The 141,579-nt window shown below is 38.9% G+C and overlaps 11 protein-coding genes across 16 annotated transcripts in view; 5 read left to right on the top strand and 6 right to left on the bottom strand.

Moving 5' to 3' along the window:
• The window catches only part of neu1 (neuraminidase 1), an 8,754-nt gene extending 883 nt beyond the window's left edge, over positions 1–7,871 (bottom strand). Inside the window, exons 1-7 of the mRNA XM_079259024.1 lie at positions 7,738–7,871; positions 7,251–7,440; positions 6,146–6,408; positions 1,579–1,761; positions 715–934; positions 330–562; positions 1–221 (exon numbers count right to left, since the gene is read on the bottom strand). The exon at positions 1–221 is cut by the window's left edge and continues 883 nt beyond it. Of these exons, the coding sequence (XP_079115150.1) occupies positions 342–562; positions 715–934; positions 1,579–1,761; positions 6,146–6,408; positions 7,251–7,440; positions 7,738–7,824 (1,164 nt within the window). The 5' untranslated portion in view covers positions 7,825–7,871 and the 3' untranslated portion in view covers positions 1–221; positions 330–341. The remainder of the gene's footprint in view (positions 222–329; positions 563–714; positions 935–1,578; positions 1,762–6,145; positions 6,409–7,250; positions 7,441–7,737) is intronic.
• A 5,569-nt stretch (positions 7,872–13,440) lies between these two features.
• tmem268 (transmembrane protein 268) lies at positions 13,441–20,235 on the top strand. Its single transcript, XM_079258242.1, has 9 exons — positions 13,441–13,572; positions 16,361–16,496; positions 16,614–16,708; positions 16,842–16,949; positions 17,067–17,219; positions 17,356–17,466; positions 17,869–17,952; positions 18,203–18,421; positions 19,683–20,235. The coding sequence occupies exons 2-9, from the start codon at positions 16,382–16,384 to the stop codon at positions 19,848–19,850; spliced, it is 1,053 nt and encodes a 350-aa protein (XP_079114368.1). The 5' UTR covers positions 13,441–13,572; positions 16,361–16,381; the 3' UTR covers positions 19,851–20,235.
• A 6,664-nt stretch (positions 20,236–26,899) lies between these two features.
• On the bottom strand, positions 26,900–35,523 carry prrt1 (proline-rich transmembrane protein 1; the record flags this gene model as incomplete). Its single annotated transcript, XM_079259079.1, has 4 exons — positions 35,454–35,523; positions 31,649–31,986; positions 29,222–29,413; positions 26,900–27,076 (listed from the first exon to the last, which is right to left on the bottom strand). The coding sequence occupies exons 1-4, from the start codon at positions 35,470–35,472 to the stop codon at positions 26,900–26,902; spliced, it is 726 nt and encodes a 241-aa protein (XP_079115205.1). The 5' UTR covers positions 35,473–35,523.
• Positions 35,524–36,241: 718 nt separating this feature from the next.
• skic2 (SKI2 subunit of superkiller complex) lies at positions 36,242–62,356 on the bottom strand. Its single transcript, XM_079259186.1, has 29 exons — positions 62,292–62,356; positions 61,649–61,767; positions 57,603–57,724; positions 57,364–57,481; positions 57,104–57,218; positions 56,903–56,977; positions 56,754–56,807; positions 56,492–56,655; positions 55,681–55,836; positions 55,377–55,522; positions 52,183–52,329; positions 51,548–51,632; positions 51,335–51,441; positions 51,080–51,226; positions 50,900–50,996; positions 50,596–50,808; positions 50,267–50,377; positions 50,010–50,121; positions 49,804–49,922; positions 48,870–49,001; positions 48,628–48,765; positions 48,435–48,539; positions 48,171–48,306; positions 47,888–48,014; positions 41,853–42,063; positions 40,856–40,966; positions 38,589–38,807; positions 37,988–38,128; positions 36,242–36,565 (listed from the first exon to the last, which is right to left on the bottom strand). The coding sequence occupies exons 1-29, from the start codon at positions 62,302–62,304 to the stop codon at positions 36,365–36,367; spliced, it is 3,741 nt and encodes a 1,246-aa protein (XP_079115312.1). The 5' UTR covers positions 62,305–62,356; the 3' UTR covers positions 36,242–36,364.
• A 248-nt stretch (positions 62,357–62,604) lies between these two features.
• On the top strand, positions 62,605–70,179 carry nelfe (negative elongation factor complex member E). 4 transcript variants are annotated; one of them, XM_079259153.1, is made up of 11 exons: positions 62,612–62,645; positions 62,868–62,974; positions 67,159–67,228; positions 67,452–67,597; positions 67,775–67,849; positions 68,111–68,148; positions 68,249–68,574; positions 69,045–69,189; positions 69,310–69,364; positions 69,716–69,818; positions 69,922–70,179. In XM_079259153.1, the coding sequence occupies exons 2-11, from the start codon at positions 62,900–62,902 to the stop codon at positions 69,993–69,995; spliced, it is 1,107 nt and encodes a 368-aa protein (XP_079115279.1). In that variant the 5' UTR covers positions 62,612–62,645; positions 62,868–62,899; the 3' UTR covers positions 69,996–70,179. The 4 variants fall into 4 exon arrangements, with proteins under 4 accessions (XP_079115277.1, XP_079115279.1, XP_079115276.1 ...); XM_079259151.1 differs by having other exon boundaries at positions 62,605–62,645; positions 62,889–62,974; positions 69,716–70,179; XM_079259150.1 differs by having other exon boundaries at positions 69,716–70,179.
• Positions 70,180–72,291: 2,112 nt separating this feature from the next.
• LOC306769683 (uncharacterized protein) lies at positions 72,292–76,572 on the bottom strand. The gene is made up of 5 exons (XM_079258373.1): positions 76,272–76,572; positions 75,076–75,284; positions 74,778–74,972; positions 74,396–74,602; positions 72,292–73,877 (listed from the first exon to the last, which is right to left on the bottom strand). Exons 2-5 carry the CDS (start codon positions 75,277–75,279, stop codon positions 72,714–72,716), a joined length of 1,770 nt encoding a protein of 589 aa, XP_079114499.1. The 5' UTR covers positions 75,280–75,284; positions 76,272–76,572; the 3' UTR covers positions 72,292–72,713.
• A 2,229-nt stretch (positions 76,573–78,801) lies between these two features.
• On the top strand, positions 78,802–92,917 carry ehmt2 (euchromatic histone-lysine N-methyltransferase 2). 2 transcript variants are annotated; one of them, XM_079258567.1, is made up of 26 exons: positions 78,802–78,899; positions 79,323–79,561; positions 79,691–79,769; positions 79,896–79,978; positions 80,088–80,222; positions 80,334–80,384; positions 81,899–82,007; positions 82,919–83,002; positions 84,028–84,164; positions 85,766–85,909; positions 86,120–86,436; positions 86,536–86,769; positions 87,229–87,311; positions 88,210–88,316; positions 88,463–88,585; positions 88,691–88,789; positions 88,875–88,979; positions 89,687–89,841; positions 90,060–90,227; positions 90,312–90,456; positions 90,542–90,619; positions 90,905–91,020; positions 91,388–91,474; positions 91,567–91,645; positions 91,852–92,027; positions 92,187–92,917. In XM_079258567.1, exons 2-26 carry the CDS (start codon positions 79,400–79,402, stop codon positions 92,365–92,367), a joined length of 3,237 nt encoding a protein of 1,078 aa, XP_079114693.1. In that variant the 5' UTR covers positions 78,802–78,899; positions 79,323–79,399; the 3' UTR covers positions 92,368–92,917. The 2 variants fall into 2 exon arrangements, with proteins under 2 accessions (XP_079114693.1, XP_079114692.1); XM_079258566.1 differs by having other exon boundaries at positions 88,688–88,789.
• A 1,166-nt stretch (positions 92,918–94,083) lies between these two features.
• slc44a4 (solute carrier family 44 member 4) lies at positions 94,084–110,364 on the top strand (the record flags this gene model as incomplete). The annotated part of the gene is made up of 22 exons (XM_079258688.1): positions 94,084–94,126; positions 100,478–100,526; positions 100,703–100,776; positions 102,374–102,452; positions 102,552–102,651; positions 102,733–102,864; positions 102,986–103,046; positions 103,190–103,310; positions 103,919–104,002; positions 105,300–105,412; positions 105,768–105,890; positions 106,395–106,494; positions 106,747–106,839; positions 106,969–107,071; positions 107,756–108,015; positions 108,500–108,594; positions 108,734–108,837; positions 109,058–109,131; positions 109,253–109,323; positions 109,811–109,905; positions 109,989–110,073; positions 110,258–110,364. The coding sequence occupies 22 exons, from the start codon at positions 94,084–94,086 to the stop codon at positions 110,362–110,364; spliced, it is 2,166 nt and encodes a 721-aa protein (XP_079114814.1).
• A 1,797-nt stretch (positions 110,365–112,161) lies between these two features.
• rnf5 (ring finger protein 5) lies at positions 112,162–121,995 on the bottom strand. Its single transcript, XM_079258901.1, has 6 exons — positions 121,688–121,995; positions 115,401–115,419; positions 113,436–113,548; positions 113,287–113,344; positions 113,063–113,174; positions 112,162–112,937 (listed from the first exon to the last, which is right to left on the bottom strand). The coding sequence occupies exons 1-6, from the start codon at positions 121,897–121,899 to the stop codon at positions 112,819–112,821; spliced, it is 633 nt and encodes a 210-aa protein (XP_079115027.1). The 5' UTR covers positions 121,900–121,995; the 3' UTR covers positions 112,162–112,818.
• Positions 121,996–123,306: 1,311 nt separating this feature from the next.
• Positions 123,307–125,812, top strand: utp23 (UTP23 small subunit processome component). Of its 2 annotated transcripts, XR_013771721.1 has the most exons (4): positions 123,307–123,648; positions 123,735–123,909; positions 124,264–125,190; positions 125,475–125,812. XR_013771721.1 is itself a non-coding variant. In XM_079258900.1 (3 exons), the coding sequence occupies exons 1-3, from the start codon at positions 123,461–123,463 to the stop codon at positions 124,669–124,671; spliced, it is 771 nt and encodes a 256-aa protein (XP_079115026.1). In that variant the 5' UTR covers positions 123,307–123,460; the 3' UTR covers positions 124,672–125,380. The 2 variants fall into 2 exon arrangements, 1 of the variants encoding a protein (XP_079115026.1); XM_079258900.1 differs by lacking the exon at positions 125,475–125,812 and having other exon boundaries at positions 124,264–125,380.
• On the bottom strand, positions 125,389–134,621 carry LOC306770103 (double-strand-break repair protein rad21 homolog A-like). Its single transcript, XM_079258899.1, has 14 exons — positions 134,546–134,621; positions 132,441–132,637; positions 131,902–132,031; positions 131,694–131,793; positions 130,281–130,387; positions 129,875–130,084; positions 129,663–129,785; positions 129,415–129,543; positions 129,038–129,261; positions 128,811–128,967; positions 128,352–128,497; positions 128,071–128,262; positions 127,896–127,979; positions 125,389–125,686 (listed from the first exon to the last, which is right to left on the bottom strand). Exons 2-14 carry the CDS (start codon positions 132,582–132,584, stop codon positions 125,495–125,497), a joined length of 1,938 nt encoding a protein of 645 aa, XP_079115025.1. The 5' UTR covers positions 132,585–132,637; positions 134,546–134,621; the 3' UTR covers positions 125,389–125,494.
• Between the last annotated feature and the right edge of the window lie 6,958 nt (positions 134,622–141,579).

Raw genomic sequence — 141,579 nt, 5'->3', positions numbered from 1 at the left:
AACAGATGTGACTTCATCAGCAGTGGGAATTTTTAAAGTGTGGAAAGATAAAAGAATTTTTTAAAAAGTAGATGGCTCCATCACCAATGGCACATAAACATCCAGATATCTATCGTGCCCCACCTTCTTTTTCTGCTAATTATTCAAGTCTTTCTGTTCCCTCGGATTGCCACTGGAGTGAACAACCTCCTCCTGCTTTTTTTTCCCTTCAAAGTTTGAATCTGGGAGACAAAAAAAAAAACCAAACAAATACAATTAAAACCTCATTATGTGTCTGGCTATAAGAAAAATAAGTTCTTATTTCTCCTATCCGACCTTTTTCTCCTCACCTCTGACGTGCTTTATAGGCCATTATACAAGTGGATTTTCACGAATGAGATGGTCTCATCATAGTCTTTATGGCCCTTTTCATAGATGACAAAGATGAACTTCTTGTCTTCAACAGAGCCAGTGTCCAGTGAAGTCATGCTGGAGTAGCCGCTTGGTCCCGGCCATATCTGGACAGCGTTGTTCTCCCAAGATGAACCATTTGTTAGCGACCAGCGTAAAGTTAGATTCACTCCTGAAGGAGTAAAGAAAGTTTGATCATTCACAAAAAGTAAAATACTTCTTGGCAACTTCAAATCAGCTTGTTTTAATGATTGTGGATCTTGTATTGCTTTGGTTCATTTTGGTATAATTGTCAATGGAAGGAGAATGTTTAGCCGCTCTTACTGTGCTGATCATTAGATGGGTTGGTGAAGTAGAGCACTCCATTTTTTTGCAGCATCCCAGCTGCTACTGCTGGATCCACCAGCATGTCATCAAAAAAGAGCTCATCTATGGGGAGGGTCACGCCTCCATCAAGGCTGCGCACCACAACACGACACCGACAGTGGTAATTGTTTTGGTTCCGCACGTTGATCAAGATGCTACCGTCGGGCATCTCAACAGGCTGCAGGAGGGTGGAAGGTGGAGGAAAGAGTGTCAAGCACGATGGGACAGATATTAAACAATCATTTGCAGATATTTGATCAGTTTTGACATCATACAACACAACAGATGTGATAATCTGACTAATTTCACTGGGAAAAAAATACAAATGCACTTTTCATGATTGTCCACTAGAGGGGAGAAGAACCCATCTACAGCAAAGGCAGTCTTTTGGATTCTGTTCATTCTGTCTTCCTCACCAATCAACAAGAGTCAATCGGATTAGTCTCATTTCATTGATAAAAAGCCTGCCAGACTACAAGCAGAGCATGGGCACTATTCATATATATAAAGTGTACTAATGACCGAAATGCCCAAGTCTAACCAGCAACAGCACAGCTAACAAAATTGTGTGTGCTGCAATCTGCAATCTCACTTGGTTTGCGTGAATGGACGTGCAAACCATGTATTCAGCCTAAGGCTTTAAATCCTTCAACAGTTTATGGTCTGATCTCTTAATCTGTGCAGAAAGAAAAGCCCAAAAATAACAGGACACGCTCCACTCTTTAAGTGAAAAGAATTACAGTAAATTCACATTCCTTTATGCTAAAGACAAATCCCTTCTGCTTTGCGATGTGACAGATTATCAAACAGCAGTGGATGCACCTGGCACTCATCGGGGTTGAAGTCCTGAGGTTTCTTCTTTTGATTGTAAGGGATGCTCTTCAGCGCAGCTCCATAGCGCCAGTTTTCTCCATGGTCGTCGCTCAGGATGCAAAAGACTCCATCACCCTCCAGTGTCCCGTGGCCACAGACCACCAGCCTGCCTTTTGCTGGCTCATAATGCTTCTGAAGTACCAGATAAACAGCAGAAAAAACGTGAAAATGAATGTCTTTGTGCTTCTGCCGAGAACTAAAATAGGTATGAAGAACCATTGCTAAAATGTAGAAGACATCCTGTTAAACAAGGAGCTGGTGTGTGCTAGTTGTTGTATATTTGACATAAAGCACAATAATGTTTTGCAATGTCTTATTTTATCTCACGATTTCTTCATAGATGACTGTTTTTCATTTGTGATACTCAATGGGGGAAAATATGCAAAATCTCTTCTCATATTCTGTCATATATTCAGTTGTTACAACTAAGTTATAACTGATGAAAGCAAGAGAAATACAACAAATATATGTAAAGTTTTGTAGTATAATAAAAAAATACACTTAATTTAGTAAACTCAGTTGGTGTTTGATGTGTAAAAAAACTTGATTTGTTTCTCCTTTTTTTTGCATCATCCTTCCTGTCATCCAAATCATGATCCATTTTGACACATGTCCCAATTCCTGCAGTTTAAAGAAAGTGGGGCGATGTGAGGAATATCACCCCAACTGAAGGCCTGCTTTCATACATGCTGCAGATAAAAAACATTGATTAGACCCTTTTTGGAGCTGGAAGCACCAGCTCATCTAAACAAAGCAAACATCACCCCCACCCCCTGCCGTTACAGCTCATGTGTCTGTTGGTTTTCTCAGTATGAACACACGGCTGCTGACACAGCTCTCCCCAGACAGAGAGGAGCAGCTGCCTTCCCTGTTCTGACCAGGCATACGATGTCTTTAAAGCACACAGCTATTTAATCGAAGCAGATACAGACTGTTAGAACTGCTTCAGCAGACTGAACTTAGCTCTATGATGGATAGAGGAGTCATTAACCAGGTTTTTAACTGAAACCTGGTTAAAAGAAAACATTAAAGCAGCAGCGTTTGAATTAATTACCTGAAAAATACACATTATATATTATTACTATGATTATTATTATAAATGTACATCACTGAGGGTCAATTACTTAGAAAAAAAAACATAGTTTATTGAATTTTTCCACTCTGTTGGACACGTTGCGTCTTTATTTATAGAGGCAGTTAAGTGAAGAAACCTCTGTATAACGGGTGCATGCTCTATCAGGGAAGATTACATTCCTGATATTTATCATTTTAACAATTATTCCACAAATGGTGGTGCTAAAGAAATTTTGGAATTCACAGATCTTTTTAGATCTACCCAATTTTTTTTTAACATTAAAAGACAAGTTTTGGTTAAAGTTTCTCTATACTTGAAGTTCATTATGCGTCTTTTGGTTAGTTTAGACTTGTGACTGTTGTTTCTCTTGGTGGGAGCAGTCTGTCTGGTAAAATGAAAAAAAAAATACAATCGGAGGGAGGGGCAGGACCCACCAGAAAATATGATTTGTAAGTTTACTTCTGCTGTATAACTTAAGCATTAATTCGAAGTTAGATCTCAAAGATTGTACAGTCTGAGACATATTTTCTATGTATTGTACAAAAATTTGGCTCAGACTGAACATTTTGAATGAAAACCCAATCGTGAATCATCAAATCCGTTTGTGCTTTAATGATGTGGCAGTGATATTGATCAGCTCAGTTTCCACATTCATGTAGGTGGATTTCTTCTTCTTTATGTCATATCTAGTTGCTGCTTTGGCTGCTGCATTTATTTTTAAGCTAGCTAGACGTATACAATTAGGATTTGTTATCTGATATTAACTCATTTGTTTCACATAAGCATGCAAATATCCAGATTACAAAAAGGTGGATGGACGTACTGAGTAGATAACCAGAGTCATGGTACCACTTGATACGATCTCCATTGTCAAGGTTAGTTAAGACAAATAATCAGATAAAAAGTCAGATACGCTGGATATGTTGAACCCCTAATGTGATCACATTTGACGCAGCTGGCTCATTTTGTAAACATTACAAAACACACAGGCACAGAAACAGGATGCTGCAACTGAGACCTAAAGAAGAAGAAAAACTTCATGAACAGGTCTACTTCCCCAGCAATGCTTTCATACTTTTTAAAACTTTTCATAAACAATCTGAACCCATCAGATGCAGATACAAGCATTTTTACAAAGTCATATTCCTTCTCCACGGATATAACCTCATCATAGACTCATAAAAGACAGAACAGAACCTGGTTTAGGAAGTCACTGGACTTTTCCCTTTACAAAGTCAATGTAAGAAACATACAGATGTTATTACTTTATTTATTTATTTATTTTTTTTTACCAATATCTGATATACCAGTTTTGTCCAACTCTTAACTTCAGGTACCAATAACTGATATTTTTAGAGCCAGTTGTGCCACTCAAAAATATCTGGGAAAAATATACATGATATCTCTTATATTTTGTCAGTTTGAGTTAGACGAGACTTAGCTGAAGAGTTTGATATATAATATGTGCAAATTGTGTAAAAGTTGTCATATAAAAAAGTAAAACAAAAAAACAAGTATAACTTCTGATATTGCATTTTAAAGCTGATGTCAGTTTTAAAATGCAATTAAAATGCATATGACAATGGTAGGCCTATATTATTGGACAGCTCTAATCCCACATAAAGTAGAGGGATAGACTAAGAAGCAAAACCACCCAACACTATGAAACAAGAACAGACAGTATGAGAGGAGAAGTGTAAAATTAAGGCAAAAGAAGGATGCTGTCAGAAAGTCATACAAATTACTGTTTGCAGTAACTAAAGATCTGCCTGTTATTATATAAATGCAGCTGTAAAAAAAATACTTTTCAAATTCAACTTGACAAAAACTTGTAGAGCTCTGACAGTGACACATTATAAATTGGAAATCACATATTTATTGAATATTATCTGGTTTATGCCTATTGTAACTTTACAGATGAGAGTCAATTTCTTAAATTATTAATTCACCACACAGTTGTAGTCAAAACAGTGAATATGTTTTAGCATGGCTTAAAATTGTGGACTAGTCAAGTATTTAAGAGATTAAATACTGAAAATGTGTCCTGGAATCAACACTGTAACTTATTTCAACATTGAATGAACTTTTTAAAAGTTGGTTCAGTGAGGATTAAACAAAAAGGGGTGGTGCATTACATGATATTAATGCACGAGGCGGAGTGTAGAACAGCAAGAACGCCACTGTGTAATGCATGGGTCTGAGTTGTTTAATCCGCCTATAGCATGGTCCCACACAAGAAACATTTTATAACAAATGTTTGTTTATTTTTTTACAAAACTTGCCAAATATGTTGAAGTATAGGACCTATTTTATGTTGGCTTCAATTTACTTTTTATGCTACTGTTTTTTATACAACTGTTGTAAAGTTACAAAGATTTACTCTCATTCACCTGTCAAAAGTCAGCTGATCTGAATCAGTTGATAAGGAGTTGCTATGGTAACACCCGTGAGGCAGTGCTCCAACAGTGATTTAACTTGTTGGATTACATGTCGGGCTGCACGGTGGTATAGTGGTTAGCACTGTGGCTCACAGCAAGAAGGTCGCTGGTTTGATCCTCAGCTGGGGCGAGGCTTGGACAGTGGCCTTTCTGTGTGGAGTTTGCATGTGATTGGTTACTCTAAATTGCCCATAGGAGTGATTGTCAGTGGTTGTTTGTCTATGGACTGGCAATGGACTGGTGAGCTGTCCAGGGTGTGCCCTGCCTTTTGCCCAAAAGACTGCTGGGATAGCCTTCATTGGACTAAGCAGTTAGTGAATAATAAAAATAATGAATGAATTACATGTCTGTATATACAAAAATAATGCACGTAGTTGAGCACTGTATAAATGCCAGTAATCCTGCTTGACAATATTTACATGTTTAAACATGTTGCTGAAATTCTGACGATAAACTCAGCTTGTTATCACTTACTATTACTATATAACAATAAATAAGAAATATATAAATAAATAATAAGTATAATATAGAGTATATAAGTATATTAATAATAAATATTATATACCGTTATTATTATTATTTATTATTCCTGTTTATCTTTTCTTAAGAGTCTTTTACATTTATTTTGTCAAACTGATGAATTTAAAGTTGTTTTAACCACTTGAAACCTGAGCTAAACCAGCTCCTATTTCTTTATGGGAACCAAATCATTAAATACAAGCTAAAAACACACTGGATTAAACTGCACAAAGAAACTGCAAACTAAGACCTAAACATCTTCAATAATTAACAACGGTCCTACTGGCTTAATAAGGAGCAGAACTACTTTTAAAGCACCCAAAAATTTGTCATTAAAATCTCGGTTTATCACCTGTAATTACGTATTTGTGACGTGAATTTGCCACCCTACAGCGAAATAACAGGTCTTTATAAGCTTCTATTTCTAACTCATATGCAAGTTTTTGATAGCATATCCTCCCTTTGTCTCACAGCTTTGCCTCACCTGAATGCCAAAGCCTGGCCCAGGAGCAAAAGCCTTAATTCCGAGCTGGACTGAAAGGTTTCTGGGTGGACTCCAGCTGAGACCATCATCAATGCTCTCTACCATCATGGTGCTGGCAGGGCCACAGTGGTAAAGGTGGAAGCACATGGAGTAGATCAGAATCACTGAACCCACTACTTCGTCAACCACCACCGAGCCCAGGTTCAGGCCGTCTGGGTTCATCCCATCATTTACTATGAAGGAAGTCGGGGACCAAGTGTCTCCTGAAAGGATAATAACAATGGGGAAGGGGGGAGTAAACAAATTAGACATAAACTAAAACCTTTGTTTAATGTAAAAGATTTTAACTTGAGAAGTTTCCCTTTAATTTTAGATTCTGAAGGCCACTTCTGTTTTTCTTCTGCTCAACTTGTTAAAACTTTGTGAAAATACACTGAAATATCGTCAAATGTTTTATGCAGCTACAGCTTAATGCAGCGATATCTATACTGTGATAACCACTTGTGAAATTCATGTTGTACTTCCTTGATGGTGGTGATAAACCAGATAAATTTCAGAGAAAACAAAATCCCTAAATGCATATAGTTTTACAACATGTCACTTCATAGTGGTAATCTTATGTTTGCATTACAATGCAAAAGTCTTGTGTGCTTAAATAAAATGAAGGAACTTGGCAAGCGAAGGGGAAATGAGGTTGCGCGCCTGAAAAACAAGTATCTACTTGAGGTAAACAGTACCTGAAAGTGATTTTTTTTAAACAAATACACCAGGACTGTCAGATGACAGAGCAACTGTTTTTCTACAGCTTCACAACAAAAGTTTTCATCAATAAGTAACTGTTAAGTCATTTGCAAAGAAGGGAAACAAGTCAAAAAGGCAGCGGTGTGAATTGTACTGAAAACCAGTGGCAACAGGTCTTATGGGGTGATACATCCTCCTGAAAGCCCAGAGCTCAACATTAGTAAAGCAGAATGGGATCATCCTGACAGACATTTCGATTTATGAATACAGAAAACATTATCTTAACAGAATATTAAGAAATCAGGGGCGAATCAAGATGTTTGCATGCACATTACTGTCTTTAATGTGTGTGTTTCCATCCTGCCTTTGTCGGTGGATCGTCGTACTGCGATGAACTTTGCTCCAATGTCTGCAGATGATGACTTCCTGCCCTCAGCAAAAGCCAAGAGGCTTCCTTTGGGGGTGAAGGTGATGAGTGGGATCCTGTAGGTGTTTACATGCCCGTGGGCTCCACTCACCCACAGCAGCTGTTCTTCATACACCAGGGGATCAATCTAGCCAATAGAGGACAGGTAAATAAAGAGACGAGGAGGAGGATAAGACACACTAACAAAGAAAAAAACAAACAAACACTGAATAATCTTATTATCTGCAGACAAAACCAGTCCGAACAGGAATGATATCTTCAGGATTCATCTGAGTTCCCTGCAGGTGAGCCTGTACAAAGCTGAAACTCTCCAGACTTTCTTCAATCAGCAGCCTTCCTCAGTTTTTTGCACTTCAAAAGTTGTAAGCAAAGTACAAATAACGTTAAAACATTATGTTTAATGAGTAATAACAACGTCATATACCTGTAACCCGTCGATGGTGGCAACACGAGGAAATAACACCAAGAAGGGCAGTAAAAGCAGAGCAGCTATCCAGCTTCCTGTTTCCATCTTCAATCCTCTTTGACACACAGTTATCACATAAAGGAAAAACCCGGTGTCACAAAAAAGTGGGCAAAAACACAAACTAATAGAGAACTGAACGCGGCACCCTCACCTGAACCCGTACATCCTGACACAGGCGCTATCTGTCGAGTCATATGATCAACTCGGGTCGTCACGTGACACACAGTGGCCTATGAAAATTAAAGTGAAAGCTGACTAAATAAAAGAATCAACAAATGAATAATGTAGCGCCGCCCAAATAATGAAAATGAACTTTTTAACGTCTTGTATGTAGCCACCATCCCACTCACACGTGTTTTTTTATTGATAAAAATAGATGATTGATTTAAAAAAAAAAAAAAAAAAAAGACAAACATCAACAGTTGTGCAAAATGTTTTCAGTTCCGCAATGGATTTGATTGGCTTTGAAAGGTCCAAAACAAATTGCACTTGATGTGACGAGATGCATTTACCCATTCAATCCACAACAGGGCAGAATAATCCTAAAACTCCAGTCATCTGGAGCAAGTCATGCCATGGTCCTGTAGTTGGGTTTCAGAGATTAAGCATTTAGTTACATCAGTTTCTCAATTAGATGGAGCAATAATATTAGGAAAGAGCAAAAACAAACAAAAAACAAAGAACGAAAGGACTTTTTTCTTTAACTGGAATAAGTTGAAGCCACAACGCTTGACCATTTTAGCAGCTCACTTGACAGTCTGTTGCTTCATGGTGCTTGAACTTTGGCATGAGAAATATGTGTGAAAGATTTCTGAGAAATTTACAAAATTCTCTTTAACCCCATTAAAATAAGATTAATGACAAATACGGATACGTAATGCCATCTTCCAAATGGCCCAATTAAGATTTAATGCAGCCCCAAATGCAGTGAACGCCATAGAAATTAGTTGTTTTAGGGCATATATTAAGTTTCATGCTCATTCTGTAAGCAAAATGCAAGTTTGTTTTTTTTTTAAATTTTATAAATTAAATAGTTCAAATATTTCTCAAATCTTTTAATAGGTGTGACAATAGGACCCAACATTTAAGATGTTTTTTTAAAAATGCAACAGACCCCTTTTATTTCAAATGCAGGCTCTTATTTTTTTGCCATGTTCTTATGTCATCATTGTTTCTGTGGAGTAAAACTGTAACTCCCATTATATTACATTCAGTTAATACACATGTTTTCAAAAGCACTCTACAATTGAGGAACAGATTGGGAGCAATGTTAGGCTTAATGTTTTTCACGAGCTGTAAACTGGCCAAGTTCAAGATTAAACCAACAAATATCCAAAACAGATGACCATGCTACCCTCTGCCCCCCCAAGAGAGTCACTCCTTCTTAATTCTCAGTATTTGTTTAAAAATTTTATGTCTTTGATTGTATTGACTATTATTTTTTCTGTCTTGCATGTCGCTATTTTATTTATATATCAAAAATGTTATTGCATCAGTGGCAGCTTGTTGTATATGATGCCAATAAAAAAAATGTATTCATTGGGAGCAGAAAACTGAGCTTTCCAAAACTCTACTGATTCCTGGAATAAGACTCTAAATGCAGGCCAGTTAAAGAGGAGATATCCAGCATAGCATGTGGGCAGAATGAAGAAATGAAGTTCCAACCCTCTCTTGCCTTGATAATAGTTTAGAATGTGAGTTCACTGCCAGATAAAATAAACAAGCTTATAGAGCTGGCAAAGACAACGCAGGAATATTGGTAATGCAGTTTCACAAGGTTTAACAAGACATGGCGGCAGGAACACGAGACTATAAAGCCTCTCAGTACAGCATTCAGTCAAGGTGGCCTGAAATAGACAGCAGAGAGTGATACAGTGCTGTGAAAAAGTATTTGCCCCCTTCCTGATTTTGTTACTACAGACAAAAATAACCTGAGTGAATAAAAAGAAAATTCAGTTTTCAAATGGTGATTTTTTTCTTTTATTAAGGAGAAAAATGCTTCCCAAACCTACTTGCCCCAATGTAAAAACTCTTTACCCCCCTTGTGAAGTCATGAATTAACAGTAACTACCACATTTTTTTGAAAGCTGACTTCAATTTCACTGACCACACCATATCCAGACCTGATCACTGCCAGACCTGTTCAATTAAGAAATCCTTTAAATAGTGTCTTAAAAAAGTGAAGTAGGCTGTGAGATCTAGAGAAAAAAAAACTGTGCCGCAATCCAAAGAAATACAAGAACAAGTGAGAAACAAGAATTGAAATCTTTGAGTATGGAGAAAGTTACAAAGCCATGAGAGCTTTAGGACTCCCGTACAGTCAGAGCCATTATCCACAAATGGATAAAACTGGGAAGAGTGGCAAACCTTCCTAGGTGTGGTTGGCCTCCAAAATTATTCCAAGAGAACAATGACTCATCTAGGAAGTCACAAAAAACACAAAATCAGCTTCTGAAGGACTGCAGGTCTCACCTGCCTCCGTTAAGGTTAGCGTTCATGATTCAAACAGTAAGAAAGCAACTGGGCAAAAATGGCATCCATGGGAAAGTTCCAAGGTGAAAACCACTACTGGCCAGAGAAAAAACAAAGAACACAAAGGATCATTTCACATTTGCTAAGAAACATCTTAATAGTCCTGAAGACTTTAGGAAAAGTGTTATTTGAACTGATGTGACAAAAGTTGGAAGGTGTCAAGTCCCGTTACATCTGGCGTAAAAAATAAAACAGCATTTGACGAAAAGAGTATCATACCATCAGTAAAACATGGTGGTGGTTGTGTGATGGTTCGGGGCTGCTTTGCTGTGATTGTTGGAACTATGAATTCTGCTGTCTATCAGAAAAATCTTCAGGGGCAATGTTCGATCATCAGTTTGTGTCCTCAAGTTCAAGTTTACTTGGGTTCTGTAGCAGGTCAAAGACCCAAAGCACACCAGTAAGTCTACCTCTGAATGGCTTCAAAAACAGCAAAGTAATGGTTTTGGGGTGGCGAGTCTGTTATGGCCCTGAGTCAGCTGGTCTGCAGGGCTTCCTGAAAATGGAGATACTCTGGAGTACACAGACGATAGGCTGCCATCCCTTGGCTCCACCCGTACCACCTTGCCTCGGGATTTGTGGACATCGGTGCAGGCTCTTTCCAAGTTGGCCACAGATGATGACACCTGCCTATTTAAGGACAATCAGCACCGTCATTCAGGGAAGCTGTGTCTGATGGTGACACAGTTTGCCACCTCCGGCTTGGCGTCGACAGCCATAGAGTAGCAGATTTGCTGAGATTGGTTTTTGGTTTTTCTTTTGTTGTCTGCTGTCTTTGCCTGGGTTTTGTTTGGTCTGTGGTAACAGAATTTTGGTTTAGTTTTTGGAGTTTTGTTAAACAGTGGATTTTGCTCCTGTCACAGGATATTTTAAGTTATACCCTTTAGTTTCTTTGGTTTGAATCATTTGTAAATAAAATCCCACCTTTTATTGGAACTTTTAGTTGCCACTCTTCTTTTGCGTTGCAACCCCCTTTTCCCCTGGACACCACTGGGGTCGTAACAGAGTCAAAGTCCAGACTTAAATTTAATTGAAATGCCGAGGTGTGACCTTAAAGGGGCATTTCATGCTGGAAAACCCTCCGATGTGGCCGAGTTAAAACAATACTGTGGAGAAAAGCCAGCCAAAGTTCCTCCACAGCAAATTTAAAGAGGTATTGCCAGTTTTGCAAACACTTGGTTATAGTTGGCTGCTGCAGGTGGCAGACCCAGTTATTAGATTCAAGGGGCAAATACTTTTTCACACAAAGTCATGAAGGCTAAGAGAGCTAATTTTCCACAATAAATAAAATCGACATTAAAAGCTGCACTTTTGTATTTACTCAGGTTCTGTTTTTAACTTAGTTCTTGTTAGATTTCTGGGTTTTGGCATGCTTTATTTACTTTACCTGTTCATTGAGTTTTCGGTCAAGCTTACTTCCTCTTGTGGTCCTGGTTTCTGTTTAATTACCACAGCTGCTCCTTATTTAGTCATTGTTTCCATCCAAATAGTCCTTGATTTATTTTGCTTAAGTCAGATCTTCCTCAATCCTGCCCTGGTTCATTCTCCCTAACTTTATTCAGAAGCGGGTACGTGTCCTAGGTTAGGTGGACAGACGCAAATTGTGACGGACACACCAACAATCAGTTTATATGTGTTGCCAAGTGCCTGCTTAATCTGGCAAAGTCAACATAGTAAGACCCCATTTAAAAACTTGAAAAGCTGGCAGTAACAATCCCAGAACTCTCCTGATAAACTTTATATGTCATAACAACTAGTAATGTAAGTAGATGTTGTTCCTCAAACGTTAAAAGACATGTAAGTATTTTAAGCCACTCTAGTGGGGTCAACTTACCAGTGAGCCTGTCAGCTTTAGTGCAAGTTTCAATTTATTAATTCTATTGAACATAAGTAGACTATTAGTATAGTACAATAACAAAAAAAAGCGATCAGCATAGTGATCAGGCTTTTTACGTAAATTATTTTTATATGGGGAAATAGATACAAAACCACATCTTTACAATGATACGAGAGGAAAAGGCAGAGCAGAACTGTGCCTATAGGTGTGGCTTTGACCGTAGAACAGCGAGTTACCTGTACAGCTTCTTTGCCTGGCCAGGAGGAGGTGCTGTTGAGTCGTTTCTTCTTTAGCGATGAAAAACACTGAATGTCACGACTTTCAAATCAGTAGGTATTACAGGCTATAAGAAATTATAATTTGAAAGATTGTGTAAAATATAATTATAAAACAATTGAAAAAAAATCAAATCTAACTATTAAATTAGAATTCTTTAATTTATTCCTTTCTGCTTTGGATTGGCACTGTCTACACACCACTGTTCGGAAGTCTGCAAGTAGTTGTGTTAATGGTCTTCGTTCCAGCTATGGTTAATCTTGCCATTGCAGTGTCTTTTAGCTTGTTTTAAAAAATTCTATCAACCTGCCTCATCGTACTGAATTTGGGACCAACCTCTTCATCACCTCACCATTACAAAGCATGACACAAAACTGTGATGATCTGATGATAAACCCTGCAGGTTTTAGTCATGCTCTATTACACTATTCTCCTTAAACTTCATAATTTGTCTCGTTTTCAGGTATTTAAATCTGTTTTTGTATTGTCTATTTTTTATCTTAAAATATGCTGCCATATCATAATTCTACTTATGTATGAATTATTCTGAGAGCTTAATATTGATGTGTTTGGCTTAATAATAATGTAAATATATGTTTTGCTGGCAGGTTCCCCAATGACTCTTTGGACCTAATTAGTTAATATGTAACAGTGTAAAGCCGCAACATAACAGCAGTGACAATAAACTGTTCTGTCATTGTAAAAGCCAAAAAAAACTTAGCATATCATAAAAATTGAAATGACAGTTGTTGTTGTTTTTTTTTAAATGACAAAATGCACCACATAAAAACAAGTTAAATTTGTTTTCAATTAGCCATTGCCTGAACATGCTCAACAAGGGTAAACATATGCTACTGGCTGCCATGTTTGTGCTTCCTGTACTGAGCTGAAAACCACAAACCACATTCCTGCAGTCATGAGGCTGGGCTGATCTGAGTCACACGCAAGAGAGAAAGAAAGGAACAAGCTGCAGCATAACGGAAAAATTACTAGAACACCATCTGTATGTGCAGAGAGACTCTACAGCTTTCAATGAACTGTTTTGAATATACTTCTCTCCTCAAGAAACAAAGGTTACAAAAGGAGTGACAAGGGAATACAACCATGATAGCGTTTGTTGATAAGATGGGCTTTCATCTGAAGCACAGGTAGGATGTGTTTAATCCTGCCAAAAACAGGTTTTTTTTATCTCATTTCTGCCAAGTCTAGTTTCAGTCTTTGAGAAGCTAAATCACTTCAGGACATCGCAAAGACATCTAAACGCTGCAACAGAACTTTTCTATATTACAAATTCATATGGTATTTCCTTTTGTGTGCATTTTCACACAAGAACTTCAGACTTCAAAACTCAACTCGAACATTTTGAAGACTCATCCCTGTAAGTCAGACTTCTTTCTTATCGTCCAGCTATCAGTTTACCCAAACATATGCAGACATTTTGTTTCAGGACAGATAAAAATAACAATTAAAAAAAAGATATTTTAAAGTCACTCAATGCAACAAATATCCAAAACAGATTCAATACAAAGTTACAAGATTTAATGCAAAGTTATAAGAAACAAATTACTGATTACGTCCTGTATGAGACAGGAACACACACAAGATGCTGTTTAAGATAAGACGCAGTCTTATGCATGCAAATGCAAACTGTACATGTTCTGTTCAAGTCAGCAAATCCAGTGTAAGCAGCCAATAACAAATTGCCTTCATGCCAGCTGAACTTTAACACATGGGGAAATGAAAATGAAAAAAGAAAATAAAGTCAAGTGTTCGGAGAGTTTTCACACCTAAGTGGTGAAATGTTTCTCTGTCACAGGCAGCCAGGCAACGGTGTGTGATAGAAGCAGAACTGAAGAGTGCTGATCTATTTAATTTGGTCTATTTTTATACCATTTAACACACATTAGGCTGCTAGTGAGATCAGATGTATGCTGAGGGTCACTAATGTCTCAGCATAACTCTTTTCCAGCCACTGGGGAAGGAGAATATTCTGAACATGACTGTAACATCACTAAAACCAAACGTTCATTAAGTTATGAAGCCCTTATTCTGTAAAGACATTTTTAAAGTGCAGTCTCTGTGATGAGGTGCTGTAACAGCATCCTTCACACAGTACAGGCTCTGAGCCCTGAAAGCAGAAGTCAGCATGGGTTTCTGCTGTTTTTATAGTCTTTTTGCTTGTCTAACAAACAGCGCATGTTTATGAGAGATAAAACCCTGTGGCCTAACTGAGGGACTTTCTTACATAAAGATAGCAATCATCTGATGTATTTCTTCTTGAGGCAGACATGTCCAACTCTTTTAACATTAAACCTCTAGCCCTGCCAGAAGAACTATAGGATGCTGAATGTAATATAACTTGATATGATTTCATTCTATTGATTATGCAGTTGATATGACTACCTTAAATAGAATCCCTCTTTATTCACTTATGTTTAGTGGTTTCCTTAACATTTACTTGACGTGGTTGCCCAGTTTGACTATTTATTCACAGCTTTTAGCCACACATTGGTATTCTTTTTAGAGTTCAGGACAGAATTACATGACAGAGCCTCCAGAAATGACAATATTTAAAATGAATAACAATTTCTGAAGTTACATAGAACATGCCAAAGATAACAAAACAAAGGAGAAAGATACTTTAGAAACTTTGAGAGAAGAAACTCAGTAAGAAGAGTTTTTAAGTCCATTTTACATTTTAATGTTTTGTTTCTTTCAGAGAAGGAACAAAGAGACTGAAAACTATTTTTGAATTGTAGGCAACCAAATGTCCTAATGGTAAACGATAAAGTAAACCTATCATGCTGTAGGTTCTTAAGGTAATCATTTTACTAAATGAATGGGTAATTTAGATTACCATCTAATTTTATGTTTAAAAGGGCTGCCTAGTGTCAGAATACTGGATGTGGAGACTAGTTTTTTGACCAGAATATAATATTAAATGCAACAGCACAAGATAAAGTCTGTAAAAATAAATTAGCTGTTAAATGGCCAGTAAAATATTGATCTAAACTCTATTAAATTATTAGTCAAAGCACCAATCATTATCCCCAGGGGATTTCAAATTCTGTCAATAAATCCAATCATCTTGTCTCCAAACTTAACAATAGCTATATGAACTGCTAGCTTAAATTTGGCTTATTGTGTTTAACAGTGAGTAAAAAATTAAGATTACATAAGAATGGTTTAGTTAATAATTCCAGCTGTTTGGTATATTACATTTAATGAACCATTTTGAAACTCAAGTTATAACTTTTATGGTCACCAGTCTATCGCAAATGTTTAGCTAACAACTTCGATGCTAACAATGCTAGTTAGTCCCATAGTTGTTGTTTTGTAATTTATTTAGTTTAATTTCCTTTACCTTGACGTTTTAACTTTGAATTTTGCTTTTAACAATGCAAACAATTTATGCATAACTACTAACCATGTCAGTACATGTTCAAATTGTTTATTGAGACTTTTACCTCCTTCATTGGTCTATCTTATATTCAACAACTGTTGTAGTAAAAATGTCAAGATTGTTTGAGCACTACAGTTACATACTGTGTACTTATCTTTTCTTAATTTAATCATTAGGATCTGTTTTAGCTCTTATTTTAGGTTTAACCAGTTTTGTTTAACAAATATATGGAAACTTCCTGTATTCTCATAATGAACATGTTTGTTCTTCTTGTGGCAAATTTCCCAATGCTGCAGTCCTATGGATGAGAGGAACTGCTGAAACAGCTGTTTTTCACAGAATTTGCAATTAGTTCCTCTTGTGACTCAGTTCTCTATGCTTCTGTCACCTTACCAGAAGAAATAGCAGATTTTCCACAAAATCTTTACCAGAAATGAAAGAAATCTACAAAAGAAAGAAATCAAATGCACCTTATATAGTATAAGAGACTGTTTTTGTTTAAATGCGATGTTAACATTTTATTTTTCCTTTAGGACTTGATTACCTCTGACAGGATGGAGGAAAAGCCCAGCATATGCCAGGACACGGAGGAGTCAGAGGTGGATTCTCAACTCAGACAAGCCACAGCTGAGCCACTTTCCAACAACTACAGACCCAGTTGGTCAAATGGTATGCAAAATGAAGTGTATTTACCCAACTTAGGTAACATCATTAGTTTTCTTGTCATACGTTTCAACTTCTAGGAAATGTAATATGATTAAGGACTGCCTACCCTGTCTTTCTCAGGTCAGTGTGTCGTGGCAATGCTGAGCTCTTCAGCATTTAATCCCAGTTTTGATCTGTCTCTGTGTCGTGCCAAATTGGAGAGAGATGGCTTTGAGGTTAGCGCAAACAACTACCTTTTTTTTTTTTTTTTTTTTTTTTTTTTTTTTTTTTTTAACACAGATGCTACTTAAATCCCTAATTAGTTTTTTTTTTTTTTTTTTTTTTTTTTTTATACATTTGTTGTTTTAGATTCCAGTCACAGACATGGAAGTTCCTCTGAAAATAGCTCTTGAAATCCCCTCAGTCAGAAGATACATGGTTTTCAACTCAAGTCTTTTCCATTTTATCATGGCACCGGTATGGTCGCTCATTATCATTTGTTTCTTGTGTGTTCCTGCACAATTTGATGCTTTTCATTTATCCCTTTAAACAATGTAGTCAAACTACTCAATTACTCAAACACTGCTCCTCCAGGTACTGTATATGGTGTTGTGGTGTGCCATGTTCTCCACCCTCCACCTCTATATAACTGTCAGTGACTTCTGGGTCCTCTGTCTGTCAGTTAGCCTCATCTCCATCTTCCTCACCACTATCATCATCTTCATCCTTCATCACAGTAACAAGGAGGTTAGTCAAACACCATGAGGGCTATAGTGTTTGTTTCAGTGAGTTTACATTTTGTGCATAAAATTTAGGCATCTTTTCTTTACATCTCTCATTTATCTTATGAGATGAGTAAAACCTTAAACTATTTCTTCCTCAGATCAACATTAACATAGATGTTCGGTTGGTCCAGGTGAATGAGAAGATGGTGAAGCACAAGTTATTGGTTGGTGTGGCTGACTGGGTCCAGAATTGCACTGGAAATATGCAGGTTAGTGCCCCAGAATTACCAAAAATAAATAAATAAAGGTGTGCTTTTATACTGAGAGTGATTAACCATTTTTAAGCTGTCTAAGCTGATAGTGTGGGTTTGTTGGCAAGAATTTGGCATTCTTGCAGCTGTTCTTTTTATCTCACTCCCATATTTATCCTACTTGACATCTAACTAAAATTGTGACATTGTGTCACATAGACTGACATGAAAAAATGATGCAAGAACATGGCAAAAAAAAAAAGGAAACAGTTCAAACAAAGCAAAGATGAAAGGAAAAGAACTATATGTTTTTCTGTCTTGTCAATGATGTTGGAATTAAATCCATTAAAATATGCTTCTGGTTAAGATGAGTATAAGAATCTAAAAATGATTTGTTTACCTGTTTGTGTGTTTCTGTAGTTGTACTTTGTGTATTGGGACATGTCCCGCTGTTTGACGACACTAACTGAAACTTTAGAAGAGCGCAGCTTCACTGACACCCAGGTGAGCATTTAGTACATCTGTCACTTTTTTTCTCCATCTGGTTCATTGATTTCTTTTTTTTTATTTTCAGGAGCCCCAACGTTTACCCTCCGTCACAATCAATAGAAAAATAATTTTAAGTGCCTATGAGAGGATATTTATCTCTGCACCACAGACAAGTTGAAATTTAGTCTTTAAAGCATGACATTGTACATATCTTAGCCTTCCTCCTGGCAGCAGAATGAGTAAATCACTGTCACTACTTCTTCAGAAAAAAATGAATAGCAGAATGTCTCATCTTGTCCTGGTGACTGATGTCCCGGTCATTGACCCTGAGGCTGGTGGCTCAGATGTGGAGCAGGACTCAGATGAACAAAGGCCTCTGCTCAGAAATGAGGATTCAGGTCGCAGTACCTCATCCAGCCAGCAGGGGGCTGCCAAAGTCACTACCAACTACAGCCTGGTCCCTGATGCTACATTACCTGCTCAGGTAAGAGACATGACAAATTTGTCCGAAGGGGTGTCAGTGCATGTCAAATCTTTATTAGAGCTTCATCTGTTCATCACCAGTATTAGGTAATTTCATATAATTAAAATCAAAGTATCTTCATTGCATGTATGATTAGATTGTAGCAAATATGCTGCAGCTCTGTGGGACATTTTGTTTCATACAAATCTTCTCCAGCGTGGTGATTTCTAAAGATGAAACATAATTAAATCATAATATTAATATTTATACTAAACTTAAGATTCTAAACAATATCAATGGTGGAGTTACACCAAAATGAATCTGTATTTTAATAGAAATCTATATTATTTTATTTATGTAAAGAGCACCACTTCTGATAAACACCATTAAAATTATGTCCTGATGCTATTCAAAATAGATATTTTGTATTGTGTAGATGATAGATGTATGCAAGTAATATCTAAAGGTCTCTGGTATTTAAAGCAAGGTTACTCATTCTTGTCCTACAAGCGCCCCAATCCAGCAGGTTTTTAATGTATTCCTGCTTCAGCAGACCAGAATCAAATCAGATGGATCAACCACCCATCAAATTCTGCACAAGGACTCATTAATTGGAGTCAGGTTCATGGTTCAGGGAAACATAGAAAACCTGCTGGACGGGAATGAGCAACCCTGATTTAAAGGATACAGATTTACTATTTAGACTTTGTTAGACAAAACTTTTTTTCTTTTAAATTTAAGAGCCAAATAAAAGACAAAACTGTAGTTTCTGTTACTAAAACTGGTTTATGATGAGAAACTGATGCACCAAAGCCAACAGATAGTGCAAAATGTTTATTTGAATTCATTACATTATTTATAAAATAAAAATTATTAGGCAAATAGCAGAAAGCATTGCTGATAAGCAAGGGAACTCCTTCATTTTAGAGTTGAACAGAAGGTAATCTATTTTTTACTAGAAACTACATTTTTAATTGGCTTTAAATGACTTATAACATCCAAACTTGTAATAAAACAGGAGATATTTGGAAAATATATGTTGTTTTATTCTTTAAGATACATTCATAGGAAGAAAATTCAGATTTGGAGTATTTCCGTAACAACACGTCTTGATTAATGAATCTCTTGCTATGTGTGAAAACAAATTTGACACTGAGATTACCAAACCATGTTTAAGAGTATCCCAAATTATATTCATGTCATTTTAAGCTGTCTAAAGCAGAAGTATAAGTGTCTGCATAAAGAACAAAACCCCTCATCTCTATTTGGACCCATTTTGCAGGCTAAAGCTTACCAGCTTCTGATGACCTACAGTGCAGTTTACGTAAAACTGCTGGTGTCTGAGAGACTGTCAGGACCATCACACCACCGTCTGCGACCCTGGATGAATCACTGCACCACGGCCCCCCTCTGCCTCTGCCAGTACATCAAAAACAAAATCCTTCAATAACACAGCCAACAAGCACTTTCCTCTGGAGCCCATGTGGACGAAAGACAGTCTGTTCCACTAAAGGACTCTTCAAGCGTCAGACTCTCTATTGCATTTCAATTTGTCTCTCCACCTTGTGGGTTGCTTTGTTTACTATTACTATGCCAGCTCTGTGTTTTCACCACCTGGATGTTTGTTTGTCTGCACCCTGCCAAGTTCATTCAGCTGAGAAAACAGGTCCGTCCACTGGCTGTAAAACAATATTTATATTCAGTTTTACATCAGAGCCACAGCTATAGTGTCTGCTCACTGCTGGTAAAATTATTTGTACAAATGATAAATATAGTGTAGATTATTTTGATTTGAATAGAATGATTATTAGCAGGCAACAATCCTAAACATATTCTTTCCCATTCAACCAAAGAACAGTATTGTCTACTTGATGAATGACATTTCCTTGCTTTGCTCTGAGCGCAAGCACACAAAAACCAGATTGTATTGCTTTTTTCTTGAAAGTAGGACTTTCTATGCTGCACTGATGCATGTGGTTTCACAAGGAATCCCAAAGAAAGCTAACAAAGAGAATGTTTCTTTCATTTATAGGAAATGGATTAAATGCCAAAGGATTCAAGTTAAACTGTTCTTTCTGTAAACTCAAAGAAAAAAGATAAAGCTGTATGATGCAATATTTTTAAGAACTTATTAAAATGGAGTAAACTAGGTGCTTATTTATTGTAAACCTATTGAAAATTTGGTTTAAATGCCCACACATGAACCCTGATCACCTTTGTATGGGAATTTAATTGCTCCTTCTGAGATGCAGAAATTTTTGACTCTGCATGTTTTTCTTTTTCTGTCACATCATTACATGCCTGTCATACTTCCCAAAGACAAAGGAAGAAATATTACAAGAGACCAACAATAACCTTCTAATGACTCTTTAGTTTTACCTAAAGGTTAAAGACCTCTTTTAAATGCTATTTAAAATAAGATTAATCCTGTATAGCTGCAACAGTAAAGCAGCAATAATACACTGGCTTTTCTAAATACAAAGCCATTAAGATAATCAATAATCTCATAATGCAACAAAAGAACTGTATAGGAGCTACTTTTGCAGGTAAATATATTACTTAGCTATTGAAAGTGGTGCAGTAAAAAAAAGAGGGTTAAGTGACTGTAAACATAGCATAGTTGTTGGTGCCAGATGGTAATCGGTGGTGAGAGGAGAATAGGCAGACTAGTTCAAGATGATAGAGAGGCAATTTACTCAAATAACCACTGATTATAACTACAAAATGGAGAATATTATCTCTGAACAAGTAAAAATAAAGTATGTCAAATGTTAAAGCAGATGAACAGCTGAAAAACCACACAAACTGTCTGTTTTATCAACAGTCCGGGCTGCTGCTGGTGGTTTAATGATGTGGGGGATATTTTCCTTGGCACACTTTTTGGGCCCCTTCGTACCAGTAGAGTAACAACTCAGCAGTCTACTTGAGTATTGTTACTGACCATGTTCATCTCTTCATGACCACAGTGTACCATCCTCTGATGTCAGTTTTGGATAATGCAATGTGTCACAAGGCTCAGAACATCTTAAAATGGTTTTCTGGACATAACGAGTATAACTGTGGTCTAATGGCCCTTTCAAGGTTACAATAATCTTAGTCCAACAGAGCACCTTTTGGAATGGGGTGGAACCCAGAGATCCTCATCATTGATGTGAAGTCCACAAATCTCCAGCAGTTCTGTGATGCTATCTTGTCATCTGGAGCAAAATATCTGTGGAATGTTTCAAACACCTTGTTGAATCTATGTCACTCAGAAAAAAGACCATTCTGAATGCAAAAGGGGTCAGCTATAAGACCAGCTATTAACTTTTCCCTCTATATTTTTAGGTAGTGTTGCATCTAGACATAACTTCTATCTTACAAAGGAGTTTCTTCCCTTTTTTCCACCACTTTTTAAAGAATTGACAAGTGATTTGTTGATGGTGAAACAGAATAAAGGTGAATCACCTTGATAAAAGTGTGTAATGATGCTGAAAGGGCTCCGACACGAATCATTGGCTTGACTTGATCCCACACCGATGGTTTTACATGCAAATGATTATGGCTGCTTGTTTCCCAGCACCCAGAAATATTAGCAGCCTTCCCCCATCAGTCCTGATGCTGAGGCTGAGATGACAGCCCAGCAAGGGTGCAGCAGGATGTCACAAACACACACAGCAAGACAGCCAGCGTAGCCGACCCAGGGGAAGTTGAGACTGTGTGATGGAGGACTGAGCCGTGCGGTGTGAAGCCAAGTTAAATGATCTCAGAGACACCGAATCTCCTCGGGAGGCTAAATGGCCATCTGTGATCCTGCAGACACAGTCTGGCACTGCTTCCCCATTTTCACTCTGACAACTTTTCCTGTTGGAAGGATTTTTTAAAAAAAAGAGAGGCAATATTTTTTGTTTTAAAAGTTCTGTTTGAATCTACTGAATTATGTGGAGCTCTCCCAAGTTTTATTCAGATTCACTGAGACATCTATTATTCACCTGCTGATGTTCTGCTTTCGTTCACTGTCATAGTGTTCACAGGGTTGCTTTCATATAGATGCAGAGCTAGAATCAGCTGATGAGCAGAGTGGAGCAACAAACTTAGTAAACAGAATTGATAGGGACCAAAAGCAGAGTTTTTCTCCCGAGGTGACACAACACTAAATGAATGGAAGCATTTTGTAAAAGATATAGTCATCATATTATGCCACCATTACACTAAAATTCTGCTTCCAAAACCAAGACCTTAGATGTACTTGGTGTGTAAAAAATTAAGACAGTAGCCTCCTGATCAAAGACATTTAAATATTTTGCACTCTGTCCAAAAATTATTGCATCTGTATGACACAATAACTCATCTTTCAGCAATTTGGATTTATGAGGACCTCTTTCCTAAAAAAAAAACACCTTTGCATTCAGTCTGTGACAGAGTGATTGATATGACATATCAGTAGGTCATCACAATGCCATGGTATATATTTGCAGTCTCTGAATAAATGTGCAGGTATTTCATCATAACCAAATTGCATAATTTAATCTGATTAAGGACCTATAAGACTGATTTATCATTATCCATTAGGAACTTTACAGTGGATGCAGGATTTACTTGAAATCCTTTAGAGTCCTTTTGAAATATAACACTTATATGCATAGTATGCACATGGTAGCCTAAGAATCAGTGAATCACCACATGTACATGAAATTATCTTCTTCATCTATGCAAAACAAATAATTGCAATCCATCTATCTTTGAAATAAGGTGTTCTCATCCATGTGGAACAACTAGAAAAATATAGAAGTGTATAGCTTAATTGTATAGCAGCTGTGTTATAGCAAAGCCATAGAGCTAATTAATATTTTTTAACTGTGCAGAAACATCAGCTGCTGCAGTACAAATATCCACAAGACCTCCTGTGATAAAACACAAGATTGTGAGAGATTCTGTGGATCATGTTCTGACAGAGGGAGAGAAAAAGAGAAGAGAGGGAGAAAATCGGGGCAACTATAAATAGCATCTTGGTGATGAGGGAGAGAGAAGATGCCACAGAGACTGAGAGGATGGAAAGGTGAAAAACAGACCAGGAAAAGAAACCGCACCCTCACCAGTGTGCCGTTCACAACCCAGAATTATTCTTTTATTCATTACTCAAACAACTGAAGTCATAAACAACCAATGCAAAAGCAACACAGCCAAGAACATTATGAGAATAATAAACCCCACATGTACACAGGTAGTTTTTGGCTCTTTCAACAGGCAACCCGCAGCATTTACAAGCTGAACAACAAACAAAAGAAATGAGGAATCTTCTCACAGCCTAGCACAGACAGCTGCAGTTATCATAAAGCAAAGAGGGTGCAGCCTAGTGCCACATTTCAGAAGTCTCTATTAAGAGGATACACTCTCACTGCCAGAACTTGTTGCACAATATTGATACTAAACTGCACTGTGCTTCATTTATGTTTTTGCTCTGAATATCTCTATATAATGCCAGGGCCTTCATTTATCAGACAGGGAAACGGAAAAAAATTTAAGTGTAAGGTGTGAGCATCAACTTATACCTGAACAAGATGTTTATAAATTTGACATTTTTGGATGAACACTATCTATTTTATTTTATTTATTTTTTGCTAAGTTAAATAATTGCAATACAACGATGAGCCAAGTAGCTGCAGCAAGGTTAGCATGAACACCCGAGCCAATAAAATACACCCACTAGCCTCTCAAATTAGCATTGTACCTGCCATATTTTAATATCTACAGAGTACAAAGTGTAACAACTAATCTAAATGAGCAGATTTATCCCCCCTTTATTTAAAAGAATTAAGCTAGCAGTCTCTCTGTTGCCAGTCTTTGCATCATGCCAAGTTTAGCTTAGCTAGCATCTCCAAACTGCAGTGTAACAGGGCATCAATGGTTTTTGTGTTGTAAAAATTTTTCCTTACAACAATATGTCACATTAATGTCTTCTGTTGGACCAACAACTCTAAAAGTGAATGGAGGTTTTGTTGTGTGGCTCTCTAAATTTTGTTTCCACATTAAACATGAGAGGATTTCTTTTTAAAGCTTTGAGTGTTTGCTGACATTTTTTGTCAATGAAATTAGCATCTATGTGAATGGTCATTTTAATTGCAGTTTTTCCACTTGCATTTCTCACATTTTGGTACCTGGTTATTTAGCTGTGTATTTATTTATTTTTATTTTATGGCCTTTATTAGGGTTGCTCTGCTATACATAGAGATACGGGTTAGGGCAAGTTAGATCAGTTAACAGAGATAATTAAGTTAAAGCTTTTTAATTTAAAGCATTTTATGCAAGCTGCACAAGCTTTGCCATGTCATAGTAATAGTCTGTAGGCCTATCCCAAAGCAGTGATACAAGCAGAAAAATGTAGGATAAAGCTTTCACAAAAATGTCAAGCTATCTGAGAAAATAAAAAGTCTAAAAATAATCTGAAGTATTTTATTTTAGGTTAGTTGACTTTGGATGATAGCAGCACAGAAGAACAAATAGTGAGATTTTCCGTCTCAGATTAGCTGTAGGCTATTGGTCATTGAAGCAAGATAGTGCAGTAAAATACTTATTTACTATTGGTAGTTGTTGCTTTACACACCTAACAGCTCTATAGACAAATGCTTTGAGAGATTTCAAACATTTCACATGAGGAAAATGTTTTTGTTACAAAAGAAATACTATTTAACAATAACTTAGTCTAAAATGAACAGAAATCTAATTTCTGACTGGTAAATGTAGACCCAGGTGTGACTCAAGGCAGTGGTTATAATACATATGAATAATAATAATATTGTTCATAAACTATGGCATAAACTTTGTTTATATTGTCTCTTATCAGTTTTCACTGTCAACAAACATAGTTTTCAAAAATTAAATATCTCTGTATAATCTTTAAAAAATATTTTCATCAAAGGGACCAAGAGAAACAAAAACGGTGCAGAAGAGATATGTTAATAGGTCCAATAACTCATATGGACAGGAATACAACAAATTGAGAGAGTTAAAGGACCAACTAAGGGGGAAATGTTTTCATAGAGTGGAAAGTGCTACAATAGAGTATAGGCATTAGTATTTTCTCTCTCTTTTGGACACATTCATTTCATAACCCCTGAAACCACATGTTATTGTTCATACTGTAACTTTACAGCCACATTGCTTCTTAGAGACAGCAGCTCAGCCGCCGTTCACAGCTACATTATGGAAACCAGAAACACATGTCCACCCTTAATATTTAAGACAAATGGAAACAGAATGAGGATGACATGCAGGGTTATGTTGCCTCATACATCAAATGTTGCAGTATTAACAGTGTCTGAGAGAATAAATAGAGATGTGCAACACAAAAAGGCTAATACAGTTCTAAAATACTTGCAAAAAGAATGTTTGCAGACCTAATATTAAATACTTATCAACTAAGTAGTCTCTTTGTTCTGTTTTCACATGAGCTTATTTGGCATTTTGAAAAAATACTGCAGCACACACAGAAATTTTAGGAAATGTTCCCACCAATAGCTGGGAGAAAAGCTACCTTTGCACCAAAAGCCCATTAGCCTACATTTATATTCATCATGCACTATCAAGATCTATAAATGTAAGCAGTTACTTCATTTTATGTTTTCTACAAAGTGCAATACCATCGCCATCGTAAGATTTTTAGCCAGTTTGTGTCAGCTGCAAAAAGTCAACATAGATTACAGCAGACATAGTCAATGCAAGGAAGTTTGAATAAATTAATAAATAACAGGTTTTAAACAAATTAACAAAATTAGAACTAAGAAAATATGTCTCATCTCATCCAGTTAAAAATGTGCATGTACCACAAAACCACCAGCCTGAAATAATTACTCAGTTTGGTAACATCAGACACTCACTTGGCAGTCCAGTCTCCATTTGGTGTGTGTGTTAATGTATATCGATCAGTTCATGTAACACAAAGCAGCCTCATACACAGCAAAGAGAACACTCTAAATCAACACTTTTTCAACATGGAGCATTTTATGTTTCAAAGTTTAAGAACACGTGTTTTGTCGACAATGCTAAATATATATTTTTTGATTGTGGTGCTTCATTGGGATCCATTTACTGGATTTTTGTCATTGAAATACTTGGAACCAAAACACACTGTGACCTATCCTTTCATCTGACTTCTTCAGGGATGGCTGCAATTCATGAATGAATAAGAGTAAAATCAATTCTTAATGCAAAGAGCTTCGTTTCCCTCCTGCAGCTCATATCTGGGTGTAAATATGAAGTGGCTGCTGTGCTAACAGCAACACTGACCCCAATAGAGAATTCCTTGGTATTTTGCATTTGAGAAACAGCAGTGATGACTGTATTATAGTCGTTGGTGAGTGTTTGATGAAAGCAGGTTAGGTCAGAGGTGTGTTTGTAGCTTTACACAGAGGACCAACAAGCGGAAACAGTGCATTTTCCTATTTCCTCTGCCAAATGATTTGAGAGGCGTTAGCTAGCTAATATGTACTTGGTGATTTCCCATCAGAAGATCAAGAGAAGTTACGGCTCCCAGTCATCGTCATGATGCTGTGAAGCTATGATGACTACCACTGTGAGGATGGTGCACAGCACAATGGAGGCGATGCCAACAGCCAAGCTGATGAAGGAGAAGTTTCGTGCCTCGCGGGAGGCTATTTCTGCAGTCACCATGTCCCCTCTGGCTATTGCTGTGCGCACCTGAGTGATGGAAGAGAAGAGAATTGAAAACACATGTTGCATAACAAAAAAACCCCAAAAAACGCATGAGTGGGAGCAGCATGGAGTCTGCAACACCATGTATGGATCGATTTCACTGCAGCACAGGCCGCGTGTGCAGAAAGAGGCCACTGCGCGCAACACTGACGCACTACAACAACAAATACCGCTCAGAACAGTGCATCCATGCCTTGTCAGCTCAGCTTAACTCACAGCCAGCAGAGCGGGCCCAGAGGACAAAATCCATGCTGTCCCGTTGCACTGACAATGGTGCCGTTACGTAATGTGGTCTGTTGAGTGCATGTTGGTCAGCACGGTTTGCCATCACATACATAAACAACAAGCAACATGAGGTGTGAGACTGCCAGACTGAGCCTGGACATGTTTAACATCGTGCTCAGCTTCGCCATGAAGCTATGATGGTACTGTGTCTTAACATCTAGAGAAATAGGTGACTGTGCAACAAAAACAAGGCTAATTTTCTCTTGTACTCTGAATCCTGATACATTGTAGCTTTGTTCTGCTGATGCTGGATCCTGTTTATTTGTCCTTTTTTTTAACGAAGCAACTTTTGAAATGCAAGTTATTATTGCGTTTTACCTCAGTTTCCACAACAGAAATAGTCCAAAATTTGGACACAGCTACCCTTTCACTTCACAAAACGCACTAACTGTGCAACTAGTCTGGAGCAAATAAGCTGGCTTACATACTGGTGGATGTAACCATATAATCAAGGATCAACAACTCTGGTCCTTGAAGGCCACTCCCCCGCATATTTGAGATGTTGCCCTGCTGTCACACACATGATTCAAATGAAATAGTTTTCCAACAGCTTGTTGTCAAGCTTTCTCGTTAATGATCCCTTAATAAAAATCTAAAACCTGCAGTTTGGATCGATATGGACCAGAGCTTTCATCCCTGCTTTAATCTGCTTTAGTTAAGGCTGGAAAAAAGGAATAACAGTAGTTGCTAATGTGAAGCAAATACTCAATGGAACAAAACAAATAAATCCAGTTGACGAGAGAAACATCTGGAATTTAGTTTGCAATAATTGCAATGTTGCAATAACTCTTTATTGGTAAGTATTACTGTGTCAGAAGAGACTACTGGTTTTGTGAATGAGATCTTGTTTATCTAACTAATTGCTGGTTTGTAAGGTAAGCAGTAGTACTTTCATTCCTTCTCTTTGGGTGAAAACAACTATCCAATCAAGTAATGAAACATTACTTAATGGTTGATTTGTCGAAAATTTTAACCTCTCTATCTGACTGGATGGGGAACTGTTCGAGCTATTCTTCAACGAAGAGATCATTGTTCTGTTCGTCTGTGAGACCAATCAGAATGCAGACCAAGTAAAAGATGCAAAGGGGGACAGAGTAGGATGATCAAGTCGTGTTGCTTTTGAAACAGGTAGGCATGATTTTTTTTTCTGTTTGTGAAAAAGAATGCAGTTTTATAAGGAAAAATGTAATTTTTTATGCAGTTTGACGAAGGTTAAGAAGGGGGACCAGAGGTAAGCTCCATCTCCAGGGGAATCCCACTTAGCCTCCCTGCAAAATTCTGTGTGGGGGTCCTGAAGAGGAAGGTTTGACGGACAGTAAAACCTCAGACTGAAGAGGAGCACTGTGGTTTTGGCACTGGCTGTCGACAAGTGGACAAGTTCTCCACCATCTGTAGGGCCTTGAAGGGAGCATGGGAGTTCACCCAGCCAGTCTAAATGTGCTGGACTTGGAGAAGGCTCTGTCCCTCGACGAGTCCTGTGGGGGGTGCTTCAGTAGAATGGACTACCTGACACCCTTGTATGAGCTGTGTGGCCACTGTATAGCGATGTCAGAGCTTCGTCTGCATCATTGAATTTGCAGTCTAGCCAGGTTAAACAATACCGGATTGAACTCTTCTGTAGAAAAGACTGGGTTTACTTTATTCATATTTTCCCAAATATTTTAATGTGAGTAAATTAAGTGGAATGTACAGGGTCTCACTTTGTGCATGCTGGGAAATTTTCAGTGTAATTCTAAACACATTAGATAGCCTTAAAGGTGGAAATTCAAGCAAAGTTCTTGGAAATGGTGATTTTATGATGGTTTAAAACCTTCAGATCAAACAGATACTGTGATGCACATTTACCTGCACTGCTTTGATGATTGCAATGATGCCCGTTGGCCAGAAGCAGCAGACTGTTGTGAGCACGGCGATCGGAAGATAATCGTGCGGTGGTCGTCGGTCCATCAGAGTGATGCTGGGTGGCATTTGCATCGGGTGAATCTGGCTCGATGGGATCACTGGGTGAGCTCCTCCCGCTGGCATGTAGTGCTGACCCTGAAGGGAGAGGGACAAGACACAGATGTTTTAAAACTACTTTTATCTCAGGAGATGTCGGAACATTGCAGCCTGAAAATAATGCCTGGAAATAATGAACCAGGTAGCAGAGTCAACTGGGATTACTGGAGTTGGAGAATGGACAGAAGTGTTTAAAGGTTTTGTTTTCATTTTAGACAGAAGTCTGTTAGATTGACTTAGATGAAGTTTTACATTCTGTTAATTGCCTAAGTCAGGAAAGAAATCCGAGGAAACTTAGTCACAACACAAAGCCTCTGAAAATAAGCTTTTAAAGCAAGTAGATAATTTTTCTCAGGTCGGAGTGATTAAAAACCACCGGCAGAGCTGCAACAAACCTTTATCTTCCACTTTATATTCACATCCTCTTACTAAAATAGTTAGTTAAGAGACTGTAGAAGGTAGCATTACTGCTTTAACCGGCTTTAAATATGTTGGTTTTTCATTTTCCTTTTTTAATCAATATAGACTGGAGTACATTCAGAGTTCAGAGTTTCTATCCACGAGCCCTGTATGTTTAATGATGTTATAAGATGCTAAAACTTTCCAGCAGAATAGCCAAAATGTTGAAACGCTTCCAATTGTTTCAGGAGATTATAGTTTGCCACCAAGATTGGGTTTCTGTAGTGTAGATTTAACTTTACATCTTTCTTATTTCATTACTTTGATAATTCATTTTGAGGGCAGTTTGACTAGTTTTACTAAGTCATTTATAAGCACATTCGGTTGTATATACAAAAACTAAGAAAAAAGTAGGAAAATTTGATCATTTATTCATTTAACATATAGGGGGGAGAACAGCCACAACAGCCCGACACCTCCTCCTCATGCTGGTCACCAGTTTGGTCACACACTGCATCCCATTCTCCAACCAGCATTTGTCAAAATTCAACCATTGTGGTTGTATTGTTCACTCAGGCATCAGCGGCACACTCAAGTTGATACTGCAAGGGCAAAGGTTATGACTGCGGATAGGCCTTTCCATCCACTCCACATCTAAAGTCTCTGATAAAGCCTGCTCTGCAGAGGCTTGCATTATCATCTTAGAGGGAGATGCCAACCCACACATCTCACTGCCTCCACCAAAACCTTCCACCCTATCAGCAAGCAGTTCAGTTTGGCAGATGAGATCTGGCAAGTTTTTCATGAGGGCATCCCACATACTCCACGCCGCTGCTCATCACACAAATGCATTTTTTTTTAGAGATGTAGCGGCATGTAAAAGAGAAAGAATCAGGCTTTCTAATTGTATAAGATTTATTGCCAAGAAACACTATTACAAAATAAAAGAATAACCAGAAACTGATCTCCCTGCAATATGTGCCAAGTTATAAAAGGAAAATAGAAGAAATGAATAACTAAGGGTATAGAGACTGCAGTGACCACAGACTTAAAGGTGGAGTATGTAAGACTTTCAATATTTTAAAAAACAAAAACAAACTAAAAAATAACTACAATCATAATTAGATAGTTTTTTTTAAACATGTAGGTTCCAGTCTGTCCATATTTGATGTGTTATTAAATTACAAGTTTAATTAATGACAAAGACCCTTCTTAAATGTTTACCTAACAGTAAAAAAAAAAAGTGCTTTTTGTCATTTGTCATTAATTAAACTTGTAATTTAATAACACGTCAAATATGAACAGACTGGAACCTACATGTTCAATAAACTTTCTAATTATGATTGTAGTTATTTTATTAGTTAATTTATTTTGAAAATATTGAAACTCTTACATACTCCACCTTTAATATTTCAACTAACTAAACACATCCTTGTTTTGTTATGTGGCTTAAAATGTGAAAACAGTTCAAAGACCATCAAGATAGTGATCTAAAGTTAAAACGTCGAGCTGACTCTCACAATTTTCTATATTTTTGATAACTCCTGCAGAGGTTTCCTCTACAGATATAAACTGTTCTGTACACTTTAACTACTTCCTAATGAATGGAGAAATGGGTGATATGGAAATTAAAGATGAATACATTTACTTGATCAGGCTTTTCTTGGAAAAAAACCAACAAGCAACAAACGTTGAAACAAGATTACACTGATTATTTTCCCTCCAATTAGCAAACGCTCATCCAAAAATATCAAGATCTGATGAAATGTGGAAGACAGTGTTAGTTGGAAGGAAACTTTGGCAGAAATTTCCATTCAGCAGAAACCTGATGTCATACCTGTAAAATCATTCAAAGCAGTCTCGCCTCTGACTCACCGATGCCATGGGGTAGATGGGTACGTAAGCCGTGCAGGGCTGCAGTTGCAGGGGATAGCCTGGGTGGATGTATCCCACAGGGGGGTGTGGCATGGTACCTGCAGGCCCCTGGGTCTGGATTGTGTAGCCCTGCGGAGCCCCAGGCGGCCCCATGGGGCTGCAGTGGAATTGAGTTTCTTGAAGGTATCCATCAGAGCCTGGGGGAGGAGGTGGAGCAGGGTAGTTGGGCTGAGTGCCAGGTGCAACTGGCATGTTGGGGTGCTGGGGCACATTGGGGTCTTGTGGACCTGGTAAGTATGGAGGGGGCTGCATTGTCTGACGGCCAGAGTCATCAAGCCCTGAGAGAGGAAGAAGGATACAGAAAAACAGGTAGGAGGGTAATTATGAATAATAATTAAAAAAAAAGAGACAGAAAACAGACAATAAGAGAAAAAGACGCAAGTGTGAGGGCATGATAGCCAATTCGAGCGCTGTCTCACGTATCCCTTCATGTTGACTGTAATGTGCCTTATCTCACTCCTGAGGAGGGGAAACAATTACCTGGACTACTCAGCAAGACTTCAAAAAGCTCCCACAAAGCCTGATATTTTCCATCCTGCTCTGACTGTGTACTAATGATGGCAGTGATTGACATTTTCACTCCACACAAAGAAGAAATGCCTTTTTCCTTTTTTTCCTCCCTTGACAGCTGGATTTATTATCAGTTGGAAATGTGGCATTTCAACCACGGAGAACCTCATTCTGATCATCCGTCTGCTTTTTATGCTTACACCTCTGCTTCCTTTGTGTTCATCAAACACGGAAAATGACTGATAGGGTGTTGCGTCTTCTCAGCAGGGGAGGGGACTGAAGTAATATGCTGTGACAGGCACATGAGGAAGGGAAGGAGGAAAAACTGAGACGTTGTTGGAGGAGAAATGGGAGTGAAATTTGACAGGACAGAAGAAGAGCTAAGCAGCTGAGTGGTGACGACTTGGGCTCGGAAATCGGCTTTACGTAACAGTTTGCCAACCTTGTCACAAGCAGGAAGTGGACCGGAAACAGACAGAGGAGAAGGGAGCAAGTGGAAGAAGGAAGGATGCCTTTCAAAGGTCATGATGTAGGAATCATCCTAGCAGTCATAAGATACATGTCAGTTTTTATCTGCTGAAGGGAACTGAGACATTTTGATTCATTTTCTAAAGCATTTTCTGAGAATCCAAAATATGCAACTCTGTGTAAAATTTTGAGAAAAACTGACACAAACACACACACACACACACACACACACAGAGATTCTAGCAAGACTTCTGGATGAGATGGAAGCATTTCCAAGAGATAATTCATAAAATATAACCTTGTTAAAATGTTTGGGCCTCTTAAAATGCCACAGAAAGCTGCACATGAATGTGTTGAATGAAATGAACTGATGCTTTTGGTGCAAAAACCAGCCACGGTTGTGGTATCCAGAGGAGTTCATGATGAACTGAATGGCTGCAAGGTGTCCAGGTTCTCTGGCTGCAAAACAAGTCCAAACCACCAGATCTCTACCACTGTGCTTGACAGTTTGTGTGAGGTCTTTGTACGGTTTGACTTCCACCAGTAATAGCGCTGTGCATAACAATGAAACATCTTGGTTTTGGTCTAACCTGTCCAAAGAATATTGTTCCAGAAATGCAGTTTTCAGATGCAAACTTAAGCATCTTAACGGACTTATGATGTTTGTACAAGTTCAATAACTTCTAACTGTAATATCATGTGGTTTACCATATAATTTAGTATAAATAGAAGCCAGTAGAGTCTGAGATGTAGCACTTTCTTTTGCTTTTTAGTGTCTTTGAGCATTGCATAGTCTAACCTTTGGGAGAACTTAGGGATATCCACTCTGTTTTAAAAGCTTTTCTTCTTCTGATTAATCTTTCTCACAGTAGAATAACAGACTGCAAACTGTTTGGGAATGGCCTTTAAAGATCATTGCTGGTATATATTTCCTCCTTTGCATCTTTAATATATCCCAGCACCTAAATGCTCAAACTGATGAAACAAAAAAACAATATGCAAATCTTTAAGTGAAAATCAGATGCACTGTCTTTTTCATACAATTATATAATTTTATCATCAGTGCAATATAGTTTTTTCTTCCAAAATGACAGTTTGACTAATAAAAACCGGTCTTTTTGTTTATTATTGCTTAAAAATGGGGAAATAAAGTTAGTAAAAGAAGCTGTATATTTAAAGTAATATTCTCATTGAGGTTTTGTTTAGCTTTATGGTTACACAAATTAAAATAAAACAGAACTTTTCTAAAGGTTAGATGTACATGTCTACCCCCCCCCCTACATTTCTAATTCAGGTTTTGTCTAATTAAGATTTTATTTTTTCAGCTGAAACATTAAAGAATCGGGATCAATTTCAAAACCTTAAGCTCATTATGACAGAAATGGTCAATTTTAATGGACAAGCTGTAAATTTGTACAGTTACTGAACACACAAGTCTTTCCGCTTTATGAGGCAGCACCTGCACACATTTTTTAAGCAGCAGCAGGAAATTCTCAGGAGTAATCAAAGAAGTTAATGCTTATTGCTGTGTGCTTGGCAAGTCATGACTGGGAAGAGGCATCTTTACACAAAGCAAAGATATAACAAAGAGAAGGATTAGAAGCTATTTCATCTGCTGTAATGTCATAGCATGTATCTCTTGTTGGTGGTATCCTCATACAGGGCTGCAGCTGTCTATTGGTTTCTATAACATTGGACGTTGTGCAGATCTATTGTTTGACCGGGGCCCCACACATCTGATTAGACAGCAGTCACGTTTGCAGCACAAATTGCAGCCTGCTCTACTGTAAGCTCTCCACTGTTCCTGTTACAGCATCACCTTGATCTTATTTCTATTTATTTACTGCAAAGGTGAAGCTCACACCAAATTTGAGCCCCACCACCAATGCAAATATCCACAAATAGGGCTACAGAAGTGACATTTAAATAATAGGCTCAATATATATCTACATATATATGTATATATATATATACATACACACATACATATATATATATATATATACACACGCGCACACACACATATACATATATATGTCTATATATATATATAGACATATATATATGTGTGTGTGCGTGTACATACATATTATATATATATACACACATAATGAACCACATATACACACACATTATATATATATATATATATATATATATATATATATATATATATATATAGACATATATATATGTGTGTGTGCGTGTACATACATATTATATATATATACACACATAATGAACCACATATACACACACATTATATATATATATATATATATATATATATATATATATATATATAATATATATATATACACACACACACAGGCACACAAAGGATACCCACATCAAATATGAGAGATGTACGTGGGCTGGTGCGTAATGGTGATGAGACACACATAAGGAGAAATTTGAGTCGGAGGAATGTATATCTGAACTCCCAGTTCTTCATAAAAAATAAAACAAAGAAAGAAAATCTGTGTCTTATTGCTGAAAATTGAGTAAACGTGTTTTAAAATAGCAACTTGAGGCTGAAACGACGAAAAGTGTGACAATGTCAGGTCTAACTATCTATGGACACATTCGCGGCCCTGCGGTGATTTCCACCCCACAGGCTGCACCCACACAGCGGCGCAATCTCCTTTAGGGGATGGAGATGTTGACAAGGGAGAAGCTCGGGGGAAGAAAAAGCAATCTGACAAGCGGAAAATCTCACGAATGAGAACAAATAAAAGCTCTGAACGACACAATTAAAACGTCTCACCGTGTTTTTCCGACGACATGCCTTCGCGATCTTCTGTCCGCCTTTCTTGATCCGATGTTTTTACTCCAGCTGCTGGTAAAAAAAGCCCTCCTCCTTGTTGGCTATTCGGACTTTCTTCTTTTACAAAAAATTATTCCAGACGTTTGCAACCCATTTTCAGGGTATTCTCATCTTAAATACACCCAAGCTTTAAAAGGAATACTAACTTTGGGTGTTTTTTGTTTTGTTTTGCGATCCAGCTGGGTGCGCGCAGGATAATGTTCGGTATCCCTCCTCCTTTCCTCTCTTGGTCTGTGGCTGGTAGTCTAATAAGGTTTCTCCACTAACACGTCGCTGTACATTGAATTAATGAGACACAAAGCTATCGCTGTCTTAAAGCGACAGCTCGGACTAGGAAAACGCGCAGGCACAAGGCTGGAACATCCCATTACAGCGCAACAAAGAGGGATATTCTGAATCAGATGGATCTCTCTCTTTCTCTTTCTCTCTCTCTGTCTGTCTGACTGACTATTCACCATCTCAGCTCTTCTCTCCATGTCGCACTCTTTCAAGTGACCAGCAAAAAGTAAAATACTAAGCAGAATAGGCTGGGACTTGTGCATGCAAACTAAAAACAAGACATCACACCAGTTTTAGACACAGAGATTTTATTCCTGTACAATAATTTACAATTCAGATTTTATGCTCACTCACCATCCGTACTTTGGTCTGTTGGGTTAAAAATCAGTCTCTTGTTCATGATCATTACTTTTCATGTAAACATCAACATGTATAGGCACATTCAACACCTCCTCCATATACAACACCTCCATCTTTCTCACCTCTTTCGCTCGCAAACACACATAACTGCAAGCGCCACTGTATGCTCCCACACTCCTCAGCATCCTCATCCTCATCCCTGTATCCATGCCTCAGTGGGTGTAGAGGGAGGCGGTGAAGACAATGTCCCTGCGGATGGCCAAGGAGGCCTTTTCCATTTTGCTCCCCAGGACGGAGTCTCCCACTATGCGCGCGGCCTGTCGCACCTCCTTCAGCACCTCGTCCAGGCGCTGGATGCAGCGGACCACCGTGCCCTCCTGGACGTCTGTCAGCAGGGCGATGTCAGCAAAAGGCTGGGACAAGACGACAGGAGATGACACGGTTTAAGTACGCATCAAGATGGAATTGTCAATTAACAGAACTTGTGAAGTAAAACCTAGAAGACAATACTGAATATGATTAAGAGAACTGTGGATTATCAACGCTTTGCCTTCAGTGGTCATGGTGTGTTGGTTAATCAAATTTTAGTGCATCACACTGTAAACTGGTCCAAATGGAGCAAAAGAGAACAAATTAAACGATTGTTCAGGTTACAAATAAAAAATTAAAAATGGCATTAGTGTTTCATAATGTTGCCTTTAATTAACAGAAAAAGCTATAAAGTCACATGCATATTACACACCGTGCACAGCAGATACAAACTGCTCAGTTCAATCAGGCTTTCTTTAGGGTCTAAAGCAGGGGTCACCAACTCCAGTCCTCGAGGGCTACCATCCTGCAGGTTTTAGTGTTTCCCTTGTACAACACATTTGATCCAAGTGAAAAGGTTCTCCAAGAACTTGTTGCCATCTTCTGCACCTGCCTGTTAATGAGCCATTGGTTTGGGTCAGGTGTGTTGTACCAGGAAAACAATAAAACCTGCAGGATGGTAGCCCTTCAGGACCGGAATTGGTGACCCCTGGTCTAAAGAATACAAAGTAGATTATGATCAGATAAGCCAGAACTACTGTGCCTAAACCTACACACTGTAAGAGCAGTCCTTCATGCAGAAAAGACATTTAATATATAAATATATTCACTTACAGTGTGTATTAATTTGAAATCCCTATCTTGATCAATTGCAAACTTTTAGTCTTGAGATTTATATGTAAGAATAATGAACCTTTCTATCAGAAAAACAGAGCTGAAAGAAGACATTGAAAAATAATATGTAAGATCTTGGAGGTTAAAAGAATAAAATTAATGAAACATCTGAAATTATAAATCTAACTCACCAGACGATCCCTCAGATTAAATCTTTCAAATAATGTTTTATAACATGTCCAAAACACACTCCATCAGTAAATGCTGAGAGTCAGAAACATGGCAGCATCATCACCATCTTGCTCAGATCAGTGCAGTTTCCTGATGAACATCACTCACTGAAAAGTGTCTTCAAAGTCTGTATGTTTTAAGTGAGATATGATGACTCTCAGCTAAAATCACAATAACATATTTGTAAGCAAAGATGACTGCAAAGTTTAGCGTCAAGTGTAGCATCATTGAGCGTCACTGTTGTGTGCTACAGGTTGGTCTGGTTGTTATCTGAACCATTAATAAACACATACTGGCATGTTTCATTTTATTTTGATTCCATTGTGCTGGGATGCAATCTGAATGCATAAACAACCCTAAAATCTAGTGAGGTGGTCTTTTTAAAACCTTGCCTGTTTTTCCTATGAAAGTGGCTCTTCCAGAGCTCTATCAGATAAGTCACACGGTGTGTGAATTCTCACCATGCCTCTGGCCCAGCAGTACACCACCTCAGTCAGGCCAAACTTGAACTGGCCTACAAACTCCTCGGCTGTCTGCGGTATCCCACAATCCTGCTGCAGCTCCCCGATTCGCTTAGCTACTGACAGCACTCGATCGATGCCCTGAAAGAAAAACGGACACATCGAAAGAGGAAGATGGTTGTGCAGACTGCATAACCTGTCGGATACGTGCATCTGAGTTGTACAAGTGACTATCCCCCTGGGTGTTAACAGGATGGTGGTGTTACTTATGTTGAGGAAATCTGTTTCTGTTCTTCTAGGACAGAAGGTCGAAATTGCTACTTAGGTCATCATTAATTTAAGCCCTTGTAAAGCTCTTCCATGTCAGAGCGGTTCCCAACACGCACTGGTGCAGTACAGGCATATTTGGCAGAAAAAGACCAGACAAGTGATTTAATAAGGGAGCGGGTGAGTGGGGTAGTGTGCCCTTGTTGTCCTTTCCAGGATGATAGTGCATCAAATCCGCCTTTGTTTCTCCCTGAATCGCCACAGAGTTTGTGCAACATGTCACTTTTACTATCTACTATGCATGTAAGAAACAGAAAACACTCTTCACCCTCACCTCCTTGAGCGTGTTGGTAATGTGCGGCTCCACCTGAGTGTTCTGAGTGAAGACCAAGCAGGACAGCAGGGCGGCGCTCTCCTCGGGTGCCAGCAGGCTCAGGGCGTTCTCAAACAGCAGCTCGGTCAGCAGCAGCTCGTGGCTGCTGATCTGAGAAGCTACTCGGCCTTTCAGCTGCACCGCCCCGCTGCCGTCCACGTACTGGAGAGACTGAAGGACCTGATGGAGACCACAAACACTTTTGTTAAAGATCAGACCAGCAGATCGTTCATGATGCTGAAGTCAAAAAATATGCAAAATAATTCCTCTGTAAAACAGACTGTTGGAGGAAAAGAAGATTAAAACTTCATCACAAAAACATGATGAAGTCTCGACATATTCCATATTCGGACACTGATTATGTGGGGCATAATCTATCAGGGTTTTGTGGCTTGTGAATGAGTTTTTTATTGTTTAAGTTCTTAGAGCATTGGGATTAGATTTTAACCATGTTTGAACAGAATGAATCCAAATGATCTTAACCATTTATCACTTCTTTTAGAGCCACAAATCTAGATTTAGCCTGTGGCCAAAATATTTCTAAATAACTGAATGGCGAGCCAGAATGAATACTTCATAGCTAAAACCTGTTTTCTTTGTATTTATTATTTATACATTCGATAATAATACATGTCATTATATTCAAATAGAAACTGTAAAACGTGTTATTTGTATACTGTGTGTGTGTTGTTATGTTTTTAAAATTTTGTGGGCTTTGGTGTCTTTTAATGTTCAGCAGTAGATGAGAAAGTAAGTCAGGAAGATGTCAGAATTGAACCTCAGACCTGGCTGCGTTTAAGGAGCAGCAGCTTTACCAGGTGAATTAATCGCCTACAAGAGCCTTCAGCTCCAACAAAACCAGTTAACCAGTTAAAACTGTCTGGTATTTTTGGTCCTGCAGTGCAACATTTCTTTGATTTGTTGGTAACCATGCTGCTCTGCTCTGTTGCCTCCACTATATGAAAACTCTGACACTAACAGCTGTTGAACTTTGACCTCCAAACCACTTTCAGATGCTGAGAGGAGCAGAAGTTGCAGCTAGCTCTGGGGTAAAATCTCTTCACTTCAACCAGCAGCAGCTAGCTACTAGCAGTGAAGCAGACATAGGACTCTGCTGGAACTAAAGGAGTTGTATGGTGTTTCATGCTAAAGTTTGTAGCAAAACATTCACCGCTAAGTTTCTCAAAGCTTCTTCTGCTCCAGATGCAGCTACCATGATGAGTCTCTCCGCACTCTAGCGCAAACATTCTTAAAGGGGCCATGCTGTTTTCTTTTTTTAAAAAAAAACAACAAAACAGCGCTATAAACAACGTGTATTGAAAATATCTTAATACGAGATAGATTTCCCTCAGCGCCTGTTGTCATGTAGCTTTAGAGGTGCACCAACATCAAACCAAGTATTTAACTTGATCCACACATTAAAACGATCTCCATGCCTGTTTCTATTGACGGATTTATTCATAGATGAATTAAGAAATATTTTATAACTACAATTGCTGCCACTAATAGACATGTCTGACTATGAATTTGCTGCTGGAACAGAAATACACTTTGAACATTAATCAATTTGGACTTTTTTTGTGGTGTGTTTTGACACTTTAACTGCATTCAGCAGACAAGCCACTTTGGATTAGAAGAAAGATGGAAGAATTGTTTCTTGTAACTTATGGTGCGCTTTTACCTTAGTCATGGGAATGTAGGAAATTTTTTAAAAGCTGATTAGAAAAAAATATCCATTTAATTCTGACATGGTAAATTTAGTAAATCTCTGGCAAAATGAATAAACAAATTGAAAACAAAAGCAGATAACTTATAGATTCAAAAAGATTATTGAAAGAAAAAGCATTTGGCCCAATGCTTAAGACATGTCAGTTCTTAGTTCTGCCTACTCCTTTTTGTCACACCAGAATTATTTGAAGAAAATAAAATGGTTGATCTTTGGTTTTCATTTTGTTTCCTGTGTGTTTTTGTTGTCATTAAGTGTAATTTACTCATTTTAAATCACTCATTTTGTTCTATTTTTTCAGCAGTTTTCTTTTATTATGTTTGAAAAATAAAATGAGTGTGACAATGGTTGAATTTAGGGATTATTCTATTTTAATCCTTTTTAAAATAAATAAATGAAAGAATAAATGAATGAATTAATAAATTAAATAAAAGTATTTTAATCAATAAACTAGCCAGATAAAAAGCACCAAATTTTGACAGGCCTGGACACGGATTCAAACCTCTATCCTCTGGTGGTATTCAGGCAGCAGAGTCAGAGACTGATCGGACACCAGGAACATCAGCCGGTCCAGCTCCTCCTGCACACTCATCCTCTCCTTAACCCGAGCAAACTGAGACACACACACAGAAACACAAACTTGAGTATAAAACAGCATCGCTGCAGCACTTGACCTGATTTGGAAACTAAAAAAAAAAAAAAAGGCTGCAATATACTGGAAAGAATCACTTTGCTTTTTGTACTCTTGTTTACAGCATTTGATTAATACTACATATAAACCCACCAGGGCTAACTGCCATTCAGAGACAGCTTGCATCGTAAAACACACTGCATTAACACCAATTTCTAAAACTCCCAAGTCAATAAAGACATGATGGAGTGTGAATATACCACAATAAGAGGAGACTGCAAGTAACCGCTTCCTGTTATACAGAATAATGAAGGAAGCCAGTGTATGTAAGTAAGTGTGTGTGTGTGTGCTGGTTCAAATGACATGCTGTTCCTGTGAGACAGCGATGAGCTGCAGCTCTGAGCATATATGGATAATTATAGAAACAGTTAGCTCCGACGCTTGCATCTCGTCTCCTTCATGACGCTGCCAGAAAAAAAAAAAAAAAATTTAGACACCACAAAACAGACAACTTGTGGTGGATTTGATGATGTGGTAAAACTAAAAAGACAAATGATGGAGGGATCAGAGAACACCGGAGCTGAAATGAAGGAGAAATATAAGACACTGCATCGAATGGGGGGATGGGATGGGTCGGCTAATTGAAAAACGGCTGTCTTATGTAAGCCGTGATGGTAATTAGCTGCATAAATATTCAGCTGCAGAGCAAAAGGAATTTGATGTCTTTATTAACAACCACTGAAACTGAAACACTTGTCTCATCATTCGTATTTGCAGCACATCTCAGGCAGGTATAAATAACTGATGAGGAGCACTGCCTTCGAGGGCTGAGCCGATGATTAACACATGCACACATATACGCACACACCTGCTCTGCAAAAGTAGGAGAGTGGATGCAGTTGAAACTCCTCAGGCTGTCTTGTAGCACACGGAGCCTCATGGTGTTCTCAACCACGTCCACGCTCTTCAGCTGGAGGTCGTTCACTGGGTCGAGAGTGGCTATGCCATCGGGGTTGGCCTCGGCTAACCGCAAGAGCTCCTGTGTTGCCGTGGAAATGGCTTGGCCAGGAGGGTCATGTCTACAGGGCAAAAAGGAATAAAGAATAAAAAACGGTGATGATGTCAAACATGATGAGTTTTGCCCTAACGCAAAAGCAGTCATTTTAAGTTTTATGATTTATTTTCTGTAGTTAACATGAAAAAAACTAGCTAGCTGCTTGGAACTTTGCAATCATGCCCCTCCACTTCTATCTCTGTTTCTTGCTGTAAAACTTATGCATCATTCAAAAGACCTAATAGTATTTAAAGTTTCATATGAATAAATCAGCAGTCTGCACTGCCTTTTTAAATATATTATGTTTCATCTGCGTTACTTCCATCACCTGTGAGTCAGTGAAACAACATGAAACCATTTGTGGGATTTTAGATTAGGATGAGTTAAATCAAAAGCAAGATGCTCATGAACAACAACAACAAAAAAGAGGGAACCATTAACACAATGGTATGCAAACGTTTAACTTCTCAGGTTCATGTCAGGATTTAATCAGCCTGTCAACACGATGGTTAGTACACAGAAGTTGAAAAGAAATACCAAGTGCCAAATTCAAAGATTTCTAAATATAAAAATGTCTGGAGGGAAAAAAAGGAAAACAAAGCACTGAATTGAATATATATCAGTACCAACAGAACCGTCTTTGTCTCCCACAACTACCCACAGCTTCTTCCATCACTAATAGCCTTACTTAGGTTGAGCTCATGACACCGAACTGCTGATGTCGCTTCGTAAAACTAAATGAACATAGTTTGTAATGTCCTAAAAGCTTCAGACTGCAGCCACCTTTTAGCAAGTTCTTCTCATTTTTAAGATTAAGTCAGGTTAAAAAATACTTTTTTAGCCTTTACAGGAAAATGCTGTGTTGCAGTATCATTGTACAGTAAAATAATGAGTGTTAAGAAAAAGAAAAAATAAGAGAAAAAAATACAAAATCTAAAAATATAAGAGACTAAATGAAGAATGTATGTCTACAGTAATCTTAATAACTCTGATGTGGGGCTGTGCGTGGGCTGTAATGTACCTTTTTTGGGTCAGTAAATGACATTATTCCCTCCCTTCTTTAAACTATGGTCTATACTATTGTTGACAGAACTAAGCATTCAGACCTGTGACGTGAATCCTGAATTAATGTAGATAATATGTGGAAATGCCGCACAAAGATCCACTCCATCAGACATAAGACAGTCACACCGATTATAAGATGAACCTTCCTGTACTACCTCTGTGGCTAAACATTTGGAGGGATGATAACTAGTTTGCAGCTCAAACCATAAAGTTTAAACACAGACCCAAAGATAAACTGCAGCAAGCTTGTGCGGCAGAAATGAACTAATCCATAAAGAGACTAATTTATTAGTAAATAATCAGCAAATCCAGGGGTAAAATTCACTAAATTTATGGGTCTCCTTTGCTTAAACTGATCTTAAATAAACATGACTCTTAAAATGACACATGTGCTGCTCAGTGGCAGTGACACAAATATGTCAATCAAAATAAGTAGTTAACATGCATTTCAACACATTAATATTTATCACATCGTAACATCTTTACTGATAAATGTTCTGGTAATGAACACAGTGTAAGCTACAGGGATGCCAAAGTGGAGTTTTATTTCAAAGAAAGGAATTTGTATTTAAAAAAAAAAAAAAAAAAAATTATTTATTTGACTTCGGTTTCTTAAATAAAAAAAACTTTAATCTTTATATTCCCCTCTAAATCTAACAGTAGTTTCTGTAACTTTTCTATTTATGAACAAATTATTTATCTGTAATGTAGTCATGATAAAAAAAATAAATAAAAAAAATCCATTACTCTTTAGGTCCTTTCCAGCTGTCCCACAGTGAATCCTTTGCCTCCATCCAACCCTCTCCTCTACATCCTCTTCTCTTACACCACTTAAATTCACGTCCTATTGCACTACGTCTACGCTGGACCTATTCTTGCTTGGTTGCTCAAACCTCAGCAAGCTTTTCCTAATACATTACTCCTCTGTACACGCCCAAGCTATCATAGTTTGGCCTCTGTGACTGCATCTCCAGAACATCTAATATGTGCTGTCCCTCCGATGCACTTATTCCTGATGCTATCCATCCTTGTCACTCCCAAAGAGAACCTTGCATTCTGCCTCCTGTCCTTCCCTCTTTTACCACACGACACTTTTAAACCTGTTCCAACCTGCGTGTAGAAGTCTCTTAACCTCTTTTCCACACTCCTTGTTGCTTTGATTCTTACCCCAAGTATTTAAAATCCTCCACCTTCTTCATCTATACTCCCTTTAATCTCACTGTTCTACTTTGGTACCTCATGTTCACTATAAATATAAATTTTCCACTGATATTTCCCCCCAAAAAATGGAAAACTAGACAAATGGTAGGAAACAAACCACAGCAAATGCAAACAAATACAAATGGCAAAACCGAACAGCCAGCTGCCACACCTGTAAAGAAGCAGTAAACATCCTAAGGCTTAAAAAAAAAAACAAAAACAAAAAAAACCAGACAATCATAGGGAGCACCTGTGTCTGTCTGGTTTTTTTTTTTATTTTTTTTTTTTACTTTTCCTGAATGTGCTTCTGTATGCCCTACATTCAGCTTTGTCAGCTTAGCTGCTTTTCTTCCATACACATACTTGTTTTGAGTTGCTGACTCAAAGTCGTGCTGAATGTCATTCATTCATTCATTCATTATCGGAACCGATTTGTCTGATTAAGGGTTGTGGGGAAGCTGGAGCTTATCCTAGCAGTCTTTGAACGAGAGGCGGGGTACACCCTGAACAGCTTGTCAGTCCATCACAGGGCCAACACAAAGACAAACAACCATTCACGCACACACTCACTTCTAAGGGCGACTTAGAGTAACCAAGTAACTTAACATGCATGTCTTTGGACAGTGGGAGGAAGCCAGAGTACCTGGAGAGAACCCACGCATACACAGGGAGAACATGCAAACTCCACAAAGAAAGGCCACTGTTTAACTCCTCATAGTTCCTTATATACCAAGCAGAGTACTTCGTTCGCAGACTGGAGGCTTACTTGTGGTTCTTAGAGTCTCAAAGAGCCGAGCAGGAGGCAGAGCCTTTGGTTATCAGGCCCCTCTCTTATGGAATAAGCTCCCAGTTAGTGTTAGGGAAGCAGACACCCTCCCCACCTTTAAGACTAGACTGAAGACTTATCTTTTTGATAAGTCCTATAGCTAGGGATGGTTAGCATCCCTTAGTTATGCTGCTATAGGTTTAGACTGCTGAGGGACATTTCCTGATACACTGAGCTTCTTGCTTTTTCTCTTTATCTCTCTCTTTTATCCCTCCCCCAATAACAGTGTTGCATCATTAACATGTATGTCTCCTGTCTCAGCAGGTCTCCTTGGCCGGGAGTAGCAGTTCCTGTTGTCTTTCTGTCCTCTTCCCCCCACACAGCAGAGGCAGATGGCTGCCTGTCCTGAGCCGGGTTCTGCTGGAGGTTTCCTTCCTGTTAAAAGGGAGTTTTTTCCTTCCCACTGTCGCCAGTGTGCTTGCTCAGGATGGGAGATTGAGTTGGACCCAACTCAGTCTGTTGGTTTCCTTATATAGGCTGTTATGAATTGGCTTTCATTATGTTTTCCCCTCTGTCTGTAAAGCGTCTTGAGATGGCATTGCCGTGATTTGACGCTATATAAATATGTTGAATTGAATTGAACTCCCCCACCAGCTGAGGATTGAACAAGCAACCTTCTTGCTGTGAGGTCACAGTGCTAACCACTATGGCACCGTGCAGCCCATGCCGAATGTCATCCTCAGTAAATATGCTTAAAAGAACCTGGAACCTGTTTTCTATTCATTTGTTTGAACTGTTTTTCATATGATTAAAACATGGAATTAAGATTGTTGTGAAGTACAGTAAATATGTTTACTGTTCTTTAGCACACAGAATACCATGGAATCTACTGAATCCCGTCTCTCTACGAGGAGCTTTTTCAGGGAAACTATGGGGCTTAAGGAAAAGTTCCTTATTCTGAGAAATATACTGAATATTTTTTGAAAGCCCAGGTAGATGAAAAAAGTTCCTGTAGAGGGAAATGTTCTCCGTTTTGTTGTGGCTAATCGTCATCGCTCTCCTTTTCAGGTCGCACGTCTACTTTCTCTTCTCCTAGACCCCTCTCCCTCCACCCGTTCACTGTTCTCACTACAGATGATCATGTCATCTGCACACACCTTCCTATATGGATAGTAGCCTGTCTATTACCATAACAAGCAAAAAGGACTCTAAGCTGATCCTTGATGGTTAAGTCTCAATTCTATCTTTTACCCCTTCCCCTAGCCCTAGCCCTATAACTCAGCCCCCCAGTGGAGGGGTAATTGTCAAGTGGTGAAAATGTTCCCCTAAGAAATGGGGCACCACTACACCGTGACGACGTCATCAAGCTGCGGCACTTTAGCTGCTACGCAAACAGAGGCGACGAGTGATTGTTTTCCAAGATACCGTTGTCGTCATCTGTACTACTTTCTGTTTGGGCAATCGGTATATCTCCCATTTTTTTGTCTGCTTGTTGGCCAGTCACCTTTCCTTCCAACCCCACCTCTTTTATGAATGTTCTGTATCAAAAGTAGAAATTTTTTGTTTGTTTTCATTAGTCCAATGCATTCCATTACAAAGATCAGATACAAGTTGTCTATGATATACATGCATATATATGCATAGCTTAATTTTTTTTTTAAATGTAGATATAAATACAGACTGTAATTGTATAAAAATTTTAATGCTGTGTGAACTGCATAAACGGGAGCTACTGTCCCTTGAACGTTTTTTTGCAGACATTGTATTCACAACATGGAAATTGAACGTGTAACTTCTTTATGTAATTATAACTTAATAGAAGCTTTTTAACAGAAATTAGTACAAGAACAGGAATGTAAACGATAAAGTCCTCTTTTTCTGCTCTGTAGCTGATAAGTGCCCTCGTGTGTTCTGGCGTCCCTGGTTAAAACATATGACACAATTTAGGACTGTGCACAAAAGTAAAGGAAATGCTACAACATAAAACCACTCTCGCTGAAAGAAAACAGCGAGAGTGGTTTTATGCATTCATATATCAAACCAGCAGTTCAGCAAATGCTAGCCTCTTGTGCTAACTGTAGCAAACTTTCACAGAGCAGAACATACGATCGTAAAATAAAACGCCGTAATTTCAGTCTTGTTATTAAATCGTTTTTTAATGCTGAAAATACTTACATTTGTAAACCTCTTTTTCAGCATCGGTACACACGTTGCCGGTGAACGCGCTGTACAGAAACTAATAATTGGCAGCCGTACGCTTCTACCCCTTCTTCAATGAAGTGTGGTCCTGGAAAATCTTCACTTTAGGGGAGTGTAGCCCTCACCCTTCCCCCTTAGCCTTTGTCCAAGGGAGAATTGGGATACCCCTTCCCCCCGCATAATTGCGCAATATGGAGGGATAGGGCTAAGTGGAAGGGTGAGAATTGAGAATCACCCGATGTAGTTCCACCTCCACTTTGAACTCCTCTCTCACGCCAAACCACCGTCTTACAGCCCTCATACATGTTTTGCATCACTCTGACTTACTTCTCTCCCACTCCAGGCTTTCCTCATACGATACACACAGCTATTCTCTCAGCATCTTTTTCTACATCTACAAAGAGCAGCTCCCTCTAAACATCTCCATACTTCTCTAGCAATGATGTCCTGATGTCTGTTTAATTGATGCTTCCACGTTTTGTGCTTGTGCTCCTATTTTTAGTAAACTTCTGGTAGTAAGGAGTTAGACCGAAAGCCTGTTTGAGAAAACATTTAATGCCTCCTCATTTGCCATTTTACCATCCATGGTATCAAAAATTGTATCATAACCTTCACTCACTTGAATCGGGGTTGTTGTCTCTTGTTGTAGTTATCGATGATTCTTTCGGGAATCACTTTGAGGGTTTTCACTGTGATGCCCGAGATGTCCTGAAGCTTCAGCTTCTGCACTGTGTGGCTGCACGGGCCTGACAAAAGCCAAAGGATGACAGTAAAAATTCATCTGGAGCCTGAAGTCATTGTCATTGTGAAAGTTATGAGTGTATCTTCGTGACAGTGAAGCAGAATTGCAGATTATGTTAGTTACATCGGCTTGTGTCGATGCACTCACAGCCATCACCTACCGTCGGGTATGAACAGGGCGGTGTTGCAGAGGTGTGGAAAAGCTGTGTAGTCGTTGCCTTTTCCCTCCCCTTCCTCATTGCCCTTCTCACAGATAATGAGAGCCGTAAAAGTACGATTCACAGCATCATTGGACACCTGTTAAACATTGAGAAGAGCCCTTTTCAACACATATGCCAATCATTACATTTATTCCCAATATTTAAGTTCCTATTAATCATTTAGACCCAACAAGTTTACAGAATGAGTTGATATGAAACACTTGCCTGCAGGATAACTCCTAATGCGTTGAGATGCTGCTTGTTGTTAACCACCACAACTCGACCTACAGAAAGCGCTTTCAGTCCGTTCACAGATTCCAGGATGGCTTGCTGACATTAGGAGGACAGAGGAGAAATGAAGCAAATGAACAAGCTGATCGATTTGACTTTGATCATGTATGTGGGTGAGTGTGTTAACCTGGAGGGCTTCTGTGGTGGTTCGCAGCTCCGTCACAGTGTGGTAGTAAGGCATCAAGTCTGACAGCTGGCCCTCGGTGTCCAGAGGAGGGAGAGAGGACAACGACTGCTTCAGCTGACTGATCCTCTTTTCGTGTGCCTGACGAGGGAGGAAGAGGAGGGGGTGGTATCTGTCAGCTGTCGCTTAACATGAAGTTTACCAGGTAATAATGAGCATCATCTGGCCTTGCTCTGCAAAGGTACCTGAGTGTCTCTATGGCTTTCAGAGAAGCTCCTTCTCATCATGTCAGTCACTCGCAGAGCTTCTACTCGCAGCAGGTTGAGAATCATAGTGTAGGTCAGTCTGAACTGGGACTGGAGGACGGTAGGCTTACCCTGACAAAGACAAACTGGACAGTCAGGATATTTTCTAAAAACAGCTTTCAATCCATTCTGAATCATCAAGCATCTCTTATTCTTCTGCCATAGAAACCCTTTTTAACTAAGTTCTTTATATAAATATGTGAGATTTGGTGTAAAAATTTGTCAATTTAATGTTTACTTTGTGCCCATTAAAAATTTGTTTACCAGAACAGCCACGATAGTAGATATGTTTCTCTCTAGCTCCCAGCAATCATCTGTTAAATATCTATCACCCTGTGTAATCTACAAATGAAAACGCAAATTTGTGTGTTAGCTTTAAATTGTGTGATTTACTCTGGAGCTGAGGAAACAAATCTTTGGGTTTGTTAATAAGACAGGATTCATTACTGTCTGGTTATTATGAGGTAAATTTTATTACTCGGTACAACATCTGATTTGCAATACTTCAGGAACACTGTGAAATGCTACAAGAAGTAATTTCAAACCATCTGAAGAAGAGGAGGCTCTGGCTTTCTTACATTTTGCTAGAAACATTCGGGAGTGAATAAACCTAATTTGAGTTGGACAGCACACAGAAATCAGAACAGTCCTTTCCAAGAAGGCGCAGAGGAAGCCTGAGTGAAAATAACCCACTCATCTGTGTAATTGAATGTTAAATGAATAACTCAGCATGCATCACCTTTAATCGCCGACAGAATAAACAAGCTGAGCAGAAATCTGCTTTACGAACTAGAACTATCAGGAAACTTAATGATGCAGCACATGAACTGAAGTCAAATCTCTCTGGCGAGTTTCAAAATGTGAAGGGTCTCACCAGCATCATGACATGCAGATCTGCCATGTTGTGCACGCCGGCCTTACACAGTATGATCACGGTGCCTGTGGCATCCAGACCTCTCCTTCCCGCTCGGCCCGCCATCTGAATGTACTCACCTACAAGTATGTGTTGCAACATAAACATACGTCAAAAACTGCTGTTTTTATAGGTGATGAAAGACAGGAGAGACGAGAGCAATGAACCTGGCAGCAGATTTCTAAAGCCAGTCCCGTCGTGCTTCCTGATGCTGTCGAAAACAACAGTCCTGGCGGGCATGTTTACTCCCATCGCAAACGTCTCGGTGGCAAACAGCACCTGGGAGATGAAAACATTTGAAAAGGGGCGTTTACAACACCGTCGTTATAGCACAGATTTATGTAGTAACTGATGGAGTTTGGCTCTTTAAAAAAAACCACAAACCGTAAGGTAGATTTTAGCCTGACTCTCTGCTCCGTCTTACCTTTACGAGACCTCGTGAAAAAAGCATTTCAATGACTTCCTTCAAGATTGGCAGGATCCCGCTATGATGGACTGCAATGCCTCTCTTCAGCAGGTCCCTCATGAGCAAGATCTGTAGGAACAGGTCAGAGTCGATTATTGTTTAAACTGCGAAAATGCACAAGAACGGTCAATAAACTAACGGGAACTCAGCGAGATGTTTAGATTCTTGGCTGGCTGACTCAACTAAAATGTGAAACCTCTTCTGTTTTTCAAAAACACGTATCTGAAACAAATCTAAAGCTTGGCGAACCTGAAAAATTGTATTCCTGTGGATGAAAGTCTGTTTACCTGAGGAAGCTGCCGGTCTCCTCCTCGCAGGCGACTGAGGCTCTTCTGGAAGAAAGAGTGGATCTCTGCCTTCTCTATGGAGGTGGTAAGGTCCATGGAGCCCAGCGAGCGGGCGTTCTCGTCGCACCGTGTCCGAGAGAAGGTGAATGCAACCACTGGGGTTTGCTGCTGCTGGGACAGGAAGTGCAGCAAGGTGAGCCACACGGATCGGTCCTACAGGAGAAATTTAAGGAGGAATTAAGAGACATAAGAATGATGATGAAAAACTGAAACATAAAAGCGGTGAGGGATGGCAAGGACTTACCTGACTGGCTGAAGTGTTTTGCGACGTATTTTTAGTGCCAAACGATTGTGCATGTTTACTAGTGCGTTCCTTTTTAGCCTCAACAGCTGCATAATATCTGACAAGACACAACATTTAATTTAATAAAAGACACTTCGAAACACCAATCGCCACGAGAAGAACAAAACAGAGGAGTTGTACCCTTTAGTCAGGAAGTTTCCTGTCGCATCTAAAAGTAAAAACTTCTCTTTCTGAGTCTTGGTGCTGTTTCCAGTGTACAGGTAATGCTCCAGCGGGACAGGCCTCTTTGTTGTGCTGATCACATAAATATGCCTCTTCTTGATACGACTGGGCATGAGGAACAAAAACCACTTAGATTCCAGCCTTTACCTCTGCATCACTAAAAATATATCTAACTTTTACAGCTCTAGACTGCTGTCATTGTGGTGAATTTACCCGATCCACTCGCTGAATTCCAGAGCATTTGGCACAGTAGCGCTGAGGAGAATGATACTGACATGATCAGGAAGCATAATCAAGACTTCTTCCCACACAACACCTCTCTGAAGAAAACAAACAAGGTGGAAACAAGCAGAGGAAAAATAATGATCATTTATCTGATCCGTAAAGCAGATAGCTGGAGGACTTAGTATGAAAATGTTCCCTTACTTCTGCATCGTTGATGTAGTGAACCTCGTCGAAAATCACCCACTCCAAGTCTCGGATGACTTCTGAGCCGTTATACAGCATAGACCTGAGAGAGAAGACCAGCACAAAGTTACCTAGACATCTTACTAGAGCACAAGATGTTTTTACTATATGGATTCAAATCCCCTTCACGCTCCAATCTATTTAACCGGCCAGTTCTAAAATATTAGATGGGGGGTTTAGTCTGAAGAAAGGGGCTTGGACCTTTCACTTGTGTATTTTCAAAATGTAGCTTGCTTGAACTGTTTTTTTTTTTTTTTTCCAGGATCTCCTACCCTTGCTTTAAAACTGGGGTAGGTAATCTTGCTAAGACATTTTTTTTTACTCTGGGTGAAGTGGCTCCTCGTCCTGATAGTAGTCTGTACATTTTGTAAACATGAATAATAAGAAATATAGTTAGACCACTCAGTTTACTGTAAATCTGTAAAAACTCTGACTAATCAAATGTTCGGGCCAAATTGAAGTTGTTCATTTCTTATAGTTCATAAGCTTCTTTCCCTGACTTGGCTCGGTTTATTTGGCTCCTCCCGATAAACAGCTGAGAAAGAGAAAATCGTTGGTGGAAAAAGCTGCGAACTAGAGTTCAGTCAGAGTACCTGAGGATCTCTGTGGTCATGATGAGACAGGAAGATTCAGGACTGAGCTGGACGTCACCCGTAAGGAGTCCAACATCTCCAAAGGTGTTTTTGAAGTCTCTGAACTTCTGATTGGACAAAGCCTTGATAGGAGATGTGTAGATGGTCCTATAAGAACATGAGAGGGTCAAAGTATAAAAATCTTTCAGTTTTTCCCATTATTTACATTCCTGACTAGTGTGTGGCAACATCAAATCTCTTAGATAGAAATCAAGTACAAAAACTCTACACATTTATCTGCACGCCATATCTTTGGCTTCAAGTTGAAACTTTACTCTCCTCTACATGAGTAACTTACATCTCTTTCAAAACCAACTGAATTATACTAAACAATATGCTGCTATTGCTGGAAAAGTTACTTTAAGAAAGAAAGAATTTTAATTTTCTATTTATTTTTACCGAAATATCCAAACTGTGTCAGAAGTCTAACTCGATGCCTCTCAATAACTTGGTGCAAATAAAAGAGATTGTTCTGAGGATTCAATGCATGAAATCCCTCCATGTAGTCATGGAAACATGGTGTCTTGGTTTAAAAAACTATATCAAATAACAAGAACAACACCATCAGTCAATACATGTTATGACTATAGAGAATTAAAGCAAGACAAAAATCTAGGATTTAATCAAATGAATCCATAAGGAATTATATCAATGAAAAAATTCCTATGAAACAAAGTTTTCATATAACTAAATAAACACACACACACACACACACACACACACACACACACACACACACACACACACACACACACACACACACACACACACACACACACAAAAAACTAATGAAAACAAGAATAAATCATCATCAAAAACAAGACAATAAGTGGTATTTAGAACATGAAAGTCTTTGGACTTTAGTGCCATCCAGTGGTAAAGTTAAAACAGCAAAAAAAAAATAGACCATGTGCCTAACATTAAACAGTTATTAGTTGTATCATCAAAATGATCAGAGATAATTGGGATCATGATTGCATAGCCATCAAAATCATCTTCATTCACTTGTATTAAAACATCTGGATGAAACAAGTTCAAATGTCACATTTCCACATTGTTTTTCAGCATTTAACAGATTTGTTGAAAATTGTAAAGTTGATTCCTTTTTAATGATCCTATCTTGTAACATGACTGTCTTCTGCTGCGGACCAGGCATATCTGCTGCGTTTACTTTTATAATAAATGGCTTCATTCTTTTTGAAACCCTGGTGAATCATCAAATCTTTAACTCAGGAGAGACACAACTGACTTCATTCATTCATTCATTTTCCTAATTACAAGTTCCAGCTAAGGGTCGCAGGGAAAATGGAGCCAATCATACAGCTAAACTGTTAATTGCTAATATTTGTATGAAAAATGTTGGCTTTATAAAATGTCACAACATCACCGACCAAGATGGCTACTAGTAAAAACCGAATGGACTGAAAAACCAAACTAGTTGAAACATGTTGCTTGGTAACAGTTTTTTCAAGTTGAATGATCTGTTGCCAACCCCTGAAGCAAACACCAATGACAATGTATTAAAAACAATAATGTAACATTCTCTGCAGTTCAACAATTCAACAAAAAGCAACAAAACACTTCAAAATATAATTTAGTTTTTGCCCTGAGTTGTTGCTCTGCAGTGATCTGGGCTGAAAAACTGTACTTCACAACTTTTTTGCAGCCCATGCATCATGTGACAGCTGCGTTTTGCTTTATGGCACCATGTCACATGACAGCTATTGGATATCAACACACTGGTCATTAGAAACTAACACCATGGCTGAATCAGGAAAGAAACACAAGAGGACATTATGGGAGGAAACAAAGAAAAAGAAAAGGAAAGGGATCAAAAGACAAAACTAGAGTAAACATCAGACTGGTTTATACTGGCTGGAGAGAGTTCAGAGTAAAGACAGGATGCAAGACAGATGCTGAACGGGACTCTGATGAAGGCACCAAAAAGCAAAAATGACCTCTTGTACTGTTCATTGTTATAATGGACCTGAAGAAGTCTCTCTCTGAGCACTCTCCCGTGTTTCCACGTATTTTTGTTGTTTTGATGCCCTTTCTTTAATCATAATTCTTACTACACTGAAAAGCCTTTTAATATCCACTCAGCAACAAATCTTAAAGTTTTTCAGGTTTTCAAAAGATTCAACAATTCATTAAAATATTTGGACATTTTGAAGGCCAATAAATGACGATTAAAAGACCTATTTAAGTATGCAAAGCTGAGGAGAATAACTATAATTATGTGAGCAGTGCACTACTTTGTCCCAATCCTCAAATGATGACTACTGAATCATCTAAATCGCAATGATGACTGTTCAAACTCTTGATTTTCCTTCTTACTGGTGAGTATCCATCATATTACACTAACGCAGGAATTATTTCAGAACACAGACATGCTCACCACTTGGATTGATTACTGTTCATTTTCCTAATTAGGTTCACACTCTTTGCTCATCAACCAAAATATTAAACCTGAATACTGTTTCCATGACAACCCCTCAGAAAACACCCTTTTAAAACACTTAAACCTAGACGATCCCCTAGTGGCACTGATTAAAGATAAGCATAATTAGAAACATGCATGTTGTGGGATAATGTTCTCAGCTCCAGTTTCAGTCACCTCTCAGTGTACTATCAAATGGAAAGTAGCTCATTTTACGTAAGTGATGTTATCTCAGTTGGCAACTGGCACAGCTGAAATTAGGTTTTTAAAATGACTACATACATTTTACATCTGAACCAGAAGAATCGCTGTCCCTGAATGTGACAGTGAATTCTTTCTGTCTTTGTACAGAGAAGAAAAAGGTTAATGACTTTGTTGCATATACTATGTGCTGCAGCACTCATCTTCAGTTCTGCTTTGTCACTGAAAAAATAATCAATGCTACATGATGAAAAGCTGTAATATCAGATGTCTGAACTGGAAAGAGACTCTGTACATGATCACTTTTTCATTATCTGCAGTAGTATGATGTATTACTGAAATTCGTCTGTTTTTATTCAAACTGTTTTATCCTTACTTTCCAGCTTTAAATAAAAGGAAACATGTCGGTCTGCATCATCATTTGTGTGGCATGTTTCAGCTCATTGCACACCCGTACACCTTCACACACACAGGGAGGCAGGGAAGTAATTAATTTGCACGGACAAATACACACCTGGTCATGTGTTTCTGTGAGAGAGCGATGGCGTACTCAGCCACCACTGTTTTGCCAGCTGATGTGTGTGCAGCTACAAATACGGAGTCATGAGCCTCTAGCCTCAGCACAGCCTGTTTCTGGAAAACATCCAGCTCAAAGGGCCACTGAAGCGGAAAAAGGCAGAGAAGAGATCAGATACCAGCAGCTGCACAGCTTAAGAGATTCATCACATATACAGTGCAGTTGGACATTTAGAGATGCACAGTTGCAAAACAGACATTAATTCATTTTGGGATAATTGGACAATCAGTGAAACGCCCACCTTGAATGCTGGGTTGGGGATGCGTTTATAGAAATCTTCACAGGGTGACGTTGTGTCCACAGGAATGGCCCATTTCTTTTTCTCTTCAGAGTTTTCTTTTGGTTTTGATTTCTCACCTTTTCCTGTCTCTAAGGGAGTTGAGGATGACGCAGCATCCTGAATGCAGAGGTAAAGAGTGGGATTTCAGAGCAGTTAATGCAGAGCCAGAGGCAACAGCATAGCTAAAATTTAGGTCATAAAATAGCTTATGTTGGGATTATTTTCAGTTTGCAAAATGAAAAAGTAGACAAACTGCACTGCAGGAAACTGACAGAAACACTTTAAACATGTCATGACTCCCAGTAACAGATGTATCAGTATGATTAAAAACAGGCATTCTCACTGAATATGTTCGCTTTATTCTATTTTTGTTTATTTTAATGGAGTGCTTTATAAACTAAGTGTGTTTATAAACATATGTGACTTCATAATACTTTTATAACAAGCCAAAACAAATTCAGAGAAGAAAAATGAAATTCGCAAAATTATCATGCTAATATCTACCATTTAATATCTACCATAATATCTACTCATCTGTTTAGACAAGCCTACTCACTTCACCCATAATTGCACTGTCTTTTAATGTCTGTTTTAATGCTTATTGTTTTCAACTTGTTTTAATGCAATTTTATCATTGTGTGATGTAAGGTGATCTTGAGTGTCTAGAAAGGCACCCAACAAATAAAATGTATCATTATTATTATTATTATTATTTATTTATACTATTTACCAGACACCAGTTTTAAAAAAAAAACAAAAAACCTTTTAATACCTTGATGCCCAAGTCTTCAAGACTGTTTGTTCTGGGAAGTTTGGGGGCTTCTTCACTTTCTTTGCCTTCATCCTTCTCCTCAGCCTCAGGCTGAAGATCAGTGATGTTGTCCGGTGTGGACAAGAGAGACATGAGGTTGACCTCTGCCTTTGCTATTTTGTCTTCTTCAGGTAAAAAAATAACAGAAATGGCACCTGGTGAATTTTATCTTTAAAGTACAAATATTAATTTTCTTTTTTAAAAGCGCAATATGATCTCTAACCGTTGTTAGTAAAATCCATCCCGGCTTTAAGTCCTGGGGCGACTTTCAGCAAATCTGAGTGAAAAAAATTAATTAATATATAACAGCAGAACTTCTAACAGTATTGTCCAACACTACTTAATTTAGAAAAAAAAAAAAAAGAAAGTCACCATTCTCAAAGTCTATTTCCTCCTCTAGATTTGACTTTTTCTTAATCTGGTCCAGAGTGAGTTCTTCCATTCCGCCTACAGAAAAAATTTATTTCCAGGAAACATTATCAAAGATGAAAACACATCTACATCTATGCATGATCTAAATGCTAGACTCATAAATTACATAACAACAGATGCTTTTCATGAATGAATCTCAACCTGGGAGGAATGGATAGTTAGTGTTGCTTCCTCGAAGGCTCTCTGAAGGAGGTCCAGGTTGTCGCTGCAATGACAGCGAGTTTTTGGCTGACAGGCCGGTGTTCTCCACTAACACCTAGAGGTGGTGGGAAAACCAGAACAAGCAGGTGAATTAAGCTTTTTAAACAAGATAACATTGCTTTTTTGTTCATTAAATGAGATTAATGCACCCAATATAAAGGCAGATACTCTCCTGCAAATGTAAAGTGTCAACACATTACCTCTGTAAAGTCCAGCAGCATCCCAGTGGTTGGATCTCTGACTACTGAGAGTCCAGAGTGAAGAGGAGATGGAGAGCAGTTAAGTAAAGAGTTGACATTCGCCTTCCTCTGGGTCACTCTAGAGAAGACAACAAAAACAAATCTCATCTTTTATCATTCCTGAAATGTCATGCGTTCAAGTTGCTCATTGCGCTCATTATTTATTTTTGTACTTGTAACAACAAGATAAATATATGTACTTGAGAAACTTCTGAAAGGCAAAGTCTGTGTCATGAATAGGAAGCCAGGCAGGGTCCCGTAAAAACTGTTTCTCTACTTCCGTCTCCAGGTTCAGGCTGGTTGGTGGAAGCCCATGGGGAAGCTGTGGAAGGAAATATAAGAGCAGATATTCAGAACTCTTGTCATTACTGAACCTCTTATAAAACATCTGTGAGGGACAGAATTCTACATGTTTCCCACTTCAAAAAACCAAAGAACTAAATGAACCTAAAAGCAGAAACAGATAAAAGTTTAACAGTCCATAAAATAATGTCCTAAAATAAGACAGAATAAAATAAGAGACTAAAACACAAATTTATGTGGGAAAAAATGAAGATATATATATATATATATATATATATATATATATATATATATATATATATATATATATATAAAATGAAGATATATATAGATAGATAGATAGATAGATAGATAGATAGATAGATAGATAGATCGATAGATAGATAGATAGATCGACAGATAGATAGATAGATAGATAGATCTCCTGAAACGCTCTGTTCTGCAGCGTGGCAAGAGAAATCGACTGCTGCGGTTGCTCCTTTGCTCCCTCAGGAATCCATGGAGAGGGTGTTTGCTGTTATCCAATATTGTTCTCAGTTTATTCAGCGTGAGTCTCTCCACTACTGTTCCCAGAGAGTCCAGTCTCCTACCCAGCACTGAGCTCCCCTTTTTGACTAGTCTCTCCAGCCTGACTAAAACACAAATTTATGTGGAAAAAAAATGAAGATAAAAACAAATAGATAGAGTAAAACAATAAATAAATACACAACTACAATAAAAAAAAAAATCTTTTAAAAGTTAAAAAAAAGTAGGTCTTGAGCCACTCAACACTCTTTCAGTAGACTGACATCAGCTGGATGTGCTAGATGTAAAAAGTTAAATATTCAAATTGTCACAGCATCTGTTCATGTTCAGTTTATTCACAGCACCTAAAACCATACAGCTGTTAAAAAATATCACTTGGTTGGCTATTTGATCCTAATACCACAAAAAATTTTATAACCTTAGATAATGCCAGTTATTCAATGCAAAATTGCATTTAAGTCTCCGTTCTTGTTTATAACCAGCAGGTGAAAGTACCTCTGGCTGCAAAAGGAAGACAGATTGTAATACAGCAATGACACCTAAAACACAAGATGTGGCAGGTATTTTCCAAAACAAGTTTCTCTGAGTTGGAGGGATAATATCAAGAGATCAGTGGAAGATGGTTGGTGGATTCTGACCACACTTGCAGTATACTGTGATTGATTGTACTAAGACTATTCTATGTACTATGTACATAGAATTCTATGTTCTATGTACTATTCTGAAGATGGATTACAACAAAAAAAAAATACATTTAATACTTCTCCATATGCACTGTACGATGTTGTTTCTTTTATATTGTTGGATTGGATAATTCAGATTGTTCAGACAGACAGACAGACAGACAGACAGACAGACAGACAGACAGACAGACAGACAGACAGACAGACAGACAGACAGACAGACAGACAGACAGACAGACAGACAGACAGACAGACAGACAGACAGACAGACAGACAGACAGACAGACAGACAGACAGACAGACAGACAGACAGACAGACAGACAGACAGACAGACAGACAGACAGACAGACAGACAGACAGACAGACAGACAGACAGACAGACAGACAGACAGACAGACAGACAGACAGACAGACAGACAGACAGACAGACAGACAGACAGACAGACAGACAGACAGACAGACAGACAGACAGACAGACAGACAGACAGACAGACAGACAGACAGACAGACAGACAGACAGACAGACAGACAGACAGACAGACAGACAGACAGACAGACAGACAGACAGACAGACAGACAGACAGACAGACAGACAGACAGACAGACAGACAGACAGACAGACAGACAGACAGACAGACAGACAGACAGACAGACAGACAGACAGACAGACAGACAGACAGACAGACAGACAGACAGACAGACAGACAGACAGACAGACAGACAGACAGACAGACAGACAGACAGACAGACAGACAGACAGACAGACAGACAGACAGACAGACAGACAGACAGACAGACAGACAGACAGACAGACAGACAGACAGACAGACAGACAGACAGACAGACAGACAGACAGACAGACAGACAGACAGACAGACAGACAGACAGACAGACAGACAGACAGACAGACAGACAGACAGACAGACAGACAGACAGACAGACAGACAGACAGACAGACAGACAGACAGACAGACAGACAGACAGACAGACAGACAGACAGACAGACAGACAGACAGACAGACAGACAGACAGACAGACAGACAGACAGACAGACAGACAGACAGACAGACAGACAGACAGACAGACAGACAGACAGACAGACAGACAGACAGACAGACAGACAGACAGACAGACAGACAGACAGACAGACAGACAGACAGACAGACAGACAGACAGACAGACAGACAGACAGACAGACAGACAGACAGACAGACAGACAGACAGACAGACAGACAGACAGACAGACAGACAGACAGACAGACAGACAGACAGACAGACAGACAGACAGACAGACAGACAGACAGACAGACAGACAGACAGACAGACAGACAGACAGACAGACAGACAGACAGACAGACAGACAGACAGACAGACAGACAGACAGACAGACAGACAGACAGACAGACAGACAGACAGACAGACAGACAGACAGACAGACAGACAGACAGACAGACAGACAGACAGACAGACAGACAGACAGACAGACAGACAGACAGACAGACAGACAGACAGACAGACAGACAGACAGACAGACAGACAGACAGACAGACAGACAGACAGACAGACAGACAGACAGACAGACAGACAGACAGACAGACAGACAGACAGACAGACAGACAGACAGACAGACAGACAGACAGACAGACAGACAGACAGACAGACAGACAGACAGACAGACAGACAGACAGACAGACAGACAGACAGACAGACAGACAGACAGACAGACAGACAGACAGACAGACAGACAGACAGACAGACAGACAGACAGACAGACAGACAGACAGACAGACAGACAGACAGACAGACAGACAGACAGACAGACAGACAGACAGACAGACAGACAGACAGACAGACAGACAGACAGACAGACAGACAGACAGACAGACAGACAGACAGACAGACAGACAGACAGACAGACAGACAGACAGACAGACAGACAGACAGACAGACAGACAGACAGACAGACAGACAGACAGACAGACAGACAGACAGACAGACAGACAGACAGACAGACAGACAGACAGACAGACAGACAGACAGACAGACAGACAGACAGACAGACAGACAGACAGACAGACAGACAGACAGACAGACAGACAGACAGACAGACAGACAGACAGACAGACAGACAGACAGACAGACAGACAGACAGACAGACAGACAGACAGACAGACAGACAGACAGACAGACAGACAGACAGACAGACAGACAGACAGACAGACAGACAGACAGACAGACAGACAGACAGACAGACAGACAGACAGACAGACAGACAGACAGACAGACAGACAGACAGACAGACAGACAGACAGACAGACAGACAGACAGACTGATTGATTGATTGATTGATTGATTGATTGATTGATTCAGATTCAGGTTGTCAAACACAATATGAGAGCAGAAAAGGAAAACACCCCAAATAAAATGTGTCATTGTTATTTACTCTCCTCACCTCATAATAACTTATGTTACGAGGAGAAAAAGCCACGATAAACAACTAAAACCAAATTACATGCTATTTAAACTGTGTAGGAACACTGTCGAGAATAGGAGATCTGACATTTGACAGATAATCACAGCAACACCATAGTTTCCTCTGTACTTTCCAAAATGACTGTCATGAACTACCACTGTGACACTTGCAATATATGTCAACTTATAAAGACTTCTGGGGTTTCTCTCTCTGTGTCTCTAAAAAATATGAATGCAAGCAGTGACACTGCTCCTGACTGACCGTGCTCTGTGGAGGTAGCGGCTGGCCAGGCACAGGGTGTGTTATGAGCTCAAACCTGCCAGAGCAGCCCATCTCCAACAGGGACATTGGCAGGTCCATGGGGCCCACAGAGGGCACGTCTGAAAGGGAAGAGACAAAAAGTTCTGAATGAACACACTGACCAAAAAAACAAACACTGAATCCCACAGATACAAAACTCTTTTAAATACAATTTGTAATTTGTTAAAACTTTATTTGATTTTGAATCCCACACATACAAAAGTCTTTCAAATACAATGTGTTATTTGTTAAAACTTTAAATGTGTTATTTGTTAAAACTTTATTCTATTTAAATAGATAGATAGATAGATAGATAGATAGATAGATAGATAGATAGATAGATAGATGTTGAATACGTTCATTGTGGACAACCGCGACGTTTTTGTTGGTTTGATTGTTTTCATGCACTCAAAAGAAAAAAACTAAAGACAGAACTTCATTTGTTTTAAATCTGTATCATGAAGCTGTAAAACTGACAGACAGCAAAGTGCTACAAGCTACATCATCACAAATTACACCTCTCATCAACACAGGCAAACTGCAGCATATTTTTTGCAACCAATATTTAATTAGATTTCTAATAAACTATTAGTCTGAGACTTACTTATTCTTTCCATGGTCCCACTTGCCACTAAAAGCTAAAAGTTGCTACCATGTAGTTCCTTGTGTTGCCTCGGAAGTTGCTAAAATTGCTGGACGGAAGTTGCTACCAACCTAGCATCAATGCTAGCCAGCATAACGCGATTTCTTGAAGCCGTGAATAACATTTATACAATATTTATATTATTTATATGTGTTTTTTAAAAATAGATATATGTATATATTGTTCGGTTTAGGATATACTTTAATTTAAACAAATATCATTCTTTTAGAAACAAAACAGGAAAAAGTATCGGCGTGCTACGTCATATCTACGCGTCGGTGTTGTTATTTGGATCGTGTGAAGATAATTTTACAGGTACATTAAACATATTAACATAGTCATAATAAAACGGTGATAAATGGTTTGCTACTAAACGTATTTGTCATTTTTCGTTTTTGCATGTCTTGAATGAACTACGGTTGTTTTTGTTCGAAATGAAGTCTTGATTTTTGGTCAGCTAATAGCTTGTTTGTTAGCCGAATGATAACTTTTCTAGCCATTCTTGTTGCTTATTATTAAATCTGTGTCTTACCAAAGTTGCGATCACCTGTATCGTAGCAGCTACCACCATGGTGGTGTTTCCAAGTTCACTGACGGAGGAAGAAGAGGCTTTGCAGAAGAAATACGCCAAACTCAAGAAAAAGGTACTTTATTTATTGTTTACCACATCCATCAGTGCTGCTCAATGATCTTAAATTTAAAAAAAAAAAAAAAAGAAAAGAAAAAGTGCGAGTTAAACAGTCATTTTTATATTGGACAGTGTTAAATTAATTTTCCTGGTAGATGTGTTGGATTTTAGATTTGAGCAAACAGTTGTCATTCTTTCCGTCATTTGTTGTCCGTCCCTCATTCCTGTCAACTCTAGCATTAATATGTAAATTCAGCAACAAGCACATTTAAACATAAAGATGAATACATACAAACCAAAAAGGGGCCTTATATCCAAAAAGATTATGTCGGAAAAGCAAATTTGTTTGGCACAACACTGCAGCCAGACCAAAGTTTGCTGTCATAATAATAGATAGGAAAAGGGAAAAAAAAAAAAAAAAAAGACATTAAAGACACTGACAGCAATTTTATTACAGGTTAATCATTAACAAATAAACATCACCGTTGGTATATTGCTTGTATCACTGTATAGTTTTGTTTTTTTGTTTTTTTTTTAACACAAACCTGTAGATAGATACATAAAAAAACTGTAGAGACTTAAGACTTTCATATTGTGGAGCTGATTAGTTATTTGGAGAGTTTGCTGGCTTTTTATAATCTTGATATGTTTTATTAGTATTTTAAATTTAGATTTTTATCATTGAAATATAGTTAAAAATGCCAATTAAAGAAACTGTACCTCTAAAGTCAGATCTTGTCACATTTCAAATACAAATAATAAAAATCTTTATGGCTGCACAATAGCATGGTCTTCTTACTGCGGCCTCACTGCAAGAAGGTTGCTGGTTCGATCCTCGGCTGGGGTGGAGTTGGGACAGTGGAGTTTGCATGTTCTCCCCGTGGTTCATCTTCATCATCTTCTGCCACTTATCCGGGGTCGGGTCGCGGGGGCAGCAGCCTAAGCAGGGAAGCCCAGACTTCCCTCTCTCCAGCCACATTTGCCAACTCTGCGTGGGGGATCCCGCGGCGTTCCCAGGCCAGCCGAGAGATATAATCCCTCCAGCGTGTCCTGGGTCTTCCCGGGGGTCTCCTCCCAGAGGGACGTGCCTGGAACACCTCACCAGGGAGGCGTCCAGGAGGCATCCTGACCAGATGCCTGAGCCACCTCAACTGGTTCCTCTCAATGCGGAGGAGCAGTGGCTCTACTCTCAGCCCCTCCCGGATGACCGAGCTCCTCACCCTATCTCTAAGGGTGAGCCCGGCCACCCTGCGGAGGAAACCCATTTCAGCCGCCTGTATACGAGATCTCATTCTTTCGGTCACGACCCAGAGCTCATGACCATAGGTGAGGGTAGGAACACAGATCGACTGGTAAATCGAGAGCTTCGCCTTCTGGCTCAGCTCCTTCTTCACCACGACAGACCGGCGCAGAGTCCGCGCTACTGCAGACACTGCATCGATCCGTCTGTCGATCTTGCGCTCCATCCTTTCCTCACTCGTGAACAAGACCCCGAGATATTTAAACTCCTCCACTTGAGGCAGGACCTGACTCCCGACCCGGAGAGGGCAATCCACCCTATTCCGGCTGAGGACCATGGTCTCAGATTTGGAGGTGCTGATTCTCATCCCAGCCGCTTCACACTCGGCCGCGAATCGCTCGAGCGAGAGCTGGAGATCACAACCAGATGAAGCCAACATGACCACGTCATCTGCAAAAAGCAGGGATCCAATCCTGAGGCCACCAAGTCGGATCCCCTCAACACCTCCATATAAGTTATGAACAGAATCGGTGATAAAGGGCAGCCTTGGCGGAGTCCAACCCTCACCGGAAACGAATCCGACTTACGACCGGCAATGCGGACCAAGCTCTGACACCTGTCGTACGGGACCGGACAGCTCGTACTGGGGGGTCCGGTGCCCCATACTCCCGGAGTACCCGCCACAGGAGCCCCTGGGGGACACGGTCGAATGTCTTTCTCCATGGCCTCGCCGAACTCCTCCCATGCCCGAGTTTTTGCCTCGGCAACAGCCGAAGCCGCATGCCGCTTAGCCCGCCGGTACCCATCAGCTGCCTCCAGAGTCCCACAGGCCAAGAAGGCCCGATAGGACTCCTTCTTCAGCTTGATGGCATCCCTCACTGCTGGTGTCCACCAACGAGTCCTGGGATTACCACCACGACAGGCACCAACGACCTTACAGCCACAGCTCCGGCTGGCCGCCTCAGCAATAGAGGCACGGAACACAGCCCACTCGGACTCAATGTCCCCCGCCTCACTCGGGGCATGTTCGAAGCTCTGCTGAAGGTGGGAGTTGAAGCTCGCTCTGACAGGGGACTCAGCCAGACGTTCCCAGCAGACCCTCACAACATGTTTGGGTCTGCCAGATCTGACCGGCTTCCTCCCCCACCATCTAAGCCAACTCACCACCAGGTGGTGATCAGTTGACAGCTCTGCCCCCCTCTTCACCCAAGTGTCCAAGGCATGTGGCCGCATGTCCAACGATACGACTACAAAATCGATCATCGAACTGTGGCCCAGGGAATCCTGATGCCAGGTGTACATATGGACACTCTTATGTTGGAACATGGTGTTCGTTATGGACAATCCATGACGAGCACAGAAGTCCAATAACAAAACACCATTTGGGTTCAGAGGAGGGGGACCATGCCTCCCAATCACTCCCCTCCAGGTCTCACTGTCATTGCCCACGTGAGCATTGAAGTCCCCCAGCAGAACAATGGAGTCCCCAGAAGGAGCACCCTCCAGCACTCCCTCCAAGGACTCCAGAAAGGGTGGGTACTCTGAACTGCTGTTCGGCGCATAAGCACAGACAACAGTCAGGACCCATCCCCCCACCCGGAGGCGGAGGGAAACTACCCTTTCATCCACGGGGTAAACCCCAACGTGCAGGCACCAAGCTGGGGGCTGATGAGAATGCCCACACCTGCTCGGCGCCTCTCACCATGAGCAATTCCAGAGTGGAAGAAAGTCCAGCCCCTTTCAAGGGTACTGGTTCCAGAGCCCAGGCCATGCGTCGAGGTGAGTCCAACTATATCTAGTCGGAACCGCTCAACCTCACGCACAAGCTCAGGCTCTTTCCCCACCAGAGAGGTGACGTTCCATGTCCCTAGAGCCAGCTTCTGCAGCCGGGGATCGGACCGCCAGGGTCCCCGCCTCTTGCTGCCGCCCAGCTCACATTGCACCCGACCCCTACGGCTCCTCCCGCAGATGGTGAGCCCACGGGAGGTGGGGCCCATGTAACCCTTTCAGGCTGAGCCCGAAAGGGCCCCCATGGGTAAAGGCCCGGCCACCAGACGCTCGCTCACGTACCTCCAGGCCTGGCTCCAGAGGGGGGTCCTGGTAACCCGCGTCCAGGCAAGGGAACATTTCTGCCCGAGTTTGCGTACATCATAGGGGTCTTGTGAGCCGTACTTGGTCTGGTCCCTCCCCTAGATACCTGTTTGCCATGGGTGACCCTACCAGGGGCATAGAGCCCCAGACAACATAGCTGATAGGATCTTTGGGACACACAAACCCCTCCACCACGATAGGGTGGCGGCTCAGGGAGGGGGTATGCGTGGGTTCTCTCCGGGTATTCCTGCTTCCTCCCACTGTCCAAAGACATGCATGTTAGGTTAATTGGTTACTCTAAATTGCCCATAAGAGGGAGTGTGAGCGTGAATGGTTGTTTGTCTTTGTTGGCCCAGTGATGGACGGGCAAGCTGTCCAGGCTTTCACCCAACTGCTAGGATAGGCTCCAGCTTCCCCGTGACCCTGAATTGGATTAAGCTGTTGGGATAATAAATTAAATGAATGAACCAAATCTTTATATTTATTTACTATTTCCACTAATATATTATGTCTTTACATTGGACGACAACAGATAATACTACATTTTGTCCCTTCAGACGGCAATTGTTAAAAATAAAATGCAATTTAAAAATGAAAAGTAAAATACTATAAATATTTTAGCTTAATAACCACCTAAGGAAAATTAATGTTGGATGAAAGGCAAAAAATAATTACATTGCAGGAAATGTTACAATATCAGACTTTAAGTAAAAGGATTATATTATCTCTGTTGGTACACATCCATCTTTGCAGCTCATGATTTAAAATTAGTGCTCATCCTTTACACCTGTTGCAATATCACATTGAAGCTTAATGAAAGTTTTAAAAAAAACTTTACATGTTGAATTTCATTTTTATTGTCTCTTCAGAAAAAGGCACTGCTTGCTTTGAAGAAGCAGAGTTCAACAAACCAGACAAACCAGAGCGGCTTAAAACGAAGTAAGTTGTTACCTTTAAACTAAGTGGTAGTTTGTATATTGGCTTTGTTTGCAAAATGAGATCTTATTCTTTCTTGCCAACATCAGTAGAGCTTTAAAGAACTTTTCACTGTTAACACTGGTTTAATTGATATTTTTGTCTATAAAGTAAATAAAATTATTATTATTATTATTATTTTTATTTTTTTCTTACTTTTGTTTACTTTATTTTTACTTTGTCGCAGCGTTGTCTGACCAGCCTGTAGTTGATACTGCAACGGCGACAGAACAAGCTAAGATGCTGATTAAGTCGGGGGCCATCAGTGCTATCAAATCTGAGAACAAGAACTCAGGTTTCAAGCGTTCTCGGATGCTGGAAATAAAACTCAAGGTACAGTATTACTAATTATCCTGTACAGTCTACAATTACAACTTTACTTTTTGTGTTAGCAGTGAAGGATATAATGTGGAATTAGTAGTAATGATCGTGTAATTAAGTTTTAATCTGGTTGGTTTGTAAGCATTTTTCCTGTTTTGTTTATATGTTTCTTGTTGTGTTCTCCACCAGGACCCAGAAAAAGGTCCAGTTCCTGCTTTCTTACCCTTCCAAAGGAGTGTCTCTACAGATGATGACCAACCTGAGGTAAAGCAGAAATAACATGACAAAACATTATAATTTTTTTTCGCACTTGGCATCTCTCCTGGGATGTTTACAGGCTTGTTTTTCTGACTTGCATTGTTTTATTTAATTTTTCTACAGTATACTTTCAGTCTAGTGGTAAAGCTTATAGTAGTGCTGAAAGAGAAAAATTATGTTCAGTTTTAGAAGGTTTGGTTGAACAGTGATTCTGAAGTGATTAAGGTTCTGATGTTCTCCCATTTTTTTGTGTTTGTCTCCCTTTAGTCTGGAAAGAGAGCCCAAAGGAAATCTCTGTATGAAAGGTAATGTTTAAACCATGATGAATAAGCAAAGCAGCATGTTTGATGTGCTGACAACGTTCATGTGTAGGGTCTGACATCTGTCCCTCTTGTCCCCCTTCAGCTTTGTCAGTTCAAGTGACCGTTACCGGGATGAGGATGATGGAGGTGGCATGTCATCCAGCCATGAAATGGACAGGGACAGGGACAGAGACCGAGACCTGGACAGAGATCGAGATAGGGACAGGGATAGAGACAGAGACAGAGACAGGGATAGGGATAGAGAGAGAGATAGGGACAGGGATAGAGAAAGAGACAGAGACAGGGACAGAGAGAGAGAGAGAGACAGAGACCGAGACAGAGAGAGAGAGCGAGACAGGGACCGGGAACGTGACCGAAGCAGAGAAAGGGATCGAGACCGGGATCGAGACAGAGATGGACCTTTTAGACGTGAGTAGCCATTCCAGCTCTTCATTACAGTATTTGTAAGAAGACATCAAACTGTATCATCTGACCGCTACTCAGCATTCATCTTTGCCATTCTGTAACTGACTGCATGAAGATTAAGTGATTAAGGTTTTTCAACATTTGGGGTCAAATGAAATAATACCCCCCTAGCCTTAACCCTATTTTGACCCCTTTCGGACTGCACTCATTCCTGCATCACTTAAAACCAGTAAAACATGGTGGAATGCCTCACAGATTAGCTTTCCTTGAAGGAATCTAATTGTCAGTCATTGCTGATATTTTTAAAGACATTGTATAAAGTTGAACACGTACAAGGGAAGTCCTGGGAAACTGGTCTGAATATAGACATATTTATATCAGTTCTGTCACTAAAACTTGGATTATTCTGACAGATAGAAATGGTAAAAATGAGAAAAGGAAATTTAATTTTATTTTTTTTAATATTTATTAAGGATCAGACTCGTATCCAGAGCGCAGAGGGGTACGGAAGGGGAATACAGTGTATGTTTACGGCTCTGGTCTTGTCGAGGACAGTTTGCGCTCCGCCTTCTCTCAACACGGAAACATTATCGACCTCTCAATGGACAACCCACGCAAGTATGGGTTCATTAAGGATTCGATACCACTGTCTTCTGCCTTTGTTTGTAACACAGCGTGACAATTTACAATACAATTTGAAAGAATTCTGGTCTCTAATGCTTCCATTTCTCTTTCAAGTTGTGCATTTATCACATTTGAGAAGATGGAGTCTGCAGACCAAGCTGTGGCAGAGGTTTGTTCAGTTTTATTGTATTAATTATATCCACAATGTGTGTATTTACTGTCTTCAATTCATTTTATAAGAGAACTCAAATTTTGTTAGTTGCGTGTATAAAAACACATGTGGCTGTTTTGTACATGCAGTTTCAGTATTGAATTTTCTATTTGGATGTAAAAAATTGCTATCCTACTTCTAGAATTCATAAAAAAATTCTCCCTTTTTTTTTTTTTTGGTTGTTGTTGAATAAGTCAGACAGTAATTTTTTTTGCTATTCTGTTAATCCACTTGCAGAAAGATTTTACATTTTTGGGGGGCAAAAACAGACCAACATTGTAAACTGGCCTTGCTGTGTTTGTCTCACAGTTGAATGGGAGCATCGTAGGAGATGTTCACATCAAAGTCAGCATCGCCAGGAAGCAGCCCATGCTGGATGCAGCCACTGGCAAATCTGTGTGGGCGTCATTGGGTAAAGACAGAAGTCTTCATATAATTTTGTTTGCATACTTATCACGCCGCCTGTTGTGTCTGTGGATTAAGCTTTGCTTCACTTTGGTGACTTTCTTTCACAGCTGTGCAGAACAGCACCAAAGGCTCCTACAGGGACAAGAGGAACCAAGTGGTGTACAGTGAAGATTTCCTGTGATGAAAAGTTTCATGTTATTGCTGTAATGACAAGTGAGCAAGCTGCTTCTGCTGTCTGTGTTGCATAATAGATACAAACATTTTCTGTTGTCCTTCAAAGCAGGTAAAGGAAGTTGTGGCAGGTTGGCTCTGGAACTGGAGCGTGATGTTTTAAGCTCAATAAATTGCATTGTTGCTTTAATTTACATTTGAAAGCTGCCGTCACATTAATTTGAATGAGACCCATCGTCGAGCACGTAGAGACAAAGATGTTCATGATCAAGTTCACATGGAGTTTGACTAAACTGTGCTGGAACCAAGAAATTTTCTTGACCAGTTCAAATACTTTGCTGTAACAACTGGTAAGAATACATACATATTTTTGTGTGATTTCTCTCCTGCATGTTATAAATGATCATCATTTATCAATCACTGAGATAAAGAAGGTTAATGTTCTAGTGTGTATGGTTTGGTCTTCTCACTAACACAGATGGCACACCAGTTATGTTTACATGATGTTAGCAGAGAACAACAAAAAAAGTTTAGTCCAACTAAAACCAGACTTTAAGGTCACATCTTATTGTGTTTGGTTAATATTAAACTCAATCTTCTAATCTGTGTTTGTGAACAAAATTATTGTAGCTAGGAATCGATTAGTTCCGAGTGTTTATATTCAATTGGAGACAAAGTGGCAGAAGTATTTTGGATATTTTCCTGGAGTTTTTTCATGGAAGTAGTTAAAGCCCTTAACAACATAGAATAACCACTGTAGGTAATATGCACTTTTTTTGTTTAAAAAAAAAAAAAAAAGAGATATAAAACAGGTCTCTAAAGGAGTCCATATCACCACTTCCTATGGCGCTCATTTGCCACCAGCTACAGTGTGAGAAATAGTCAAGCAGGAAGAGAATATCACCTTCTGCTTCATACTAAACAGATTCTAATTAATTTGATTAAATAGCCCTAAATGAGCTAAAACCATTAGCCTTGAACTCTGTTCGATCTGCAGAGTCCTGGTCAACTTTTAAAAGCAACCTGAAGACTCAGCTCTTCAAGGAGCACTTCTACACTTAGATTATATTTGTCAGAGAAGTTGGGTACTTAGCCCAGTTCTTTGCAACAAATATTATGCTATTCATTCTTTGTATTTTAACAGGGAATACTGTGGGGTGGGAAGAGAAGAAAAAAGCCTGTAGCACTACATGTCAACACTTGTGTCCAATTAGACTCGCAGCGGCCTACTAGCACCTTCCTATGATGTCCTCTACTGTTTGATTTTGTGCTTGTGCTGTTCTCACTCATATGTAAGTCGCTTTGGATAAAAGTGTCTGCTAAATGACAATAGAATAGATTCTATGGTGGCTAAATGCACCTGCTGAAATGAGATTCCACCACAGCTTGGCCAGGCTCTCCCTTGGAGAGAGGGTGAGGAGCTCTGTCATCTGGAAGGGCCTCAGAGTAGAGTTGCTGCTTCTCCACATAGCGAGGAACTAGACGAGGTGTCTCGGACACGTGGTTAGGAAGCTCCCTGGACGCCTCCCTGGTGAAGTGTTCTGGGCACATCCCTCTGGGAGGAGGAAGACCAGGGGGACACTGGAGGGATTACACCTCTCAGCTGGCCTGGGAATGCCTTGGGGTCCCGAGGATGAACTGGCAAATGGGGCTTGGGAGAAGGAAGTCTGGGCTTCCCGGCTTAGGTTTCTGCCCCATGTCCCCAAGGTAAGTGACAGAAATTTTATGGATGGATATGATGGCTGAGGAGCCAGAGGTTGGTTGGTCTCCTTGGCAACTTTCACAACATATTGGACAGGGTATTAACAGCTGCAGGTTTTAAAGGTTTTCCCTGCTCTAACACACCTCATTCAAATTAAATGGATCACTTTAACAATTTCTGCTCTGACTTAATTTGAAACAGGTGTGTTATTACTGTGAAACATCTAAAAATTGCAGGACTGTAGCTCTTAAGGTCTGAACTTGCCTACCCCTGTTCTAAAGTAAGGAACAAAATTCCTATTTTTATTCACTTTCACACTAAATGAATACACACGTACATGTTTTATTGCTTTTGTACTTGTTCATTACATTCAAAATGTACTCCCTGAGCAACTCCCTTGAAGCCAAATGGATATTATTTCACGTTTTCATTTAAAGCCTTCTATTGGACTACTAGAGACGCCTCAAACAGTCAGAGTAGCATCAAACTGAGCAATGCTTGTGGGAGAACAATTGAAGAATGACTAAGTATTCCTTTGCAATATAAATATTTACATGAAGCAGGTTTCTTTCCAGTAATTTTATTTACATTCACTTACAGGTCCTTTTTTGACTTGTTACATTATAATCCTAAACACATTACAAAAATGTCAGATTCAAACTATCAACACTGCCAAAACGTGTAAGCCTAACATTTTAATAGAGCATAGATGTTATTAAAAAGGAAAGAGACTGGTGTATTTATCAGCTTTGGCTTGAGGATTCATACAGCCTCACTGTCACAGGTTACTCTCACTAATCACAGCCATTGTTATTAGTACCCGTTTCCAACTACAACCAGTCAAAATATTTTAAGAAAAAAAGTCTAATGTCTCACTCGCTTTAATTATCCATTTACTGTGTAAGTCAGAAACACACGAATGGACTTTTATTCGGCAGTCAAGAGTGTAAAAGGCATCATAGTAATTTTTTTTTTTTTTTTAGCACTTTCTCAGCATCCGCTTTGGGACCAAGACTCTGTAGACAGCTATGACTGCACCATGCCGTCAATGGCTTTGGGCGGTTGACTCTCTGATCCTTTGACCCATGACATTTCCTCAGTAACCAGACATTCTTGGTCTTCCTCTCGTACCATTGCAGCTGCTTCCCTTGCTCTCTCCTGCTCCTGCTCGTGCAACGAGTTTTGCCCGGTGGTTTTGCCGTGTTGCTCCTTTAGGTGGCGCCGTAAGGCAGGCTTGTGGGCAAAGCGGGCATGGCAGTACGCGCAGCGGTGTGGCCTCTCACCGCTGTGGAGGTTCATGTGGTCTATAAGTGTGGATTTCTGGGTGAAAGTCTTGTAGCACAAGGGGCATTGGTGTGTTTTGCCGCCTCCTCGATGCACGGCCATGTGGCGGGTCAGGTTGGTAGCATGGTGAAAGTGTTTGCCGCAGCAGGGGCAGGCATACAGCAGATGGGTGGAACGGGAGTGAACGGCCAGAGAGTGCGCTGAGGGAAAAGTCATGCCGCAGTGCTCGCAGATAACAGGGCCAGCTACGCTGGAAGTAGACCCCACCACAGCAACAGATTCGTCCCCTCCCTCATTTGTTCCAACGTTGTTCAACCCTGAGCTTCCTTCACCACAACTAGACTCTTCAAGGGAGAACTGGTTTAGACTGCTGGCTCCAGTGGGTGATGCCCTTTCCCCAGGAGCGTCGCTCATGCTGTAGTCTAACCTGGGAATTTCGACTGAAATATAACTCCCTGCATTCTTCAGCCCCTCTTGGCTGTAGTCTAGTCCAAAACCCCCTCCCAGTCCAGAAGTTGTAAGGTACCACATATCATGGTGGTGAGACACACCAGATGGCCTCTTCTCCTGAGATGATAGCCACCTTCTCCTTTTGAAACCCCTCCCTCTCCCCCTTCCTCTGCCCCGGCCGATTTTAGAGTCAGGCAGTTTGCGCCTGAAAGCGCGGAGGTCTTCGGCTGAAAGTCCGCCAGAGCTGAGATCTTCTGGTGGATTTATGTCGTATTCATTATCATCTTCTCCAATAACAATTCCCTCTGTTTCTGGGTAACAAATGTCTTGAGGAGCATCAGATGGTCCTCCTGTCTCACCTTCCTTATCTCTGTTCTGCTCTTCCTCAGAGATATACACTCTGAAGACATTATACCCCTCTTGTTTGGCCTCTTCCTCCTCATCTGATGTATTAACCTACAACAAAATTGAAAACAAAGTTTCTAAAAATTCATTCAAGATCTGAGGAATTACATATCTGGAAACAGTAACAATAATAAATATATACAAGTGATTTATTTTGTTTTATTTTAGATCCAGTGAATCACATTTTGGCTTGATTTAAAGTAACCTCAATTGTTTTGTGACAATCTTTTTCTCACTGTTAGTCATTCAACCCAATCCTTTTACTAACATCTTGCTAGCTCCTTGCTAATGGAGCTTACCTTATTACATCAAAGCTAACTTAGTATCTGTGGGATTTACTTGCTATTAAATCTATTGGACTAAGAAAAAAAGGAGAGATGCCATTATCATCTGTGTGACATGAGTTTTTTTTCCATTAGCAGGAATTGATTAGTTCAATTTAACTTCTATCATCTTTGTTTACATAATCAAGGCTTAGTCATAAGTTTGCAGGCACTGCGAGTGCGTGTAGAGTAATACTGGATACTTTCAGGAGTGCAAATGATACATTTTATAACTCAGAAAGGCACCTTAATGCAAGGCTCGTCTAGGATTGGACCATCATCATGTTGCTGAGTGCTGTCCTGAGCAGATATATCCCTGTTGTTTTCTTCCACTGATCGTGCTGCAGGGCTGTGACAATGCACGGGGGAGGGTTGAGTTGGAGGAGTTGATGCAACAGAATGAACAGTGCCACTGATGATCACTGGTCTGACCTGGCTCTCGTCTACTGTTGCCTAAAGAAACAACAGGGGATAAGAGATGGTGGGATTGCTAAAATTAATAAGGAGTCTCACCATGTAAAAATTACAAGGGGAAAAAAAAACTTCGGCAGTTAAGTAAGAAATCCACAACACTGAATAAAAACAGCTTTAAGAGCAACTGATCAGAGTCTGGGTATCCAAGACTGACCTTTGGAGGACTGGGGTTTTTCAGTTGCACATATTTCTCCAGCGCACCTCTACAGCGCTCCACAATATGCTCCATCTGAAGATAGCTAGCAGCAGTCAGATAGTTGACAATATTCTCTGGGCTGAACTGCAGGACACCAGTGTAGCATGACTGAAGCAGATCATACACCACTGAGGAACTATACAGCATTGATACCTGGATAAAAATGTAAAACAGAAACGTGTAATTTACTTTGCATGAGACTGTCAAAGAGATTTACAATGATAGCGTGAGACTGTGTGTGCTTATGTCTACAAACTTGAAGCTTGGGTGATGGGTTCAAGAGAAACTGGTCCCTCAGGAAAGGTGAACAGGCAGCCAGCACCACCTTATGACCCTTGAATATCTGGTTGTTGCTGGCCACAATAGTGACGTCACAGAAATGCTGGCGGGACCTGAGTGAGTTCATGTGCCTCAGGGTTGCGTCCCCATGTCCCGGTAACCGGAAACGCACCACGTCCATCTTGTCTGGGAAAAAATAATGCGTGTCTTCAAATTATAAGAACATTTCATTAAGGAATTTATTTTTTTTTTCCCCAGAATATCTGAATCGTCTTTTTTGTGTAGAATTTCAGGTATTTGTTATATATGGCAGTAAATCATGCAGCTTTGGGTTCTTTCACAGCTCTAAGGAGGAATGCTTCATTCCTACCAAGAAAGACTCATTTCCTACACAAAACAATTTGTGTGTGTGTGTGTGTGTGTGTGGTTGGGGGGTGGGATGATAAACAGGAACATTATAAGGACTACCTTTCACCTTTGATTGAATTCTATAAAAGCAAAATAAATCTGGAATAATCATTTTGCTGATTAGGGCGAGTCAATAAAAAAACTGTGAAAAATGTGTGAAAATTGTTTATAGAAAATATTAAGCATAACCAAAACTTATTGGTATAAATAATGCCACTTAAGAAAAGCAACACAAATATTTGTGTGGTGGTCATACACAAAGGTCACTGGCCTTTCCGCTGAGACTGAACACTCAAGAAATCTGAATTAGTATATGTTTTAACATTAAATATGTTTAAAATGAAGATCGGATAACTAAGCATTACAATACTGTTATTCTTGATTAATATTCGTATTACAGGCTCTTTAAACCGATATAATATCCAGAAGTTGGTAGCTTATAAAAAGTGGAAGCATGTGAAGTCAAGCTAGCTACCACGTATGGGCGTGAAAGCAGATACAAAAAGAGATATTTAGAAATAAAGCGTACATTGATTCAATTATCACAAGTTCATAAACAATTATGAATAATGCAAACAGTGGAAAAAAATCAGGATTTTGTTTCTTTTTAAATAATCCTTTGTTCTACCAAACTAGCTAACACCCTTGCTAACGTTAGCTACAGACAAACAGCCATGTATAGCAACAGTCGTATCTGTTGGTAGCAAGTAAACAGTCGCAGAAAGGAAAACTCCCAAATTATTGTCAAACTTTGCAGCCTCTCACCTTTGGTTCTTTTGTTGAATGTCTTTTAAGCCGTATAAACAAATAAATGAGTTTTGGGTTTTTTTTTTTTCAAACTGCACGGCCGTAAACTAAGGAGACGTTCACTGACCAGCAAAATCCGCACATCTCATAGCCACTGGAAGCTACTACCTCGATTTCTGTTTACTTTTCGGCCTTTTTTGGAGGAAGTGCATCCCGTGACAATAAATCACACACCAGTTCTCGTTGGCCACCAAACTGACTTTGAATCGGTTTTAGCGTGAGCCTTCTTCGCGCGAATTGTCGTAAACTAAGAGCACGCTCGCTGATTTCCGATCAGCGGCTTGAAATCAATGGACTTAGAGGGGGCGGGGTCCGAGCTATGATGCAGCACGTTCATGTACGTCGTTGCTCACTGGGAAAAATGTCGGCATCACAGACAACGACAAAGGTAGCAAACCTGTTACAATTCATAAGGCTTGCTAACGAAATTTATGTGTATTTATGCTCTTGTAGACACATTACATGTTAAGTTAAAGTATGCAAATCAAACTACCGACTGCACGTAGCATATGTCTGTATTTATCGGTTATAATAACTCTTTATTACAAGCTGTGCTATAGTGCTAGCGATGCTAGCCTGAGATACTTTTGCACTATGCAAAAGATTGTCATGGTATTGTTGATGTTTTGTCTTTTTGGTAACCCTGGATTATTTACGATCTCTATCCGTTGTCTTGCGTTGCATTTACATAATCTGAAGGCGTTTGGAGGTCTTAATTCATAGTTGCAACCAGCCTTAAAAGCTGATGACAAGCTGTTGTGTTATGAACTTTTACACTCATGAAGTGTTTCTTGTGAAAACAAGAAAGGAAATTTTAAAAAAGGCAGTGTAAAATCTAGATCAAGTTATATACACGGTCTATTCCTTGCGGAAGGATCTTGCTTTTATTTCGATATAGGCATGAATGGGTTGATTGACTGATGGCGGCAGCTGACGTAACAGCAGAAATCATCAGCCATTGGACGAGGAAAGCGGAAGTTCTTGCGCTTAAACGCTGTCCTGTAGTCTGTATACATTAGGAGCGTGACGCGTTGTTGATATTTATTTATTTCTGTCCCCAAATAGATAATCAAACAGATTAATGAAATGCATTAAGCCCATGATAGCTTTCCAATGTTTAAACTGTACGTTAACAGTGTGGATAATTTGTTGTGTAAAATATCATTTAGCCTTTGTAATGTCACCCTGAAGGCAATAATCCACACAATACACAAATCTATTTAGTAAGAAATCCACGTACAGTTATTTCTTACATTTTCTTATTTATTTGAAGAATCTTAATATTCTACTAAACTGGTTGGAATTTATTTTCCTAGTTATATACTCTAGCTGGCCAAGAAAGTACATCCTTGTAGTTTTAAGGAGATCATATTTATTTGACTTAAAGCAGCAGTTTGTTTATAGTCATTCATTCATTCATTTTATTTACCACATAGTCCAATTAAGGGTCATGGGAAGCCGGAGCCCATCCCAGCAATCATTGGGCATAAGGCAGGGTACACCCTGGACAGGTCGCCAGTCCGTCACAGGGCCACACAGAGAGACACACAATCATTCACACTCATTTCTAGGAACAATTTAGAGTAACCAGTTAACCTAGCATGCATGTCTTTGGGAGGAACCCGGAGAGAACCCATGCATACACAGGGAGAACATAAAAAGGCCACAGTTCTGCCGAGGCTCAAACCAGTAACCTTCTTGCTGTGTGGCCACAGTGCGAACCGCTACAATTCTACCTTACAGCTTATAATAATGCAGTGATTTTGGGCTTTTCACTTATCACATCAGTCTGGTTTTAATACATTTTACATGAAGATATGATAGGCAACATATTCACAGTTAAGTTGTAAAAGTTACGTTAAATCAAATGGCTGCTTAAACTGAAGTAAATATACATGAAAAAGAGATTCCGACAGTCAATAACTCTGAGTATCTTTGTTTTTTGTTCATTTTTTTTCTTGTATTTTTCTTGATTTCTTTGCCAGGAACAACTTGATAACACAGAAACCCCAATAGAGTCTTTAGGAGGATCTACTCAAGGAAGGGAAGGTAACTTTAGAGTTTCAGATCACTGTCATTTAAAGAAGAATCACACCATTTTATCCACTCAAATTAGTGGAGCTGTTAATCTAACTGGCTTCAGATTCATATAGTGATTATTTTTTCCTGATATAAAGATATACCAAGCTACTTCCTCATCATCTGTGTTCACACGTTTTATGTTATGTACAATGTGGGAGTTTGGTGTCACTGCTTAAAATCACAAATAAACTGACTTGCAAAGTGATTTACAATTTAGTGCATGCTGTCAACTCATCATGACTTCATCAGTGTCGCTTGCACAATGGTCTATGAGGATGTAGAAATTTCCACACTATCAAATTTACACAAATTACTCTTGTTTCTTATTTCTGTCAGCAATTATTCTAAAGAATTATGTGTCCCTTCAATGATTCCCAGATAATGCAGGCTTTAACACATCTCCGTCAGTGTCATCTCAGCAGCCTGGGAAGGAAATTTCCAGATCTGCAGATGATGGGGACAGGTGGTCGCCTGTCTCCTCCCTGCTAAACAAACCTGCTGCAGGTGAGACTTGTAGTCATTTGGCAGATTTAATCTCTTTCAGATGTTACAGATGGACCAACCTTTTTTTGGTGTTGAAACAATAAAATCTCAATAAAGCAGTGTGGTTTTACTAAACATGAATGTTTGAATATAAGTTATCAGGCATATCTTGGAGGTTTAACACATTTATTGTATTAAATTATTGTAAATACAGTAATAAATCACTGTTAAATTACATGCATATAACTTTGTGAATAAATTAGATCATCGAATTGTCATCTGATTGAATAAATTGTCATTTCAGTAGGAGTTTGGTGATCAACCTTTGCTTGACTTTGCAACCATTAAAGTTTTTAACATGGCATGATTATTGATTGGTGCTGAAATGATTTATATATGATTTAGTCTTACACATTAACATTTTTTAAAAAAAATTCGTTACAGGACATGCAGCCAAGTCCCTTTCGTCAGTGTCATCCTCTCCTTCTGCGTCTACGTCATTGTCTCCTGGTCGGGCGAAGATGAGCGTTTCAGGCCCTGCTAGTAGTAAATCCATCCTTCCCCCGACTCCTTCATCCTCGTCTTCCTCCTCTGCAACAGCTTCTTTGTTTCCCTCTGTCTCTCCTGGCCCACCTAAGATTCACAGAGCCCGGAAGACCATGAACAGGCCTCCACCAGGGCAGGTGAGAAGGACTTAGCTTTGTTTGTTTTTGTTTTTTTTTTTTTTTGTTGTTGTTCCAGGGTTTAATTGCCACCGGTGTGAATCTTGACTTGTCATGTTTTCAATTTTCATCAACTTATGTGCTTAACAGATGAGTCATATTGAGGTTCCTGCTACCTCTGCAGCTCCCTCAGGGTCCTCTGCCTTCTTCTCTTCAAACTCTGAAACTGGTTTGTACTTTAAAAAAAAAAACTAAACTAATGTTTGGTTCTGTGAAATAGATTTAATGATGTCAAGCACCTTGTTAAATGTAAAACTAACCTTGTTGTGGGTGCATTTGCTTCATGTTTCAACAGTTGCAAAAAAGAGGAAACTGAATCATTTATCAGGCAGCACGCCTGAAACGTGTGAAAACATTCCAGACAATACTCAGACTGTGGTAAGATGACGGTTTCTCAGTTGTTTAAACTTAATTTAATATGTAAAACCTCATTTGTTCTTCCCATCTGTTGTGGATTCAGTCTCTTTTGTTTTCATTTTAAACTCAGGAGGAAAAGCTGTTTTGGAAAAATGTGGAGTCTGTTACGGAGGCTGCTTCAGCAAAGGGCAAAAGCTGTTTGGGGAAGTCAGAAACTGAAGGAGGCAGGAAGATTTCTGGTTCTTCCATGTCAGATTCTGAAAAGGTGCAAGCCTTTAAGTTATTGGTTATTGTTTAAAGGTGATAGGAAATTATTTATTTTAACCTCACAGCTTGTGTATGAACTGCTTTTTTATGGTATGGTATGTTCTTTCAGTTGGAAAATGGAGGAGAACTAAGGCAACAAACTAAAGAGACAAAAGACAAAGTAAGTCATCCTTGCAAATTTGAGAAAAACCTTTTTATGACATTATAGCCACAGTAATCTTTTACATAGTTTTATAAGATTTCACACTGTTGAGCTGGTATTTTCTTATTGATGCAGTTTCTTTTTCTTTATTTTTCCATTTTTATACTGGAAAGCATATTTGCATTTTTAAAAATTCACTGTTTTCTTACAAAAAGCTGAAATCAGTCTCCAAACCAGCACTGCTTAAACAGACAGTGTTGTGAGCTGTGATGATGGTGCATGATGTGGTGGTCATGAACAGTTTGAACAGCGAGGCTTAAAAGTTCATTTATGTGAAATAATCAGATTTTCACTCAGTTCCTAAAAGACACATCAGCAATATACTGTACTCGATTATTGATGCATTGACAAATTTGATCCAATATTACAAACCTCTAGGATGAGTAGTTAACATGAAAGAGGCATCAGACTCCAAGTGCTAATTAAAGACTGACAGACTGTGGACAGATTGAACAATATAATGCCTTTTCTCAGCCTGCTTATAAATGTTTGACCTGCAAAGATCCCCCCATGTAATAGTCTGCAGAGTTACTAAGGACATCTGGCTAACTGCCGAGCAGCTACTGGTCTCTCTCACGTCAGCTGTTGTCTGTGTTCATGAGTTTGTCATCAGGAAATTACTGACAAGCATGGAAAGCCATGCTCTTCAAAATAAATATTTGTTCCTGTCTGCAGTTTGGTAGGGCAAACAGACATGCCAGAGGGTTGCTCTAATAATGTAGTATGCACTGACAAGGTCAGAGTAGATATTCTGTAAAATGCCTTGGCTTTGAAAATGGAAAATACAGAATTCCTGTAGAAAACCTTCATCCCATATATAACATATGGTTATGGCAGTAGACCATGGTTAGGGTCTTTTTGTGAGAAGGGACAACTTCCCATTGCTGATGGAGTCTGAGTTGCACTAAAATAAATAAGTAGAAGTCTTTGAATTTAATATAAACATGTTTCACAGATTAATACAGTAACCCCAAACCACAAATCAGCAGAGAATGGTTCTTTTTTTTAAATAATTAAATGTCTTTAGTTCCTTTTGAATGTCTTAATCGTGTTTCAGAATTTGCTTTAAAAATCAAATGTTTTATGGCACATCCAGTTCTCTAAAAGTTTTTATTTGATCTCAGTGCACATGTCAGAATTATAGCTTGTGATTTGATGATTTGTGTGTATTTTTAGGGATTGCTTAAAGGGTTAAGTGTACAGTTTTTTTTGCTGATATGGTCACCAAAGCAGAATAAAGTGAAAACGATGGTATAAATGTGTATCATGTGGTGTGTGTACATCTTTGTAAGTTTAAAAGCAACGTGTCTTTGGACTACAGACAGTAAAAAAAAAAAAAAAAAATAGTATAGAACTCTCAGACTGAATGAATTCCAGTAAAGTACACCAACAAAAAGGACCGATCTTTTTACACCTTTTGCATATGTTGCATTTTTACATGCAGAAATATATTAATAACTTTTGCCTTTCAGAGTTTGGAGTCTGAAACTCGTAGCATCATATCGAGAAGAAACGAGAGTGAAGAGTCTTCGGATCAGGACAAAGAGAGAAACATTGTTGATTTGGTGGAAGCGGAAGATGGTGAGTGGCGATATGTAGACTGCAGTACTGGGTTTTATTAAACGGCCGATGCAAAGCTCCAAGAGTTCAACAAGGGCAGCAGGAAAAAAAAAGAAAAGAACACTCTGCTGTAAATCAGCCAGTAGTTTGGGAAAGAAAAGCTCTCATTTGGGAGTCCACCACCACCACATGCTTTGCGGGAACTTTGGAAGAGAGACAAAGCTGGAAATTTAAAAGTTGTTTTTCTTCCCAGTTTTCTATGGAACCAGATCTTATTCAACATTTGCCTGCTTATAACGTTTGCCCTTTTTCAACATGAAAAGTTGCATTAACACTGTTGATGAGGACTAGATCAAAGTCCATCATTAAACTTTAATCAGGCATTCATTAAAATACTTTAAAATAAAAAATTTCAACAACTGAAAAGAGTGGGTTTTTAAAAAAAATTATATTAGAGGATATTACAAGGCATGTACTTTATTCTAAAAGAATAAAAGTTATACAGTAGTTACTGGTCAGTACTAACAGCTTTTCAAATTTAATGCTGAGGAGCTGATCTCACAGAAGTAGCAGAGATGTAGCATGATGTTTGATTGTTGGTGTGGAGAACTCTGTTTGGGTCAATTTCATTCACTAGCATGCAGAGGTATTTTGTTTGTCCAGTAATTTGATCAAATGTGGTCATTTGCCCAATAAAGGGTTAACAGAAGTCTAAAAGAGGCACTGTAATGAAGTAAGCAGATGTGCAGGGCTGGTAGAGAGCTGCCTGGAAGGCTGTAATTACAGCTGCAAGTATCTCTGCTAAACACTAGTTTAAGTATCTTTTTCCGTTATACTTTGCGAGGTGCGGGAATTTATGTTGCGGTGTGCATCGGCGTTCCGGATATTTTTTTCTCATGACCAGCATTTGTAATTTGGTTTCTCCTCAGCAGAAAGGCCTGGAGAATATACAGAAGTTCCTTTGGATGCTCTGGACATCGCAGCTGCTGACAGTTTGACTCTTTCCCCTCCTGCTGGTACGTTTAACATATTTACTGCCTTGAGTCTGGATTACATTTGGTCAAACCTTTCAGCTGCTGTGAAGACATTTTTGGGGAGTTAACTTTGAGCCATTGAGCATTTATTTTCTTGACAGACTTCATCAGTTTTGGTAAGAGTGTTTTTTTTGGTCTTTCTAAAATAAATTTTGGCATAAATCAGAAATATTTTCAAACATTTTATCTCATATTTTTTTCAATTTTCTTTGTTGTGTTCGGTTGTAAACTACATAAAATCAGTAAGGGATTTAGTTATAATTGAATAAATATTTTATTATGTATTAAAAAAGCTCAAAAATGACTATGTAGATTACATGTAAATCTGTATCAATACCTAAATGAAGAGTAATTATTTCATAATTTTTGATGTGCTGTAGACTTAAAATATTTACATGCTCAAACAATTATCTGAACCGTCTCTACAAATCAGTATTTAATAATGAAATCACAAAAGAAAGCAGTTAAACCAGTGTCTGGTGAACATAATCAACCACAATAAAAAAAAAAACATGTTGCAGAAAAATACTAAAGATAAAAAATTAGGATTTTTGTCTGCCAAAGCTCCTCTGACAGGTACTTTCTGTGGAAAGCAGGTTTTGTAATAAAATGCACCATAATTGTTTGCATTATTAATCATAATTAACCTCCTTATGCATAGATTTATTTACAGAAATATAAAATAAAAATAAATACAGGACAAACTGACAAAAACAAAAGTATTAGAGCAAAATAAAAGTAAATATCAGATAAATTAATATAAGTTAATACATCAAGATAAATAATAACTGATATGAAATAAATACACAAGAGTGAATTGATGGAAATAAATAACATTTACATACAAATAAATAATAGAAACATAGGTTTGTCACAAGTTTGTGACAACAGACGTTAAGAGGTTAATAACTCTTCATTTTGCTGTTATGTGTTTCAGCTTATCTTCAGATAATACTTATATTCACTGTTGGTACCATTTCCATTGATGCCTCCCCTCCTCTCTGCAGAAGGGAGTGATGCAGGTGACACAGAGCGTCTGGAGGAGCTTCCTCTCTGCAGCTGCAGGATGGAGGCTCCTCGTGTCGACAGCACCAGCCACAGAGTCAGCAGGCAGTGTATGGCCACGGAAAGCATCAATGGAGAGGTTTGTCCCTGCGTTTCCTTCCGGTGTTGGCTCTACAAATAGTCGTTTCATACCGAGTTCTTTCATCTGCATTTCCTGTCATTGGTCATTTTATTGGGCACACCTTCACATTACCAAGTTAAACCCCCTTTTTTCCCTTCATAACTGCTTCAACACATAGATTCAACAAGGTGTTGGAAACATTTTTAAGAGGTTTTGCTCCATATTGACATGATGGTGACACATGGTGGCTGCAGTTTTGTCAGCTGTACATCCGTGGTAATCTCTTGTTCCACCACATCCCATTGCTGCTGTATTGGGTTGAGATCTGGCTACTGTGGAGACCACTGGAGTACAGTGAATTATTGCTATGTTAAAAAAAAAAGATGATTTTTGACATGATGTATTACACTGCCAGAAGCATTCATCAGAAGATGATACACTGCTGACATAAAGGTGTGAATATGGTCAGCAACATGACTCAGACTGTGCTGGGTCCAAGTTTTTTACCACCAGCCTGAAGGGTTGATGCAGAGCAGGAGGGATTCATGCTCATATTTTGTTTAGGCCAAACTCTCATCCTAACATCTGAATGTTGCAGCTGAAATTGAGACTCACCAGACCAGGCAGCATTTTTCCATCTTCTATTGTCCAATGCGGGTGAGTCTGTGTGAGTTGTAGCCTCAGTTTCCTGTTCTTAGCTAACTGTTGTGGCACCTGGTGTGGTCGTCTGCTGCTGCAGCCCATCTGTTCCAAGGTTTGACATCTCACTGGATATTTTCTCTTTTTCAGTATGTTCTCTGTAAAACACAGAGACGGCTGTGCATTAAAATTTGAGCACACAGCAGTTTCTAATCTACTGAAGCCCACCTGGCACAAACAACCATGCTTGTTTTAAGGTTCAGCGAGTCATCTTGACCATGTCTAGATTCCTAAATGCATCAATTTGCTGCATTATGATTGGCTAATTATCTATCTGTGTAAACAAGCAATTGAACAGAAATGTAAAATAAAATGGCCAGTGAGTGTATATTTAATAATCAGCCGTGAAAGTAAATTTAATCTTTGCAGAGTTCATTAAATAGCTGATCTATCTTGGTGTTATTTTCCAAGATTCATGTAACTGTGCTTCTCAAACACTGATGGAAAATTGCAATCCAAAAAGCAAGTTAATTTAAAAAAAAAGGAAATTACAAGGCAGGTTATAAGTTGGGGACTTCGTGTTTACATTGGATTTTTCTGGGCAGAGATTTGTGATGATAGGACACATCTTGGCAATCTTTGCTTCCTCAAAATACATCTTTAAAAATGTCATATTTTCTTAAATATATATATTTTTTTATGTCTCCTGTTATGCAGTGGCAAACAAAATTGTAGCATACAGCTACAATTTGCAGCTCATGCTGTCTTGACAGTTTGAGTCCATTTTCTGAAGTCTGTCTGGGTGCCTGTAATTTTACATGAATAATCTCATTAATCAGAAAACTATTATAATTCACAATCATTAGTGTCATTCTTTTTTTTTTCATCTTTAACTGATTCTACAGGTATGAAATTAAATATGATGTGATGTTTAAGCATCCTAAAGGAAATGTGAAGAGAAATTTTCTCTCGTTTATCAGTTGCGGGCTTGCACCAACTGGACTATTAAAGGTGAGACCATGCGACCATCCAGCCGGGTCCCCCTCATGGTTCTGTGTGATGTCCATCGCTCACATATGGTCAAACACCACTGCTGTCCTGGTTGTGGATACTTCTGCATAGCAGTAAGTATTTAAAAGGGTTAGAAATTCTGACCATTGTGATAAAAATGTTTGTTTGTTTTTTTAACCTTGGATTATGAGTGTAGTAAACAACAAAAGCACAGATTAATTTTACTCCCAGCAGTTTTTTTTTTCCAGCGCTGCAATATCTTCCACGTCCCAACTCCTTAACGCGTTTCCTCTCCCTAAATTCTTTATTTTCTCCTCTTTCAGGGCACATTTCTTGAATGCTGCCCAGACCAGCGCATCGCTCACCGCTTCCATCGGGGATGCGTGACGGTGCTGAGTGGCGGGCGCAGCAGAGCAAACGGGGGTGGTATGCTTTTCTGTCCCCATTGTGGTGAGGACGCCTCGGAGGCCCAGGAGATCACGCTCCCTTCCTGCAGTTCCACCTCAGCAACAACTGTTGTCACCATGTCAGCCTCCTCCACCACCACTCCATCTCTGCCTCCATCTGTCCCCACCGGCCTCTCTCTCACTGCCTCCACAGGAGGGATGAAGGATGGGCAGATGCCTGAAAGACCTGTCAGGTGAGGGGAGGTTGTATATGGGGGGGAATTTTTTTTTTTTAAAGTATTTGACTCAGTTGAAGTTTAGTCATAGTTATTGTTGTTTTACCATCTTTCCAGCGCTCGTATGCACAGTCAGGGCTTGGTTACGCTGGCGGTGGAGCAGCAGCAGCAGCCTCAACCTGTAGCCTCCACAGCGACTATAACCACTGTCCCCCCAGCAGAGGAGGGGGTGGACAGCGTGGGGCCGTCGCTCTGTATGCCAAATGGAAAACCGATCAGCCCCAGTGCTCTTCCACCAGGACCGTCCAGGGCGGCGCTGCAGAAAGCTATTCTCACTCAGGACACTGAGAGGTTTTAAATCTTTTATTAAAACGTTTAGCTTCAGCAATCAACTCAAGTTCAATCTTTTATGTCTTATTTGTGTTTTCCCAAAAATACGTGCAACATATTCAGAAACATTGCAGAGCTTAAGGACTGGCAGTGATTTTTAACGCCTGATAACTGTAAAAAAAATTTTAAAAAAAGTGCGATAATAAGAAGGAAAAAAAAATATTTTACACCAAATCTGTGATTTACTGCCTCTCTTTTTAGAGAGTTAAATGGCTCTTTAGGGAAAAAAAACCAATTTCAGTGTATTTCATACTAAAATTGTAAAAAAAAAAATTAAATAAATGTTGCGCGCTCACAGTCTGCACAATCCTGTTTGGATGGGTTGTACTGGAAGTAGTTTCATTGTACCAAAACGCTGGTTCAGTGACAATAAAAGCCTCTGATTCTGATTCTCATCATTGCTGTTTTCTGATTCACCAGGAGGAAGAAACTGAGGTTCCACCCTCGACAGCTCTATCCTGCTGCCAAACAAGGGGAGGTGCAGAGAGTGCTGCTCATGCTAAGTGAGTCTCAGCTTAATGCTTTGTAATGTTTTTTAAATAGCTTTTAACTATTCTTTTTATCCTCTGTGTTAAAAGAAAAAATGGTTATAGGTTATGTTCAAATTATGGTTGACTTTAAAATATGCACTTAATGCACTTATATATTCAATATTAACATATTGGATATATAATTAGGTGTGTAATAAAGAAGCACTATGAGACTTTGAAAGGTTTTTTCCTGCCTGTACAGTGAACTGATTTTGATTCATCTTATATCTTTCCCTGTTTCTTTTCATCTCTTTCTGCAATAATGTCATCTTAGTTTCTTTGACAAATAAGCTGCAGTGTGCTTCCAGAGCATTTTAAATGAGACCCAGTCTGCAAAATTGGTCAAAATGTACATGAGAAAACTTTTTACAGTGGGTCCTTGCCTTCAGTTCTTTACTTTGATGCCATTATGATGAAAGCAGAATCACATTTTTCTGTTATTTCAAAACTCATTTTTATACGAGAACAAGTTAATATATTTTGTCAGCTTTAGGAATCAACCTTGTGTACCAATGAGCAAAGATTATGTGCTCTGCTTCCATCAGCACCTGCCTTTCAGGCCATATGACTATTGACCATGATGGGAAAACAAACTGATTGGTGGAACTAACATGATGTATTTAAAACATTATGTCAAGAATGCAAACCTTTTTTTTCCGCATTAAAATGATTTTAATTAATTTTCTCAACAAAACAAGTCTAATTGTTGCAAGACAAGCTAATTATATTATGCCATTGAACTTTTTTTTTTTTATATAACTTCTGTACTATTCGGACCTTCTGCTTGCACCAAAAAGGAAATATGACGCGTTGAAAGCCCAAAAAGCACAACGCTGTCTTCTTTAAGTTGTTGTTTATATGTGTGTTCCAGTGGAGGGCATAGATCCGACATACCAGCCTGACTCTCAGAACCGGCGCTCTGCCCTTCATGCTGCAGCTCAGAGAGGCCTGCTGGAGGTCTGCTACATGTTATTACAGGTGAGACATTTACAAGCATCTTTCTCTTTTTCCTGCATAGCAACCATTAACTTGATGTTTTATTGCTAAAAGACTGCAAAAGCAATCATTTCTCACACGAGGGCGTTTCTCTTTCCTGTATTTTTATATGTTTTAAACCCTGACAGGCTGGTGCTCAAATAGATGCCAAAGACAAGGATCTGAGGACTCCTCTGCTGGAAGCCATCATCAATAATCATATTGAGGTGGCTCGCTACCTGATACAGAACGGTGCCTGTGTCTATCATGTTGTGAGTGCCTGTTTGTGCTAAAAGTACTTTTTTGGGGGTTAGGGTGAGGGAGTGAGGGTTGCTTGGTTGGGCTTCAGTGTTTGTCTCTGTCATTCTTGTAAGGAGGAAGATGGATATACTGGACTCCACCATGCAGCCAAGTTGGGAAACCTGGAAATTGTCAACATGCTTCTGGAGACGGGACAGGTTGATGTGAATGCGCAGGTTCGAGAAGAGCTGAAACATCTACAAACTGTCACATGCCCTTTTGCCGTTTTTAATGTAGTTTCTCCCTGTATGGTGGTTTTAGGACAGCGGTGGATGGACGCCTATTATTTGGGCCGCAGAGCACAAACATGTTGAAGTGATCAAATCGCTGCTGAACAGAGGAGCCGATGTCTCCATCAATGACAAGGCGAGTTTTTATAATAAGGAGATGTGAACGATGACTGATGAATAAGTCTGAATCGGAGCAAATTCCCTTTTACCTTTCATTGGATGAACTTTTTGTTTCTTTTTTTTTTTTTTATTATTTCTTTCTCTGCTCTTTTGCTCTGTTCATTATAAATTAAAATTCAGTTGCGCTTCCTTCAGGGCAACCTTTTCAAGACCTTAATATTAAATTAATTGAATATATGCAACTCTATCGCATCAATAGGGGCATACAAAAATTTAAAAAAAATAGCACATTTTAACTACATGTTTGGCTTTATATTGATCCTGATTAACCAGCAAATGTATAAAAGTATAAAAAAAATTGAAAATTAATTGATGATATTCAACTGGAACTAAATAAATAAAATGTATGGGGGTAAAATCCAAAAAGTGAGCGACCACAATGGTTGTTTATTATATTTTTATCTATTGTGTTTGCCCCTGATTGTTGAATGTGAATTCTTTCAGCTCTCTTGAGACCAAAGTTACTTTCCTTCTTACCTTCAATATTATCACTCTTATGTTTAGTTTCCAGATAATTAATAATGGAACTATTACTTGAAACTGACTGATGGCATTAACTGTCATCAGTGATATAATAAAAAAAAAAAAAAGAAACAATGCAGTGGTATGGAAATATTCCGGGTCGTTACATTAAACAGCTCCTTTTTTCTTTTATTCGATCAGGAGCTGAACGTGTGTCTTCACTGGGCGGCTTATGCAGGCAGTGTAGATATAGCAGAGATGGTGCTGAACGCAGGCTGCTCCCTCGCCTCGGTTAACATCCACGGAGACACACCGCTCCACATCGCAGCCAGAGAAGGCTACTTGGACTGTGTTACGTGAGTCAATCTCATTCTTTAACTAGAGTCTCGATTAAGCTAGAAGTCCAAGTGCGCAGTCATCTCTGGTTTTCCTTATGCTTCACCATAATTCAATTGGTTGCTTTAATTTTGTCTGTTTTAATAAAAAACAACAACACAAAAACAATTTAAAAAAAAAAAAAAAAAAAAAAAGAAACATGGTTTGGTAATGAGCATCCTCTCTTTTCTTTCTGCAGATTATTCCTGTCCAGAGGTGCAGATATCGATATCATGAACAGGGAAGGAGACACGCCTCTCACCCTTGCGCGAGCCGACACGCCGGTGTGGGTTTCGCTCCAGATCAACAGAAAGCTGCGAAGGGGAGTAACCAATCGTTTGCTTCGGACGGAAAGAATCATCTGCAGGTAGATTTTTACGATTTTTCAGTTGTTTAATTTTTCTTTAAACTTTTCATCTTGTCTCAGATAACATCGTTCATTGTGTTTCAGTGATATTGCGCAGGGCTACGAGAACGTACCGATTCCCTGTGTGAATGCAGTTGATGATGAGGGTTGCCCTTCAGATTACAAATATGTTTCAGAAAACTGTGAAACTTCAGCAATGAACATAGACCGGAATATCACACACTTACAGGTAATTTAGTTTAGTTTGGGATTCACATCTCACCAGCAACACAGTAGAGCCGTGTATCTGATTCGTTTCATTTTTCTGTCTTTAGCACTGCAGCTGCACCGATGACTGCTCATCTAGTAACTGCCTCTGTGGACAGCTCAGCATCCGCTGCTGGTATGACAAGGTAAAGAGCTGTTTTAAAAGCTGTGGGTTTGGAATAACATCTTCGGAAAAGTTGCAGAGTTGCATTTAAGGAAGCAATATCAGTTGCTTAGACTCCTTAATGCTAACATCCTTTAATTAAATTCTGAGAGTAGAAGCAAAGTCATTCAGCAACTGAGTAGATTAAAGGGGTTTTTGTTATTTAGTTTAGTTTCCCACATTCAATTCAGACAACAAAACAGCTGGGCCAATGGCCAGAACTTAATGTCATCTAGTCTCAGATTGTTTCACCTCTTTCTGTCCCCAGGACCAACGACTGCTTCAGGAGTTCAACAAGATTGAACCTCCGCTCATATTTGAATGCAACATGGCTTGTTCTTGTCATAGAACATGCAAGAATAGGGTCGTCCAAGCAGGAATCAAGTGAGTACGAAACATCACAAATCCACTATGTCTTACCAAATTACTTTTCCTTTGAGCTCAAAGGCAGCAACACATCATTATTTCTCTGAGCAACAGTCACCTGTTTTCATTATGCTTTATCAGAGGTTTAAAAAAAAAAGATTTTCTCAGGCCATTAACAATAAATGATTATCCATCTTTCAACATGCTGATGCAAGCAGCAAGGACAGGACACTAATTAATAATCAATCTGAAGCTGAATTGGTTGTAGGAGAAGAGCGTCCCTGGTGAAAGGGAGCCACATGTTGCCATCAGGTCCAGTTTTATAATTGACCAGTGTCCTTGGCAACCACATTTTTAACCTCATTATTCCTTTTTAACCCTTCAGAGTTCGCCTACAGCTCTACAGGACAGAGAAGATGGGCTGGGGAGTTCGAGCTCTGCAGGACATTCCCCAGGGGAGCTTCATCTGCGAGTATGACTAATCTGTCTTCAATCAGACAAGGCTGGTTTTTATTTAAAAACTAAGAACTTATAAACTTTTATATTCATCATGTGTGCATGTAGATACGTTGGGGAGCTGATCTCTGATGCAGAAGCAGATGTTAGAGAAGACGACTCCTACCTGTTTGATCTGGACAATAAGGTGAACCTTTAGGAAATGGGGAGACAACTGTGATGGAAAACAGAGAGGGAGACTGTTTAATGTGACTAAATCATAAATCTGACATCTTGTTGTGTTTTTAAAATGTTCCATCGGCATATATTAACTTATGGGGGTTGATGATGAGCATTTTCTCTAAATAGTCTTTTTTTTTTTTTTTTTTTTAACCATTTTTATTTTCTTCAAAGGATGGGGAAGTGTACTGCATTGATGCCCGTTACTATGGCAACATCAGCCGATTTATCAACCACCTTTGTGACCCAAACCTCATCCCAGTGCGGGTGTTCATGCTGCATCAGGACCTGCGGTTTCCCCGCATTGCTTTCTTCAGCTCCAGGGATATCCTCAGTGGACAAGAGCTGGGGTGAGAAGCTGAGTTGATAATCTGTTATTTCTTTTTTTCATCTTCCCATCTGCATTTAACTTGTCCATCACGTGCACTTTTCTAGGGTTTGTTCAACCAGAATTTCCTTTCACACTGACTTAATGTGTAGTGTTGTCTAATCTTTATTCTTGTCGTCAGGTTCGACTATGGAGATCGGTTTTGGGACATTAAGAGCAAGTATTTCACCTGTCAGTGTGGATCAGAGAAATGCAAACACTCGGCTGAGGCCATCGCCTTGGAACAGAGCAGGCTGGCTCGACTGGAGGCCTGCTCAGAATCGGGAGCCGATTGTGGGATGACCTTGTTAGGAAACTCTTAAAACACTTAACCATGGAGCCTTTGGATAAACCTCTTCGGTTTTAAAGGCACACACCATCAATGAAAATGTGGGGATATCTTATATCAGTTTGCACGGTGCTGTCTTTTCTTCCTGTTTGACTTCTTGAAATCTTTTCTGAAATCTTGTTACTCGAAACTGTCACTTTATCATTTCCACAGTAACCAGGACTTTTAGATTTTATAAAGCTGTTATTGAGGGAAACAGGAAAACATGTGATTGTATGTACAGTCATTTTACTGTATCTTACAAAGTCCTTAAGCTTTGACATGAAGATTATCTGCTAGGACTCTGCCTTCATATTTCAACCAAACAGGTATTCAATTAATATTTTCTTACTTTTTCATTGTCGTGCCAACATCACAAAGCAGTTTGGCCCAGGACCAGTAATAGATCCAACCTAAGCCCCTGCTGGATTCATTTGAGACCTGTATTACTGTAATGTTTACTTATTTGTCCTTGTATTTTATTTTTTTTTATACATATTGTGTCTTTTGTCACTTGTAGTGTAATAAAATGACTCATGAGTTGATCTTTGGTCTCTGGCATTAATATAAATACTGAATTAATTTATGACCCACAACATGTTCTGTGACACAGGTTTGCAATGTGGGAAACAATTAAGTACCCTTACACTTTCAGTGTCTATTAAATTTTAATAATTTTCTATATACTTTGTTACTTGTTTGATTTGTGTGGTTTCAAGGCTGTAATTTAAAAAAAAAAAAAAACTGACCATTCAGCAGGGGGCATGTAGGGCTTCAAATAAACTTTGTGTAAAGAAAATACATTTCTGCCCAGACTGGCAAAAGAGACTACATTTAGGATAAGATGTCTCACTCTTTTTCTGTTTGTATCCTTATTTGCATTTGACACAATGGGAAGGAACCAGCCTTTTACTGGCAAAAATAGTTAATGATATCTATTTAAAAGCAACTTAAAAGCATTTTTTAAAGTGTCAGAAGTTAAAAGAGATGATTTACGACAGTTATATTTTTTAGGCTCCCTCTTTATCTAAAGACAAGCTATCCCATTCTTTGAATGACATGGCAAGTTATGTTTCAAAACAAATTATTTAACAGATTTCTCACTTTTATTTTGTGTTTCCACATCTCAGTTGTGGATCAGAGGAACTAAGCATCAAACCATTAACCCGCTGATATTTATCCATGTACTATACCTCCTGAAGCACAACCCTGTATTAAAGAAGAGCGTTGCTCTGCTTAATTCATCAAATATATTTATACCAGATAAACTCAGAATATTCCTGAAACTTTTTAACAAAATAAATTCTGAATCAATGAGAATAGAAGGTAAGTCACACAACTGTACCTATGTATTAAGCTGTTGGGCGCTTGTCCTTTTCTAAAATCACTGATTTAAAGTAAAAATTATAATCGACTGATATATATTTTTTTTCCTGTGAGTTATTTAGATCATTTGGTGATTTTCGCATGATCAGTTATTAAGAGTGAAACATCTGTCTCTTAAACAATCTTTGGTCCGCGCAGGTAAGCGTCTATTAACAGGTGCGCTCGTGACGTCACCGCATAGTAACAGGTGCCAGGAAGGAAAAGATTTCCTCACTTAGTTATTATGTCTCTTCGTACGCAACAGGACGCGTTTTAACGGATTGTAGATATTAATTTACAAAGTTTTAAGCTCACTTTTAGCAGTGAGAGTTACTTCAGGAGGAACATGGGTAAAAAACAAGACGAGGAGAGCTCCGACCCCAAATACGGTGAGTTGTTTTTCACCGTTCATTTTCCCCTGTGGACCCTCCTACGGGTACCCGCTGGTTAATTATGGATAAGATAAGCTATCAATATCTATAGCTATTTATATTTCTTATATGATGATAGATTTGGCATTAAAACATACTGCAATAGTTGATGTAAATGGTTGATTAAAAGTCAGCCATCAGCTTTTGATGGCTACATTGAAAACTTCTGAAAAAGCCAGAAATTTTGCTTCAGTGATGGGACTCATACCTGAATTTTAGCTGTCATGTTTAGGACAATGTCTTTAATGCGTAAAATAACATAACTGCAGTCATCAGATCTTTACACTGGCTTCCTGTCTGTCAAAGAACTGACTTGAAAATCCTGCTGTTATTTTATAAAGCTCTGAATAGCCAAGGACCAAAATGCATTCAGGATCTTCTGGTTTGTTATGAATCATCCAGATCCCTCAGGTCAGCAGGAGCAGGTCGACCTGCTGCACCCAGAGTTAAAAACCAAACCTGGAGATGCAGAGTTCAGTTTTGATGCTCCTCACTGTAATGCTTTAATGTTTTTATGTAAAGCACTTTGAATCGTCCTGAAAATAAAATGTGCTATACAAATAAACTTACCTTGCCATGTAATTATATAATTTTCCCTGTCAATGTTCTCTCCTGGCTTGACCTTGCTTATTAGCAAAGTAAACTTCACATAAAGGCAATACTCAAGCTGAATATTATATTTCATTTTTATGAGTTATTTGATAAATGTGTGATTTTAATATACAAAATGTTAAAATAAAGTAATTAATAAAGGTTTTAACCGAGATAAACGTGAGTGTTGGCTCTGTACTCCGGCTATAGTCTAATAAGCAAGTTATTAAATGACTTTACAGCATTATAAAGAGTAGAAATATGTCATTTCTCAACAGCAGATGGAAAAACCAAACAAAACAAAAAAACAGCAAATCCAATGTATTTGAATTATTGGTGAATTAATGTATTTTCAACTTAAAGTTTAGTACTTGTGTTAGAACTTATAAACTTTTATATTCATCATGTGTGCATGTAGATACGTTGGGGATAGTTAGAATAGTTAAACATCTGATAGTCTTTACACTCAAAATTAGGTGCCGTCAAAGACAAGCACTACCCAAGTAAATGTCGCAGGGATAGTTTTAAGTTTGATTTGAACTATTTTGTGTGAATCTTTTTTTTAATATAGAAATGTTATTGTATGAAGAAATGCCTCACTACTGCAGAGCTTCTCGCTTCAACTTCTTTTTTCACACACCGCGGACGGCATAGAGGCTCACTTGATTTGCCTCACCAACAGGAAAGCATGTTGCATTAAAAAGTTTCCTGTTTTCACAATATCAACACACAGAAGGTTTAATTTTTAAGCAAAGGAAGCTGCACAGTTACAGAAGGTAACTGGTATGAACCTTCTGAGCCTTTCTGTGTTTAGTCCACATGCTCTCCCCATGCATGTGTGGGTCCTCTCCAGGTATTCTGGCTTCTTTTTACAGTCCAAAAACTGTGATGAAATACATTAAACACACCTGAGGTTGAAGCCACAAGTGACATCATCATCATCACAATATACATGATGTTGCAGTCGTTTGATTTCCTAATATTAAGCAGCCCTGCTTGATTATCTAAACTCAGAGTTGGGAATAATATACCGTCCAAGCCGACTATGCTGTCATTCCAGATTCTTTTAAGAAAGAAAATAAATAATAATAGGCAAACAAGAACAAAATATAATGGTAGGATTTGCTGATAGAACAGTTGACAACATTGCATTTAGTTGAAGTTTTCTCATGCAAACTCCACTTTCCAACAAAGGTTTGTTACTTTGATGGGTGCAAGTCATGTTTTGAACCATGTTGGATTTTGAAGTTTGGCCCGATGATAGTCAGTGGAAATCTAGTTGATTTTTTTCTTTTTTAGGTGATTTTAAATCTAATAATTTCTATACATGAAGTGTAACTACTGCAGTTGTGAGGCAAGTCCGTCACTGATTATTAAACAAGCTCAAATGTGTGGGAAGGTAATACTTAGGATTTTTTTCTGTTTTACACAACTACAAGTTGCATTTAAATGAACTAGTATGACTTGTTATGATTAAAATTAGGGCTGTGACGATACGCTTTTTTCCCAATTCGAATCCGATTTTTTGGGTGCCGATTCGATTTAGATTGTTATTCTCACAATTCTTTGATATTGCTGATTTTTGTAGATTAAAAACAAAATAAATGTATAAAACTTATTCATTTTCTCATCATTTTTCTTGATTTCAATTAGAAAAAAACAACACAGCAGCCAGATCATCATTCTGCTGCTATAATGCCCAGGAAGACAAGTAAAAAGATCAATAAAAACAATAAAAATGACAAAAACTTTATAATGGATTTTTTTTATATGTTTGAAGAAAAAAAATAGATTTTTTCACAAAAAATTGATTTTAAAGTTGTGAAGCAAAAAATTTCCGATTTTCGATTCGATTTTCCCACTCCTAATAAAAATTATGTGAATAAATAAACTCTACAAGGACTTTACCTTTTCCAACTGCATGAGCTGTTCACCTGTGTGTGACACACTCCTACTATGTTTGCTGTGACTGTCTCCATTATTGTCACAGGTATCTTGTCATAACCAGAAGGAACATTACTGTAAATATCATGTGTTAATGTAGAAGCATGTTGGTTATGCTTAAATGAGGCATTTGAAGGTCTGGTGAAAGTTACAGGAAGTGACAGGACAAAGAACAGAGAAAGAAGTTCTTTTCTAAATTTGTTTTGTAGAAAACCAGTATACAATATTGAAATGAAAGTTTTGGTTTCTGCAGAAACTTTCCTCACCTGCATGTGCTAAGTTGGTTTATTTGACCTTTTCTGTGTTATACATTCCTGTTTACTCTTTTTAGCACTTGATTTGTTCAGGGACTTGCAGGTCTGTTGACACTCAGGGAGGTCACACTAAGCTGCAGTAAACAAACCCTCCCTTGAGGTCTATGCCAAATTGGATTTTATTTCTCTTCAATTATCTTAGAAAAACATCAAGGATCCGGGCAGTTTAAGTGTCAGACCCGGCACTTATATACACACAGTATTGTTACCATGACTGAGAATCAGCTTTCAACACAAGGCCTTGTATGTAAATTTGTATTCTTCCTGAATGTGTGTTAAAGTTGGACACATGCTTTAGGTATGAATAAGGAAATGCTTTTCAGTTTTAAATAAACTTCCTCATTCATTTATTCAGCAATGGGCATTTTTCTTCTAAAAGAGCTGCTTTTTTTCTTTTGTTGGAAGCAGTCAACCTGTTTTCTGCGGGGAAAGTTTAGACAGTTTCTGTTAAAAATAAGCGACTCATCAGAGGTTCCTGCTGGAAATCATTTACTAAGAAATCTGTCAAAGCTGTTTGTGGCAAAGACAACTTGTTAAAATGTAACTCAGTAAATTAGGTAACATATAAATCTAAAAAACTACATGAGTTTCAGCTTAAAATAATCTTTCTCTTTGATATCGGCTTGTCATGAATCTGTAATATGTATTTATTCACTTTCAATATGTTTTCCAGCTGTCTGGTGGCAAACAGATTTACATTTTCACACATGCCATCGATTTTGGAAACAGGAATTTAATTCTGTATTCAACATGAAAATGGAAAAAAAACTTAATTCATCCTCAAAGGGAAATTATAAGATAGATGAACAATAAGTTAGGATGTACTCTTATGTTTCAGTTATATCTACATATTTTCATAGATGAGAAATGTTGTCATTTCCTTTATCACATAGGAAATTCAACTCAACATTCATGAACAAGTTAAAGTTTGGACACGCCTACCTGTTATAAATGAGTAGATGCATCCAAACCTTTGCCTGGGTCTGTATTTAGTATTGTTCTGATTATCAGGTAAAAATTGTTATGAAATATTTTTTAGTTAAAGCACGGGTGTCCAAAGTCTGTCCTTGTGGACTGCCGTCCTGCAGGTTTTCCATATATTCCTGTTCCAACACACCTGCTTCCTCTTAAATGGGTCCAACAGCCAATGAAGTTCTGCATGATGAGTTGGAGCAGGGATACATGGAAAACCTGCAGGATTCTGGCATTCAAGGACCAGAGCGGCACCCCTGAGTTAAGGGTTACGTAGAAAGTTTTGGATGACTACGGATGGGTAAATGATTACTAAAAGTCAGTCTTTTGATGATAAAAAGATCTTTTTAGGAAGAAACATTCTATATGTTTTATTTATATTTCAATATAATTATGACCAGTTTATTGAGTTGTCATCTTGTCTTTTAGACACGGTGAGGGTGGTGTGGTTTGATCATAAGCCACGCAGCCTGACCAGCATTTATTCCAGTTTGTCAACCTTAGTCCTCCAGTCAGGTGATCAGTGAGTTTGGAAAACATCTCCACTGTGCACGGGTTATATGTGTTTCTTAAGTTGTCTGCGATATCTGAAATTGAACACCAACTTCCTCCTCCGTGTCACTCCTCATAATTCAAGGTCATGTAATGAATTTTTCTGACTGTCGTAACCGCATACTTTCCAAATCAAAGCTGTAAACGTGTTCTGCAGTTACTCATGTACGAGGTTTACAGGTTTAAAGCTTCCCTCCCAGTTTTTTTTTTATTTTTTATGAGAGTGCAAAAGATACAGCTTCTTGTACCTGTGTGGCACAGACGCAGTGTCACAGGGAGAAATTTTCCATGTCATTGTTTACTCTAAACACAGCTGTAGATCTGTAACATGAGACATATTACTAAACAAAGAAAGAAGCTGGTGAAAAGGTTTATAAACCTGTTGAAACCTTGAAAACCTTTTGCAAACCTCCACAGATGGTTTACAGAACAGATAGCTAGCTGTTCTGATAAAATCACTTTGACTGTCCATTGACATCCAAACGAGCTGTTCAGTTTGAATGATAAGGTATAAATTTATAATTGGACCTTGACAATAGAAGAATCTGAAATTAAAGATGCTGGAAATTTAACTGCCTTATTTTATGTTGAAGTAACTCCAGATCACACATTTTCCCTTTTGTTTCAAGTGTTTTAATTACTAATATTCTGAATGTGTGTGGTTAGACTTTTGGTACTGCGCTTGTCAGTTTAGAGCCATGTGAACACACGTGAAGGCACATCCTGTTTTATTATTTGCATCCTATTTAAAGCCTGGCAGGCTTGTGTCTTTACAGGGTTGATGCTGTCTGCATTTTGTGCTATTCAGATAACTCTCAATGGCATTAGATTTGGTCAAACTGCAATGAGAAATGATTGTTGCTGTTTAGCTTCCTGGTATTATTCCTCCCTTTAGATCCAAGTGATTATCACAACATACAGAATTTGATTGTGTCTGCTTGTTTTGTGTCAGTCCAGTTTCTAAAACTTTGTAAGTTCTCCCTACAACCTGTAAAAATAAGTGCATGTTTTTCTACTCAAATGTTATTTAAATGATGGCTATATTTGTTTATTTGTAGGGATGACTTTACTCCCCGTGTTTTTCCTGCCTAACAGGATAATGCAGCACAAGCCTCAAGAACCTGACTGTCATGTATAAGAAGGAATTTTTCAAATGAGATTTCCTTAAACAACATATGAGCCTTTGTTCACTTTAACCCATTTAATGCTTGTGACTCTGGAAACTTTACCCTGAATTCAAATGGCATTCAAATAAGTCTCATTTACATGTGTCAGTGCTGTATTTCAGCAGTTTTTTTTTTTTTTTTTTACTCTTTATGGTTGCATATACAGAGACTAACAAGGCCTAAATACTATTTATTCTGTATGTAGAGCAGAAATATGACACCCCTTTGGATTCATTGTCCTCACTGAGTTTTTCATTATGTTCCAGGAAGCAGTGATGACACATTTCTTCCTGTAATACCTCTTCCTCTGTGTAGTAATCATACCGTAAAACTGCTAGAGACCAAACTATATATACATATATAAAATCTTCTCCCATGTCTCTAAAAGCTTTTTTTTTTCCTATTATCTTGCATTGTAATTCATTAACTCTGCGAAGAGGATGCGAGGAAATACAACAGCAGTAACGCCTTGTTATAACTGGAACAAAAAAGTCCACATAACTACAATGACTAATTCTGGGATGAATTAACTAAAGAAAAATAAAACATTAGATCCAAATAATTGATATTAAAAGTTTACATTTCAAACAATAATCTGTTTAGTTGGAACAGATCTTCCTCCATTGTAGACAAATACAGAAGCGCACATACAGGACAGTTTTCACTTCTGTGCTGTTTATAAAAAGGCAGTTAAACTACTGTTAATAAAAATCTGGCCATGAGCAGTGATGTGGCTGATTAATGTTAAATGACTTTTCTTTTTCCTCCAGGAGACCCTGTTCAGTTTGACCCAACCTTCAATGGACCCATAAAGAAAAGGTAAACCTGAAACAAACTAACCAACAAAACAGATAAAACCCCTTAAAACAACAAGACTAAATCCTCCATCCAGCTGCTTCATCTGTCAACTAAAGGAAGCACATCATCCACATAGAAACGTTTGCTCCGAGCTCAGACTGTCCGGTCACATTTTGTTCTTTCTCTTTGTCCCACAGAGGGTGCACTGATATAATCTGCTGTGTTCTGTTTTTGGTCGTCATCCTCGGCTACATAGTGGTAGGAATTTTAGGTAAGAGAAACCACACAGCACCAACAGACTTGTAAGCCCGTTGTTATCACTGACTGCATCGTCTAAAGTGCTTGTTTTCCTGGTTACCTGCATGATCCACTTCTGTGTAGAAAAAGTAAGTATGTGTTGATACTAAGTGGGAGGATAAAAATTTGTGGATTTACCCACAGACATATATTGGAGTGTTACAACATATTCTTGAAATTTACTGGTTTTCTGACATTTACAGTTTAATTTACATTTAAAAAAAAAAAACTCAAGAAAGATAGACTCATGATTAGTGAAAACTGAGTCATTTTGCCTCTTTTTTTTTTTTCTTCTTCTCCCTGATCTGACTTGACACTGCAGTGATCCAAGTCAAATATAAGAGGATTAGTTTATGTGTAATGTTTCTCTTCTTTGGAAATTAAGCCGCCAGTCCTGATTACCCCATCAATATCCAATCTGCAGATATTTATTGCTCCGTCATCAAATTCATTCCAACACTCTGAGCTGTTTCTTGTCTAGAGTCAACAGAACAGCCTGATTACGCGTGCTACGCATGTGTGCTAGCAGCTAGTATGACCCAATTAGTCACTTGGAAGTCATATGAAACCACATATTCATACAAAAAAGTCTGCTGGTTACCATATTGGAAATTTTCTTTAGCATAACCAATATGTTCAACCAGTAGAATACATCAAAGGCAGTGTTAATATGCAGGGATTATTTATGAGGCAGAAAATAATGGTGAATAACTCTTCCTCTCATACGGATGTGCGTTCAGGACCCCTAAGGCCTGTTGTCATTAAACAGCATAGTCCTATAAACTTGATCTTTAGTCTATTAACATCTGAAATAAATGCCATGAGACCTTAGTCTAATGTTCCCTTCTGTTGACTGTCTCTGCCATGGGAAACTTCACCACGGTAACCCAGAAAACAGAACAGCAGCTTGAGGTTAAAGGAACTAAAATGTACTGACTGAAACTCACTGAGTAGATTTGGTGTTTTGACACATTGGGACGTTCACTGCTTAAAACAGTCTGAAATAAACAAAGACAAAAGTATAAAATCTTGACATCTCAGCTGCAGTGACACTGGTAGAAGTTTGTGACCGAAGCAGCTTGCAGTGAAGCAACAGATTTAATCTAAATGGCAGGTTTGCCTTCTTGTGGCAGGTCTGAAATATTTCATAAGGCACCAAGTACAAGGACTTGGTTGATGTTTCAGATATAAAGATGCCTCGTTTTGATAATATCATTGCAGAATCTATTTAAATTTGTTACCAGATTTTAATATCAGACTGCTTCTCTTCTCTTTTTTTTTTTTTTTATTGTTAAAGGCATTTCTAAAGTGTTTTAGAGAAACATTTTCTGATCAGTTCAATTAACCTGATGAGTAGCAGAATAGTGTCACACCACAATCTCCCACATGTTTTTATGAATCAGTCAAATAGCGTAGATACTCTGGTCATAGTCTGGCAGAGAAGAAAAAAACTCGGATCTGGCTCAGATAAGAAAACCCTCATGAAGAAGCACTCTTGTCTGCGTCACTGACTTATAATATATTTTTTTCTGTTTTAATTTGTGATAATTCATTGTGTTTTTTTCCATCAGCTTGGCTCTATGGAGATCCCAGACATGTTCTTTATGCAAGAAATTCCACTGGGTGGTTCTGTGGCATCGGACCAAATAAGTAATTTTATTTCCACTCTCATATTAGTTAACATAAAAATGAACAGATTTTGTAAAGCAAAATTAATCTCACTTTTTTTTTTAATTTCTTCCCCCCCAGAGACCGACCAAACTTGTTCTATTATGATATTCTTAAATGTGCCACATCTGTTAATCCCATGGCTACTGCTCTTAATGGTTTACAGTGTCCAACCACCCAGGTAGGAAAGCTTCCTGATTATGTTCTTACTAACTGTGCTGTACTGGTCCACTGTACTGGGATTAATGGTCTTGATCAACAGGTATGTGTAGAGAAGTGTCCAACTGATTTCTGGGGTGTGGGAATACTGGATTATCTCCCTAATGTGGCCCCAAACACTGTTTTCGACCAAAAAACGTGTGTGCCATCTTTAGACCTTCAAACAACAAGAAAGGTGAGTTACAGTTGTTTTGGTCTTTTTTGGTTTTATTTTTGTTAACGTAAAAGAAAAATGGAAATGGTTAAAGAAATTGCAGCTTAACTTTACAAATAATAGCAGAACACCTTTTTTTTAGACTGTTAAAGAAATTGTGGACCAGGAGCTGTGTCCTTTCTTCTACACTCCCACAACTTCTGGTTGGTAAACATTTTAATTGTACTATTTATTTTAGGTGTTCATTTTATGACGCGTTTAATGGACCCTGTTATCTAAAATATGCCCAAACCTTTCCTGTGTTGTGTCTTTAAACAGGAATAATTGTGATTATTTTCTCTGTTAGTGCTGGGAAGATGTTTGCCGGATATTTCAGCTCTGGGGAAGATCCCTGATTCCTTTTCCAGTATTCCAGGTTTACCCTCCTCAGTCAACGACACAGTCAACCAACTCAAGAATGGCACTGAGTAAGGGTCACGTTTCTGACCTCATTATAAACATCTTATTACTTAACATTTACCTACACATATGAACTAACCCACACTCATACATGTAACCCTTATTCTTTCTCCCTCTCATCACCAGCTCAGGGTCGGTGACTTTGTGAGTTTTTTTGTTTAGCCATAGTGTAGCAGCTGGCTGGTTTCTCTTGTTGCTGTGTCAAAGTCCATGATGCACAGCAGCCTTGGAGACCCCGTGGAATGCTCTCTGGGGACTTTCAGCATTAGACCCTTAATGAGTAGTTTTCTTCCAGCATGTCCCTCTAAGCTGACTGTCTGGGGTTATTTCTCCTCTTGCAGCTTATCTTTTTTTTTTTGTCTTGGTTTAAATGCATAGTGGTTAGAAAATTTAGGTTTTAGAAATAAGATTATTAGCTGCATGATGATCATCTGTAGAACATTTACTCAACCTTTTCTTTATCACTGCATTTCTGTAGCAAAAAAAGAAAATATTGAAATGTTCTCATACTGTTTTTTTTTTCTATAGATTTGTAAGTTTGTCTTTATTTAATTTCCGTGTTTTTGTTATAATTTTTTTTAAATTTCCAATAACACACTTGTTTTGCCTCCTTCAGGGACATCGTGAATAGCTTTAATGCAAAAGATGTTGGTATCCGAATCTTTGAGGACTTTGCAACATCATGGCCATGGATCCTTGTGTGAGTTTTTCTCACTGTGCTTTACTGACACCTGCTGACATAATCAGCAGATTTCAATCTTTACTTTACAACCAGTTATTAGGCATGTTTTTCAGACAACAGTGTCTACATTTTCCATCTATGCTGACATTTTGCCATTTTGAGATAAAACTAGGTATTGCTACCTTCTCTAGATTTGTACTTGAAGTGAATTTTACTTTACAAGAATTCTCTGGCTTGTTTTAAACTAAAATTAGCAAGTGACTGTGTACAATTTAAGGCTAAAATATCAATGAAAAACTGTAGATGTATTCTAGATTTTAATGGAAAATGTTACATCCACAGATGTTCACACATTTTCTGAGTCATGAAAGCCAAGGTCCCCGTTTGCCATCACAGCAGTCTAGTGGATCTTACAGTTTCCCACAAGTTATATGTACGTTCCACCACTGACCTTCTGAAATGAAAATATAAAAACACACTGGGGTGGCTAGAGGATTCATAAGCACTAAAATGGTGAATCATACTTCTTGCATAACTACTCAGATAATTAGTTATGTCACTCTAATCATTTGTTGTTTTTGTTAATAACTTGGAACATGTATATTTTGATCAGTGATATTATGTTTTAAAAGGAGCAGCACAAACTGTGTAGCTTGTAAGCTACCTTATACCAGTCCAAAAATACGCAAACTATTTATTTACATTTTAGCAGAAATAAAATGATGGTAACAATTTAGACCAGCAGGTGGTGTAGTTGCAAAGCTGAATAATATTCAACCTGAACTACAGCAGTGAGACAAATATGCTTTTACCATCATAAAATGAATTGTTTTGTACATTAAAAGCCTGAAACTAAAATTCGGTGCAAACAACTACATTTCTCACTTGAGTTGGGAGTCTTGTTACTCATGAATTGCAAAGCTAAAGCTTTTCTTCATGACAGGATTGTAGTTTACCTCATCACTAGCCAAGATCTGTAAAAAAGGATCAAGTTGAAGTTTTTTCCAGGTGCAGCAAAAATGGGACACACAGTAGGCCAGAGTGAGCTAGTTTGGAAGGTTATCATATAGAATAATTAGAACTGTCTTTTGACCTTTTGCTATTTGCCACCACCAGTGTGTTCAGGCCTTCAAATTAAAATAAATGTTTTAAAGACAGAGCTGTTAAACTAAATTGTTCATCATCGCTGCCATCCACAGATATTGCACAATACTTAAAAAACTTCATATTCCTTACAATTCAATATTTGTGCTTTGTTATTGTGTAATATCCTTTTTGACTGGACCTTCCTACTCCTGTCTGTCTCTGATCTCAGTGGTCTGCTAATAGCCATGCTGGTCAGTATGCTGTTCCTGCTGCTGCTAAGGTTCACTGCTCCAGTCATGGTGTGGGTGCTCATCTTAGGAGTCTTGGGTGCCGGAGCGTACGGTAAAAACTAGCATAATTTTTTTTTCTGTGTAATAGTTGTATTTGTTTTTTTTTTTCTCTCTGTGAAACTTGAAATAAAGAAATTAAATATTTTTGTAAATTGAATTTAAAATGTTCAATGTATGTGTAATTAAGTCACACAGAGACACATAAAGGAGGAATCATTCTGACTTTCAGAAATAAAACACAATTCTGTCTCAATATAAAAATCAAGGACTCTTATCTCCTGATAGCAAAATGTTATGATCTGTTTTTAACATAGATATAATTTTGTTATTTTTGTTCATTTTTGCCTAATTTTTATTTTTTAAATTTTTTTAAAATCTATTTATCCGTTGCTTATTTCTCATTACAGGGATATGGCACTGCTATTGGGAGTACGATAACCACAAACGAAATTCTGCTAGCATCTCTGATATCGGTTTCACAACAAACTTAAATGTTTACCTGCAAGTCCAAGAGACCTGGCTGGCTTTCTGTAAGTCTGATTTAAATGTGTTTGATCTTATTTTACTAAATCAAGTGTGCTTGTGTCCCTTACACATAGAGTATTAATCACTTTTAGTTGATCCTTTTAGTGTTTTTAGAATCCCTGCTTTTTGCACAACCAAATATGAGAGAGTATGAAAAAGAGGTCTGTATCATGTAAATGAACGCCTCCTTCTTTATACATGTTTAAAATGTGAAAACTCAAGTTTTCATCAAGCAAGGACTGGTATAGAACAAATGAAAATGATGATTAATCTTGAGCCACCTGTGCTGAAACATCATATGAAAATGGATACAAACCTAATCGCTGCTATGCAGGAGCAGCAGTCATTTTTACATCTTTTTAAACCAATGACATTCTAAAATACTGCTTATTAAGTTTCCTCAGTTTTAACATGTAAGTCGATGTTTGCACAGTTTGACTGAGTATAATCTGCAGAGGAATGTGTAGCGTGATTTTTCCCTGTCACATTGTTGTCATACTTTTCCTCAGTGATCCTTTTATCTGTGGCGGAGGCAATCATTCTTCTGACCATCATCTTCCTCCGAACCAGAATCCTCATAGCCATCGCTCTCATTCAGGAGTCCAGCAAGTGAGTTTTATCATAACAATAACTAGTATTTCACAACACCAACTCACTTTAGATCATGGAAACTAAGATAGAGCATAATAGTTTAAATTGGCCGTTTTATTTTTGAGGGGAGATTGTTTTGGGTATATTTGTATTTCTTTTTTTGTATGAAGTAAAACCAACAAGTAAAAATGTTTTTACCATTTAGATAATTGTTATTTAATTTGTTTATAAAGTGTGACTTTACCATGGCATGTGTGTGACATACTCCAGAGCAATTGGTCACATGATGTCCACACTGCTGTATCCTCTGATCACCTTCATCCTCCTGGTGGTGTGTGTCGCATACTGGGCTGCTACTGCTTTGTATCCTTAAGTTACACTGTGGATTATTAACTGGATACCATAATGCATAATGAACATATAAAACTTTACAATGCAATGATCTGTATTCTTCATAGTATTAGTTTTTCCTCTCAAACTGATGCATTTTAGATATTTGGCCACTTCAGGTGCACCGGTCTACAAAGTAGTGGCGCTGAACTCCACAGCAAGTGGATGCGAGAGCGTTAATGGCTCTGTGAGCTGTGACCCTGAGGTGAGTGGGGGGAAATGCAAACCCGTGGATAAACATTTTTCAGTCAGTAAAAAATTGTCACATTTTAAGCTTAGTTGCAGGCAATTAAAAAATAATAAGCTTTAAAGGCAGCTGTTGGTTTAGCCATCATAGCAGCTTACTGGAAGCCACACTGTATGACAGACATGTCATATACTTGACGAGGGTTTAATGTTTGATTTTAGCATACTATGTGCTAAAATCAAAACAAGCTTCAGCTGAGGAGCAACACATGAAAATAAAGTGTGTTTGATGAGCTACAGACTATTTACTATAATGCATATTGATATGTTTACTGGTTTCCTACTGACTTTGAGGTTGGAACTGATTAGCTTGTTTTCACACTTTCTTGACGTACTATGAGCCAAATGTAGCAGACACGACTTCCGCTGCATCTCAAAGTTACTTTTTTAAGTTCCATGCATCATATTGAGCTCAATTTGCTTCCACATAAGCTCTAGATCTATTTTAGGCTTTCCGCAATAATGCTATCGTAGAGTTGATTCACTCTATTCTACATTTCTGGTGGTTGGTTAGGAGATATGGGTCATAGCAGCAGTTGCAATACAGTGATATAAAGTGAGTTAATAGCAGTCGGGTACATCTAATTCCACAGGATGTCTCTCATTTAACAACACTTTACTTTCTGCCATCTCCTCTGCTCAGAACTTTAACTCGTCCAGTTATCCAACCTGCCCCTCAGCCAGCTGCATCTTCATCAATTACAACGACGAGGGTCTGTTTCAGAAAAACCTCTTCAACCTGCAGATCTACAACGCCATTGCTTTTCTCTGGTGTGCCAACTTTGTCATTGCTCTGGGACAGTGTACACTGGCGGGGGCATTTGCCTCCTACTACTGGGCCTTCACCAAACCCGATGATATCCCCATGTTTCCTTTGTGTAGCAGCTTTTTGCGTGCACTCAGGTACATCAGTGAGATGCAATCATGTCTGATTCATTAAGGTTAATGGAGAAAATCTAAATGCAGGAGAAGGGTTTGCTTTAAAAAAAACCATGGATTTATATTTATGTATTTTCTCTTTTTCACATTTAAGAGATGATTTGTTGTTATTTACATGTTTAGCCTGGAAGTCAGAAAGTCGCTGGCTCTTTCAGTGACTACCCTTTCAACTCCCTCTCTTAGAGGGTGCATTAGAGTTACAGAAAGCTTCTATAAGGCAAATAGCTGTGAGATCTTTTTGAAAGGAAAACCAGTAGCTTTCGTCTCTATATATAAATGATTAGCTGTAAACACTGTTTACCAAACTGTGCTCTGACAATATACATTACAATGAATTCTCTGGGTCTAAACTGAAGCGTGTGTCAGAATAAGCTTTATTCCTCTGTAAGTTCCGTTTTCGGTGAAGCTGAAAGGAAACATGATTTTTTTTTTTTTTTTCCAATTGTAGATATCATGTCGGCTCATTAGCATTTGGTGCTTTGATCCTGACCCTGGTTCAGATTGTGAGGATTATTCTGGAGTACATTGACCACAAAACAAGATGTAAGGCTGATGTACAAGATTTTTTGCATTACCTGGTGATTTTGCTGCACAAACTGATTTATTTCAGAACATCATGGCAAAACTTTTTCAGACATGAACAAATTAACAATATGGATTATTTTCACTTTCTTGTACCCAGCGGCGCAGAATGCTGTCGCCCGTTTCATACTGTGCTGCATGAAGTGTTGCTTGTGGTGTTTGGAGAAGTTCATCAAATTCCTCAACAGGAATGCTTACATAATGGTCAGCACAACATTCTTCTGTACAATTTCTTGTTTTTGTTTGTTTTTAACGACACAAAGATGAACATGATTCAGGTTAGAAAACATGTTTTGCTGTAAACATTCACCACACACGAACTGTTCTCTATCAGCACATGATTAGTAGAGTTTTACTCTGACTAAACTCTGACCTATTTCAGTACATTGTGTTGACGTTTGTGGTAACCTTGTTTTCTTCTCAGATTGCTATTTATGGGAAGAACTTCTGCGTGTCAGCCAAAAATGCTTTCAAGTTGCTCATGAGAAACATAATAAGGTTAGTGCTCCAGTCGCTCTAACATTCTACACCAAATGAGTCGTGACCTGTCCACATGCTGAATAAATCTGCATTCATATGAGAGATGCTCAGAACAGTGTCGTGTTGCTCTAACCTGCAGGGTTGTGGTGCTCGATAAAGTGACTGATGTGCTGCTTTTCTTTGGGAAGCTCCTGGTGGTAGGAGGAGTAGGTGAGGATGACGCCTTGCATCAAACAAAACTGATCTGCATATCCGGTAAAACGCATAAAACAGGTTGAGACTAAACGTACAGAATGGCAGTATTTTGTTAGGATATGAAGCATATCCAAACCTGGATTGATGATTGATATATTTTCACCTTTTAAAGCAGAGAACATCATTTTTCTGCTCTAAAAGTAAATGGAATCAAATTAGCATAGAAGTTGTCACTGTGAGCGCCCCTTTACCCATCACTTACGTTATTTGATCTGTTGGTTATCCATTTATTAATGAATTATTTATCAGAGCAGTTTTTAATTTGATTGAATGGTAATTAGAATCAGCAGATCATGTCACAGTTTCTCTGACAGCTGGCTGTGTGGGAACGGCAGAGTAGTAAAAATGCAATATAAAAAACAAAGCAAATGAATAAAACCAGAATTTGTTAAAGTATTAAAAAAGATAGGAGACCTCATGGTTCTGTTTTAATTTTTTTCAGGTGTTTTGTCCTTCTTCTTCTTCTCTGGACGCATTTTGCTTCCTGGCACCACTTTCCGCTCTGAAGCCCTCAACTACTACTGGATGCCCATTATTGTAAGCTACCTAATGCTCTTTGTGTGGTTTTTATTCTTTATTTTACAAAACCTTTTTTCCTTCCCCGGTCTGTGTGGCTGTAGACGGTGGTGTTTGGTAGCTACCTCATAGCTCATGGATTCTTCAGCGTATACAACATGTGTGTCGACACACTCTTCCTCTGTTTCTGTGAGTACACATCTATACTTTGAATGCCGTAAACCCACATTTAGGTTTCAACAGTTTTTCCACATGAGCAAGAACTACATTTATTCTTTCTTTTTGTCCATGAAATTAAATAAATAAAAAACCTAACTGAATGCTACTATAATGAACAAACACACTTATGTTTCTTCACTTGGTGCGCACTCAGTGGAGGACTTGGAGCGCAACGATGGATCACTGCAGAAGCCGTACTTCATGTCCACAAACCTCATGAAGATCCTCAACAAATCCAACAAGGGTAGAAAAAAGGACTGAAGGTCATGAAACGCCCACGTTAGATTTTCACAATGTCTTTATTTTAACTTTGTCTTCCTTTAACTTGCACTCGCGTCTGTTTTCTAATCTGTTTACTGGTTTGCTAATTTTGCACTTTTAAAATGATTTTTTTTTTTACCGTTTAAACTGTATAAATGAAAGGAGTCAATGATTGCAGGTGTTTTAAATGTTGCCATTCTGGAGATCAATATTTCTGCTTCACATAGATTACTTTTGTCCAGTTTAGCTACTGAAAAATGTGACTTAGGTTTTTGTGATTTCCTCGATGAAACCAAAAAAAAAAAATCGCACCATATATTTAGATATTTGTACAAATGTTTTCTAAAATATTCTATGTATGTTGATTGTATCAAATTGTGAATAAAACTGTAAATATGACTTATGACGGAGTAAAGCTTGTTTAAATGGTCTTTTTAGTCTTGAAGACGGATCAACTTCTTAATAAAAACTTTTATTAGGTGCTATGTCACCTGATCACAAATTTAAGCTACTTTGTGGGTGAATTAGTATTTTTCATTTTAATGGAGTCTCCTTAAAATAACACACGGAAAGGTTGTTGTTTTAATGTAGACCATTAGCTTTTGATCAATATCAATGTTTAGTCTGTCAAAAATCTTGCAAATTGTGGCTTCCATCATTTAAGTGTCACGTTTGCCCCCAATGCAAAGTGAAGCTTTAACAGACATAAATCCAAGACACAACAAGCCCCAACAAACACTCCATCCATCCCACAGAACTTCTACGTTTCTTCTCTGACCCTGGTGTGAATATTCAAGATCAGATTCACTCCATGCAGTTCGACTGAACAAAGATTAGAAGCAACAGCACAAAGTCCCTGGCTAAATATTCAGGAAGCACTGTGTGTAATGTATCAGATCAGACTTTATTATTAACACACAGAGAGTCAGAGATGAAGCTTCACATTTTCTACAGTTAATGTGTATTAATTACATGTTCAAATTTTGTACAATAGCAGCTTGTACAGTAAAAGGGGGAAATTTAATGTGCACGTGTCCTCATTCACATTAGCAGGGAATGAAGCTTTTTACGTTCTCGATATTTTAATGGGAGACGTTAAGGAGCCCAGAAAACCCGATCATTTCTTGTTCTGCAAAAGCATCTCGAGGCGTCATATCTCATCTCGTCCTGCTTTGCTGCACATGGTTGCTCATCAGTCAGAAACACATAAAAACAGCATCTTTTACAATATTCATATGTACAAATATATAATGTATACACACATACACACACGCAGACAGTTAGAAAAACAAATCAACAGTGAAAAGTGTTTCATAATAGTCGTTTGGGAGAGGCAAAGTTCAGTGAACTGTCACTCATCTTGCAACTGCTTTTAATGTTTGCACATTCGTGACCCAGAAGATTCTTTCTGCTTGTTGTCACCTTGTGCCGTTACGTAACTCACAATCTTTGCACAACTGACAGAAAGAAAAAAAACAAACAAAAAAAACACTCCACTAGCAGGCTCTATGATCTTACAGACTTGTTACGGACTTGTTTCCAGGATTGTTGCGCTGACGGAACGATGGGGATACAAGCAACAAGTGGTTCAACACCAGCACACACTCCAATGTTAAGGAGAGCTCCATCTAAAAATGACTTCACAGTGTAATGGCAGTTTTTAAGACAAATGTATATATAATGCACCCAACTACCATTTCTGTCAAATCTAGGAGCACTTTTTGAGTGGGAACTGTAAACAGAAATATAATTACATTTGCCCCCCCCTCCCACCCAGCTTATGGAACCGATCCACTACTCTTTGGCCTTCCAGAGAAAGAAAAGTCTACTACAGCAGCAGCCAGTTTGTTATACATCTCCGTCCCTGTTCTGACCGTTTTCAGTCTGCTAACTCTTCCACGAAAAAGAATCCCTCCCTCTGATTGGGGAATAAACTCCTTTCAGAGGGGAGGTGGTGGAAAGCCTAAACAGATTTGGTCACTACCCCACCTCTTGTCTACAGCCTTTGACCTTCCACATTTAAGATAAACAAAACAACCAAAAAAAAAAAAAAAGTCCTTTAAATTGCTTACCCTGATCATAAATACTGTCTTTGAATGCCAGCAGCAAGACCCCCCCCTCCGCTTTCCAGCGTGCATATATCTACAGGTGTGTGCAGAGAGAGGGAGGGCTAACATGACTTACTTTGGGATTTGCTCACCTTTGCAGTGTGTGTTTCTTGCATAAACAAAATGAACAGAGCGGGGGTGTGTGTTTCAGGGCATAAATGGTCTCATTTAGTCAGTAAGAGAACACCTGAATTTTTTATTTGGAGATCAAACAATGCTCTGCTCTCTCCCAGGTGACTTTATGTAAGATGTGTGTGTGTTGCTCTGAGTGTACGAATTTTGTTTTATTTCTTGCTCCTCCCTCCCAGTCGCCAATCTTCTCCGACATCGATCCACGGGGTCTTGCTCACACACTCAGGAGCCAGAAGAAGAAGAAGATGGCCACAAATAAGAAGAGGGAGTCTTGCCAGTTGTTATTGCCGTTGTTGTGGTTAGCGTTACCTTGGTGATCCCCTGCATACTGGTCTAATGGTAGAAGGAACGGATGGAAAAAGTTATTAACAATAATCATGTTAATCAAACAGATTTACTTTGAGATTCTGCTGTCTATAATTATACATTGTAAACAAGGCTCTAATGTTTATGTTTACCTGCTCTGTGAAAGGGGTCGTTGGTGTTGAAGACTGTGGTGAAAAAACCGAAGGGGAAAGCGCCAATGCCAAAAGACATGTGAAAGCCGGTGTCTCCGAAACCCTGGAACATCTGGAGACAGACAGAAAACGTACCACAAAAATGATGGGGACAAATGAGCAGAACTTTTAGAAAATCATCAGTGATCACGCACACACACACACACACACACACACACACTCACCCCGCCTCTGCTCTCGGGCTCTGTTCTCTGCCCCTGAGGCCGAGGTGGAGTTTTCAACCTGATTTATAACAGAAACAGATGGTTATATAGCTGCCGTGAAGCCAGAAGTGTACACACACACACACACAAACACAGATGACCTGGTGTACCTGGGGTCCTCTTGGCTGGAACTCCCTCTGCCGTACAGCGGGATGACTTTCTCTCTGCTGATGCCTGCTTTACACACAGGACACTGCTGTCTACTGGGCTGCGTCTCCAGCCACTGAGAGAAAATAGGGGTTGTTAATACACTTGATAAGAGCCCGATAAAAAAACCCCAACAAGACTGCCATCTTAGTTTGTATTAGGTGTGATTAGGAGAGAATGTACTCCACCTGCAGAGGTGGGAGTGGCTTAACTTATAAAGTCTGCTTTTACCAGACTCACCCCCTGTTTTTTTCCTCTGGCTGGGCAGTATTTCTCTCTCCATCATGATAATTATGATTTGTTAAGTTAAGGGGTTGCATTTTTGTACAACATTGCACACATGGTCACACAACCATTCACAGCATTTCACTACTGATATTTTATACACTCAAACCCCATTATGAGTTTGTTTTTGATTAAGTTCTGTAAATAAAGTGAATGGGAATAACTCATCCTATATTCGACTCCCTCTTTTGTTAACACTGCGAGCCAAGTTGGTAACAAGTGGGGGCTCGTCCGGGATCCGGGACTTAAGGCAAAACAACTTCAAAGCTCAACATTTAAAAAAAAAAAAAAATGTTATACCTACAGTAGACACCAAACTAAAACTGTCCATTTATTTTTAAGTTTAACCCACTGAAGCTGTAAGTGGACAAAACACACACACACACACACACACACACACACACACACACACACACACGCACACACGCACACACACACACACGCCAGTTTTTCCCCCTGTGAGAAAACAATTCACATATCTCATGGTATGGTACGGTTGTATTTGAAATAGACTTGCTAATTTCAATCATGAGGCATGATAATGAAAATGTAACCAAAATGAACCATTTCTAAAATTTCTTATGAGATTCTTTAAAAGGTTTTAAGTTTTATTCACCAGAAGAACCAGAAAAAAAAGCAGGTAAAAGTTAAATATGCAGTACCCAATGGTGCCTACCGATTGTACATAAATGCTTAACACAACTCATATTCAACCATGTTGAAGGTTTGAGTTTAGAGTTTTTAATTTGCTTCTTCAACACCAGATGTTATGAATGGGTGGTCGACCGAGCACCTGATAACAATCACAGGTCCATGTAAACATACAGAAAGAAAGATGTTTTCCTTAATTTTATTCCTATTTATAGCCAAAGGATGCATGAAGACAGAATGCAGTGAAAGCTCAAACACACACTGCTCATTTCTGACCAATGATGCATATCTATGATCGACATCAATATTCTGATTTCAATCTTTATGTCTGAACCACTTTAAACAGGATGTTTTCTTGCTTTTCACTGGACTCTGCCAGAGCCATGTTGCCAGATCTGGTGACAGAAATCAGTAACCCTTTCTGTGTTACTACAAGCCCTTGGAATCTCATAATACCTTGACCTTGCAACCCTTGAGATCAGGGTGTGTGACGTGAAGCAGCAGTGTTGATGTCGGACACAGTAAGATATAAGGAGCTATGCCAGTCTATGTACTACAACTGAGATCGACACCTCACAGTTTACTTCAAATACTGCTGATTTCCAATTTGACTTCTGAGGTTAAGGCGATCACAAAATGCTGTTTACATCATGACGTCTTATTCACACCGTGTTTGCAAACAGCAAGTAATCAATAGGGGCAGTGTAGGGACCAATTCGACAGGATAGGCAGCGGTACAAATGATGGAAAGTTTCAAAGACAAGAAAATGTGCTTGGTTTAATGGTCTTACATTCCACCAACAATACCGCTGCTGTCACTTTTTCTGTCTGCATGAACACTAAATTTAAAAACAAAGACATTGCTCTGCATGAAAGCAATGCAAATAGCTGTGTTTTGATTTGATGCGAGAAGAAAAAACATACATTTAGACTGATTTTACACAAATGAACATGTTTACATGCACCAGCTAATGAACAGAAGAAGTGCTCACCTGATGAAGACAAGGCCAACTGTAAAGACAAGAGAAAAACACAGATTAATATTCACAAAGGCTCCCTTACATGCCAGCTGCTTACTTAAATAATCCCAACACTCCTAGGGGAAAAATTTATGTGTTATCTGAATTACAATTCCGATTGTCTGAATTACAATATAAGATGTGTGGGGGTGGTCAGATTTTCATGTAGCACCTGTGACTCTCCCACTTTGCCAGAAAAACCTGTTTCAAAGGACGTAGCTGATTAAGGTCATTCCAGCTCCCTGTTGTCAGTATTATTTGATTCCATCTGTTGTCAACAGAGTATTTCCTGTTTGCTCACCAGGCTCACATGCTGCTGCATTGCAGGAGTGCAGGATGCAAGGTTAAGGAGACGCCCCATTACTTTGGTGGAAACGTGAAGACGGTAACACAGCTCATGACTACTAAATACACACAAAATATGCAGAAGCAAAGGTCGTTCTGTGTCAAGCCATAAGCTGTTTATATGATCTTTTGGACATTGAGCAGCATTTTCCAGACTTTAAGTTGCTACAAGCGACCATTGAGCCAGTATATCCAGAATCAGATGATGAGAAAATGGTTAATAAAAAGAAACTTGGATCCAAATGTATAGTTTAGGTCTTTCTATATGACATATTAAAAATATATGGTTCTGTATATAGTGTACACACACACACACACACACACACATATATATATATATATATATATATATATATATATATATATATATGTGTGTGTGTGTGTGTGTGTGTGTATAAAGAGAGAGAGAGAGAGAGAGAGATGGGGCTGCAAGGCTGGTGCAGATGGGCGAGGACAACCCTCATATTACTGACAATTCAACAACTTTCTGGGTCAAGCAACTGCAATCTGAGCCCCATAGATGAGCAAACTAACCAGCTCAATTCCACTAAATAGTCCAAAACCAGAAAGAGATGGCAAACTATATCAAACCAGGTCAACCAGGAGCTTCTGAAACACTTGAAGCTGCTAAAAGCCACCTTTATGTGCTTCCGGACCACAACATTTACAGCTATGTCAGTCATAAGTGGAAACTTAAAGCAAAGTCAGGAGATGGAATAAGAGCAGAGGAATCTTATTGTTTAAGGGATTATCCTGCTAAAACATGGGACCATTGGGCCTTATGGGTTTCTGAAGGAGTCCAAAATACCAACTGTGAGTATGCATAAACACCTTGCCAAACCTCATCTTGATCCTGAACCTTTCTGTTTAGGTCAGCTATTAATTTCAGTTAACGGAGGAACACAAATTACAGGCATAGCTAATGTCCGCAGGCGTGACAGATCAATCAATGACTAATTTATTCACAAGAGGAGCGCAACCTTTTCTAAAATAAACATGTTCTGCACTGAAAGGCATTAATTAGCGTACATACAACCAGCACAGTAGCATGTCATAAAGCTGAAACTGAACTTTGTAGGGAATTTTTTTACTTTAACTTACATCTATTGTTCACTAACATTCATATCTTCCACATCAAAGATTATTTCATAGATGAACTTACGGTAAGTGCCTCGGATCATCCATAGAAACAAGCAGAACTGGTTTTTGCTCATTTCTTAACTACTAAACATTCAGATGCAGTAATCCACATGGTCAAAACTAAGCTCATAAAGAAACACTTTAATGTGAAGTACGGGGGAAAAAAACTAAAAGCACAAACCAGTAAGCAAAACATAACCTTGTAGGGTTTCCAGACACACACACACACACACACACACACACACACACACACACACACACACACACACTTATCAAATAAAGCTCAGTGTGTACAGGATTTATGTAATTTCAGATTGCCACTCAGAAAGGTATTCCTGTGGACCCAAATAGCTGAACAAAGTGATTATCATCACAGCGCGTTCACTCTGGATTAAACACGTGGAACATGACCTGAATAAATGCAAAAATCTATATAAGAGGCAGTGAAGCTTGTCTGTGAAGGTACTCTCCCTTCACACTACAATAGTGTTTTTCAACCTTTTTTGAGCCAAGGCACACTCTTTTTCACTAAAAAAAAAAATAAAAAAATCACAAGGCACACCACAAACCAAAATGTTTAAAAAAAAAAAAAAGAGAGAAAAAAGACAAAAAGTCTATATTATTAAGATAAAGTCCATCTCGTCAAGGCCTCTTGAATAAGATAAACACAAGAAGAATCAATTTTATTATCTTTCACTGGGGCCTGTTTGGATGAACACAGAGCTGCTTTTTGGACCAATTAGGTGAAATTGGGTAATTTCTCAGGCAAACCTGATAATCTCTCAAGGCACACTAGTGTGCCACGGCACAGTGGTTGAAAAACACTGAACTGCAACACACCCCTTCATGTGACCCCTGTAAAATCTAATCAAATGGAGTCTTGTTTAATAACAATAAAATATCTCATTTTACAATACAGACCAAGGTCAGGTTAATTTCCCTCCTCTGATTTTAAATCAAGAATTCAGGAAAATATTTACATTAAAAGTTAGTTAAATGGACTTATCTGGCCTTCAGTAGACAGTAGAACAAGACAAGTTTCACCCTCCTTTCTTTATTTTTAACAGGATAATAAACTGCTATGAGTTTTTCTTTTTCAAAAAATAAATTAGCCTCTAAACAATTAAAAGTATTTTGGGAAAAATTACAAATCATTTAGCATGCTGCAACTTCCAGTTATTGCACAGACAGTAGCAGAGGTACTGACTGATGGACCTGCTGTATTTTCATTGATTAATCAGTTATGATAAATAAAACAAAACAAAAGGGCTGTTTAATTATTTACAACTCAAAGAAGGTATTTTGTCAAAGTTTAACCCAATAAAGACAGCAAAACACAATTATAATGAGCTCCCAGTTGAAATCCTCACATGTATAAACATTTCTTTGTCAAAAATCTGTCAGAGAAGACAGGGCCTGAAGTTATTTGTTCGAGAATCTCTATCCTGATTAAATATTGGAAAAATGTCTAATCTTATATAATATGCAAGTCCTGCATACAAACTTAAACTTGTTCCAAAAGAACATCTTAAAACATAATGGAGGTGCAGACGTCTGCAACAACTCTTATCTATTTGCAGCCACAGAGGTCTCTTCCATTCTATCCTTCATATTTATTACACCATGCACCTCATTTCAAACAGCTGGATGGAAAAGCCATTTTTATCCCTGGGCTGCTTGAGGCAGTCATTTAGTTCTATGTTAGATAATCAACTAAGAGAAGCTCCGTGTTCATACTCAGGAGAACCAGCTTCTTGCAGCTTCGGTCCAGAGTTTGCTGCTTTCATTTAGTCTAACATATTTACTAATTAATGACATTGTTCTAATCAAACAATAAGTGACAGACTATTGCAATGTAAGGCAAAAGTTGTTTTTTTTTTTTTTTTTTAAATAAAATAAGAAAAATGTGAAATTTCCAAATTCAGAACTACATCTGCTGAAGTCTGAAGAGGTTCAAACAATGGCCTAAGAAATAAAATGTTTGCAAAACTAATTATTTGATGTTTAAAAGTGGAGTTTATGACCCCAATTAATCAGATGGGTTGTAAGATTAACAATAGATTGAGAGTAAAGGGGAAAAAACAAACATAATGTATACTTATTTACAATGTGTCATGGTTTCAAGTACTTGAAAATAATCTATTGAAAATATATTTTTGTATCAGACTGATGAAGACAGTTGTGTGTGTTGGATGTTCCACTGGACAAAAATCAAGCTTGTTGTTTATTTTCGTCTCTTTCTTTAAACACAACTTTACTCCATGGCTAAACCATACTTAATGAGCTTACATCTGGTCCTGGGAGAGAAAACTGAGTTACACCAGTAGCCTGTACGGGGGACATCTCAAGCCTCCTTAAGTGGCCCCTGTGCCTACTGTAAAGCTGTCACACGCTCATTAACCTCAAAGTATTACAGAAACACTAACCGTCTCCATCACGTAAATCGTCCTTCTGGACTCTGAATAACAAACTTTATTTGCTTTTGAAAGAGTGTGCTTATGAAGAAGTTGCTAAGATTTCCTTATATAAGTCACATTTCAGTTCCACCAAAAATATGAGAAATGAAGCTCCTGTATATGATGCTTGAAAAGGCAAACCAGTGGATGTTTTAGTAACTTCTCTATTCATTTTTTGTCTTTGAGGAAATTAGGAAATACCAAATGTGCTTTAAGTAACTTTGTCCACATCAATAAACACTGACTAAATGTAATGTTTTAACACGTGTTATTCTCTAATGAACACAGTATTGATGAAAGTTGCAGCGCTGCAGCAATTTTAATTTGATGTTGCAGCAGCTGAGCTGATGCCAAAACCTGTCCAGCTTGCTAATAGTTTCATCACATTACACGAGACTTCTGAGACGAGGGCGACAATCGTAACATAGCAACCAGATTACATCAGCACATAACACAGGAGCTTTAACACATGATTGTGGCTGAAACTGTTTTTAGAGAAAAGCATTGTGGCCAAGTATCAAATGCCAGTTTGATCACGTTCCAGCATTATTTCCTAAATATGCTTTTTAAGTTTCTGAACATGGCTCTTTTAGCAAACATTAAAGACAGGAAAGTAAGAATGACTAATTCTTTGCAACTCGTGCAAAAATAAGCATTATGTGTGTTTTAAGACTGAAATACCTACTCTTATTAGTGTTAAAACAACTTAAAGGTAGGACATGTTTTGCTAATGGAAAACAAGTGTTAACCAATACAGACATTTTTGTTCACCATTAAAATTACAAGATTGTGAGCTTGCAATTGATGGACTAATCCGGACCAGGATTAAAATTTACCAATATTCAGTGTTAAACTGGGATTACAGTGAAAGACAAGGGCTACAAATACTCCTGAGCCCAGAGAAAACTTGCTGAACCTCAACTTGTTAGTTTCTAATGAAAAACAAGTGGGTTTTCGTTTTATTCTGAGTCATTACTGAAGTAACCACTGGAGCTCCAACACTGTAAGACTTCTATCTGACACAACATTCTGCATATTTAGATTTTAAATCAAATATAGTCGCCGTTTTAAAGCAATTCCTCTTGCAGATGAAAACAAATTAAACTGTTCACCTGACTTGAAACTGTCTTTCAATGTTTATTGGCAATAAAAATCTATTTATTTATCAGTTAATTAAGAAGGCATTTTATCAGGGTCCAATCTGGACCATGTAACTGGGCTGTTCTAATTTTAAACCCATAGTTTGTAGCATTATAGTTTTATGCAGCTGAAGACATTTGGTTTATGTTGCTGGGTCTGCTACAAAGGATTTCTCTACTAAGCAAATTATTTGCTAAAGTAAAGGAGATGACGACAGCCGTGCTCAAGTCCATTCACGTCTGTGTTTCCAAAACACATATGTGCCAATGCAGATTGCTATCATTTCAAACTACAAACATGCACAAAACACTTCTGGAGAGAAATTATATTCTTCGTGCAACTGTTGTGACTTTTACCTCTTCATAATGCCCTTAAGGTTGACCCCAATCCGTCCTCATTTCTTTGGCCCTAATCTCACATTAACCTCACTTTGTGAGCTAACCGTGAACACTCACAACTCATGAATGAGGTGTGCACATCACAGAGCATTTGCACATTTCAAACATGTGCAATGAAGGTCGCAAAATGTTCAAAATCAAATAAATCAACCTATTAAGTTGGATCTATCAAATACAAGCTGATTTTTGGTGAAAAGATGTACGGCTTTCCAAGTTACCAAGACCAAAACATTGATTTTACAATTACATTTACATGAAATACAATAAAGTAGAACTGATGTTTTGTTTTGAAATAGAGTTTTCTTATTTCAGCCTGACACTTTGAACAATGCTGCTTTGAATAGTTAAGCAGAAATTTATCTGAAGGTTGTCAATGATCACCAAGCTGTTTTAACATAAGTTAATGTGTTACAGAGGAAGGGAGGGGGCACTCACGGTCACTCCGTGAACTTGTACGAGCAAACGATAAAGACCACTTAATTTCTGAGCTGATCACATGTGTAAAGTTTAAATAAAGTGATCAACAAACGGTCACATAAAGGACTTTCAGTGCTGAAAATGATAAATGACCACCATAGTAATAAATAGTTAGCCATCTTGGCTGCTGTCATCTCCTTCAGACTGATTGACGGGGCGTCGTGGGGCGTGACTCCGCCGTCAACAGCAGACTGACGGTAAAGAAGGCCGCACGGACGGACAACACTCAGCTCAGGTAGGTTGAACGAAAACAAACACCTTAACGCAGCCAAACAAACTCCCTCCACCTCATTCCGTCTCGTACCAGAATAAATGGCCGCACATACTGATGACAGCGTCCCTGGCAGTGTCCAAACAAATGTTACACTCGAAGGTAGCTCCATCTCGCTCCCGTTCACTCTCCCCGCTGCTGCTGCCACCCGGACCGTCGCGGTCGTTGCTGCTCTCCCCGGAATGATATCCTCCTCTGCTGGCCGGCCCGCCGTGACTCGAGAAGCGGGAATCCGCGGCCGCCATACTGTTAACTGGAAAAGTAAATAAAGTAATGCAGCAAAACGAAACCACACAGGCCACAGACAAGCTAACACTAGCTGTTAGTCTGAACTGCTACTGCCACAGACAGAGAGAAGTGACTGACTGGCTGCACGAGGACTTCCGTTTCCGGAAAAACACAAGGCAGGGGGCGTGGCAGGTTTAATAAATAATAATAATAATAATAATAATTTTATTTCTCTCTCTCTCTCTCTCTCTCTCTCTCTATATATATATATATATATATATATATATATATTAGGGGTGGGACGATATGCTTTTGTTCCGATTCGATTCGATTCGAATTTTTTGGGGGCCGATTCGATTTAAATTGCAATTCTCACAATTCTCAGATATTGCTGATTTTTGTAGGTTAAAAAAAAAAAAATGTATAAAACTTTTTTTGCGAATCATTTTTCTTCATTTCAATGAGAAAAAAACAACGCAGTAGCCAGACCATCATTCTACTATTTTACAGTGCATTCATTTTATTTATTTGAAAAAAAAAAAAAATCGATTTTATAATTGTGAAGAAAAAAATCCTGATTTCCGATTTTTCGATTCAATTTTCCCATCTAAATATATATGTGTATATATATATATATATATATATATATATATATATATATATATATATATATATATATGTATGTATATGTATACACACACACACACACACACACACACACACACACACACACACACACAGTACCTCAAAAAGTGAGTACACCCCTGTCATTTCTCCAAATGTTTTATTATATCTGTTCATGGGACAACTCTACAGAAATGCCACTTTGATATCATGCACAGTAGTCAGTGTACAGCTTGCATAACAGTCTGAATTCACTGTCCCCTCAACTGTCTCAGTACAGTTTGGAAAGATCTTATTCTAATCCCATCTTTCCCCTGGGTTTTTGCCAAAAACCCAGATGTATAAAGTATCATAAATAATTTTTCATAGACAGTTAATGTGAAAGCAAAGGTAACCACATGTTGTTGATGTGCATATCTGTACTACACTCATCACATAAATGAAGAAATTTAAAAGTTTATGACTAAGTGAAAAAGTGACTAAGTCCTCTGGAACTAGTCTGTCTGAGCCCCTGACCAAAGGAAGCTGAAAACCTTAACGAAGTTCTAACTTTTTGAAAATGTCAGACTTAAATAATTATTGAAATACAGTAATTTCAAATAATGATGAAAACAGCAAAACAGTACAATTCAAATTAATTTAATAGGCAATTTTGATATGACCACATTTAGTTTTTACCACGACCTGAGAGGACAAACCACCTGACAGCTACACGTTTGAATCGCATGTTTAGGGTGCCGGAACTTTGGAATCGAGGCTTAGTTTCTACCCGAAGTCATTATATGTACGTATCGAAAACGTGTTGTGAACACAACTTGTCTCCATGCTGAATTTATTTTTGCTATTTGTAGATTTTTCAACTCCAGGAACGGGATATCTTTTTGTTAATTTGTTTAACTTATTTCGGTTACTTAAAGATTATTGTATTTTTCGAGGAGATACAAACAGCCTAAAATGAAAATCAAGCGACAGAAACAAGCCAAGAAAACAATTAGCTTCTACAAGTACAATTTCAACTTCAGGGAACCTTTTCAGATCCTCGTTGATGGGACTTTCTGCCAGGCAGCGTTGAAGAACAAAATTCAGATCAAAGAGCAGATCCCGAAATATCTGATGGGGGAGGTTCAGCTGTGCACCACAAAGTGAGTACTCTGTGGGTTTTATTACTGCGACTCGTAATATTTTACATTGCATTATTCACCTGTATAACCTCTACTTTCATTCTCAGTTGTGCTCTGAAAGAACTGGAGACTCTTGGAAACCAACTTTATGGAGCCAAAATCATCCTACAAAGGTTCCAGGTCAGGAGATGTCCTCATTTCAAAAACCCAGTCACTGCCTCGGAGTGTCTGCTGTCCATGCTGGAGGAGACAAACCCACATCACTACTTTGTTGCCACTCAGGTAAAGGACATGCTGCAAGCTCACTTGTACATTTTTTAAAAATAATGCATTGGCTTGCAAGGTCACTGGATATGATAGATAAAGGTAGATAGAGGGCAGAAGCAGCTGTGTAAGTTCTGATGCAAAGTTACTCAGAATAAAGTGCAAAAACATTCCTGAAGTTTCTCATGGTAAAAAAAAAAAAAAAAAAAAGTTGTACTTACCATTCCTGTAGTGAAAAGTAAAACTAATGGTCAAATGATTCCCAGTGAAGGCCTAATAAAGCATCTTTGGTGACATGGCATAGTATCCTGACTGGTTAAATAATATAATTTCACTTTGTAATAAAGCTCAATTTGGCATTTGTCTGTGCAGGACCATTCACTGACTGCAGGCCTGAAGAAGATTCCAGGCGTTCCTCTGCTCTACATCATTGTCAACACTATTGTGTTGGACAAACCCAGCCAGGAATCTCTCGATCACGTCCAGGCCGTTCAGCTGGGAGAGCTGGTGAGCCCGGCCCAACAGCAGAGCATCCGGAGCCTGAAAGAAGAGCAGGGCATCGGTAACAAGGACGGAGAGAGGCGAGGGAAGAAGAGGAAGAGGAAACAAAGCAATCCAAACCCCCTGAGCTGCCTAAAGAAGAAGAAGAAGAAGAAAGGAGTGCCAACACCACCGCTGAAGACAACAGAGTCGGGAGAAAAGAGGAAAAGAAGTCGGCACAAGAGACGAAAGATGGCGGGAGGAGGCAACACAGATGTCCCCGCTCTTACAAGTAACTAGCTTGGCAGGAAGGCAAGAGACTTCAGATTTTTCTTAATATTTGAGATGTCAAAGATGTCTGTGGTTAAAGATGTTTAATTGAAAGTTAATGATATATCTGCTCTGTGTTCTCAGTGTTACTGCCAAGATAAATAAGTGTCGTACCTGATATGTTCAGGCTGTATCGTTGTCTTACTGAGATGACGAAAGTCTACTTGGACTCAAGTTGATCTTGTCATCAAGTCACTCTTTATAATAATTAAATCTGCTTTCAAATGAAAACAATTCATTTTCTTCAGCTGTAATACAATACAGTATATTACAACAAAATAATGGACACATAAGTTATACTGTTAGAGCACAACCGTTACCAGGACACAGCTTCACTATTTAGCATCCTGTTGTATCTAAATGATTTTTCCATCTAAACAAAAAGAAAACTACTGTGTATTTTGGAATATAAGCAAGATTGGAAGAAAGGAAGTTTCTGGAAACCATACACAAGATAACATGCAAGTTTGCACTTTCCACAGGCTCAAGGTATGTTTTCTAAGTTGTTTTCTGATTCCATAGTGTTTTGTAATTATATAGTGTATTTTTACTGCAATCTGTACAAAACTTAATACTTAACTTTTTCATACTACCATGCAATGACAGTGTGTTTTTTTGGATGATCATCAATCTGTAACTTTAACATTTACTGAAACGTAAATGAACCACAACATAATAAACAAGTAATAAACATAAACAAGTTCAAGTAAATAAACAAGGCTAAAGTTAGCACACAGTGCTGTCAAGTTTTTTTTTTTTTTTTTTCTTTTCAGACTTCAGGGTTAGATTCTTCTTAAATGATGTGGAAGCGAGGTCCGGGTGTAGCTATGATGTCGCTGTAAGGCTCCTCTTGGACAAGCTCCACCGCCTGCTGCTTCTTCAGAACCAGGAAGCTGTAGAACTTGGCCGCTGCCTGTTTCCTGTTGTTGTTCCTGCACAGATCCAGCAGGCTGACTGACTGTGCACCTGTTTTGGCCATCACCCTCTGTGGCAAAGTGAGAGGCAGAATCAAGGGCAAGGATCTTGTAATACACATGTCCATGTAAAAAAAAAAAACCTTGATGTTTTACTCTTCTTCTGCATTGGCTGTGATCTGCTTTTTCCTTTTCTTGTCCCTTTTTCTTGTGAGGCTGATGACATATGTCTATGTGTGTGACAACAGATTGTAGGTCTGCATGTTCGTAAGCCAAATATAAAGTGTTCCAAGTTATTCTGTCCGAATGATTTGATCGAATTAAACATTCGAGTTTTAGTTCTTCTGTGGAAAATTTAGCATGTTGTGTCTTTTTTGTATGAATCACTGCAAGTGTTTTGCAATCCTTCAAAATACTGCACCTTCACATTAAGTTCTCTGTAAGCCTGTTAACTAGCTACTTATTACAGCCGGGTGTGTTAAAGTAGGGGAAACATCTTAAAGATAATACAGATTTAAAACCTACTTGTTATTTTCAAACTACTATGGAAAATCATTTGGAACATATAAGTGCAAATGCAAATACACTATTCACAAAAAGTTAGGGATATTCAGCTTTTGGGTGAAATTGTGAAATTGAAACATGTCCAACTGTTAAATGTTTCAATAAATTTTGCACAAGTTGCTGTTCTCTAACAAGGAGCTTAACGGCAAAAATCACAGCAGGTGTGTGATCCTTGAATTGACCAATAAATGTCCTGGTTCAATTAGAGCTGGTCTTTAAACAGTTGTCCTCATCATGCTGTTCACATTTTGACATCATGAGACCAAGACGACACCTAACAATGGAGCAACAGTCCCTTGCCATTGCGATGCTTCAAACAGGACGTTCTCAGACAGAAGTGGCCACTGAGCTTGGAGTGTCACAGAGTGTCATCAGCAGGTTGCAACAGAGATATGGAGAGACTGGAAGAGTCACAGAAAGGCCTAGAAGTGGACGTCCTTTGGCCACATCCCGTGCTGATGACCGCTACATTGTGAACACTGCCCTGAGAAACCGGATGATGAATGCCACTCAACTCCAGGCACGTTTAAGAGAGGTGAGAGGCACCCAAGTGTCACGTCAGACCATTCGAAACCGTACATCAGCGTGGTCTGCGTGCTAGACGACCTGCACGGGTACCTGACCACACCACCAGGCACAGGCATCATCATCTTGCATGGGCCAGGGAGCATTTACGCTGGACGAGGAACCAGTGGGCCTCAGTGCTGTTCTCTGATGAAAGTCGATTCACACTGAGCAGAAATGATGGCCGGCAACGATGTTGGAGACGTCAGGGAGAGCGCTATGCATCAGCCACTGTTGTCACCAGGCGAACTTTTGGTGGTGGTGGTGTTACAGTGTGGGCAGGGGTGTCCACTTGGTACAGAACCGCCCTACACTTTGTGAATGGTACAGTGACAAGCCCATACTACCTGAATAACATCATTAATCCAGTGATTGTGCCCCTACATGAACAGCACAGGCCTAATTTCATCTTCATGGATGACAATGCTCCTGCTCATCGAGGCCGCATCATCAGGGAACGGCTGTTGGAGACTGGTGTACCTCAAATGGAATGGCCTGCACTCTCTCCAGACCTGAATCCCATTGAAAACCTGTGGGATCAGCTGAGCCGTCGTGTAGAGGCTCGAAATCCTGCACCCCAGAACCTCAATGACCTGAGGGCTGCCCTTCAAGAAGAGTGGGATGCCATGCCTCAGCAGGCAATAAGTTGCCTTGTGAACAGCATGAGACGTCGTTGTCAAGCTGTAATTGATGCTCAAGGGCACATGACGAGATATTGAGACGTTCAAATTTTTTGTTGTGGTGTAACTACCATTGTTGTTACCTTTTGTGTTGAATGAATTTTTTGAGATGAGGAAATCAGTAGTGTATCCTTCTACTTAAATGTCTTACTTTTATGATATTATATCACTGTAGCATGAACATATTGCATTTTCCATAAATTTCACCTGAAAGCCAAATATCCCTAACTTTTTGTGAGTAGTGTATATAAAATGACTTTTTTTAAAGTACGAGAAAAATGCATTTTAATATTGTCAATGTTTGGTGTTTGTCTTTTCAGATTATCTATTTCTCTTGTACACCACATTCACTTGTTAAAGATATTAAATAAATGTGATGCCAACCACATTCAGAAATTTATCTACCCAGAGTGAGCACAAACTTGGCTTTTAAAAAGTTATCGTTCTCTATCCGCCACTGTTCATGGAGTACCTGTAAACCATGAAGCATCTGCTGGGTTCTCTTGTTCCACCTCCTCTCCTCCTGGTCCTGGTCTCCTCCCTGTGCTTCCTCCTCCTAATACAAAAAAATAAAAATGAAGGCTATGTACTGTGTAGGCTATGTGCTGTTGATTATCCCCAGTCATTTTTCTGGGTCTTCATTTCACCTCTTCATCCGAATCATCGTCATTCTTTTTCTTGTCTTTATCGGCAAGCAGATCCAGCTCTATCAGCTGGCTGATGTTCGTGGCGGTGGTCTCCTCTGGGGGCAAATCCACAGCAGATGGTTCAAGCTGCTGCGACGCATGAGATGCTTTGGAGCCCTGCTGCTGTTGCTGCTGTTCATCCAGCGCTCCCATCTAGAGTCAAAGAGGATTGAAATGATACAAAATAATGACAAAGATAGCACAAGAGGCCGAAACTTTCAAATCTAGGCAACTGTACTTACAGGCAGGGCTGGTTCTGTGTCCTGAGACTTGCGTTTCAGGCCTCTTTGGGCGGATGGAGGTGGCATGACTGACTCATCCAGCATTGTCCTGCTTCCCTCAACTGCTGAAGCCTGCAATGCACTGGCCTCTTCCATGATGGTCTGGTCTGGAAGGCAAGTTGACATTCATAATAAACTGTGCAACAACAATCAAGATTCATAAATTCAACCTTTAAGTGAGTATATATGATAGCCACTACTCCTTGTTGAAGGCAAACCAGTTATTCAAGCCTTCCTTGAACTGTCAGTAATGGAAACAATCTCTGTGTAACTTAAATAGTCAATAAATACCAAAATGATTATCTTCCAAATTTGACATCAAGCGTGAAGTGAGAAATCAAAATAATCACACCCATCTAGTCTCTGTTATGACTTTCTACAACAAATATAAGCCAAAAATGATATTAAATACATGCCTACCTATGATGTCGCCCTGCTGCTGGGCTGCAGTTTCCTCTCTGGGCACCTCCGGGTTCTCTAGGTCTTTGAGGAATTCATCCAGACTGTCAGCCTCTCCACCTTTCCTTCTCTTCCTCAGCTCATCTGGCACCAGCGGTGTCAGACATCTCGTAAACATCTGGAAAGAAAAAGATGTGTGTAACAGTACAGCATCAGCAGTAGTTAATGTAAATATGGCGCTATGTTACCTTTAACAACCGAGCATTCCAGAGAGGCTGAGCTGGGAGGGAGAAGAGTTTCTCCACTCCTCCGGTCTCCTTCCACATCATCAGTTTCTTGGTGGGGGGTGCCAGATCCAGGGTGGTCACAATGTCGGAGTAGTCAGAAAGCTGTGCCCGGATAGTTTTACTGTCGAGCTCTTTCACACTGTCTACAATCAGCTTCCTCTTACGCTTCGCCTTGGTTTCCTTAACTGCAAACATTGAGAGACAGACATGAAGGGAAGTGATATGAGATGCAAATAAACACGAGATGATCTTGTTTTACCGAAAACTGGTTGCAGGAAAAACAAGCAAAATTTGTACAACACAACACTAAAAAAAACAAAACACAACAGCTGCATCACCTGTGATGTCAATAGGCTCCAGGGCGAAGGTTTCTTCCTCATTGTGAGTGAGAGTGGTTTGTTCTGCCTGGTCAGTCATGGCTGGTGCCGGCTCCGTTGGGCCCGAATCAGGACTATCAGGGGCTCCCGCTAATACACAGAAACATCACACTGTCATAAAGATGCAGCAACATTGTAATTCTAGCTGTGTGTAAAAGACATGCCACATAAAAACAGGATTTGATTGGTGAGGAGTGTGTAAAACCTACCAGAGAGGGCATCAAAGTCATCCTCATCATCTCCATGGTCCTGCGGCATCATCACGCTCTCTGTAATGGCTGGAGGGTCATCAAAGATGCCGCCTCCGTCCTCGTTACTCAGCAGTTTGTCTACTGCATGAATGCAAAGGTATATTAACCTTTCGTCCAAGATAATATCATCACTTGTGTTTATATGTGTGTGTTTATATGGTGGCTCTTACCCAGCATCCCTCCCTCGTTGCTCTCCATAGGATTGTCTCCAAAGTCATCCTTGTACTGGTCGTCATACTCCAGGTGGTTGGACTTGTCGGCCATCTGGTTAGTGCCACCTTCTGCCTCCAGCAACAGGTTGGAAGCTGATGCTCCCATGATGTCCACCTCAAACGCACTTTCCTCTCGCATCATCTCCCTGTCGTCCATCCCAAAGTCAGCTGCACAACACAAGAATGTGGTTTTACAAGATGACGTATATGATGCATATATAACCATTAACTGCAGCTGGTAAAAGGTTGCAGTAGACAAAGGTTTAACGTTGCCATCCAGATCTCACAGCACCGAGCAGCGATCTTATTGAATAACCTGTAAAATATCCCAAACAAAGATTTATAAATGTGGTGTAGTACTTACCAAAATCATTGTCCTGCAGCAGGTTGAGGTTGCCCACCTCCTCCCTCATAGTGATCTCTTCTACTCTGCTCTGATTCAAGTTGAACTGCTGAGCCACGTCGATGTCACTGTACAAAATACGCAACAGTATCAACTGTTCCCGCAAACAGCAAGACACATTATCAGCTCTCTGTGAATTTGATTAATATTTTCCAGCAAATTTGTTCAGATGTAGTTCTTGTCATCTTCTTTGTTTTGTCTCTGATTATGTTCTTTGATTATTAAATTTATTTCCAGAGTGAAGATGAATTATGTGTACGTTCTTCTAAAAGAAAACATACTTAGTTATTTTATATTTGAGAATAACAGTGATGTGAACAACAATCTGATCCTTTTTTCATCAGATGTCAGTGTTTAATGTGATGTATCTCAAACAAAATATGATCTGTTTGTTGCAAATATTTGCAAAACGAGGTAAAATTAGGATTTTGTGATTGTGGTAATAAGAGCGAGTGGTTAAACAGCTGAAAAGAAGCGTTGTGGAACTATGCCGTTTGTATTTCGGGATGTCAAAGGTTCAGTCTGACTCACATCTTTGTATCATAAAGTGTTTGATGCTGGGAAATAAAAGTGAGTCAGTTTGTTGAAAGTGACTGAAAAAAAGGATATTTGTTTGTTTGGCTTAGTTTCATTCATCTTGGGTTTTCATCTTCATTTACTTCTGTTTCATGTCCTCATCTTGGTCCACTGCTAGTCTTGCTTTTGGCTTCTTCCAACCACTTCCCAGTTTCCTAAAAACCAAACCTGCTCTACGCTTGTCATCAGCTCCTTCTGTGGAAATTCTCCTGTCGCCCTTTTGATGTTGGTTCGCTGTGTGTCCCTCTGCAGCACCATTTGCTAAATTTAATTAAATGAACTATTTGCCCTTGTCTGTCTGCAGCTGGAGCTCAGTGTACTTTTAAGTCCACACCAGCACTGCAACACAACACTTTGTGACCGTTTATACATGCACCCGCTCTTAGTGGCCAAACAACTTTAAAAAGCATTTGATTAATGAGGAAATAACCTTGAACTGATTCTAAATATGTTTAGTAGATGGAAAGCTTATTAGTCTAATTGCTTATTAAAGATTATCAATATAAAGTGAAACTTGGCATCCAAATGCCTTTTATACCTCAAACCATTTTAGTGTGGTGCAAGATGCCCTCAGGTTAGAGGTTAAGCTGTCTACTCTGAAACATAAAGTTTCCATCGACACAACCTTCTAAGTTTTATTTAGTCTCTGACTGAGTTGTCTGAACATCTCAAAGATGTAAAAAAAAAAAAACATGCTAGAAAATAAGCATAACTGCTTTGTCTGCACAAGTGTTGTTTTCTGTATGATATCTGAGCACAAGACTCTTTCAGCACAATGTCAGTAAACAGAGGACTCACTCTAAGTCTGGTAGCGGCTGGTCAAAGTCGTGGAACTCCTCCGGTAGTGTGATGGCGTTGTAAGCTGCTTCTCTGTTCTCCTCTGGAAGATCTACCACACCTGAAGCAAGCACGGCATAGAAACATGAATAAGGCAAGATAGAGAAAGCACTTAAAAGAAGAAGAAGAAGAAAACTAATGTCATTTAGATTTATATGTTGCTTCGAACCCGGTCGAAAGGCCATCTTAATCTTGATGAAGGCCTCGTTACAATCTGCCAGCAGGTACTTGGCCTTCCTGTGGTAGATCCTCACCACCCCCAGTAGCAGATGCCCTGATGTTCGTAAAGCCATTTTCACCTGTAAAATGATTAAAGATGGAAATGTACATCTTTGATTAATCAGTTAAGACACTGTAAAAGGCATCTGTGGTGTGTCTGTTCTGTCAGGGCTCTTCTTTGTTATATAGTGTGAAGAGAAAAGAACTCTATTTGTTGTGTATCAAACAATATCTTTGCTACGAACTGATTACATTTAAAGTGATATATCTGTCACTAAACATCTGTATTTATGAGATATCTTCTTTAATGAAATGTAAATCATGACATTTTGTGGTAGTGAGATGCTTATCGTGAAAAACTTGAGGCTAAACCACACTTAAAAAAGATGTAAGGCCAATCATGAATGAAATCTGAACAAAACTCCCCTTCTGAGCAATACTCTTTTATAGTCACCACGTTAAAGAACGGAAAACAAACAGATAAATCACCTTGGGTGAGATGATGCTCTCTACGCTGCTCTCCAGATTGCATTCAAACACATGAGCCTTGGTCAGTTTCTTGTCCCAGTGGGCTGCCAGCCAGATTTTGGCCAGCGGCCCACGTTTGCTGAGGACAAAGTGGGCATAAAACATTGTCTCAGCGTCTTCTCAGCTCAAGGGAAAGGGGAAGGGGAGAGGTGTCAGGCCTGGAGAGGACAAACACCACAAAGAGAGAAACGTGGTAAGACTGGAAGCACAACACGGGTCAGTAAACAAAGCAGCAGCGATAAAGGACTTTTGCTGCCAGGACAGCTTTGGCAAACAGAGGACAGGAACAATTCAACAAGGTGCAAACACCTAACAAATTCTCCTCGGATTTTACAATGATCTTTAAATATGGGAATATGTGGATGCAAATCGTGCTCACAAAGCATCCTCCTGACAGAAGAATGTACACATTCAGGTCTGTAGCAGACTCTTGGTGTATGCACCCGTCCTTTTGTCTAGAGTATGAGTGACGACTCGCTACCACAGTGCTTCTCTTTTCCCCACTTTGCTTTCAGTGTCAGCAAGCTTTCATTTTGACATCAATGAGTGCATTATGTACTTCTTACAAGTCCAAAAGTGGTTCCTTGTGATGCTGTAGCTTTTAAGGTTATTCTGAAGACCCATCGGACACCCTGAGGAATGCAGATGTTACTTCTTCAGGGTGTTGGAGAGCTCATGTTAAAGACCTTCACTGTTGAGATCTTACAGAGCTGCTTATGAGTTATTATTCATTTATTATGATATTATGATCTGTACACATCATAAAGCAGGTACAGTCCACATCCTGCTTCAGGTAAAACACTCTTCTGCCATAAGACTTGTGGAATTGTGTAAATTAACACAATTTTACCTACTGACTGATCACATGTAAGTATGTGGATGGATTATAAATTTCTGTCCATTTCCACCCTCCAGAGCACATCATCTTTACTCCCCCGACTACTACGTGGTTCTAGCCACCCTTTAAAATCTTTTATTGTTTGACTCAGGTTTTTTCTGTTTCTGTTTTCCTGCCTCTTATATGAAAGCATGACAACTCATCTGAGAGAGCAGTCTGTCACCTGTTAATAGCATTAACCCTAAATAACCAAATACCCAAAGAGTTGCTGCCCAAATAGCAAAGAATGATTGGACAGAAAACGTCCCACATTCAGCTTTGAATCATGGTGTCAGTGTGCCTAAACTCAGCTCATATCAGCTCACATCAACCAGGCATGGATGGCCCCAATCTGCATTTTATGTTACTTACTGGTACATCTCTGGCCTTAGACATCTGTGCCACATCTGGCCAGACCAGAGTTGGAACTGTAACTTTTTGTCTCCTTGATGCAAAATCTGATCTGAGACTGTTTAGTATTTCTAAGTGGCGCATAAGTGGAAGATTAGAGCAATTTTTATTTTCAGTTTACACACAATGAGGTTTCAGTAATGAATGAATACATTCACTATGTTGATTTTCAAGGTAGATCCTGTTTCCGTAGAGCAGATATTTACATTTTCAGTCCTCAAGACCCACTGTCCTGCAGACTTTAGATTTAGTTTCTGTTTCAGCACAACTAATTCAATTACATTAAATAGATCTCCCCAAAAGCGAGTTATCAAGTTCTGCAGAACCCATGTTAAGACCACTTAATTTGAGTCTCTAGCTGGACATCTCTATCCTAGAGAAACAAATCACACACATCCTCTCTGTCTACGTCTTTATAACACTATAAAATGCAGGCAGCTTATGGTGGTTTGGCTGATTTCATGCTGCAAAAACGGCTGTCAGGTGTGTGAGGTACACCTGCAGCTGCACGGCACCGGCTTTTCTTCTCCTCACACATCATATCATGGTGTTATAAAGAGTCACAGCTCCATATCTAAGCGGTTTTTTTTTTATTTTTTTACCGCAATAACCGCTGGTGCTCTCCGGGTCCCAACAGGTGATGACGCAGAGCAGAAAAACTGGACAACCGTGAAGCTCGCGCGGTTTTTGTTGATACAGATGATTAGATACACACGTTTAGGATTTTCTTTCTTTTTTTTTTTTTTTGTCAAGACAGTGTAAAAGATAAACGTCTCACCGGGAAGCTGCCGTATGCTTTTCCTGTTATTTTTGTGCCGTATTGTCGCCGTTACTGGTTATTTCGCAGCCCTCCTCTTGTCTTCCGCTGAAACAAGCAATATGGCGTCCTCACTGCCTGGTTTGAAACCTCAGCAGGATGCAGTGGTGCTGATGTGGTGCTGATGTGGCTGGAGGAGGAGGAGGAGGAGCAGCAGGAGCAGGAGGAGGAGGAGGATGCTGAGCCCTGCACCTGTGCGACCTCAGTCTACCTGAGGACAGTATTTACATCCCCTCATTACCTGATTATACCCCAAAAGCAGTGTTATTTACATATGTAGTTGATGTTCACAGATACAGAAATGTTACATTTACTAAACATGCAACTTAAACAAAATATGTGCATCAAATCTATTAAACTCACATGCAGCCATCAAGATTCAGTGTGTGTGAGGTACAAGCTTTAGAAAAAAAATACCATGCTAACAATGAAATCATTTCTAAACATTGTTTTCTCTAAAATGCAAGTTTAGTATTCATGTTTGAACATTAAGGTTAAAAGTTTGAGCAACTATAGAAACTAAACATAATTTTCCTGTTCTATTGTAATGTGATAGTATGAATATAGTATATAATATTTATAGTATGATCTGTTCAGCCCTCATAAGGGTCAACTGGACTTGTAGGGTTGATGTAAATGGTAAATGGACTTGTACAGCGCTTTTCTAGTCATGTAGACCACTAAAAGTGCTTTACACTACTTGTCACATTCACCCATTCACACACACACACACTCATTCAACACATTCATACCCCGATAGGCACATCGAGGAGCAGCTTGGGGTTCAGTGTCTTTCCCTAGGACACTTCAGCATGTAGTCAGGGGAAGCCTGGAATCGATCCTCCAACTTTCCAGTTGAAGCACGACTGCTCTTCATCAGCCCCTAAGCATTAATTATATTTTTAGATATCATTCTGGATTGATACAAAACCCAATTAGAACTATTTCTGCAAACATTCCTTTTTTATTACTCTGTAAGGTGGAGGTCATGTATTTGGTGGCGCTGATTTGTGTGTCAGTAACACAACTTAAAAGGTTTTTTTTTTTTTGTTTGTTTTTTTAAATCTCAGAAATAGAATAAAGAACAAGTAATTAGAGTTTGGGGATGTTCCTCATCAATGTCTGGGTCCAGGATTTTTTAAATTTTTTTTAAAGGATTTCTATACTATGAAGAGAAAGGGACAACTTTTCCTTTTTAAGCTTCTAATTCAAAATCAACATCTGCAATCATTTGCACTCTCTAAGTGCTTCATGTTTTTTCTTTTAACTGAAAATATATTAGGGATTCCTCACATAATGAGCAAATTTTTAACTTTTATGATTTGACTCAGTGCCAATAGAATTACCCCCCACTTACACACACACACACACACACACACACACACACACACTGAGCAATGACTCTGATTATGAAGACCTGTGTGTTTTACATCTGCAAATTCTATAAATAGCCAATAAGCTGCCAGATAGATGTAGTTTGAGGAAAATATACAATTGCCTCTTCAAGGAAAAGATTAATGTAAAAATATCTTTAATTTTCTGTAACAGATGCATTCTGAAGAAGACAGTAAAAAGAACACTAATGTTTCCTGTGATGCTAAAAATGACCCTTCTTATAGTGTTTTAGAAGGGTATTACTGATACTGGTAGATATAGGGAAAATAATAAATGTGTATTTAAATAGTCATATATAGTCGAGTAAATGCATTGCTGTGTAATCCCTTTACCTCTGTTATGTGTTGTAGTGTTGCAAATTAACAGGTTTTAGTTATTTGGGAAAATAAAAAAAAAAACCCTGTTAAGGCCTGCTAATTCTGAATCCTATTCAAATTTATTAGTGATGTGACAGCATAGGGTATGTTTGGTTTGGTTCTCCCTTTTTACTTGTTGTTTTTCTTTTCAGAGTAATAGGTGGAGCTCAGCAGGCCAACAAGGAGCACCTGGCCAGTCCTCATATATATCATCAATTGCAGCCTGATGTTCCCCTCCTTTTCCCCCCTTCCTTTCTCCCTTCCTGCTTCCCTTCTTGTTTTGGTTTTGTTGGGCATGTTGCGTTGTTTAATAAAATATGCTTTACTTATGGTTGCAACTTTACCGCGTACCGCTTCTTTGTTCTGGCTTTTAAAGCTGGGTCATGACAGTGATATACTTTAAATTATAATCTATGTTTCATTATCATTTTTTACAAATGCATTTAAGGTTTCTGTGTTTTGAAACACTTAAGCTTGATATTCAGGACCAAGAATGAGCTCAACCCTCTGCTCATACCAGGTCCAGAAAATTCTTCTGATCATGTGACTGTGAGCCAGATCAGCTGACAGCAGACTGAGTTCTGCAGGCCCTCGGGCTGTGGCTGCACACTCAAAAATAGAGGCACCAGCTTGTACCTAAAAAGGTACAAATGCTTGTCGCGGGGGGTGTACTCTTTTGAGAAACATTTCTGTACCCTTCAGTTCTGGTCTATTTTTGTACCTTATCAAGTTCAACCTCACCTTATCAAGTTGTGTTTTTGATGTTTTTCCCAGCATTAGGCCTGGTCCATGCAACTTAGCAATATTATCTTATCTTTAATCTAGAAATAATCTTCAAAAACTCAACATACTGACGTTGTGGGCTACAGCAAGTGTTGTGCGTCTAAACCGGTCGTACCAATACATTTCTTTTGAGGCGACTTTTTAAAAATTAAAAATAAAAAATAAAATCATCAAATATCAGTTGTAATATGTGGTGAAGTCGTAGGGGGTGGTATACTGATTGCTGAAGAAAAGCTGGTAAAAGTCCCAGTATGCACCATACGCTGTAAACAATAGTCCCGGTGGGCAAAAGGATAGAATTTAAAAATGCCGGTAATGCGTACCGCTGCGTACCAGCCCACTTAAAGCACTGCTGCTCATAATAGTTTTTGTCACGACAAACATTTTTCAATGCTGCAGGTATCCTTATGGTTAAAATGGTACAAATTTGTACTTTATGTCACTTTGAACCCTTTTTCGTAATCTGAAGGTGTGCTTCTGGTCTCTTAAAGCCCAGTATTGTACTTTTGAGAGAACATTTCTTTAAAATGTACCTATAGGTACAGAAATGTCCCTATCTTGTACCTCTATTTTTGAGAGTGTGTGGTTCGCTTATATACATTGCCGCATGAAGAATAAGTAAACAGAAAATGTTCAAATATTGGACACCATTAATGGATATTAGTTGCTCCAAACCTCAAAGTGAGGCTGGCTCTCTGCAGCTGACTCAGGCTCAACATCAGAAACCACTTTACAAAGAAAGGGGTTTTATTCCTATTGGTAGTTTTCTTCTGACCACTGAGCTGTACCAGTGTTGTTCCTCTCTTGACTCTTCTGTTTGCCTCTCTTGTGTCAAACATACCAGCAAATGCAAATATACTGAATCTGTGGCAGAAAACAACAACTGCACAACTGTTCATAATAGTAAATTCTTTAAAAGAGACTCATTTTGCATTTATGTATATAAATCAAAACAAAATCGTGCATAATTTGTGCATTAAACAGACAACAAAAGCATTTAAAGGAAACTAAAGTGATGATGACTGCAGATAGATTAATTTACCACCAGGGGGCAGCAATGTTAACTGAAAAAGAGGATCCCAAACAGCGTCCGGGTCTCATGTCAGGATGTTTAATAACAACTTTAACCACACTAATAATTTATCTGTGTAAATTACAGAAATGATCTAAAAAATGGGCTTGAGGATTTTCAGTCCGTTCTAAATATTTGTATTTCATTAAGGACCTTTAAATTTAAAATCTCTAGCAGATTAAAAATATAGACTTAATTTTTTTTATCACAAAGATTTTCTCTCAACTGATATAAGTTCTGTCAAACAGTGTTAGTGTCAGGCAAGATCATATGTTCATTCATGTGAAAACTGAATGTTTATTATATTCAGAAAAACTACAGTGAACAGGTCATGTTTGATTAACTCTGAAATCATCTTGTTTCATTAAATGAAAATAAAAGTGAAATGATGCTGTGTGTAATGAGTTGTATATGAGAACAGATCTAATGATATTTCAAATAAATGACTTTACGGATTATTCCGTTTGCAGAAATCGGACATACTCCTATTAAAATCTAATTTTAATTTTCTGGACAATCAGTTGCTGTAAAAAAAACATGTTTTAGTGCTGTTTTTTTTTATTTTTATTATTACCATGAAATACCACATATTGAGTATTTTACTTATGAAGTCTTTTTCTACTAAAATATATATGTGACATGGGTTCTATAGCAACAATAAGAGAAACCATAATCATTTCTGCAAAATTGCAATATGAACGATTTCTCTTTTTTAAAAAATAAAAAAGTGAAACTGTATGTGCGTGTTGGTATCAGTGGCAAGGTGTGGACTTAATGTTGGACTTGGCAGCTGTAGTAACCGCAACGGTGAGGTGCAAATCATCCCACAAACCACCCCACCTGTCTCATGATTAAAAATAACAAATGTTACCAATACTTTTTGGGAACAATAGCATCCGCTGGAGTGAAGACGAGAGAAAAATGCTGCTTGTTATTAAAAAATAAAGACCCTTTTAAATCCAAGTTCAAAATATTTATTTTCTAATGCACCTATGCATGAAATCTGGACAGTTACCTAAGCTTGCTTTTAATCACTTTAATTCAATTATTTATTTTGTTACCATTTGATGCAGATTTGTACTATTATTGCTGCCTTTTACTATTTTTTAATGCTTTCTTTGCGCCATCGGTAATGCTTTTAATATTTTATGTAAAGCACTTTGTAAATTTGTGTTGTATAATGTTCTAAATGAACATTTTTAGTTATATATGTAATAATTTTGCCCTTCTGTCCATAATATATTTAGCCTGAATTATTTCCAAATAAAAGAATTCCTTTCATTTTTGCCGGATGCAGACTTAAAACTTGTTGTGATACAGTATTTAATGACATCACACCATGCATCATGTTGAGTGAAACCATTGAGGAATTGTGATATTGTTCTTTAAAAGTCTTAAATCTCATCCCAATCTTCACTTCCTACAACTTCATTGTCACATGTTTGCTCAAAATAACAATCCAAGCATCCTTATGGTTGCTGTCTGTTTCAGTGGTGTATTGGACCCTCAAGAAGTGGGTATACTCTCAATTATTCGCCCTTTTAAAAAAAAAAACCCAAAAGAAAACCCAGGAAAAAAGTAGCAGAAAAACGCTGTTTCAGAGAAAGTGACAAGTAAAACTACTCTATTTAGTTTACCTCAAAAATCCATCAGTATATTTGCTACTTGCCACATAATTTCTGCTCTTCAGTTTCAGGGAGGAAGCGTTATGGAATGACTAAATCAGTACTGGGACATAGAGTGCTGAAAGACAGGCTCATAGACATATATACATATATTTTATTATATGTTTAGGCTAAAACTAACACAGCTGATGACTAACTGGACCAGTGTAACATACTCACTTAGCTGAGCTGCTGGGTGAGGTAGATACATGTGTAGGGATGTTTGTAATTGTAAAAGCAGCATCACAGCTAGTTTAGAAGTGGTTATACTCAATGCTGACTGAAAAAGAAGTGAGTATACTCTGTATACCTGTGTATACCCTGAACTACACCACTGGTCTGTTTCATTTAAAAAAATCTTCTGAACATTAATGTTTGCTGTCCCAAGAAAACATCTTGTTGGTCCCCAGTTTAATTTATATAGTTTGTTCCTATAGTTTGCCGCCATACTGCTTTGACCTTCAAAGCTGATGGCCCAATCCCTCCAACCGCTTCTCACGCTCCACAGACCTCTACACAAATGGAGTCATAGCTCACATCTTATGAGCTTTGACAAGCCAAACTGCTCCTTCTCACTCTCCTGAATGCTCATCCATCCATCTTTGCACATTACTGTATGACTGACTTACAAACCAAAGCCATTTTTTATGGTAAAAATGTGAAGATGAACATGTCTGTCTATGCTGCTGAACATCACTACGCCTGCTTCTCACACACCGCATCCCTCCATGCTGGGACACTGCGCTGAAAAAGACCACAAACTTTCCTCAAAGCCGCACACTTGAAAGCATTGATGTGGACTCCAAATGTGCCCTCTGACTTCTCGCTGACAGACTCATAAGTTAGGCAGGGAAACCCATCGGACCCCTGTCTCATCTCTATACAGAAGTCAGGAGGGGGAAAAGAAAAAAAAAGCTGTTCACAGTTGCCAAAAAACCATCCCACAAGAACCCCAGAGGGGAGAGGACTTAACTTGGGCACAAAGGACCTGGTTATATTTCACCGTAGGATGGCCTTTGTGCCTCTGAATCAGCTAACACTGAGGCTGTGTCTGCTCCTTGCCCAACCTGTCCCGTCTTGTAAGCTGACAAGCAGGTCTTATTTAGGGAAAAGCACTGAGAAAGTCCATTGGGGGTTTGATTGAGTTTCTGTGTGCTGTACATGTAGACACACACACACACAGGTTTACACATGGGGCTTTTTTTTTTTTTTTTTTTTGTCCAAAAGAAAGCTCTATCACAGCACATTTCTCACACTAGAATTGTATGGGGGCAGGATTTGCTGGGAAGGAGAAATAGTGAAAAAAAGGGGGGGGTGTCACTAGATGGAGGGGTCTTTTCAGTTCTATTTGGAGGCAACAATAGTCTTTGTCCAAGATCTTCCACCATTCTTATTAGGGTTACCAAAAGGAGGAGGAGGAGGTGGAAGAAGGAGGAGGGAGGTGCAGGCAGAGAGTGTTTCTCCATAGTAACAATGACAAAACAAGCCAGTTTAGCACCAGGAAGGCAAAAGGGTTGACTGGAGCTACTCAGGAGACAGCACACAAACTTGTGCAGCAGACTTTTTACTCATTTAGGAAGGAAAACTGATTTGAAACAGATTTGTAAGAGAGAGCGAGAGTAAGGAGAAGTAAGGAAGGAGAAGAAACAGAAAAAGAAACAGGAAGGATTCTGACATTTTATCAGAGAAAGTTTTAAACTAGTCTGGGAGGTACGCACCTGCCCA

The sequence above is a fragment of the Telmatherina bonti genome, assembly GCF_933228915.1.
Source record: "Telmatherina bonti genome assembly, chromosome: 19".
Taxonomy (NCBI): domain Eukaryota; kingdom Metazoa; phylum Chordata; class Actinopteri; order Atheriniformes; family Telmatherinidae; genus Telmatherina; species Telmatherina bonti.
The sequence above is the reverse complement of the archived record's forward strand: the minus strand, read 5'-3'. Positions and strand labels throughout refer to the sequence as shown.

Excerpts from the sequence above, each read along its gene's own strand:
- tmem268 (XM_079258242.1), top strand. The coding sequence starts at position 16,382 with ATGGAGGAAAAGCCCAGCATATGCCAGGACACGGAGGAGTCAGAGGTG. Across the intron at positions 16,497-16,613 it reads CAGACCCAGTTGGTCAAATG|GTCAGTGTGTCGTGGCAATG; the intron begins GTATGCAAAATG and ends TGTCTTTCTCAG. Across the intron at positions 17,467-17,868 it reads ATTGCACTGGAAATATGCAG|TTGTACTTTGTGTATTGGGA; the intron begins GTTAGTGCCCCA and ends GTGTTTCTGTAG.
- skic2 (XM_079259186.1), bottom strand. Across the intron at positions 50,378-50,595 it reads GAGACCGGCAGCTTCCTCAG|ATCTTGCTCATGAGGGACCT; the intron begins GTAAACAGACTT and ends CTGTTCCTACAG. Across the intron at positions 49,923-50,009 it reads CTTTAGAAATCTGCTGCCAG|GTGAGTACATTCAGATGGCG; the intron begins GTTCATTGCTCT and ends ACATACTTGTAG.
- nelfe (XM_079259151.1), top strand. The coding sequence starts at position 62,900 with ATGGTGGTGTTTCCAAGTTCACTGACGGAGGAAGAAGAGGCTTTGCAG. Across the intron at positions 69,190-69,309 it reads TCAATGGACAACCCACGCAA|TTGTGCATTTATCACATTTG; the intron begins GTATGGGTTCAT and ends TTCTCTTTCAAG. Across the intron at positions 69,365-69,715 it reads CAGACCAAGCTGTGGCAGAG|TTGAATGGGAGCATCGTAGG; the intron begins GTTTGTTCAGTT and ends TTTGTCTCACAG.
- LOC306769683 (XM_079258373.1), bottom strand. The coding sequence starts at position 75,279 with ATGGACGTGGTGCGTTTCCGGTTACCGGGACATGGGGACGCAACCCTG. Across the intron at positions 74,603-74,777 it reads AAAACCCCAGTCCTCCAAAG|GCAACAGTAGACGAGAGCCA; the intron begins GTCAGTCTTGGA and ends TTGTTTCTTTAG. Across the intron at positions 73,878-74,395 it reads TAGACGAGCCTTGCATTAAG|GTTAATACATCAGATGAGGA; the intron begins GTGCCTTTCTGA and ends ATTTTGTTGTAG.
- ehmt2 (XM_079258566.1), top strand. The coding sequence starts at position 79,400 with ATGAGCGTTTCAGGCCCTGCTAGTAGTAAATCCATCCTTCCCCCGACT. Across the intron at positions 87,312-88,209 it reads GAGAGTGCTGCTCATGCTAA|TGGAGGGCATAGATCCGACA; the intron begins GTGAGTCTCAGC and ends TGTGTGTTCCAG. Across the intron at positions 90,457-90,541 it reads GGAATATCACACACTTACAG|CACTGCAGCTGCACCGATGA; the intron begins GTAATTTAGTTT and ends TTCTGTCTTTAG.
- rnf5 (XM_079258901.1), bottom strand. The coding sequence starts at position 121,899 with ATGGCGGCCGCGGATTCCCGCTTCTCGAGTCACGGCGGGCCGGCCAGC. Across the intron at positions 113,345-113,435 it reads TCCAGCCAAGAGGACCCCAG|GTTGAAAACTCCACCTCGGC; the intron begins GTACACCAGGTC and ends GTTATAAATCAG. Across the intron at positions 113,175-113,286 it reads AGCCCGAGAGCAGAGGCGGG|ATGTTCCAGGGTTTCGGAGA; the intron begins GTGAGTGTGTGT and ends GTCTGTCTCCAG.
- utp23 (XM_079258900.1), top strand. The coding sequence starts at position 123,461 with ATGAAAATCAAGCGACAGAAACAAGCCAAGAAAACAATTAGCTTCTAC. Across the intron at positions 123,649-123,734 it reads GTTCAGCTGTGCACCACAAA|TTGTGCTCTGAAAGAACTGG; the intron begins GTGAGTACTCTG and ends TTTCATTCTCAG. Across the intron at positions 123,910-124,263 it reads ACTACTTTGTTGCCACTCAG|GACCATTCACTGACTGCAGG; the intron begins GTAAAGGACATG and ends TTGTCTGTGCAG.
- LOC306770103 (XM_079258899.1), bottom strand. The coding sequence starts at position 132,584 with ATGTTTTATGCCCACTTTGTCCTCAGCAAACGTGGGCCGCTGGCCAAA. Across the intron at positions 131,794-131,901 it reads TAAGATGGCCTTTCGACCGG|GTGTGGTAGATCTTCCAGAG; the intron begins GTTCGAAGCAAC and ends TGCTTGCTTCAG. Across the intron at positions 128,263-128,351 it reads ACACAGAACCAGCCCTGCCT|ATGGGAGCGCTGGATGAACA; the intron begins GTAAGTACAGTT and ends CTTTGACTCTAG.